General features: G+C 45.2%; 5 protein-coding genes and 6 non-coding genes across 11 annotated transcripts; 3 read left to right on the top strand and 8 right to left on the bottom strand.

Moving 5' to 3' along the window:
* Nucleotides 1-855: 855 nt before the first annotated feature.
* Nucleotides 856-1,962, bottom strand: LOC131281573 (arginase-1). The gene has a single exon (XM_058310916.1). It carries the CDS (start codon nt 1,960-1,962, stop codon nt 856-858), a length of 1,107 nt encoding a protein of 368 aa, XP_058166899.1.
* Nucleotides 1,963-31,653: 29,691 nt separating this feature from the next.
* Nucleotides 31,654-33,531, bottom strand: LOC131290356 (ras suppressor protein 1). Its single transcript, XM_058319509.1, has 6 exons — nt 33,332-33,531; nt 33,034-33,084; nt 32,459-32,698; nt 32,309-32,391; nt 31,997-32,244; nt 31,654-31,926 (listed from the first exon to the last, which is right to left on the bottom strand). Exons 1-6 carry the CDS (start codon nt 33,477-33,479, stop codon nt 31,830-31,832), a joined length of 867 nt encoding a protein of 288 aa, XP_058175492.1. The 5' UTR covers nt 33,480-33,531; the 3' UTR covers nt 31,654-31,829.
* Nucleotides 33,532-33,713: 182 nt separating this feature from the next.
* Trnak-cuu (transfer RNA lysine (anticodon CUU)) lies at nt 33,714-33,786 on the bottom strand. Its single transcript has one exon. It is a non-coding gene; the product is annotated as a tRNA-Lys (tRNA).
* Nucleotides 33,787-34,364: 578 nt separating this feature from the next.
* Nucleotides 34,365-34,437, top strand: Trnaa-agc (transfer RNA alanine (anticodon AGC)). The gene has a single exon. It is a non-coding gene; the product is annotated as a tRNA-Ala (tRNA).
* Nucleotides 34,438-34,835: 398 nt separating this feature from the next.
* Nucleotides 34,836-34,908, top strand: Trnak-cuu (transfer RNA lysine (anticodon CUU)). The gene has a single exon. It is a non-coding gene; the product is annotated as a tRNA-Lys (tRNA).
* A 3,921-nt stretch (nt 34,909-38,829) lies between these two features.
* On the bottom strand, nt 38,830-77,277 carry LOC131282386 (disintegrin and metalloproteinase domain-containing protein 10). The gene is made up of 13 exons (XM_058311834.1): nt 76,964-77,277; nt 57,385-57,408; nt 47,914-48,107; nt 47,540-47,834; nt 44,307-44,845; nt 42,670-42,822; nt 42,441-42,601; nt 42,109-42,343; nt 41,493-42,015; nt 41,181-41,422; nt 40,825-41,106; nt 40,441-40,756; nt 38,830-39,225 (listed from the first exon to the last, which is right to left on the bottom strand). The coding sequence occupies exons 1-13, from the start codon at nt 77,025-77,027 to the stop codon at nt 39,110-39,112; spliced, it is 3,144 nt and encodes a 1,047-aa protein (XP_058167817.1). The 5' UTR covers nt 77,028-77,277; the 3' UTR covers nt 38,830-39,109.
* Trnaa-agc (transfer RNA alanine (anticodon AGC)) lies at nt 39,418-39,490 on the bottom strand. The gene has a single exon. It is a non-coding gene; the product is annotated as a tRNA-Ala (tRNA).
* Nucleotides 66,455-66,527, bottom strand: Trnaa-agc (transfer RNA alanine (anticodon AGC)). Its single transcript has one exon. It is a non-coding gene; the product is annotated as a tRNA-Ala (tRNA).
* Nucleotides 67,793-67,865, top strand: Trnak-cuu (transfer RNA lysine (anticodon CUU)). The gene has a single exon. It is a non-coding gene; the product is annotated as a tRNA-Lys (tRNA).
* A 12,681-nt stretch (nt 77,278-89,958) lies between the features above and the next one.
* LOC131281655 (uncharacterized) lies at nt 89,959-91,702 on the bottom strand. Its single transcript, XM_058311001.1, has 3 exons — nt 91,035-91,702; nt 90,461-90,965; nt 89,959-90,396 (listed from the first exon to the last, which is right to left on the bottom strand). The coding sequence occupies exons 1-3, from the start codon at nt 91,700-91,702 to the stop codon at nt 89,959-89,961; spliced, it is 1,611 nt and encodes a 536-aa protein (XP_058166984.1).
* A 3,212-nt stretch (nt 91,703-94,914) lies between these two features.
* LOC131281916 (centaurin-gamma-1A) lies at nt 94,915-133,322 on the bottom strand. The gene is made up of 9 exons (XM_058311280.1): nt 133,160-133,322; nt 107,557-107,789; nt 99,478-99,619; nt 99,235-99,366; nt 96,263-97,612; nt 95,962-96,201; nt 95,775-95,892; nt 95,337-95,694; nt 94,915-95,266 (listed from the first exon to the last, which is right to left on the bottom strand). The coding sequence occupies exons 1-9, from the start codon at nt 133,320-133,322 to the stop codon at nt 95,003-95,005; spliced, it is 3,000 nt and encodes a 999-aa protein (XP_058167263.1). The 3' UTR covers nt 94,915-95,002.
* Between the last annotated feature and the right edge of the window lie 10,857 nt (nt 133,323-144,179).

Here is a 144,179-nt window from a genome sequence, read left to right on the forward strand (position 1 = left end):
ATCTATCCGTCCCGTCGTCCGCTCGAAAGAGGTGGGAGGAACAAAGTGGAAATTTATGTTCGACCCGTTGACTCAGCGGTATAAAGCTGAAGTTATACCATTTTCCTGGGGCGGGGGAGGGGTTAGACTCCTGCGTCCTTCCTTTTCTTTCACGTCTAACCCTCGCTGTCTACCTTTGGTATCGCTCGTAACCACTTGGACTGCTCGTCCACCAACACGTTAGTACTAATTTGTTTAACACGAAACGAAATGCTAAAGGGGTGAGTGGCGGGGTTGAAACTGAACCACCACAAATTAATACTAACCGAAACTTCTGCTTTGCGGTAGGTACAGCTTCCGGAAGCTGGTGTTTGGAAAATCTAACCACATCGATTGGCTCGTGCCGTGCGTCGAGAGATGAACCGAGCTATAAAAGGGATGTTGAACATGCCGAAAGATTTGTCTATATGGTTATTTAAAACGAAAGGAGGTAGCGTTCTGATGGACAGACTGTTTGTTGACATCGTTGTAATGAAATGACATTCTTCACGAGAGTTACAATTCATTTAAATCGACGAAATTCTTTTGATTTTTTGGAATCCTCGAACGAACGCCTAAAGGTATGCAATCGATGTGTGTTTCACATGTCGATTACCAGAGGTGGCAAACCTCGTTCTTGTCACTTTGAAATCATTATGTTGGTTAGTTTTGAGGCTAATTTTTTCCAAAACGTATTTGAAATAACTTATAAACCAATGTCACTGTCACATACAATGAATTTCGAACCTTATACTTCCACTGACACTAACGAAGCTTGAGTTGAAACCGATTTTTATTGAACACATTTGAGCTGCACTTTTCTCTCTCCACGTCGTATCACTTTTGTATCAGATCGAGCGTGTCGGCTATGTCGCCCTTTCTGCTGTGTCCGCAGGCGGCAACCAGCAGGTGTACGGCTGCCTCGACCGTCCTTCGTACATCCTCCGGAGTACCGATGGCTGGATTCACTTCCACCAGATCCACCGCCGCCAGCCGACCCGTTCCGTACGCCTCCTCCATGATGAAGATGCCCTCGCGAAGCGTCAGTCCTCCTCGGACACTCGTTCCCGTGCTCGGTGCCTCCAGCACATCCAGCGAGTCGATGTCGTAGCTCACGTGCAGACTGCGCTTACCCTCCGGGTCAATCCGTGCCAGCGCCATACGCATCACCTCCTTGATGCCGTACTTCTCCACCTCGCGCATCCCAAACGCATTGATGCCGAACTTCTCGATGATGGCCCGCTCGTAGGGATCGACCGACCGCAGCCCGATGTAGGCGAGGTTCTTGATGGAGATGATCGGCTCCTGCCAGTCCATGCCCGGGATGTACGGCCAGTAGTCGCACAGCTCCTTGGCCAACAGAGCCACCGGCATGCCGTGGATGTTGCCCGACGGCGACGTCGAGTTGGTGTTGAGGTCCGCGTGCGCATCGACCCAGATCACCGCCACGTCCTTGCTGTGGTGCAGATGGCCATCGATCGAACCGACCGCTATCGCGTGGTCCCCGCCAAGTGTAATGCACAGCCGGTCGTCATCCAGCACCTCCGTCACCTGATGGGACAGGTTGCGATTGCAGCTGGCAACGTGCTCCAGCTTCTTCATGTTCCCAACCTTACGTCCGTTAAAGTTGAGAGCCTCATACTGGATATCTCCGTAGTCCTTGATGTCCAACGTAGGCGATATCTCCTGGATGTGATCGATAAGCCCGGCCTCACGGATGGCTTTCGGTCCGAGGCCTACTCCCTTTTTGCGCTGTCCCTTGTCGAACGGTACGCCCACGATCCCAATGCGCTCGTAGTTGATCTTCTTTGCCTTAAGCAGAGACAAGTCCCGACCATCGCCCTGAGCCGAAGTAGCGTATCCAGCAGTAGATGTACCCAACACTCCACCACTCTGCTTCGTCAATTGACGCACTACGCGAACTACAGCTAACCGTGGCAGCATTCTGGGCTGTTCGAAATCTGTTCGAGTCTGACACAACGACGATCAAGAACTGACTGTCGCGATCCCTCCAGCCGAGAAGCAGCAGCCTGATCCTCGTAATCACCACGACGCTCTGTGTTCGATGAACGGCTAGCGATAACCTTGCCCTTGAATGGCGATAGGGAAGCCGGTGGACTTCTTATCGCCTCGTCCAAACGACGCAGCTATCACTTTCACTTCGGCACCACGAGGAAGCGTCGTCATCGGGTTGGAAACCGCCTGGAGAGGGACAAAACTCGCGTTTCGTAAATAAATTTTGAGATTGCGCGATCGCATGCGAGATGTTGATGTTGTTGTTTCAATGTTTTTGCTCTCGCTTTGATGTATTATTTTAGGTTTGCTCAGGCGACTTTGAGAGACCTTTGTTTTGATAACATTTAATTTAGTTGGTAATTCATCTAGTAAACGTTCATAACCTAAACAACTCCATGTTCATTTGTTTACTCAACTCTTCAAGTTCACGACACAGCGCACAATTCCATAGAGACTATCATCAACTCCGGTAGAGAACAACGTACGAAACCGCGCTGCACAACAACATTATCACCCTTCCGGTTTCCAGGGAGATCATTTATATTTCAAAGATCATTAGATACGTTGGCAGACACACCCAACACTCCCCTTCATGAGCTCAGGATAGATTAATCTTCTGTACAATCGCAAACATACATACACACACACACTTAAGAAACCAAACATACAAACAGATACGATTTTCTGCTCGAACAAACAGTGATCTGCAAAGCTACAGGCCACGATTTCCGGCGGAACGAAGATTGTGTGGATTCTCGCGAATCACGCGAAATACAATGTCGCATTGCGCCACGGAGCAACAAAATGGCGTTAAAAGGCACGTCTCAATCTCGAGATTCCAAGAGCCAACGCCGTTCATCAGTCAGTCGTACGCCCGGAGGGCTTTTGGCGAACAGTGGCATGCAAAACGAATCGGTCCGGGAATCAGTTGTCTAATTAAAATTAATTACCATTATAATTAATTCTTATTAAGTAACAGCAACAAAACATCCTCCGGGTGGAACTCAGCAGGGCGCCAGACATCCTACCACGCGAAAACTCAATTCATTCCAGGGGCTAATTTCTCAACCGATCTGCGACGTATTGACTTGTCTAACGAAAAGGCAGCCACCATCGGAAAGGGATTGATTCCGAGAAGCTCCCCGACCGTCTAACCTCTTACTCGTGTCCAGTTCTTCGTAAGCTTTGACCATCCTTCGATGGACTCCTACGACAAAAAGGCATCCGCATCGGTTACCGTTTCTTTAAACGCTTGGCAAAGGCACTCGGGAAAGCGAAAGAGTAGACACACTCGTCGCAAATAGAGTCGCTACCATCGACAACTGCTGTCGGCAGTTACGTCCTCGATGGAGGTGCTTAATCAGGCGGAAACCAGTCTGCCGGAGTGGAGCCCGAAGCGTATCGGGCGTTAATGATTGCCATCAGTTAAGAGTGGGCGCCCGGCGAGCGGTGGGAAGCGTCACGATAATGAATGAGGTGTAAATCGTTCGACACATACACCCGCCTTCACACCAGGGTGGGTGTTCTACGGAATTTCTTCAAGCACCTCGGGGTGACGATCTTCATCGGTAAGCGGAGATTTCCGGTAAACAATACAGACACGATGCGTTCCATTTAAGCCAGATGAAGCGTGGCATATCGGGAAGAGCCAAGCCATGTAATGAAACACGATCCTGTTATCATTTCATTTGATTTAAAACGTTCAAATTTCGTGAATACTATAATGACAAGAAAAACAAGAAAGGACTCAATATTGAAGATACAACATTTATTCAAAGGAACTTTAAAGATAGGTACTCAATGTTTCACTTGCCATTGAGTATCTCATACCCCGCATTATCTGAGGTATTAAGTCCCTATGGTATGACGATATCACCTTGTCACCTTTGACGACTCGCTTTCAAATGTAAATTAATTAACAACCTACATTGTATCTCGTCCGCATTTCGCCACAGCACACGATTCTTTTAATCCTCAAAAGTAAATAATCTATTGTTTGCTGTGGTGTGCCATAACAACAACATTTTCCTAATAACTTTTAATCCGTTTATGAAACACTTTTCGCACTCCAAAAACACCTCCACTGCGCGTCGTGATACATTATCGTTTCGTCATTTGTTTTTTTTTTTTAATGGCCACAATTCAAACAAAACATATTCCCCAACAGCTCGCTTGTGATGCTGTTCACCCTTCAGCAGTACGTACGGTCGGTTATGCTGGGCATTACGTGCACGAAGGAAAATATGATTATCATTTTAATTTAATCTCCGCCATGTTTTTGCAAGCATAAGGATCGCAAAGAACAACATCCAGTGCTGGTGCTTGTTACGCACCAGCGATGGCATATTGTTTCGTTGGCTGTTGTTATCGTTTTTCATGTCGGTTGAAAGGCAGGGGGAAAATCATCAAATAATGCGCTCAACAATCATCAACCGTCTTCCGTTCGGTTGGCCCGGACAAAGTTAAATACTGATTTCGTGGGGCATCACCCTTTTTCCAACCAACAAACGCACGAAGCAATGCCATATCTTGTGCGTCATTTGTCGTGCAGGTGTTTCGACATTTTCCAACCCAAAAGCAGCCGGGGGAAACTTCGTTACGGAAAACCCAGCCAACGCACAGGCAACCTCCTGCTGTCACGTGCAATTCTCATCCCACCGCACTTAAACAGGTTTTGGAAAATGATGTGAACTTGATTAAAATTTGCTCCGCACCGCAACTCAACGACCCTCGTTGGAAAGTCACTCAACCTCGCCCCCCCCCCGGTCCTGCCGGAAAACGTGGACCAAACCGCACCGACGACAGGAGCCATTGCGATTTGTTTCGGCCGCGCGAAAGCGAATGCAAATATTTGATATCACTCACATGCTGTACAAACATTTCGGCAACGCAGTTAGAATTTCACGTACCGATGTGATTGTGTTGGGCTCATGCTTAAACCCGACCACCCAAACCGATTCGGCAGCGAGCCCGAAATGAAACTGATCACTTTTGTTTTTTAATGATTTGGCTCATAATTAATTAAGGTTTCATTTTATGGTTTAAGCCACCGCCAAATAGGCTTTACGTTTCCAGCATTTCTCTTTTCCAGCAAGCGTGTCAAACCGAACGACCTCATTTCGCGTTCATACGTGATCTTTCGTGCGAAAATGGTTTGTCGTTTCATTACGGGGTTTAATTTAATATTTCCTCAAATAGAAAACGCTGTTATATGATTTCACATGAGCACTTTTCTCATCAACTTTCAAGCAATATTTCTCATATAATGTTCAGTTTAGGTGATACATTCCCGTTTTCAATTTCCTAATAAAATGTTTTGGTATTGCTCACTCACCAACATCCATCCATTATGGAATGTGTTATAAAAAATCTCAGGGAAAAATACCCCTATAGCCGTTGCTTCGTTTCTTCAACATTATCTTTTGCATTAAAAACTCCTACGGATGAATGTTATCCAACGTCAAAGTCATTGGACCCTGATAATCCATCCAGCAAATATCGATAAGTTAAATCGTCTCTGCAATATGGCATGCTGTGATTCAGATCTTTCTCCTCCCATTCGCTCAGTGATGTCGTTGGAGTCGTTGAGCTATACTAATATTTTTCATATTTATCTCCTCCTTACACCCACCCACCCATAAGATCTGTAGTCCCAGCATGATGGATACCGGACTGGTGGACTTTTTTAATAATTCCGTCCTCCTCCACGCTCGGTCGTTTTGCTTCGTTCGAATTGCTGAGCGGACCAAAGAATGTTATCAAGTGTGGATTAGTTGCTGCTACAGCAGCTGTAACGGTGCTTTCGCTAAACACTGCGTCTAGGGAAGACCACCCGGGCCCTGGAACCGAACGGACAGACGACGATGGAATTGACTCCGAGAATCGACAGACTAATCCCAAGTTCTCGGACTGAGACGGTCTTGACGGGGGTTCGTGGGTTCACTCACAGAGGCAATGTATTTCAAGGATAGCTCCGGCGTGCTCCAGGCTGCAACATGCGCATGCAAATCCTTGAACAACTCAATAAAATGCTCGATCTTTCGAGCGAGTGCACAACATCAGGAATGCTTATCCAAAGGGTTTTGTAATCGCATACGGTTTCTAGTACGAACGTCCTTTCCGCCCTGTGGACGTAAAATGAAGAACAAGTAAGGGGGAAGAAAACAAATGCAAGCATTGTGTACGTGGCGATGGTGTGCTGCACTAAATATTGTATTAATTCTATCGACCGTTACAGCGAGTGCTTCTTCGACATCGACATGATTGAAGCCATATATTGGAACACAATCGTTAGACTCTAGAATTCCAAATGAAATCGGACGCCAATAGCGGGCAACCCCATGGCTCAATTGTAACTCACATATGTCCTGCCCACACCAACACACATTTTACATCAATTAATTTTCTGAATTCTTGCTTCCTACACCAACTTCATGTGAAGTGAGTTAAAGATGGTTGAATCTAAAGACGACAGCGACAGCTTTCAATTTTGCATATTTATACAATAACTATAAAGCAAGGTTAAGTCATTCAAGCAGAAGGTTCGTTTTTCAATCTGTTTGAAATGGCACATGAGTCTCCTTCCATTATAGAATCATATTCCCGACATCTTGCTGCCAATTATGCGTTCAGCATCAATCCGTTTCTTACCAATTGAAATATTAGATATGTACTTAAAACTCCAAAGATAAATACTTATATTTTGTTAAAAAATATCTCAAAATAAATCAAAAATATGTTTAGTAATACCATAAATAACAATAAATAACAGATTCTAAAAAGTAACAGAGCATGGATACAAATTATTGCACCTAATATGCTCAGCGAATAACTCTTTTTCAACTCAATCTTATGGTCAAAATTTGCTCGAACTCTCCGTGAAACTTTCAGCGCATAGATCCGTTTCCGAGGCTCGGCTGATTGGCTCAGGCTCGGCCCCGGGTAATCGAGTAAACAGATTTAACCATGATTAAAGGGAAGCGCGCGAACGTTGGTGATTCCGGGCGACTCCTAAAACCGACCCTCTACGTTCTAGGGAGCATCCACCCAAACATAAATAAGCCGGCACATCATTAAACTCGCTCGCCCAATCTCGCCGCCCAAAACGAACGCGAACCGGGATTGTGGCGAGTTCAAACCTACCAGTAGCATCATCATCATCATCATCAAGCGGCAGTCCGTTAGTTATGAGACGGTTTAGTCGATTTAATCTTGCAATCTTTCGCTCGGTCACAATCGGTCGTGCTCTCAACTCATTTCGCGATCGTACGGTAACCCCGTGCCTTCATGTTCTTTTCTTTCATTCGAACCAACGGAAAAGGCTATTCCGGTCGGGCCTACGCAATCGAGCGTATGTTTAATCTCATTCCATGGCGTCCTTTTCAAACGGTTTTACCTCCATCTCGGTACTAGAACTATGTTCCCCCGGTTTTTGTGACGTCGCATTGTGGCATCGGTCCAAAACGCATTTCGAAACGCATTGTGCGGCCGCACTCAATGGAACGGATTGGAAAATCGAAACTACCCTTAAAATAAGTTGTTCGCCACAAACGGGCGCCGAGTTTTTCCAACCCTCCCCACCCCGAGGACACGTGTGTTGTGCGGTTTTTCGAACCACTTGTCTACCGACCACAATTTTGCCGTTCGACTCGCTGGAAAATGCTGCTGGAAAAGCGATACATTTTATTTTATTTCCCACCACATTAAGCATTGATCGCGCGTGGGGTTTTCAGCCGTCCGCCACCCTCTCGGGAAGCACCCTATCTCCTGGTGGATGTAGGGGTCATCATTCATTCACGGTAAATTCTAATCGAACCGGATTGGTTTCGAGTCCCAGTCGTCAAAGCTTTGATTTACACCTGGTACTGAAAACTACCACCCAGTGTCATTTAGAAACACCTCCACGCACACCGTTCGAGTGCTCTCCTGTCTGACCACATCGAGCACGGCGCAGATCCCCTCGAAAAACCGCTCCTGAACCGGCTGAATCCAGCGAACCGGGGCTCATCGGTTAGCTGACCACCATTCATCCATTTTCCAGGCCAAAACCATCGCTCGAGTGACGTAAGGCAGTTTTGCCTGGAAAATTGTTGAGCCGGATGAATGCTACATAGTTGAAATGTTAGTCCTGTTACTAGACATACATAGTTTATATGTAGTTTTAATTGCAAAACCATTTGAATGTCACTAATTCGCTCAATTAGTTCAAGCTTAAAATACTTTATAATACTCCAAAGCATAAAGCTGTGTAAAATGGTTCTATCTGCTCTTTTCGTAATTGGCTGTAAATAGCGTTACATGAACGATTGGCATGTTGACTCATGATTGGCAATTAAATTAATAAATGTGTATAAAAAGAGACAAAAAAACCTGCTTGAAATGGCACAACATTTGTTAGTTGAAGAGGAATAGAACCAAATATTGATGAAAAACTATAAATTCATTTTATTTGATAAGCTTTTTTATAAAACTCTCTATGAGACCAATGAAACAACTTCACAATCATGTAGAAACACAAACGAACGAATCGAATATATCAATTTCCAACTCGGTTCGACCCAACGGCTTGCTTTCGTTCAAGTGGAAAATCTTATCTTCGTCTCCCAATCGGACATGGGAAGCAAGTGGTTTACCGTTCCGTCCCGGAGCACCGAAACCCATCGATCGGGAAGCCGGAAAAAGATTCCTATACCGGTGTACCATAAACCACCTTCGCAAACACACACACACACACCGCCCCGAAAGACCAAAGCGACATCGATCGGAATCAAAATCGCATTATTGTCAATTTACGATTATTATCCTGAATCTGGTCCCCCATTCTTTACGGAGGTTCTGGATTCCCTGCAAAGCTTGCGGAACTTCCGTGCGTGCGTGGGTTTACTGCCGTCGGTCAGTCGGTGCCTTTGCAGAACGGTAACAAAAAAACACCCTTTCCCTTGTCCTTTTCCGACCATGGCTTTTATTTTACGCTCCTTCACGCAACTGCACGAAAAGTCCGAAAAGTGCGCCGGTATTTTCGTTTCGCGAAAAATGTTTCCTACCGCAAACATTCCCATTATTGGCGGCCCGAACTGCCCGACCGAGCTTTCAATCCGATTTGGGCCGTAAATGCAAAAATCCAACCATGAGCTTATTACCCTTGGTATGGAGAAAGGTGGAAGGGGTAAACGAAAAGCAGAACTATCAAAGGACAGAATTCTTTTTGAACCGCCATTGTGTTTCGTGGAATGAAGAAAGTGAAACAACGAGCATTTTTGCGGTGTATCAAGTATTTTCATGCACATTGTAAGTTAAATTCAATTTCATTTCTTTTTGAGTTCCTTTACTATTAGCCTCCATCTCAGTTCGCGGTCGGAGGAGGAGTTAAAATTTTATGAAACGATTCAATCCTTGCCGGCTTGCGTTCATCTTACACACTCTCTCTCCCCAAGACGACGACGAACAAAACCCGAGGGTCAACGGGAACGACGGTCCGAAAACGGAAAATCGAATGTTTTTCAAACCATTCCGGAAAAGGGATTCCAACCGAATGGCGCGTGGTCATTTTGGTTTCCCTTAAGCCCGAAGCCGCGCGATTGACCGTTAGGCTGTTTGGGAGCTGAATTATTCAAACACAAACCCTACACGAGCAGGTTCATGGGCAGACGATCGAAATATTTTGTGAAAGGTGTCGATTTTATTGCCACCATTAAGTTGTGCATTGCTGAATTATTTAGCGGACAGGAGTTTCTTGGAAAACTTGTAGGGGAGTGGATCAATAAAGGACGTTCGTTGACTTGTTTTGCTTGTAAAATGCAAAAACGATCAAGTTTTAGTCGGCTTTAACAGTTTTCACAGGCTTCGATAAGTTATCCTGAACAGCTAACTAAACACAGCGTTCAAAATATCGTTTCGAATTAGTTAAAATATTTGACATACTTTCTTTTCTTATTTGACATATTTTAAAATCAAGAGCAAGAGGTACCAAATGTCTTTTAAAACTATTCAGTTGAAAATATTTTCCGCATTACCTTCCACGGGTGCGAAATTCTACGTAACTTTCCCTCCTACCACAAAGTCAGTGTTCGCTCCTTCCATGCCGACCTACAACCGACCATTTCCAAAACGCAACCGGGGAAAATCCAATTATTCCCTCAACCGAATGATTGCAGGGAGAGAAGGAATTTTGAGTGATTTATTTGTCGAGTTCGGTTCGACGAATTTATTACCGAATACCTGCACGTGCCGATCGATGCCGAGCTTTACTGCATTCGAACGCGAGAGGTGGATCCCATTTGGAGCTACTATTTTTCCAACCGTTGAACGAGGGGTTGGAGAAACTCATCATTTTTATCTCGCACCTTACAACAACCCCATCTCCGAAAGGCCCAATTCACCGATCCGGATGCAGGCAGGAAGAGTATAAAATGCACCTTCGAATGCAATCCGGCTTTCAAACCACAGAATGAGGATTGGGGAAACTCACATGTGTGTATGTGTGTCTGTATGGCCAAAGGTATCCCTTTCTCCCTACGCCACGTGAAACATGTGTTTGCATGCAAAACATACGGCGATGGTAAAAAAAACAGCAGTTTGTGGCTAGAACAATGCATGTGGGAGCCGAGTGTATGTGCGCGTGGCACAATCGGGAACGGATAACCAATTGAGTTATTGTAATGTCGATTTGATGTTACAGCGATTTGTGGAGAACCTTTGCTGAGCTTCACTTTTCATCGCAAAGCCTTTTGGAGCTGAGGCGCGGCAGATAGGAACCAATTTTACACATCGCTAGGAAGGCGCCATTGGATGCTGCATCATTTTGATGCATCTTCATTCCTTCTTGGAATGTTCTCGGAAAATTGCTTCCAGCTCAACAATAACGAACTCTATTAGAAGCCATCGATGCTCATTAGGTGCAATCCTTACCACAATTGATTTATGCTTTCTCTCTCGCTCGCTACAAATGCAATTTTGCTTTCGGTTTCGTCACCGAACGCTGGTGGAATTCCTCTACTAGCCAGTGCATCGCTGTGCGGGATCGAACATTCTCGGGAAAACCCCACTTTTCCGAGGCAACCAATCCACAACCGGTATTGACATAGCGATGGCACTTTTCCGATTCCTCCGCAAACCATTTCCGCCGAAACGGTGGTTTATTTCGCCGGTTCGTACGTTCCCCGGCGGGAGCTTAGTTACATGCGACATGCGGTTAGTCGCGATCGGTCCGTAGACCGCCGTTTGGAAGACGCCGACCCATTGTTCCATCGTGGAGCTGCATCGCCACAGGAAAGCCCGGGCTGCAAGATTGTACTCAATTACGAGCATTTCACAGGAAAGACTCGCTTCCCGTGGAAAGCGCACGCTCCCTCGGGGGGAAAAACGGAAACGTTGTACCTGGAAAGCACTCCACCGGAAGGGAATCGAAGGAAAATCCTTCGTTACTGTGCTTTTCGTAAGATAAAATCAACCTCTAGCTTACATTAGTTTTATTAGATTGTGAAGCATTTTACTTAATTTGGGAATTTCAAGGAATGGTATGTTTTAAGGAACTTGTGAAGTACTTTAAAGAAATTGTTTTCATCGTAACTTAATGTTATTATGATCATACAATATTTAATTTTTATAACACTCAACAATGCAACTCTCCAAAGACTCGTCATTAAAGTTCGTCCCTTCAACTTCAAGAGCCGTTCTAATCGGAGAAAAGTCGATGCTGCACCGTCTGCTGAAAGTTGTTCGGAAAAACCACCGCCAGTTGGAGAACGCCACTCAAAATCATCATGCTAGAGAAGAGAGAGGAAGGCCGCAAGGGCCGGTATTTACATTCCCATGGTCGAATTTATTAATATTTGGTTTGCCGAGTGAAGTTTTGCGGGTGAAATCTGTCTGCCACGCTCTTCCACCGGCAAAGCACAGCCGAGTGTGCAAACCTCGAAAACACGAAACGAGCATCGAGGCGAATAAACATCAAATAGAACTTTCTGCCGATCGTAACTTTGCATCGAAGAAAATTGACCCAGACGATGGGGCGGAGCGAGAGGAATAGTTGACCGGCTTGTCTCAATCGCATCAGGCTCAATTTTTGTGGAGCGCTAAAGTTTCTTCAGATCTCGACATCAGCTGGGCGCTCGAGTGTGTTTAGAACCGTTGTGTATGTACCGCATCTAATCAGATGGATCGATGGAAAGAAGGAATTTCCATTATGTTTATTTGTTCGATTGAAAAACTCTGTTGTAAGGAGCTGAACTTACTGAAGCGTCGCTTCTCCTTCGGCTTCTACAATTACAAAATTATTTCTCGTTTCTCATCATAGTCGAACAAAATGTGAAAGATCATGTTTCGTTGGATTTGAAGCAAGACATGCAACAAAAAGCGTCACCAAAAACATCTTTGAATGATGTGACACACGCAAGCCGTCATCACATAAAACAGCGACATTTAATCTGGCTTATTAACTTACTCGCAAATTACAATACGCCACATTACGCAACACTCCACCCTTGTGCTTCCCTCCCGTAATCTCCAAACCTTGCCGGCAAAGGATGTGATCTTATTACGTGTAATCGCAGGCGGCGGCGGTGGCACGACTTCATAAAGAACCGCCACCGAACCTACCGTCACCGGTGTAAGACACGGTGGATTTCTCCGCCAAATCCGCTGCTCGGTCATTATCAAGCCACTTTAGCGGCAAATCCACCGCGTGTTCCGTCTTTCCCGGCTTTGGCTCGTGTTTTTTTTTCTGTTCTTTCCTCTTAAGGTTACACCACCCACGGAATGCACCCTCGGAACCATTTCCAATTTCACACACACACCCCAGCCAAGCGGAGGGCAACAAGAGTGGCCGCCTTCCCGAAGCGGTAAAAAGAAAGTTTTCTGAACGAACGATAAACACAGTCGCACACGACGTCTTTCGCACGCGGAGAAAGGATGCGCCGTCCCCCCATATGCCCGCGTTGGTGTGGGTGGGGGAGTTTTCTTTCATTTTCCACCGAGAACCGCAGAACCGCCCAACCAACCGTGAACGGGAAAAACCCGGAGGGCCTGTCCTCAAATTAAGGAAGTTTAATTTATAAAGCTTATTTAGAGGTTTATACTTTTATCTTGTTTATCAAGTTAAGCAGCAGTTTGCCTGCTTCGGATAGGACGGGTGGGTGTATGTGCCATTTGGTGTGCGGGTGTGTGTGTGTGTGTGTGTCAAGCAAGCGAACGAAAGCCATCCCCGGGAAGGAAGCAACGTCTGCGAATGTCTTGCCACACGGATTCGCTGGAATCCGCTTTTCGTTTGTCGGTTGAATGCTTTGCTTTCGTTGTTTCCTTTTCATGGGAGTAAGCTTCACGACCTTCGAAAAAAAAACTCCCATTGGTGGAGGTGGTTTTAAAAAGGGTTTTGCCGTACTAAAACCACCGGCTGCGGGTGAAGTTATCCTTCGGCTGTCCTTCTTATGGTCAACGGTTTGGACGTTCAGCAACACGAGCAGCAACACTCCTCGAACGGGCTCTTCTGATGGAGATTTCCGTAACCGACCGTGGTAAAGTGCACCAGGTGCATAAAGGCACTAACACGCAGCACAATAAGTGTCGTTACGGAGCAAAGTGCATCCCGGTTTTTCCACGACACGTCCCGATTTCAATTATAAGTTTCTCGTGGAGGGAACCAAAGTCCTTGGTCCGCGGAAATGAAATCGATTACGCGAGAAATTTCTCGATGGAAGTAATCCAGGCAATTTTAGTTCATGTGGTTATATTTTTTAACGATACTTAGGACTTTAATTTACAACATTTATTATAGATTAAGATGATTGTGAAATACTTCAATATTTTAAATTAAATTCCACTATCAGGCCTTATTTTTATAGTTAAAGTTCTAGCACCATAGATTTCGCATTTGTTCACGAAAGACTGTATTAATCCTCTTATGGACATAACCCATCATCTCTACGCAAGACTTTCCCTCAAAAGTGTCGACGCGTGATGTGCAATCGAAATTGCAACTGATCTCCAAAATCTCATGCACAGACAAACGGATCCGATGCAACGGATCGATATCGGTCGTGAAAAGTTGGTACCACCGGCAAGTGCTTCGTAATCCAAACCTGCCAAAATTTTCCCCCGTTCCAGAGTGCGCCTCGACGAGTGTGTGAGATTCGCATGCGGCAAAGCAAATAAACATACTGCACGGAGGAATTTTCGCACTCAATTACCGACAAACTTTCGCTCCGATATTTGTTTGCCACTTCGTCGTCACGGCGTCTTTGTTTTTCATCGTCTCTTTCTCTCGCTCTCTCTTCGGGACGGTCAAGGCAAAGGATGGAGGAAAATCCCGTCGTCTTGCTGAAGATTTGGCTGCACTCTTGCACGAGCGGTATGATTTTTCACTCCACGCACGCAACCACGTTGTAGTTTTCCCCGGTGCCAAATGTTTATGCTAACTCGTTTTCCTTTCCATCAAAGCTTTCCCTCATCCCGCACGGCATGCCGTTTTGTTTTGGTAGGGTTTGTTTGCGTTTCACATTTCCACGACCATGGAATCGTGCAATCTGGCACGGTGTGTGTGTGTGTTGGTTGGAAAACTTTGGCGTCTAATATGCATTAAGCTCCCATTTCAAACGAAACCCGCTCCACGAGCGTCGGACGAGGATTCAACGGAAAAGAGCAACAGTAGCGCGTTTATAAGCATGAAACTGAAACTCACACTCGAGCGTCTCACACTTTTCGCCACATTCCTTTTCGAACTCGACCACACACACACACACACAAACATAAGCGGTGCTGTGGCGTGGAAATTCCCGTCGGAAGCTGCATTCCAGTCGAAGGTGGTTGCTGCCGTGCGCATAGTTTTTCCGGGAAATAGTCAGTCATGTAGTGAAATACAATTTTCCTACGAGGAAGAGGGAAATTGCTCAAGTGTTCATGCTTCAACGCTGCACTTTATTTACCTACTGAAAATTTAAACACATTCAAGGGAAACGAAATTGAATTGATTCATTCTCTAAATTCTATCAATTTTATTTTCTTCCACAGACGAACGATTCTAATGCAGTTTCTTTAAGCCGGCAAGAGTTGTTTTATCGTCTGCACCGATTCAGTTTGCTAACTAATTAAGCTTTCCACTGCATGTTTCAATCGGAAGACACAACGACGACGACGACGACGATGTCGATTGTCGCATCACAATAAGTTCGGCAAGAGGGAACAAAAGGAAAGTTGGAGTAAAAAGGCGCAAAGAAAACAACCCATTGCGAAACTCTCAACCCCCCGAAGGTTGCCACACAGTTAAAGTTCGCCAATGAAGTCCAGGCCGACTTTTGTGCAATAAAAAAAAGCGACTGCATTTCCGGTCGTCCCGACGGTGTTGTTAAAATTTTATGAGAAAACTTATCCCCATCACCGGGCCGCTTTCCGGTTCAGCGAGTGGGAGGGAAGGTGGTACACAAATTCGAGGGAAATGGGAAAACAAAAAAAAACAACACTGAATGCACACGGGAGGGAGAATCGCGACTAAATTGGCACGTCTGGCTCCGCCAGAGGTTGCCTCCCATCGGGAAGAAATATTTAATTATCGGAAAATCCGCGTGAACCAGGAGGAAGGAAACTTTCGTTTCGCTCTCGACAAATAGAACCAAAGGCGTACCTGATCGTAGCGGCAGGGAATTCCGTCGTCAAGGCAACCCAATAATTATGTACGCCCGGAGTTCCCCACGAACCGCCGCCTGCTTGTCAAGGAGTCCGATGGAAAGCATCAACGCCCAAGACAAAGCAGAATCGTTAGGTGAACACACCTGCCAGTAACGGTTTGGAGTGCAACCATGCGAACCCGTGGAACATGCATTAAAAAAAAGAAAACCCCGAGCTATAGGAGCGCTCCCAGGGTTTTCCCCATTTTCATCCACGATCCAAAAAACCCCCCGCTTTCCCACGGGGTTTGGAACCGGGACCGAAATGCACCGACACGGAACGGAATGCAGCAGCGTTGGGTAATTCTATCTTTTTTAAGGGTTTGCTATTTTTCCCGCCCTTTCTTCAGGTCGTTTTCTTCAACACCCGACCGGTGCATTTTAAGGTTCACTCTGTTGGAAAGCCACCACCACCACCACCACCACTTCCATTCGGCGCAGAAATGCATCCCCCTCCCAGCCCGAGACGGGCCAACTTTATGTCTTAAATATTTTTAAGAGAAAAGTTTAAATTGAATTACTTAGAAAATTGACGCTGAAAACTTTCCGCTTCAGCTCGCCCGGGACGCGATTCGCCCATGACTCGGGGAAAGCTGCCCCAATAAAACTACACATAATCAAGCGTTACGCTCCCGTTACGCCCAACTGTGGCCCAACTGTATCATCGGTGGCTCCATTCTCCGAGTTGCTTGCCGATTTTATTACTTTCGGCCCATATGGTTTTCGGGGCGACCGGGAGGAAAGTTTTGAAATAATCTATTACCGGCTGTGAAATCCTTTTCCCCGGCTCGAAGGGTTATGGCGAAATAAACACCAACACTCAAGAACGCACACACACGAGGCACGAAAGAAGGGGTTTTTGAAAAACGAAATCCACACGAATCCGGGCGATATAATTACAATAGTTTCAGTTGCTCTCCCGTTGCTTGAGCTTAAGGAAAATGCGGGTTCGTTTTTTGGTTTTTCTTCGTCCCTGAATCTCTGCCAGCATTCAGTTTAATTTATCACATCTTAATCCGTGGCTTCGCTTCGTGATGCTGCTGCTAGTTTTCCCCCGAACCAGGATAACGGCCAGGATAATCCGCAGTCCATTTCTCGAAGACTACTGCACCATTTCGAAACTGTACAATTTTCTCACATTAATCATCGCAGGGACAAGCGAAAAGGAATAACGGCACAACTCGACCTCCGCTCATCCATTTCTTTGGAAAATCCCGACCCGGAGAGAAATTAGAGCATCGTGCCATCGGTTTATTTGTGGGCAGATTTAAAAGTGCACGTTCTACCAAACACCGGGCGCCTCCATCGGGGAAAAGGCGGGGTAAGGGAAAATTCAAACGAAAACGGACCTCGCATCGATAATGCCGACCAAACAATGAACATCGAATATATCCGGCAAATAAGCGGTCTGCATATATGTGCGTATGTGTGTGTATGCTTTTATTTACCCGGAAAACTCCCTACCCGATGGGGGAAATGGGAAAAAAATTCTCTGCCAAACCGAATGCTGACGCTTTTCTCCAAAAAGGGCAAGCAACCGAAGGATTGTCCGACGATCGGTACACAAATCCTTTCGCATCCGAACCGGTTGGGGAGAGCTTTTTCCGGGGGGGAAAAACACAATCCATCTTCCCCGTTGCCTCGTGGGAAAAGTCATCGTCCGTCGTCCGAAAGGAATAAACGAGAAACGTTCCGGGAAAATCACAAACCCAGCATTGTACATCCCCTTCATGCAAGAAGGGAGAACGGCTTAAGAACAACTGCTCCCGAGAATCCGTTGCCAATGGAAAAAGGGGGCGAGCGGCGGTCCCATCAAAGGGAAGACAAAGGACGACCGATGAAATGCTTGAACAAAGACTGTGCAACGCAAAGCTGCACAACAAACTGTGCGTTCGGGCGGACAAATGATTGTTTGATTGTTGCATAGTTGAGGAACGGTGAAGATAGCTAGGACACGTTCCTGCATTCATGGGCTGGAAGGAACGCTAGCTCAACACATACGTACAATTGATTTCCGAAATGTTTGAACCAAGATGGACAAATAAACAACGGAAAAATGATTGTTACATTCAAGAAGGGAAGCAGTTTTTGAACCGCAACTGTTGGATCGATCCGGGTTTGCAGAAACGCGAACGCAATTGATACCATCCCCTGCGGATAGCAAACATTCCCAGGAAAATCCTTCCCGGGGAACACTCGGAAATACACACCCGGAACAAATCCAAACCAAATGCACCTCCCATCGGGCACGTCATCGAGGTCTGATGGCCGGAAAAAGGGTTCGGGTAGTTTCGTTTGAGTGGATGCACCTCGGTTGCATCTCGTTGTTGTTTTCCATGTATCTCGTGAAAATCGAAAGACAACCCGGGACCGTCGGGAAGATTCCGAAAGCCACCACGAGAACGGAAGGATGGCTCAAACGGGACTTTTAGCTAGCGAGACCTAAGCTTTGCCAGCATCGTTTCACCTTGGTTTTGGGCAACATATCTGGACCGAGTTTCGGTTCGGTGTTGGTGCTGGAAAGCGATCCTAAGGCTTCCTGCAAGCGACCGGCGGTTGCCTAAATAAGTTGGAACAATGAAAGATTAAAGGAATTAGGATGGTTTTCGTGCTGGTGCTCGCAAACGAGGGAAATTGCGAGTTAACCGGAACCGGAATGGCCCGGAAGCGCCAGGATTACATCCACAAATTGTTTGACTCGTCGTCGTCGTGAAAATAGACGCTAGCCCGAAACACGACGTTGTGGGACACCTTCCGTCTTCATCGATTTATTTCACTCCTTGTTTTCGAAGGGAAAAACTTCCTCGTGCCAAAGGTCATCAGGTATTCTGAGCGACAAGCGGTTTTTCAGTCCCGGTTTCTACTCAAACTGTAAGTTTTTGAACAGTTTCAGACTAACTAATTGCCGCACGAACGTTCAGCACGTCGTTCGTCCAGTCATACGTTTGCGAAAGTACATGAAAAGTTACCGGGAAACAGTAACAAACCTAAAGGTGATTGGAAAAAGTTGGTGTGAACACATGAATCTCCCTCTCAATCACATCAAATCACATCTAACAAACTTACACGTTTGAATAAAGGGTCGTTTCTAATTAACTTTTGACAATTTTGACCCGAAAAACATAAAAAAAAACCGTAGATTGGAACGACGCCGAAAGGAATTTGATTTAATCCTGATCAAGGCCAATAAAGAAAGAGATGGTTTAGGCAAATATTTGCGCGATGAAAAGAAAAAACAAAACCCACGGCATGGAGTTTCAAACGCCCACAGCACATTTTTATGGAATATCCAAAACGCTTCTGTGTCTGGAGGGAAAAATACGCCTGAAATGACGGTTGACTTTCTCCATCGGGTCGGAAAACGCAACAGATCACTTCGCTTGCCACACGAAGCAATGGAGCGGGGCACGGAGTTGGAGTTGGAGGGGCAAAACTCAATTAACACGCCTCGTATCATCGCTTCGACGATACTGTCCGTTGGACAAAGGACGCTTTCCATGGGGCCGTCAGCCAAAACGCCAAAAACGTTCGATTTTTCCGACCTCAAACCCACAGCGACAATTCGTATCGTCAGTGTGTCTTTCCCTTGCCCTGGAGATGTGCAAAGGATGGTGTGTGTCTCCCCCGTTTTGGCATCCATAACGACGGAAGGCCAGGGATTCATTGTTCAACCGGACCGACGCTAAAAAAACGAGCTCCCTAACTTCGTCCACAAAATGCCATCGCTAAAACCGTGATCGCTTCCGCGTGCTCATCTCGTGTCTGGCGGGAAAATGCCAGTGGGGAGGGGGCAGGGAAGTTTTGCCAACTAACCGTATGTAAAGCCAAACTGCTGTCGCGGGCAAAAAAGGGTGCAACTCTGTGGTCCGACGGATTGACAGCGATTTGACGCAGTAACTTGTACAACATGACCCGTCGTTATGGAACTATCAAAGGATGCCTTGACTTGGGGAAGAGAGGGGTCTGTCGGTGGAATCTAGGATCGAGGCAAAATACATAGTTTATGTTATCTTTCGTGGCTCATCGTGTGGTTTTTACGAAATGTGAACAAAATTGGTTAGAGCTTCCATTATTTGTCAGCAGGGTGTTTTAAATATCTGGAAATTAGTTTAACCAGTTTTAAAATTTGATATTCAAATCATAATAATCTGCAAGTAAAATTAACAAAATCAACCATTAACTCACCATGAGCAATTTTTAAACATGAAAACTCCAAAAAAGTCAACCATCGTAACCGATCATTGACACTTCCGACACATCATCAACGCGGGAGCGAGCAAAACAACACCGAGGGAGGTTCATTACCTTAATCGACATTCCTGGCAGGTTTTACTTTTGCTTTTCGCGACCTTTTCCCCGTCACCCGAACCCTCTCGGTCGATTAGGCGCCATCTGGTGCCGTGGCGCTGCGTAGCCAAAGCGAAACACGCGCCGAACAAGCGGCTTTAATTTGTCTCCGAAATAACAAACTTTTTCCACCCCGAAACCGGTTGACGTTAAGCATTGGGCGAAAACGGAACGGTAAAACTGGTTGTAACTTTCTTCTTTTATCCTCCCGTTCGATCCCGTTTCGCTCGCGGAAAACTCAGTCGCCGGCTTTTCCCCCGGTCGACCTCGTCAACATATGTTGCAAATTATGTTAAAATATACACATCCCATTAAGATTGTTATCGTTGATAAACTCTTCCTCCGGGCGAGGTTTTGTCGGCACACAGCATCCCGCGCACACATACACTCACACACACATACATGGTCAAAGGACGAAATATCTTCCCCGAGGGCCGCCCACCCGTCGGGAGTCTCGCCCCGGTTTATCCACCTCGCGTTGACAATTTTCCGCCCGCCGCTTTCTGCGCTGCAAAACAAAACTGTTTGAGCAAAGTTTAGCGGGAAAAATTTACTTCCGGCTGCGTTCGTCACCAGGCCACCACGTGCTCTCTATCTCTCCTTGTTTTCCTGCTTTTCATTGTATGGCTTTCGAAGGAAGAAGGGAAAGGGAATTTTCATCCAGGATTTCCTTTATTTTTCTTTCGCTTGTTCACTTGTGAGGTAAAATAATCATCCAGGGTAGATAAGCAAGCGGAAATTCTTTGCTAGCTCAACTTTAAACAAGGATGTTCCCTTCAGGTAGCAACGTTCGAAAATTCTCAACTAAATCTAGTGATTTAACTTAAAAATGTAATACTTGAAGTTTGATAATTAGAAATATTTCTTTGGTAGATAGTTTTTCTCTTTTAATAAACACTCAACTTCCCTATTTGCGTGAGCTTGTCAATTTGCAACTTACACTTGCTTCCGTTTCATATCAGACGCACACAAATGGGGCTCATTTGATATCATTTTCCACCGCCAAAGTGGCCCACATTGAACATTCTCAACGACGCGTTTGAAGTGTACGCATATTCTTTCCAACTCGTTCGCGAAAAAGATCAACTTTGACGCCATTCCGACGGAAAACAAACCCGCCAACCAATGTTCAACAGCTGCGGCGGATCCATCCCGCCTTCGACATCTCCGACCGCATGCTGGCACAACAAACCGAAGGAACGGGTTATCATCTCCAAAGACAAACAGTCTTTGCCTCATCTTTCGCGAGCGTCAATTCGGGGAAAGGTTTTCCCTGCCCTCCTTGCGGGAAGCGAGAGTTGTCAGCAGATTTTGACAAGATTTTCCATCCGATTCGCTACCACCTGCTAGCGCGGAACATAAACCGCTACCGAAGTTAGAAAAAAAAGGAGAAAGGAAGCCAAAGAAAGGACGATCCTGGATCATGAGCGGAAACTGAGTGGAAGAAAAAAGAATTATTAAATCTAACCGGAAAAGTGAACGCTTGCGAGATGCAGTAGCACAAGTTGGGTGGCAAATGAAAATCCGACAACTTTTTTTCTCTCCCACTCACACACACACACACACACAGCTTGTCGACAAATTTGTAGGAAAAACTCCTCCACTCTGCACGAGGAAAGCCATGGCTCGTTCCGTTTCGACTGACGGAAAACGCCACGCCAAAATGAAACTCGACTGACGAACGAGCAATTTGTCGAGTAAAGTGATATAAATAAATATTGTGAAAATCTGCTAAATTAAGTTTTGTCAAAACATTTTCAAATATATCCATCCTACGCTCGTCCTATCGTCCGCAGCGTCGCAGGGGTTGGCTTTTCCCGTACCAGTTGTGGGAAAAGTTGCTCCTCGTCAGCGTCAACGTTTGCCGGCTTCGAGGGAAAGCGAAACCGTTTTCGGGGCCAAATGGAAAATAAGCTAACCCTGGTGTACGGCTGTGTTGTAGGTTGATTTATATTTTTCCTCATGCTGAATCGGGTTCCCTCAATCTATGTCTACCGGAGATGTAAGGCAACATTGTAGTATAAGGCAGTTGCTGTTTTCCAGGTGAAAATACAACACCTCCGTTGTCGTTTCGTAGCTTCGAGATAAATCATTCCTTCTTACTTGCTGTCGTGGAAAACAGCCATTGTTGCGTTATGTAAAACTTTATCTGTTTTCTTGTCGCCTCCAACAAGCAACAGTTTCTATTTCGAAGAATTTTCATCTGGTAAAAGGAGTAACACAATTTATTTTTTGTTTCAAATGGTTTCGTCTAGTTTAGTAAGTCATTTATTGATTTCTCTTGCTTCATAACCCCCGCAAATGTTACGAATTGGTATCGTATATTTAAATCCATCATTTCGGTGGGATGATTCAATCCACCTTCGATAAATATACGACTCATAATTTGACATAATACCACAAATGCAAACACAATCCATACGAGATACCTTTCCCAAGCGGTACTTTACTACAATTACCATCGTTCAACCAAACCGAGGGAAAATAGATTTCAAAAACCCTGGTTCAACAAACAAAGCCGAAGTTGGTGGTGGCCAATTGTCGTCCAATTGTCACCCCCTCTTCCTTCCTCTCCCCCTACCAACACCTAAACGAAGCACGTCGCGCTCCGAGGAGACACGGATTTGATGTAAGCTGTTTTACGACGCCAAATTACGTACGAGGGTTCGTTTGTGTCGTTTTTCGAAACGAATCGGAAGGGAAAGTTTGCCCCAAAAGACCTGCACCAGTGAGACAGCTCCACAAAAAAACTCGGACCAGCTTCCAATATGTAACGCACATATAAAAGAAATAAAATATATTCTCGCACGAAACGCAGATAACGCCTCGTTGGTCGCTTTTGCTTTGGATGTTGAGGAAAAGTGGAGGAAAAAAACACGGATCGGAAAACAGTAGGATCGTCGAACCTATCGTCCTATCGCTTTAAGGGACAGGAAATTTCCCAATGTTCCTGCTTTTCCACCCAAGTTCGAGCCAGCTGGGAGAAAAAGGAAAGTGAGAAAATAACATTTCTTGCTCTTTTGTCCCCTCCCGCTTCGGGCGTAAAGCAAAGCGAACCGAAACCCGGAGGAAAAGCGCAACCGGGGATGCCGGGGAAAAATGTAGCGATAGCCAGATTCGCCGTCATAAATTGGAAAACTACGTGCCAGGAATTGAAATCAACACCGCTTTCGGGCTGATACTTTCTTAAGATTTCACCCGGCGCAGGGAAACATTGTTCGCGTCTCTCTCTCTCTCTCTTTCCGACTGCTTGCTTTCGATTTCCATGCTGGCCCCAAAAATAGCAAAAACCGTTTCCCACGCGGAAAAAGGTTGGGGAGCAAAACCATGTCGCCCTACAAAATGAAACAAACGGACAACGCATAAGTCAGGACCCTATCACGCTTTCCAAGGCGCTTTCCACGCGCTTTCCCGGATGGTTCCGCGGCCCTTGAGGGGGCTCCCGTTTATTATTGGCAATTTCATAGCCCGTTGTCGAACAGTTTTGGGGCCAATTATGAGAAATCTCCCGATTTAACGATACATCATTGCCGGGCCCCGAAGGGAACGGAATCGGAAATTGATCCCGAAGTGCCCGAAAGCGGTTAAGCATTCGAAGCGGGAGGGCGTTTGTTATTGAAATGTGTCATCGGGTGTCACTGCTTAGGACAGCTAGGCGTTCATTTATAGATCACGTGGGGGGGGGGGAGGAAATTTGTTTAGAAACGATTGGAATCTTACAGAAGTAAAATACTCGTACGAGCTTTGTTATCTTTTCCAACATTTCTTTCACCATAATGATTTGTTTAACCAAAAGAGAAAAGCATTTTCTTGTAAAAGTAAATCAAAGAATCGCAGTAAAAATAATTAATTTGATGATGGACATCTGTATCAAAGAAAAAATACCATGAATAAGACAAAAGAACATAATAATGTTACCTTAGAATCGTCTAACAAACTGAAGGTAAACTATCCAGCAACAAATAGCAATAAAACGGAACAGATTCCAATAGAAAATCAATAGACACTGTCATCAATCCGGCATTCCGTCACGCTCGGCCAATGGGCGTCCCGTCTGCTCCGAAGGGTGTGGGGGAAGGGGATTGGAAAAATCAAACATTTATTCCATCCACTTCCCAGTTTCCACTTCCCTTCATTATTTTTCTTCCGCTTCACCATGCGCTCCATAATTTATCGCCATTTGATGGCGTTTGATCGTCGCTCGGGTGGAAATAATTTATTGCGCACACACATTTCACGCTGAAACGGACACTAATAACAATCGGGGCCTCCCTCCGGTGGGAAGGGGGCGGTTCCCATCCCCCCGGCACTGGCACTTCCAGTGATTACCGTGAGGAAGGTGAGAAGTATCATATAATAAGCCAATCATAATAGTATTTAAAATTATAACAATTGGAAATTCCTTCGTGTTGAAAATTCAAAACTGTTTCAATGAATTCTATCGAAAATGGATCGTATGGTTTTAACGGGAAATTAAAAGTGTAATGCAGTCTCCGATTGCCTTTCCACGAAACATATTAAAATGTTATTCAACACTACGTCCAGGGGAGAGCAACGATGGGCAACAAATTACAAACCACCAGACCAGCGAAAAATTCGAACCAAGTGAAAAAATTAAAACGAACCTTTAAAACGCCGAGTAAAAGCACTGCAAGCAGGGAAAAACATCGTCCCGATTTCATGTTCATGTCGCATCATGTTAAACCGAACCGATCGGCACCGTTGATCGAATTCTCTGGCACCAAACAGACCCGACCGCCTCGGGCTCGGTAGCAGACAAGCAACCGACAGTGTCCCCTCGGTCCCAACATTCAAACACTCGGTGAAAGAGGAAAAACACAACGCACTCTCGCAACATAAATCGAACATCCGGCCAGAAAGGAGACCGAAAGTAGCAATATTAAATAAATAATAGCACCGGCACGCGATTAAAAACAACAAAATCATACACGCTCCAACCTCTCGCCCCACAGGGACCCTCCCTCCCCACCGCGGAGGGTTGGCTGAGGGTGCATTTTCCAATATGTTTTCCACACCGTCGCCTTCGGGATCACGAAACACGGAACACAAAGAGAAAGAGAGAGGGTAGCAATGAGGCCGGGAGTGAGGGGAAAATATGGAAAAATAAAAACGCGCCGATGAGAAAAAAAAGGATTTCTAACCACCGATCCTTGGAGCAAAGTGGAAATCGAGGAAAATTTCCAGCACGGCACATCGTGTGGACCCCTCATCGACGGTTTGTTGATTTCGACACGGCGCCAGATTAATCGCTGATTGAACAGGCTTCATTTCCATCCTTCTCCCCTCCCTTCCCCTCTCCCTCATCACTACCGGTTTCCGATTGGTTTTCCATGCATCCCTTTCGGTCCGCGAGGGGGAAAAAAAACCCCATTGCCGTTGACTGTTGTTCGAGTGAAAAACTCAACGGTGCCGAAGTGACTCTACATTTAAATCACACCATTCCCTGGCGCACGCACACACACACACACACACATGCATTCGCATAAACCCGTAATAAGCCCGAAGGCAAACAGCAAATAAAATATATTAAAATTCATCTGGTACCGCTTTTCCGAACGTTGGCGGTTGAGAGAGCGCCATCGCGATCGATGGAATCGAGGAAAGGAAAGGCCTCATAAAGTGTGCTTGTGCGATTGGATGATTTGTGTGCGAGGCAACAACAAACACGCCAAAAAATAATACAGTTTTCCCCCCGCACTCCCCACCCACATCAAACGTACCGGTGGAGAGTAGGAGTTAAAATGCATCCCGAGCTGAAAGCAGAATCCGAACGAGTGCAGCAAAAAGTCCCTACTCCGGTAATGTACCACCACCATGTGTGTGTGTGTGCGTGTATGTCCGTGTGTGGGCTTTCCCCGGTGAGGCAGAATTTCATCAAACGTATCCAAACCTACCCATTCCCCCTCCTTTCAACCGGATGTCGATGGAAATTGATCAGATTTTTAGCACCCAATTGGTACGGGTGGAGGGAAGCTGGGGGAGATTTCCCTGCCTCCGCCTGGTCAGAACGCACGGTGAAACTCGTTATCCTTCGCTGGTGCCACTTGGCTGCCCTCGCTTAGAGCCCGGGCCCGATAAAAGTTAATTTTCCCGTTAGGTGACCGTGTTAATTCGATTTATGAGCCACGGATGGTTTGGTGAAACGGGAAAGCAGCGGCCCTGGGGTGGCGGTCGGGTGAGGGCCGACGAAAATTGAACGCATACTGGCTCACTGTGGTGCTCCGATGCACCATCCACGTTGCGTCCCACGCGGCAATGAAAAGAAATGGAAAAACACTGAACCAACAACCGGCCCGAAATGCATCCTTTTTCCCGTGGCGTGGAAAGATGATGCTTGAATACTTTTCCACCGGAAGTGCAAAGGATGCGTCAACGAAAAAAATCATTATCGGTTCGGGTGTGCGTATCGATAACGGAAATTCCCTTCACGGGAGGTCTGTTTTTCCTTTTTTATGCTCACAGGGCTTCGGTTCGTTCAGCACATCGTTCTTTTGGAAGAAAATGAATAGATGAACATAAGGTCGGTGTTTGGTTGCTACGGTAACGACCGAGCCTAGCCATAGGGATTCCCTTTTTCCATCTGCTTTACCTGTTTGCAGTGATGTACCAAATTGAGCCTTTTATGATGCTAGAAAAAGTGTTGAATTTTCTCCCCAGATTACAGCGGGTTTTTGAGAGAAAGAATGTTTTGCTTTAAAACAGTTAACCGAATCAACAAAAATAAAAATATTGAACTCGAAAATCAGTCGTTTTCATTCACTATCTTTAAGAATGTAGCTAACTAGTACAAGTTTTGACTAAAAACAAAAAAAAGAGTTTAAAACTAAATTTGGACAATAATAAATGGAAAATTGAGTTCCCAAAGCCACACAACAATACGCTTTCCCCCGGAGCTACGGAAATAATTGCACACTTAAATTAACCCTAGGGAGATAGAGAGAGCATACTACCCGGGCTTCCCTTTCCTTCCTTCCCCTTCGCTTAGATGGCGCTCCGGCCAGTGTCACCATTTTCCCGGGGAAATTGCCGATCAAAGGGCACCGTAATCCAATTAAAGAGCAAATTTCCCACCACTCCAAAAAAAAAAAGCTGCCCGAGGTTTTCACACAAATGACACTCAATCATGTCACCGGCGACCAATTCTTAATCACACTCACACGGTCGCACATCCGATGAGATAATTCGGACAGGGCTGGGACGAAAAAACCAAAAGCCATCCGTATTGAAATGGACCGTTCACGGAGATATCACAAAAATTTCATATCAATCAGAAGGGTGGTGGAAAAGGAGGGTGGAAAACGGAATGATTATCATGAGTTCAGTGGAAAAAAAAAACCGGGCCCCATGTTTGTCACACCTTTCCGGCCCAGGGCATCAGCGAATTTTTCCCTCTCAATTTCACAATCCATTTCCATCCAGCGCCTTCTTTCAGTTAGTTAATGACTACACGGGATTGCTGCGAGCAGTGGAAAACAAAAAATAATTATTGAAAAGTGCAATTGAAATTAAACAGATCGACGACCGGATGCATGCACTCCAGGTGTGGAAGTGAAAAATAAAACTGAAAACCATCTCTACGAAGCACGGCGTGGCGGACAGCGTCCATTTCCGATGGAAAAACGGGACACGCACAACCAACGACAAGAAAGTACTAATAACAGATTTTCGAACGGCAAAAAAAGAAGCCACGAACCGTCGACAGGTGATTGATAAATTTGAATGAAATTTCCTACATTTCCCTCCTTTGGCACGGAAAAATAAAAAAAAAAACTACGCAAAAGCGAAAAGAGAAGCTAATAAAAATGTTGTTAAATATTTTATGAACCACCAACGAACGCACTCGATTAAAAAGCAAAAAAGCACCTACACGTGCACGAGTGCACGGTCGAACGCTTCGATGCACCACCACCACCGATTTGTGTCCCATCTTTCCGTTCATCCCCCCCTTCATTCCCCCTCTTCTTCCGGTAAGTTTTATTTTTAACACGAAATATTAAATTTGCACTTCCTCTCGTTTCCCAAACCACGCGGAGATGCGATGCATTTTTTTCTGCTACGTATCGATCCCGTGGCGTGTTGTGAACGCAGGATTCGGCCATTAATGAAAAATAAAGCATAGACCTCCCCGCGGGATGGGCTATGGGATCGGTTTCACCTGATCGGTTTCAGCAGAGTGCGGGATCGAGGCCGGGTTCGATGATTATGATTAATAATTTATCATTATCACAGTTGGTTGATTGTTAGCGAGCGAGCGATGCGCTGATGCATCCGAAAATGTGCATCGCAGTGCAGCTGATACGCGGAAGAAAGTATTAACCAATTTATCTCAGCTTCACGTTTTCGCTGATAGATCGTAGGATAAAATGCAGCTTACGCAATAAAAAGAAAATTGGAGCGATACTGGATTACAATGTGATTAAAAACGTTTTTTCAGTTGATGCTCGCTTCAAACTTTTAGTTAATTCTAACTTTCAAATACGTTTTAGCGCATGATGTTCAAATAACCATGACAACATAAATTGTTTGCTTAATACAACTTCGGTTTCTTTGCTCAACAATTTATAGTTTTAACTTCTCAAAGCATTTTATGTATTCGTTAGTAAGTAAAAAGTAATAGTTTTGAACTTCTATCACACTTTTTAAAAAGGTTTCCTCTGTTGCTTTACAGCAAATACTTTCGTGTATTGTTTGACGAGACAGCGTGAAGAAACTTCTTGTCCAGTTCAATCAACATGTTTGAAAGCTACCAATTGTTAAAAGTTAGCTAGATATTTCATTGTTCGATGGATTGAGGCAACCTCCTCCGAGTGTGTTTGATGAATTTATCACAATCATCTCATCCAACATCATCAACCGAAGGCAGCACACTTTGCAGCTCGTTTCGTTCGGCTCATTATTATTACGTAATTTCGCAAACCATTCCACTCCAACCCCCGGGCACTATCGGACGAGCAGTCGATCCTCTCAACAGACGCCATTAATGATCCTTTTCATCCCCCCGAAGACACCAGAGACCCCCGAGCCAGTTCCACCTCACCATCGGAGGTGGTTGTAAAATCAGTTCAAAACTTTCCTCGTCATCATCGCCCCCGGGTCACATCAGCCCGGAGGCCGTCTGTCTGCGTGGGCTTCCTCCGTCCGTCCAGCCAGGACAGACGGAAGAAAACCGCTCGGAAAATGAACTGCACAAGAGCTCTCAGAAGGAGGACCATCCCGACCGATCGACAGCTGTTCGGGCAGGAAAACGATTCGGCGAAGTGAATCGAGCCGGAAAACTACCGTACCGTACTCGTGCGTCATCCATCACGTCCCAAACTCACGGAAATCTTTATCCCAACGTAGGAGCAACGTAGTGGTGCCTTACAAATCCCTCTCCCCCCACCGGTCGGGGGTCAGTTGGCGAAAGTTTTTAACGACTTTTGCTAATCTTCCTCCCGCTGGCTTCATTGTGAAAGCGAACGCAACCAGAAGGTGTTTTAGTAGGTGTGTTTCTTTTCTTCGCTTCCATCCCGCTCGAGCGACATGGTTTTCCACGACAACTCTTGGGACGATTATTTTTCCCAACACCCAACCTTCTTAACGACCATCCAACGACGGCTGGTTTGAAGGGTTCATCTTTTTCGAAAAGAACAGCACTGCAACTGGAATGTGGATGCGGGAAATGAAAACCTTCACCAAAGGCACGTCCCGGACAAACTTCAGCTCGCATTCGATTGAATTAAAAAAAAAAAAGGAAAAAGAACCACTCGCCCTCAAACAAGACAGGACAAGGCCGGTCAGTATTGGGCTCGGGAACATCGGCTCCGTGCCTTTCAATGTGCAGCATAATTAATTTTTATGATCATCCTCTCATTATTTTATTTCTACACTTTATGCCGATCCCGAACCCTCGAAACGTTCAGTGCCGTGCAAAACGTTCTCCCCGAAGGCGTTCTCGATGATTTTCCTTAGGTCCGGTGGAGCCCTCTGGGCGAGGGGTTTTCCATCCGGTCATCCTTTCCGCACGTTGTTTGCGTGTACTGGAATGGTTCGAACGCCGCAAGGAAAGTGCATACCGTTGGTACCAACGCGTTGAATTTATTCAACATTTCAACAACGCTTCACCGAACGGGTGGGCAATCCACGGTGGGTGGGATAATGTTGGCGTGCGCTCCAAATTGTGCTTAATTTTTGGCTTCTCCTTCTTCTGCTCACTGCAAAAAAAAAAAAAAGAAAAAGCACCGGAAGCTTCCCGTTAACGTACGGTTAACGTTTTAAGGCACCATTCATTTTATGCGCTTTTTATCCCTCAATCATCCGCAACGATGAAGCGAGCAACGGGAAAAACTACGAACTCCGGAAGCTGCATTGGCCGTTGTTAAACTGCAGTTTAAATTTATGAGGTTTCATTTACGATGCTTCGGTAAATGTTAGATGATTACACTCCGCCGTTAGTTTATAAGGAATATGTACCACTAATCATTTGACCATTTCTGCAAATGGAAATGACGAGCCAAAACCCTTTTCGATGGAAGCAATCAAGTGGATCAACCTTTACTGGGAAGGTATGGTTTTTATACCGGGTTTTTTTATGTATATTTGAATGTCATTTCAGCAACAAATGCATTAAATAATCAAATCAACATGTATCTCTTTCCTAGAACTAATCGGTTCAATCAATTTAGATTGACACAGCCGAACGTTGGTTGTACTTTCTGCGATCGATAATTTACTACACCTTTTTTGTGTAAGATATATGTTGAAATGCGTCTTATGTAAGATCTTCTTTTCCATTCCAGATTTTCTTCGCTCGAGGATGTATTGGGGAACATTTTCAAGCTCGCCGAAGCGCCACGCGAGACGGCGGTGCGATTGAAATTAATAGCGTACGTACACGACCAACTTTCAAATTGCATTACTCACACTAATTAGTGGGAAAGTTTTATCCTTTCGCCACCGCTTTCCAAGAGCGCACCGTACCAAAAAAGAAACTTTGGCCAAATTCGAGTGTCGTCCTTTCGATACCGCCTTGTTTCCGGACGGTTTGGCAAAGATGGGAGATATTTATAAAAATTAACTTTGGGGTAAATAATTGCATGATGGAAAGTTTTGTTATTTCACTTCCCGGTGTAAAGGGCGAGGGACATTAAACCAAGAGAAATCTAAGCTTAAGCTACGTTAGTCTCTTAGGATATATGTACTTCATTTCAATGGGAGTAATATAAAGATCGGAAGAAAATATATAATCCCTGTTTTGCTTACGATCGAAGTAATAAAACTAGCAGCTCGTAAATTAGTTCCAGACACATCGATTTTATTATCATTTTAATTGCATTACTTTGTCATTGCTTTTAGCTCGCTAGATTACACACATTTAAGGCACTCATTCGTTCGAAGGATCGTTTCCGCGCACTTCGCATGGCGTCAACTCTTCCTCGCCTTAAGTCAATGTTAATTAAATTAGTTTACCAAAACTATGTGCCTAGATACACCGAGTGTAGTGCGGACGTGACTATGTTCTGATTATCTCTCTTCTTTTAGTAGTAAGTTTGAACACGAAACATTTGTTTTCACAGTTAAGTCGCTTTCAACGCGTCAAAGAAATTGGCGCGGATTACTTTCCGGTGATTCGTTAGTGTGCGATACATAATAGTTAAAATTGAAACATTAAATAATGATTCGCACTCAGAACATGGAAGAAAAGCTTCGTTTAGAAAGTTTAGTTGGCACTGGGATGAGGTGATCGTGTACAGAAACGATCGTAATCCGCCGCTGGGATGGTTTGAAATGGATCTAAGAACGGGCTCGGGATGCCTTCTTGGTTTTGTCGGATTTTGGAGGAAGATCACCGGACGTTTTGCCACCGGATTGTGTGTGACGATTGTAGAGGCTTTAAAAGAAAGGTGGAAATCAATTAGTTATCGAATCAATTGGCAATCGACCCTTATATCAACACTCACATTCTGTAAGCCTCCGTTTTGATGTATTCCAGCACGTGACTGATACCGACCAAATACTGCTCTGCGATGGCGGTTACCCAAGGATTTTCCTCCATCTTAAGCACCGACTTTGGTCCCGGCATGTCGAGGTTGGCAATCTCGGGCGGCAGCACACTCAACCGATTGTTCTGGATGTGCAGCTCACGGATGCGGGTGAGTTCACCGATTTCCCGTGGAAGTTCCAACAGGTCATTGTCACGAAGACCAAGCTAGAAGCAGGAAAGTTTCCATTGTATTGAAAACGATAAATCCTTAAGAAGGTGCCATGCTTACAATTTGTAAATTCTTCAAGTTTTTGATTTCCTTTGGCAAATATTCGAACTCATTATCGCCAAGATAGAGCGCACGGAGGGAATCTACAATGATTCAAATGAAATAACTGAAAACAACTTCTCTCAAAGACCAGTTCCAATTGTGACATACCCATCATGAAAAAGTTGCCCGGAAGCACATTTTCGTTCAGGTTGTTGTACGAAAGATCCAGCACTTCTAGCACCGGAAATGCACCGAACCCGCGTGGCAGCGTATTGAGACGATTGATCGAGCAGTTCAATATTCTAAGCTTTGGCATCGATGACAGCGACAGGGGCATCTCTTCCAGGTGGTTGTTGGAAAGGTTCAATATTTCCAAATTGATCAGATTCGCAATACCGGGCGGAACAACTGAAAACAACGTATTTTTGGTAACGTAAATTTGCTCCAAAATAATTTAGATCACATTCGGAGGTTCATTCGTAGGTAAACAAAGTGCCAACAAACGTCACTTGCAAAATGTCAAACGCCAATCAAATGAACACAAAACGATGAGTTCATCGCATCCAAATAATCTCATTGAATTTCAGAATTTTTAAAAATGTAGCACTTTTTTACGCTTAACTCTTATTGCACATGGTGAATCACACACTTTGCAGTTGTTTGTAGGCAATGTATATAACTTTACGGTTTGTAAGTTCCTGCGAACAACACTATTTTCAGAACAACGCCCATCTGTTACTCACTCTTCAGTTTGTTGTGGCTCAATGTTATTCTCGTCACAAACACCATATTTACTGGAAAAAAGGATAAACAGGATTAGCAACATACTTAACATACTTTCACGTTTAACTAGAAGCTACAGGTAATTTTGATAAATCTCCTGGTGTTTCCATTTCAAAACAAACCCCACTCCCAAAACATCTTCCCTCCCCAACCCTCCGCGAACACTCCTTCACACAAGGCCAAAAAACTAGTTTTTACCAAAATAGGAAATTCCTGTTCGCACAAACTTGACGTTCCCCGTGCGGCCACGATACTCACGCAATCCAGGCAGCTCGTCAAAGGTGGAAATGTTGCGATCCACCAGGTCAATTTCGCGATTTTTGTTCTCGCGAGCCTCATCTAGCACTTTCTTTGCCTTCGACATTTTGTTAGCTGTCACAGGTAAACAACTGACGGGTTGATTCATTTTCTTGGGAGGAAGATGTTGACCAGATGCGAAAAAAAAGGTTAAGACAGCAGGTTGCAGCAACCGTTGCGCGTTGATTCACGGACGAGACTGATCGCGGAGTTTGTGAGAAGATTGATCCTAAACGATCGCCGGTTTGTAGTGCGAGCGATCATGCGCGAATGCGGTGGGGGAAGCAAACTATTAATGGCACACAATATCCCTGTGGTGCGTGCGAGCAAAAAAGGATCAGTGCGCCCAACGTGGGGCTCGAACCCACGACCCTGAGATTAAGAGTCTCATGCTCTACCGACTGAGCTAGCCGGGCTGGTGGGAGCTGGCTCGCTAGAGGCGTATTTAAACCAAAGCAGAAACAATGATCGTGAGATCGTTAAAAAAATGTTTAAAATCTTCCTATTCCAATTTGTATTAACTTTATCTTATGAACTTCTAAATCATCGTCATTCATTTACAGAATTTACAGAAATTTAATGATGACAAAATTGAATGGTAAATTTGAATGATAAAATGGTATATAGCCTTATCTTACCAGCCGAAGCATGAGGTAGAAAAATATACTACTGATATACATTTGTTTGCATGATTTTTGTTTTGCTTAAATTGTTCTATTACTGCGACTCTGAAATAACGTCCGACAGCACAGAAGCAGTAAAAATAAACCAGGAACGAACACGAATAATCGGAAGTCTACTGTGCGTTATACCACTGTGTTATACAAATAAGAAAGATTATTGGCACATCGATGTCCTCATATGTTAACGTAATAAATAAATAAGAATTGATTGTGATTTTAAAAGTTCCCAACTTTACCATAAATTCAAGTTAAAACTATGTTTGTAACCATTCTGCGAAACTGTTCTGTATTGACCTCCTATATCCTTATCAGGGGGTGTAGCTCAAATGGTAGAGCGCTCGCTTAGCATGTGAGAGGTACCGGGATCGATACCCGGCATCTCCAAAGGAAAAATACTTTTTTGGATCGAAGTGATCATGCATATTGCACTTTCAAAAGAATAAAACAACTTTTTGTAACATAAGTTTTTGAACCATAATCATAAGTTAATAATGACCCAATAGGAATAAGCAAACTACAAATTAAAAAAATGACGACTACCTTTTGTATGAATATTCTCTGGAGATCATCGTTCCATGAGAATAAAAGCACTTTCTAAACAAAATCTCTTCATTAGATAAGACATTTTAACACAGATTGAAAAACTATGCATAATTCCCATAAAAATAAGCTAGATAGGAACAATCATGCACAACTATGTAAACATGCTGTTGTATCTTTAAACAGCACAACATGTTCGGACGTCATGTTCAAATAATGCCTTAAACCCTCGATCCTCACCAGCCCGGCTAGCTCAGTCGGTAGAGCATGAGACTCTTAATCTCAGGGTCGTGGGTTCGAGCCCCACGTTGGGCGCGCTGATACTTTTTTGTTCGCACGCACCCAGGATTGTGTGATTACTCGAAGCCGAAGCCTCACGTTTTGGGCGCACAGATATTTTTGGGATAAACTTGAATTATGTTATACGCACATCTCTTTTTTTTCAATAGGATTTTCCTTTATTGTATCACTAATTCAAACTTTCAGACTTTCCCTTCGGATCCCTACATTTCCTCAATATTCCTTTTACATTGTCCTAAACATGGGTGGCGAACATTACACCGCGCACCGCTCGATTCGGCATTTCCTCCTGCTCTCTTATATATTTATCGTGTTTTTTTTCTTTCTTCCCTTTTATTCCACCTCCTTTCTCTCTTACTTCGAACACTATTTACAAACATTTACAAATAGTTACAATAATAGAAACATACTTTTTTCCTCTTTTCGCGTCCCCATCTATCTGGTTGTTTTTTTTTCTTCTTCTTTTTTTACTTACTCACAACATTGTTGGCGATGCATAAACTATTCATTCTCGTGTTTCTTGTTTTTTTTTTCTTGTCACTTTAACCCTTCGCCCTATGGTAGCATTACTTCCTTTTGCACACCCACTCTGCATTCAATGGCAGAGTTTCTGTTGAGAAAAATGTCTCCCACTTCTTCCACACTAGGAGCTTTTACAAGGGCCTTGATGAAATAGTATTCCACACTTATACGCGACGCACAACTTCTGCAAAAGGGACATAAACCTAAAGGTCGACTCACACCGGGTGCCACCAATCGGGCGAAATCCATCACGCACCATGGCGCTCGTAACAATCACAAGTATAAGTCTAAGTAAGTTATTAGATCAATTAGATTTATGCCATCAACGACGACGATGACGCGTGTGGGATGTGTTTCGCTAATTTTGTCTTTCAAAAACCTTGCTCACGGTGGCGCGCTAGCCCCCTTTTTCCCTCCCTTCGCCCTGGTCGAGTTTTCCTCCCTCATCCCTTACTTTCCCTCATCACACACACCCGTATCTATCGTTCAGTTTGAGTAGGAAAACATATTTGAGATTTAATTTTACGAAACCAATAGAAAGCAGTTTAAAAGCAATTTGAATGTATGCTCTTGCAGTGTTTATGGGAACACAAAAAAGTATGATGAGATAAACTATCGCAAAAGTATCTGCTTCGTTTTGTTCTCGTCGAATCTGGCTTCGGTCGGATGTTGAGCATTTGGAAATGTTGGAATATACGTACGTTAACATAAGCAGATCTTACTGTTGTATCAGAGTTTTATCATTTGAGGCTGATTGCTTAGCAGAGTGAAAGCAAAAAGGGTACAAACAACATCATATAAAAAACAAATGCATCAATCCAAGAACAACAATGACAACTTTTGGTTTCGGTACATTAACTTAAAGATATAACACCACTCCAATCCCATGGCGCACACGTACACGGGAAAACTGCATAAAGTTTGATTTGAGCATGCCGGTCTTGTTATCAACTACAATTGTTCCGACCGATGTTTGAGTGTACGGAGTACGGCGCCGTCGGTGGAGGATTGCATCCTGACGATTCCTTGTGTTAGTTTTGGCAGGGAGCAGTTAGTTTTTCGAGCTTTAAACAGTGCACTGTTTGAAGGTGTGGAACAAAAAGTTGGTTCTTGGGAGATGTTCCTTCCACTTTGCATTTCTATGTTTCCAAGGGGAATGTTTTATGCTATTCATTGAGCCATCGTCTTCGGACTGTGGAGGGGGTCGACTATTTGCTGCTTAGGACACTCTATTGATTATACTTTGTGTAACACGGTTTGCTTCTTCGTTACTCTCCTTTTGGTTTTGCATAGTTTTGGGGAAGCGGTTCCACTTTCTAATGGGTGCGGGCGTTTGAGTGAGTGTTTCGTTCGCCTTTCTGTTTCTCTCTCTCTCTCTCTGGGGTTAGGTTTTAGAAAAATATATATCACATGTATCCGCTTTAAATATTGTTCCTACTATTTGCCCATTTCTCGCGCCTCCCCATATCTCGGTTCGCTCCGTTAAGAGTTTTCTTCTTGTTTGTTTCCTTGTTTGTTTTTTACTTCAAACAATAATAGTTTGTCTTGCTCCAAACCAATTTTTACTGTTACGAACTAATATTTCACTATACTGTTTCCACTCCAGCTGGGTTCACCTCAGGAAGTTACGGTACTTTTGATTTCAGTAGTTAATTTAGGAGGAGGGTATGCATAAAATAATGAGACATTTCCAAAATACTTCGTCGCTATATTTCTCATCCCTTTTATCTTGCGTGTGTTTTTACCACCCTCATTTCATAAAGAAAAACTTAATGGAATCAACCTACAAAATAAGCGTTAATTTAAATTCCCCTGGCATGATTTCTCAACAAGCAAATTAATGACCGAAATTTATGATTACGCATTTGTGCGGTTAAGAGATTTGCGAACTTAGATCGAGCTGAGAATGTTTTCGAATGGTTTTTGTTTGTATAGTTAAATGATAGTGCATAAAAATACTTAAAATGAACGAAACTTTTTCAACATTCATCTACTCCACCAGCGCTCCATGAGATTATTTTAGTTGAAGTAAATAAATCTACCAGTCCTTCACAAACACACGCACGGAACTCTTCAAAATTTTGCTAGTCCAAGAATCTCTCTAGGCAGTTGCTCTTAAATACTGTGTATTTTTACTTGCTCCTACAACTCCACCATATCGTTTGCATCTTTTCCTTTCACAATTTGTTTTAATGCTCTCCCCCGATCAGTGTACCGTATGTGTAGTTTTATTACAATATTGTTCTCTTTGCTTAACAAGTTTTCTTCATTCCTTTCGCGCACAAGATGATGTCTTTTTTACAAACTTTTCCCGTTTTGTTTCCTTATTGTTACTTTCGTTTTACTCTTGTTTCGTTCGGCTTTTTTTTTCTTCTTATATTGCTGGACCCAGAGGTGAATAATGTTTTTTGTTTATTTGTTTCATTTTTAATCTTTAACGGTTGTTTACGCTTCCTCCCTCCCTTCGCTGTACATGCCCATGCCTTGGCTGTGAGACTCGTTCATTCTTTAAAGTCCATTTGCTCCCAAGTCCGCTAACCGGATCATTATAGAGGGTTTTGTTGAAAGGCTATAGGTTGTTTTAAATTTGCTTTCATTTGTCATTTTATTGAAAAACTCAATTCAAAATGTGTATCCCACAAATGCTTCCTTCGTTCGTCTGATGTGACAGTAAAGAATCACACAGCAACGCAAGATTATTTTCTTCTTTTTGCTTTAACATAGAAAAGAAAGAATGATAAAAGGTTTGAATGTAGTAAATAATGTGAAGGAGCAACGAGCACACTTTTTCCACTGCCGTTTTCCCAGTCCCCGATGGAAAGTGAGTTAAAAGGAAAATGGGCAGCAGAATTTCACCGAACTATATTTGTTCCGTAAATTCCTTTGCTAATCACATATCCACGCTCATCCCTCACAGACATCGAATCAACATACATTCGTTCTATCAAACAAGCTGATTTGCTCTTTTCATAAACAATTGATACGAGATAAATTTCATTCCAGAGTAAAACGATCAATTTGATTCAATTAGTCTATACAAACGGAGGTCGAAATATACGGTTACGGTTTCAATTAAACTTGAATTTTGTCTTTCCTCTGCCTTACACTATATTGCCGATGATGTCGGGGTTGACTGATTTCTTCCATTTCTCCCTTCCAGTTTCATGGCGACCCACCCTCTTATGATGATGCCGGCACTCGTAAGCGACACCTATTGAGCTAGGGAAAATCACCCTTTAGATCCTTCTTCGCTTCCCGTCAGACTCTCGCGCGAACCAGTGGTGGTATTTTGATTTAGAAAAATAAACATATCTTACTTATATTATTAATTACTACCATTTGAGAAACGGAGGAAGAAAAAGTGTCCGTCGATTTCCAACTTCCTCCTCGAAACACGCCAGTCCTGTGTCTCGCGAGTTTCCCCCGGTGGGAAAATTAATGGAAGAATAGTGTGTGTGTGTCTTGTGGGTATGATGAAATCGTAAACGCAATCGATGGCTTGTGGCTGGAGGATCGGAGGAGGAGACTCATCAGCCGCGAATGCTGGAGAATACAATTACGATGGTTTTCGGTTTCGGCAGCGTCGGCGGTAGTGATCGCTATGCTGATGTTGATGACGGCGATCGGCGCATTTCGCGTCCGTGAGCCTTCTGCTGCCGTCGTTGCGGTGGTCTCGTGCTTGATAACGACCTTGTCAAACTTTATTGTTGCCGTACGGGCGCCGTGGCGGTTCGTACATTCCTCGGTCCGGGTAGGCTTCGGCGTACAGCTCCGCGTTGCTCATGCGACTATAATTCTGGGTTGGTGGTGCTGTTGTAAAGGAGGAAGAAACGATGAGTTATATTAGAGAAATAGGATATATTGGTGCATTGTTATGATGTGTTTCATTGAGAAGTACCTTACACCAAGTTAAAACATTGTTAAAAAGAGTTAAAAGTGCCAGCAAGAAAAATAAAATAAAAAGCGGTGACAAAAAAGTCTCGAAAAAAAGATTCACAAGATTGGAGATGCCGGGTATCGATCCCGGTACCTCTCACATGCTAAGCGAGCGCTCTACCATTTGAGCTACACCCCCTGATGACAGAGGCCGCGCAATGAACATACAAGATCATTTCACTCCATGATCTTCAGCTATTCTATATAGATATTTACAAATGTTATACAAGCAAATAAAAAATGTTTCTCAAATAGAATGAAATGTATATCGTGGTGGTGCATGACACTGAAAGATATGTTCTGTCTATACGATTGAGAAAAAGAGAGGTCGAATGGGAGGTGAAAACGAGAGAATGGAGATTAAATGATATACTCAATATTAACCTTCCTCGATCAATATGAGTTTAGTTGACGAATGAATGTTAGTTGAACGTGATTGAAAGAAAACAAAACTTAAAATAAACGAAAGATAAAGGAAATGCTTACTGTTTGGTTTTGACTGTACTAGCGGTTGCGTCAGGAAAAGGCTTCAAAAGTTAATTCTTCGTGGACAATCAACCACGCCAATGTAAAACCTTTTTTCCTGCCACTCAACCAACATAAAACTTTAAGCCACTATTCGTGTGTGTCTCACACTTTTTATAATTCCAACACGGTGGCGGGAAGGACATACGAGCATATTATTTATCAGCAAACAACACCGGGAGAGGAGACGTCACACGAATTTGGCTTCAAGCTTTGAGGAATTGTACTTTTCGTTCTAGGGCTTGCTTTAACGACAAAGAAAACAAAAGGGGCTTCTACTTCTTGTACACAACTGTGGCACTCGACGAATTGGCTCGCCCTCCTTCACGAGGGTTGTTGGAATTTGATTTGCGGGAATGTTGTTTACTGTGATGGCCTACAAAAAAAAAAAACAATTAAATAAAAATAAATCATAAAATAAAATAAAAATAATGATGAACATATAAGAATCAAATTAAAACAACGAGAAACTCCTAAACTTTGCAGGAGGAGGAGATCGCACGAGATGAATGAGAAGTTGACAAAAAACAATAGACATTGGACAATCATAGAGAGAGAACACACCTTTCGGTGGGTAGTATTGTTGGCCACGGCCTTCGCCATACCCATGTGCTGGCACTCGGGAACTGTTCGACGGTCGGCTGTTGCCGCCGGACGAGGAGGTCGTGTGTCCGGCGACGCCACCGTTGCGGATCTCACCACCGCCATGAACATCGCCGTTGCTGCGCGTCCGACTACCGGCACCACGGCCTCCGTTACGTTCACTACGACCTCCCCCACCACCACCGCCTCCACCTCCTCTATCGCCGGCACTGCGGGAGCGTTCGTTTCGCGGCACCGGAACACTCCGTGGACCCGCACCGTTGTGATGATGCCGACGCTACAAACAAAACAGGTTCACAGTTAGTATCGATCGCTTCCGTTAGTAGTGCGTTTAGTGACACAAACCATCATTCGCAGCGTGTTCATCGGACGACGGAGCGTGTCCGAGATCCGGTAGGCGGCCGCCTTCTTCGGGTTTGAGCTTGGCGTATGCACGGCGCAGCACTTGATAAAAATGCCCATCAGGATGATAAAGCCGATGCCGAACATGCACACCAGATACCACCGCTCCGTGGCCCATTCGGCCACCGTCTGGAGGGTTTTCTTGTTGAACAGCAGATTCTTCAACCGCACCAGGGCACCCTCGGCGTCGACGGCACGGCACTTGAGAAACACATCACAGTATCCCTGTCCGGAATGGAGGCGAAAGAATTGACGAATCAGAATAATGTTTGGGATGTTTGGAATGCGAATTTCCTTACCTGGAAGTTATCACAGGGCGAGCCGGGCCGCAAGCTGTACCCGCCATCCGGAAGCCCGTAATCACGGGCAAACTCGCTCGTACTACGACACGTACTGGTGTCGTTGCCATTCTGGCAGGCCAGCTCGCACAGCTTGCGCTTGTCGATGTTCGGAATGATATTGGACGTTAGGAAGCATTCCGTCATGTTCCACAGCAAGCAGATCGAACCGGAACATTCACCTTTGATGCACAGCTGGGTTCCTGTGGGGGGAAAAAAAAAGTTTTTTTTTTTAAGTGAAGAAGTCATTACAACCCCGTTTGTGCTACTTACCATTGTTACACTTCGTCTTATCATCGCGTGGCCTCGGCTCCGGACACTCCGGCGTCGTACCGTTGCAGGTGGATCCCCAGGAACACTCCGTCTCCTCCTTGCACGTCACCCTCGCATCGGACGGTATAAACCGGCACGTATTGCTATTACAGCAAGGGCCCTGCGATGGGCTGCACTGCGTACGGGCCCGCCGCCCACAGCTCTGGGCCGTCGCGTTCTCGATCTTCATCGCGTCGGTCATTTCGCGCGGGTAGCAGCACTTATCCATGCACTCCTCCTCGTTGAACCCGCAGTCACACTCCTCCCCGATCTCGACGATCTTATTGCCACAGAACGCACCCTCCGACGCCTGGAAGCAGTTGCGCTTCTTGTTCTCATCGATCGCGTCCAGCACGTTCGAGATGTTGCGCACCGAGCAGGGCGAAAACTTGCCATTGTTCATCCGGATCCCGCTGGTGGCGCTGGCGAACATGATGAAATTGCCGTTGTTTCCGCCGGGTCGACATTCCGCCGGATAATCGTGCTGAAAAGAGGAAGGGAAGGTGCAAAAGAAAACACTTGAAACGGTCCTCTACCGGATGGAAAGTGACTCCATCCCAGCCATCACAACACGTACCGGTGAGCCAAAGTTGTGCCCGATCTCGTGGGCAAGCGTCAACTGGGACACTTTCGGTGGAACGCGCGTGTTGTAGTTGACGAAGGTGATGATGCCGGTGTTGAGCGACCGTTTGGTGCTCTGGTACAGCCCACCGACCGTTTCCGTGTACGTTTTGTACTTCTCGCAGATACCGCCGGACGCACCGGATGCGGAAGCAACCCAAGCCAGGCCTAGCGTGCCACCGGTGAAATCTCTGTTAGCGAGTACGGGGGAGGGGAAACAATAATGAGAAAAAATCTTCCACACATCCCGAAACTTCTTAGCACGTTTCGGCAAAAAAACAAACATACCTGTAGGTAAACACGTACGCCAAGCAGAACGCCTCGTGGTTGCCGAGGGAGTGCAGGTTGAGAAAGTTCGACACGTCGATGTTCTCCAGGCAGAGTGGATTCACGTCACCGTCGTGGTTTTCCTGGCACGACGAATCGTCATCTATTTTCAAACGTTGGACCTGCGATGGAAAACAAGAGAGCTGAAGCATATGTTCCATTCCACCAACGCCGGCATATAAACTCTTACCTCAAACCGAATGTTGCGATGTTCTACTCGCCCGTCGAACTTGGTATTACGATAGATGTAATTAACGGCAGTGATGTGATGTATGATCAGCGACAGGATTTCCTCGCGCGTTTTCTCCTCCAGCTCGAACTTTCGTCCACCCCGGTGTTGATGCTGCTTGGGAAGAGGGCCGAACAAAAGTTGACAAAGAAGCATTAATTAATTACACTTTTCGTTCGTTCGTTCGTTCGTTCGTTCGTTTGTACGCTCGTGTACCAATTTACCATCTCTTTGCGCGCTCGGCCATTACCATGACCGATACACGCTAGTATCCGTAACAGAAGCTGAAGCATATTTCAAAGAAATTGTCAAATAAAACTTACTGGGCGCCTCCTCGGTCCGTATGCGTCGCCAAACTTGACTAATTAGTCTTCCAAGTTCCAAAAGACCGACCACCCGACCACTGGAAAGCGCTACTGTATTTCCGTTCGGCGTTCGGAAAGAGTGACCCACGAGAAGGTATGGAAACACCCTGCCTGCCTGATGTGATTTATAATCACTGCTCTGTGTGACGCCTTCGGAAGTGAACGCAAGGGGGTCGAGTGCCAGTGATAGCGCTGTTCTCCGAAACCGGCCATTCAAGCCTGTCGTCCACAAAACCCAGGGATCGATAGCTGGTCGGGCGGATTGGCGGGGGAAAAAAGCAGCCGACCATTGCAAGGCGGTTCACGGACGGGTGTCAAAGATGTCAGATAGGATGAGAGATCGAGGGCCCGGGCCCTTCTCCTCTGGGAAGCCATTTACTTTACTTGGGGAGCCATCTCTCGAAAGTAAGCCATTGCAATCTGCAATCTTTTACCCTCAGCTGTCGGCCGCCGACGAGCAGACATTATTCACTTTGGCCATCAACTTTGTCTCTACGGCGCACACACAAACACACGAAAGGGCGTAGGGAGGCCTATGACCGGATGTAGGATCGAACGATGGGCTCTTTTGCGCTGGGTCAGGATGTCTTCCACCCGGCTCCGTTGGGCCGCATTTCCGGGGGGCCTCCGGGTTGCAGCGGATTCCTTCCGCTTGCGGTCAAACAAACGACAACGAACAGTGACACGTTCATCGGGCGTAGCTAAGACAAGTTGCGACACATCCTGACGAACAGGACGGACCTCTCCACTCTCTCCGACATGCATGCACCGGAGGAGTGTTACTGGCCACCCAACCTTTATTGTTTGCGGTTGCGGGTTTTCTGCATTACTGGCCACACACACTCACTCCGACGATGAAAAGGTGTGGTTTTTGTTTGGCCCCATGCCGGCGACCTCCGTCCCACGGATGAAGTTTTTGCGGTTTTACTAACAGCCAAGCAATAATGAGACTGTTGACTATGTACCTCGACGAACAGGCCACCGGGCCCCCAAGGGCCGTCGTGCCTATTTGCCAAAAGGTACAATTTGCGAAAGCTTTTCGGTTCGTTTGAGGTTTTAATGATTTTCTCACAATTACCCGGTCCGAAATTCCGGTATGGGAAGCGGGAAGCGGGAAGGGCATTTTATCTTCTTCCAGGTAACCGGCCATTTTAATTATTTCTCAACATCCTCCCAAGCAATGATAGGGGAAATCCCCCTGCCAGAGCCTAAAAAGTGCATTCCGATACTCACACTTACGATACTGTCCCGTATGTGACTCCACAGCAACGGATCGGTCTGGATGTAGAGCGAGCAGGTGTTCCGGTAGTCCTCCTTCTGCCGTGCCGCACGCCGTACCCGCTCGTGCGCTTTCCAGTGCCACCCGTAGTCGCTAGCGCTTTCCCCATCCGCGCGCCAGTTCGCTGCCTTCGAGTACTTTTCATGCGGGAACTTGAACTCGTACCCGGTTTCGATGGGAATGTCGTTGCTGCTGGCGGTACTTCCCGTGTCCTTTTGCTGCTGTACCGTCGGCGTCGGCGAGGAGCGTCGTTTCGTCTTGGGACTGGTCTTGTGATAAGCCTGCTGCTGCTGTTGCTGCTGGGGCGGATGATTGTTGCTATCGTTGTCGCTTGTCCTGGCAGGCGCCTCTTCTCGCTCGTTCCGATTCTCCGGCATCGGCTCCGGTAGGGCTTCCTCCTCGTCCTCGTCCTCCTCCTCCTCGACGGCCGAGTTTTGGACGCGGTCCATCCAGGCCGACACTTCATCGTGCACTCCACACCCGGACGGATGTCCTACAAAAAGCGAACCCGAGCGAAAAAGGTTATTGAAAAAGCAACACCAATGAAAATACATTTACCCTCGAACGGGGGATATGTTTTTGTTTTTCTTCTTTTGCCGGAGCCGGAATTGGGGTCACAACGTTGCTAGAAACGCCCTCGGGGGTTGGTGCTACTGTTGATGATGGCAGGGAGCGATACATTTTTTGGGTTTGCGCTATCGATTTATCGGCCCTGAATTAGGAATGCAATTTTGATTAGCTTCCGAACACCCCCAAACCCTTCCTTCTCTCCTTCCAAATGGCTGGGAAACTGCCCACAAAATCGAGGAAAATCAATATTCTCGAATTTGGCATTCATAAATACATTCATATGATGTATATTTGCGAACCGAATGGCAGGAGATGTTGGAGGTAAGTACTGCCGGGTACGTAAGGATGCGCTGCTGTACGGTTCCCATACGGCAAAACAATAATTTCATTTCCATTTCCAATGCAAAAACCCCCGTTCTCCTCCTTGTTCCCCACCTCCCCGGTGTTAGCATTCCCTATTGTCGGTCACCGTATGGTACCAGCATTATATGTCGCTTTTTGTCGCTAACAAACCCAAAACTAATCATCACGCATCGTTGCAAATAACCTAGGAGTTCTCGAGGGAGAGAGAGAGGGGGAGAGAAGGAGTTAATGTATATTTAATTGGATTTTGCACTTTAAACCGAACGCTTCTGAGGTTCGGTTGGGCGGAAAGCAAGCGATTTCCGCCCCCGAAAACATATCCGAAAACTATGTGACGTGATTGCTATCGTTTCGGGATAGTTCCCGCCGAGTTTGATCCTTACTTCTCCACCGTCCACCATCTCACTTCCCGGACACAAATCGCCCGCATATGGAAGCTCTCGAATTAGTTATCAGACAAGGGACATTTTCGCAAAACTTTACAAAGTAGTACGATAAGGGTTTTCCCTTCCCACAACTCACCGAAAAGAGGACCCATAAACCATCGTAACGGAAACGATTGAATGGTTTTTGGGAACGGAGAGGAGTGACTGCACACTAATAGGGTACCCCCATCAACGGGTTCTTAATGTCCACTAGAATGATTAAAGACATTGTAGTGCAAACCTTGTTGCTGAATTCCCTTAACTAATTCCCTTTCCTCCTTAACTACTGTTGTTTATACCTGAAGCGTGTAATAATCCCTCATAAAGTCATTCACTAACAATTGGCCTATCGCCTTGGAAAACACTATCCACCTTATACTTCGTTCGGATTGATTTATGGGCCAGCAACAAAACTTTTGCGTGATTCACGTGCAGCAGCACCAGCAAACCGATTTTATGCGTAATCACCGCAACTAATTGCGTGAGGGCCCACCAGCGGATTTCGCTAGGTCAATCAAGGTTCGATGGAGGTCTTTTCACACCTCACGGCACGAGATGGACCCGCGTCGTGATCTTCAGAAATTACTATCTCGATCGTTTGTGGGCTCGATTCGGGTTGCGTTCATCCGCCTGACGGCATGAGAGAAAGTTATTGCGGCGAAGAAAGTATGATTAAGACTTCACCGGTTATTGCTTTTACATTAACTGGTGGGCGGAGAGGAATGCAAAATGCACGCAAATAAAACAAAAATCAATCAAATCATGATTAATGCTAATGGATCGAAGAGTTTTGGGTTTTGTAAAAATATCATTTCCAACTTTCTTCCTGGATTCCTTGACACACTGTAGGGTTTACACCGTCTCAGGGTGAAAAAGACAAATGCAATCAGCTTACAGCAATTCGAATTGCTGCTCAACTTCCAAATGACCCGTTTATACTACCCGCCAGTTGCTGCACACCGCAACTAATCACAACTTATTATGATGGCCTAACAATAAACTGCAACATAATGTGAACAAATGTCTGTTTATATGCGCGCACCAGCGCGGCTAGCGAAATAGAAATGGGAATGAGAAATCACCGGGCGGCCATAATCAAAAGTCATACGGTCTTTTGTTCCACAACGAGGAGTATGAGTGGGAGGAGTACCCGGGGCCCAACTTTTTTGCAGGAACTCTCTCGTGCAGCATTTTAATCTGCAAAAGCTTCGGAGAGTTAGTTCTTGCGTATCGCTTTTCACACAAACCTCCGGTGCACGTGCACAACGAATTCCTCCACAGTGCCGGTGCGATTTTGCAAACCTACCCTGTTGGTTATGCAATGTGAAAACTGGCGAGGAGAGAACCTCCCATGCCAATGGAAAGCGCGCGGGGTAACGGGGTGAATTCAAGATAGTCGACCGTGCGTCACTTCTCAAGCATAAACGCCGACACGAAAACGAATGGGCGGACTTCAAGACTTCAAGACTTCAACGGGCAGCCAGCCTCCGCACTCCATTATGGCCTGCTTTCTAACGGGCTCTACACGACGACGACGACTGTGTGTGGTGTTCCGACGGGCAAGCGTCACATCGAACACGTAACATAGACCGCCGAATGGAGCTAGTGTTTACCAACACGGGAGAAGGAGTGTAGTTGGGAAGAAGGATTTATGCTTCGTTGCGTCTTGCGACTTCTAGGTGCTTCGTCCACGAGCACCTTCCACAGTTCCCTTCGTTCGTTTGTTGAGAGAATGAATGCACCAACAACTACAGCACACCAACCCAGCGTTTTCTAGAAATAATGATCCCTTCGAATCCAGGCACCATCGTCGTAACAAGACCGCGTACCTTTCCTCCGATGGCGGTAAGGATCGTCCACGTGCTGATCCTTGTAGATCACCGAATGGAACGGTGGCTCATCGTCGCTCGTCTGGTGCAGCGGGTGCGCCTCCGGCTTGACCGTCTCCTGCGGAAAGTAGTGCTTCGCCCGCTCGACGTAGTACGTGTCGTCCGAGGTGATCACCTTGCCCTCGAACACGCCGTCGAAGATCGAACCGAAGACGTAGCTCTCCGGATCGTCGACCACCTCGCCGTGGTAGATGTGGGACGAGTCCACCTGCACCGGTCCCTTGTCCGTATGTATCTAGAATAGAGGGGGGGCAAACGGAAAGATAAATCAATAGGGGTGTTTCTAGTGAAGGTCGTTTTGCTTCGTTACTCACCTCTAACTTATCGCTTACTGTGCTGAGATCACGTTTAAGTCTAATGTTAAAATCTCGTTCGTGTGCCCTAAAGCTAAGATGTACGTAATGATCTTTGGTGACCGATCGTTTCGCCCGGCTGTGACTAGCGTGCAGATGCTCATGATCGTAGCTCAACTTCTCGTGGTGCGATATGTACTGGTTCAGGGGACGTGCTGCAAAGAAAAACAAGAAGCGATAGCACACGTTAGTTAAGATTTATTGTTGGAAATGGGCGGCCATAGATCGATGGATGGATCGGTCTCGAGTGACCGCACAGTCAGGTCGTGTGTTCGATGGTTCTTCCCAAACCCCAAACAACATGGCGCCGCTTCGATGGAGAGGTGGCAGTTAACCGGAAGTGTGGTTAGAATTTATGGAGAACCACCGAGAGGCAACCCAAAACATACAACACCCGGACGGCTCGGAAGGAGAATGGAATGGTGTGGTTCCGATCGATTGCTATCCATCAACTGGACTGGGTTGTAATTTCTAGCACACGGTCGCCGCCGTTCGGCCGTCGGCTCGACAGCTTTTCCCGATCGTCCGGCCCGGGGAAGCCGGTCGGTCAGTCGTAAAACACCATCGGAGCGTATAATTTGATTGTGAGGCCAGTAAAATGGAACGATCGATTCCACGTTCCACCGGGAACGGTACCCGGAGGTTTGGCAACAGCATTAGTTTGATGCTGTTTTTCCTCGGTGGCAAGAGACCGCAGACTTCGTTTAACATTTTTGTATGTCTTTCGTTTCAATCTATAAGCTCCAATTATAGTGACGTTTGGTTAAAGTAGCTTTCAGTTCGATTGCAAAATCAGATATCTCAACGATGCATGGTAAAACCCGGTTTTCTAACACACATAACCAAAACAAATTTTCTCGTACGACAAAAAATAAGTTCAATGTTCCATAAACCTTTTGCACGGTGATCGCAATGGGAGAAATACACTGCGTTGATACTACCGGAAATAGCGTCCTTTTTTCCACTAAATTGACTGACATTCGGGCACAACCCAACGGAACCGAACGGAAATAAAAACACACCCAACGAACGAACATACATTGCCGATTGCAACCGAAAAAGGAAACGCGACAGCACGACAACATCATGTTTGTCCAACAGTTGTCCGTTGACGGAAAAGCTGACAACTTTTCACAGGAAAGCGTGCCATATATTCGTGGATGTTGTTAATGTGAACGGATTGAGTGAGGCGATCCCGGGTGGCAATAATATTGGCAAAAGGAGAAGAAAACCCTTAGCAGTAGGTAAAGGATATATAAAAGAGAGTGAAGAAAAACCGACGACCAGTGGGACGGAAATCGGTTCTTGAAGGATGAGGAAAGAACGAAAACTCCAGGACATGTTACACAAACAGGAAAACGGAAAACGATAGCCGTCGGGAGATCGGCGGAAGGTTTGCATACGTAACTTGCAACGTCCTTTCATTCAATTTTCGCTTTCCCTCACGATTCGCCCGCCGAAGCGCACGTCCTTTTTTTCTATTTGCCCAACCGGAAGTAGTTTGCCTGCACGGGGTGAAGAGAACGTGGTAGGAGGAGAAAAACGAATCTCGAACGAGGCAGGGAAAAAAAACAATTATACGACCGATGGGGAATGAAAATGCAATTTTCCACAGCAATCGTTCTCCAAAGGAGAGCCCTAGTGGTGTATGTCTGGCCACGCAAACGGAGGTAAGAATAAACAAAAAACATACCAGAAAGTGACCCCGCAGGAGTTTGCCAAACCCATCATATCCGTCTCAGAAGCAGAACTCTCTCCGATCCAAAAGGAAACGGCACCCGGAAGTCCACAGCTCGTTTACCGTACGACCCTCAACCGCCCGGATTCGTTGAACCTTGTGCACCGCACCATATCATAAGCTAAATGAACGTTGAAAGGATATAATTTCCCGTAGCCCGTCCTCTTCCAAACGCACCGGGCTGAAGGTGGTTGGGTGTGAGAGGATTCAATTGAAAATTTTGTACGCCAACGCTGGGCGCAATGTTTGGAGAAATGCAGTAAAAACGACCCACTCACACCGGGGGGGAAAGGGAAATTGATTGACGAATCATAATACACGTCGTTGACTTCCGATCACCAGCAGCCGGTTCGGTAGCATATCCTTTCTACGAAACGGAAATGCAACATTGTAATCATTCCATTGAGACGATGGGAGGGGGGAGTGGGGGTTCAGAGAGACACGACGTGTGGGTTGCAACAATGTTTAAAATTGAAGGATCCGTGTGTGTTCACCTACACAACCCGTACTTAGAAGCTCATGCCTTTTGAGCAAAGGGTCTAAAAGAAACAGTCATGTCAAGGGTGGACCTACGTCGTTTCTTACTTCTATGCCTGTTCAGTGACCAAAGGCGAAGTGCATTGGTCGATGACCATGGGAAAACAAGACGACGAGCCAATTATGGACTCGCATGGTTCTCACATAACTCGGCCCTATTTTATGTTTACCATGAATTAGTGATGGGAAAATCGGTTCCGCCACCGGAGCCGGCTACGACGAACTCCGGTAAATTTTGGAGTCGGCTCCGGAGCTGGCTCCGAACTACCGGCTCCGAACTACCAGCTCCGAACTACCAGCTCAGAACTACCAGCTCCGAACTACCGGCTCCGAACTACCAGCTCCGAAATAACGGCTCCGAACTAACGGCTCCGGAGTCGGGTGTGAAAAAAGCAACTAATCTCCACAAATCTTTCATTGCGAGATTTTGCGATCAAAGACAAAGAGGGTCCAGTAAGCTCGGCCGTCGGTGCGGAGCCGGCTTCGGAACCGTAAGCTCGGAGCCGTTAGTTCGGAGCTGGTTCCGAGCTAATGCCGGAGCTGGCTCCGGAACCGCTGATATGGAGCCTGCTCCGGAGCCGTTAGTGCGCTCCGGAGTGCCCATCACTACCATGAATAGAGTAACTGATCAAATGTTACCCTTTTCAACTACATTTATTTCCCAATGATTGAAAGAGCGTTATAATAATTAAAAGTGGATCATAGGAAAAAAAAACGGGACGCATCCGACGTGGGATGCTATAAAGACTTTTAATTAGATCCTAAAAAACCGTGCGCTCTGGCGAGCTGTGAAAAATCTATTACCAAATGCAATTTAGCAACAACTGCTTTAATTGTCCTGCCGTTAAATTATCCAAGTAATTTGATTACATCGGGGGGGGCTTTAATGATCCGTCGTCGTCGGTCGGTCGGTCGGTTGGTTCTTCTTCCGTGTCCCATTGTTTCGCCGTGACGTGCTCATGATAAAATTGCCTTCCGAGCGCTCCGCCGGAGCTCCGGAGTTCTGTGTGTCTGACACAGAGCATCGTTTAGCGAAGGAAACGGAAGGTTCCTGTGTGTGTGTTGCCCACAGCGTCAGGAGATTTCGTCTGCATCGTCAGTTTCGTAGGCAATTTTTCACTTTCTTATCGCCCGGCAGACGAGAGACGAGGCCTAAAGCCAGGGAGCACGAGACATTTTTCCAGACTTGGTGATGATTATGCTCGGGATGGATGGAGTGAAGCACGGCGAAGAGGGCGATTGATGGAACAAGACAGTCTAATGGGAGCGCTGATGGGATGCGGAGGATGCGTCAAACGATGTCGGGGTCCCTTGATACTCGGCCGGAGTTCGCTCGCTGGGCGAGGGAAATAAATGAACCTAGACTATCGTGTGCCTGCTTCCCGACGTCGCCGGGTTCTTGGTTCTTCTTTCTTGGATTACACCAAAGGAAGATCCGATGCAAAAAATAAAAGGAAGGAAGGAAAGAAAGGAAGATGGACCCGGACGAATGCAGTAACTTTGCCATCGGCAGCAACTGCCAGCCAACATGATACACGTTGCGGAAGCCCGGCCATGTTCTGCTGGATTGTGTAAGGCTGAAAGTTGTTCCGCACACGTCCCACCGGAGGCAAGTGTATCCATCAATGTCTTGCCCGGCGTGCAATACACGTCGACTCACGTACACGTGGTGTGATGTAGGGCGAACTTAAGCCGACTGTTCGTTCGAGCGTCTGACAGTAATTCTTTAATCCTCTAACGAGAGAACCACCTCCGGGCTTCTGGTGACGCTTCGTTCCGATAGCTCGCGGAACGGAAACGGAAAACCGATGGGAAACACCCGAGTCAATCGATCATGAACAAAAGACCGCAAGTATGAAACCACCCTCCCAAAAAAACACTTCCCTCGCTTAGTCACCCTGAGGGGGTTGGAAAACTTATCTACGGCTCTCTGTAACGTTACTTAAAAACTTTTAAACCATTTTTCCGAGATAAGTAGGGCGGTTTTGTTCGAACCTCAAATAAGTAACTCCCTATTACCCCTGCCGATAGTAGATCTTTTTTTTTATGACGCTTCACACCCGATTAGGCAATGGACCTTGCGTTGTGCGTCGTTTCGCGAGCTTTTAAACTGGGCGGCCTTCGTAATGGGAGTTTTTAAAGCTGTGTGTGCTGGGAAAAAAACATAAGCGGCGAAGAAACACGTTGCCTAATAGCATCTTCATGTGGTTTCACTGCTTCGCTTGCGCTTTCGTAAACACGCTTGCATCTAATCAACAATGCGTTTTTATGTCGGTCACTTACGACTTTATTTAAAACAAAAAATCCTAATGATTGCACAAGAAAATTGTTGCAGGCAGTTTGGTGGAAGAAATAATTTTAACACAATAAAACATGTGTACAATAATGTTGGAAACACAAGATTCATGTAAAAAGCATACAAACTAATCAGTAAAAAGTAATTTTCCGGCAGCATGACTTATGCAATCCATTCCTGAAGTAGAACTAAAACAAACCAGATAAAAAAGCATTCCCATCAAGTGGTGCATCAAACGAATACTGCACATCCAAGGACGAGCTGAACTCGTAGGAATAAAGCCAGAGAAACGAGCTTGTGCAGTGGACTGTGAACTATTTGCTTTATTCTTCTCAAACAAGACGTGTACGTGTAGTGATGCTCGGAAAAAAAACCAACCGCACTTTTTCCTTCTTCAAGCATTACATCTGCACTATTCCGATGGAAAGCCTTCTGATCACAGGTTATTTAAATACTTTTTCCTTCTTGGAATGCTTCAAGGGTGCTTGGAATGTTTTCCTTCCCTTTCCCATGTATGCACCAAGCATTTGTATCTTCTCATTTTTAATTTCTGAAGTGTCCAATTTTAACAAATAACTCATGGACCAAAGTTTCTAACGCAAGTGGAAAACAATCAAGGTCAGTATGTCACATGCTCGCCAACGCTTTCTCCCGAACACGATGACAACTTATGACCTTTCACATTGTCCAGGAAAAGTATTTCCAGCCTTAGCACATGTTGCAACAGTCGGACGTGGTTCAAAACTCCATTCGTAATGAAATGGGTCGTACCGGACGCCACAGCAACACAAACACAGGACATAAACTAACCACACACACACACAACTGCCATAATCAGTGGAACTATTTATTCGGGAAATTGTTTTTCAAAAACTTTAACCAACTACCGTTATCAGTGTGGATTCGTTTCGTTACATTGCCTTTTTGCACACTGGAGAAAGTTCGTGCCTATTTGGGGACTTTTTTTTACAACACACTGTGGGAGTGGGAGGGGGGGAGGAGACGACTTTCCCAGCAGCATATGGTTGTTGTAGACGAGTTTCCCTGTGGTCCTGTTCGCCCTTCGAAATTGGGTTAAGCGCACTGTCGAGAAGTTGGGTTGGAAATTTCAGCTAATACTAGAACTACTAGGAAGCAGCTGGGGCGGAAAGTCTAACTATAAGCCCAAAACTAGTTCTAGAGTCTCGAGCCGGAGAGGGATACTGCACAAGTTTTAATGAAATTATCCGAATTAAAAATGTGCGCTTGGTCAGGAGAGTATCATCCTCAGGTTCGCCGATGCCCCAAACTCAGCTACCTTCTCCTCGGCTTTTCGTTGGACAAATATGGTGTGTCTGGACAAACTGCAATGTCCAACAAAAAACCACCCCCCGGAAAACCCCTACGGGGCAACTGTAACACTTTTTACGACCGGCTCCGAAAAAAATACCCAACCAGGATGATTTGTATGCTTTTATTTTGCTTTTTCCCGCGGGGAGGGGTCGGACACACACTCACGGAACTTTCGCCTGCAATCGCATAAAACGAGGAAAAATAAAAACCATCCCCCGGCTGACGGGAAAATGGCGCGCACAGGTGCTCCAATGCTGCTGGGTGGTTGCTGATAAGGAAAGGGGAAGGACAAAATTGATGCATACAAAAACCCGAAAAAAATATCGCCACAAATTGTTTTCCCCGTGTCTGGTAAGTGTGAGTGTTGACTTTTTTCCATTGCAAGGATGCAACAACAACATGGGAGGATTGTGCAAATGGTGCGATTATTTACAAAAAGCGTGGAAAAGTAAAAGATTAAACTGAACGAAACGAAAGGAACAAAAAATCCGAAACAGTTGACCCAGTAATAAAACGGCAATATTTCACTAGGCGCGCTTTTTATTTCAACAATGGTGTGTGCACGAAAAAAAAACACAACCCACCAGACAAACGGGTGTAAAAGCAATCGTTCTGAATTTTCTCTTGTGTACTACAGGGTGGAAATCGTGGAAAATCGTACCCGTTTTTTATTTCCTTTTGCAATGTAGTTAACGTATGCAAATATCATTTTAATTGCCCTGCTTATATCAACCAGGGTATTTAAACGGTGTTGTTGCTGTATGGTTTCTTTCGCCAACGTTACGTAATTATTATGAAACATAGTAGAGAGTTTAAGTATTACCCTCTGGTAGAAGCTTTGTTCTGCTTAACGTGGTATTAAGAAAACGTACCCTGTTCGAAGGAGCATGCGCAAAAATTAAACTTCCACAGCTACCATTGCCAAAAAGAAAACAAAACATGACTGGATTCTGGATAACATGCAAGTGGAGAAGTGAAGGCAAAGCCATAGAACCAACATCGAGGTGGCTTAAAACCACCACCAGCGTTTGATGAGTGCCTCGAAATTTAGACAAACAACATTGAACGTACATTATGCAACAAAATTCCGCTCAGAATGTTGGAAAGCTCTTTGAACTTCACTCGCCGAATGCAACCGTTTTTCTCACACGCACTTCCACCATTTCACAACGTTTGATGCCTTCTTGCCCATTCACCATCTTCGCCTTGAGAATCGCCTCATCTAAATGAATTTAATTATTAATCGCCTTCAAACGCAATGGTTGGACCGCGATGGTTAGATGTGTATGTTCTCTCTCGCGCTTCTTTCTTTTAGTCGCGTGAATGTCATTAGGCGGGAATTAGAATAATTGTTCGCCCGGCAAACCCAAAAGCGCCAACAGGGAACAGGGGGCCGCCAAATTTCTTATCAGCTTCGTGCGGGGCGTGCGAAATCAGTAGCACAGTGTTCTTCCGTGAAGGACAGAGATTCGGTTTGGCCCAAAGTGACAACCGAGATAACGCGGTCGAAGGCAGCCGAGCCGGCGCGTGTGTGTGTTGGGGATAAAGTTTTCTGTGTAAAGTTCTGGCCCACAAACATACACTCATTCTAGAGAGTGTTTTCCATGAAACGAACTACCTCGGTAGGTGGGCAAACCTCTCGATGAGCACAGGAAAATTACGGACGTTTCAACACGTTCAAGATTCCAACCAGGGCTCTCGCAAGCGCAAGTTATCCAATTAAAGCGAAGAATTTCCAAAATGCACACACAAACACATTATTTGCGCTAGCTATACGGTTGTGCATCCGAGTGCACTTTCCTCCACCACCTCGCCAAGGAGTTAGTACACGCACATCAGTATCAATTCTAAACGCTGCAATAATTAAGATTCTTCAACGAGTTTGCCATACTTTCGCGAAAGTGTTGTGATCGCTTCGAGGAGCACGACTTCGGTCCAATTCCAGCTCCATCCATTTTCGTTCTAATGTTTGCGTGATGCACAAGGACGTGCCTGGGTGGTTACTTGCACCGGAGTAGAGTAAGGCAAACCGAAATATGGCATGGTTACACGAGAGCGCGCACACAAGAGTGCAGTTCCGTTCGGTTCAGTAGAAGAAGAAAGTGCATCTCCATGGCAGCAGCATCTGCATGCAATGGTGGCATAACACACAGTCCCAACACTGTCCTTGAGGATGTTCCATGGAATGCAAACAACTTTTGACAACGAAGGTTCCATGTAACAGCTATTCATTTATGTACGTCTCTCCTCCCGATGACACAAGAAAATTTTAACTATATTAAATGAAGAGCTGTAGGTTCAAGATTGAAAGTAAAGACCTACACATGTCCCGGAGTAAAGAATCGAAATAACAAAAGACAGTTTTTCCGAATTTTCTCAAGTGTAGAACAACAGCCATCCGACTATTGGTTGGTGTGATTTTTTGTATAAAGAAAACAACCAAGAGCAAACTTTACCAAGCTAAAGACAAAGATTTCGTTCTCTGTGGCGCTCGTAGCTAACCACAGCCCCTTTCTCCCCTTTTCCAGCTCCTTTTTCCGCACACGCTCGTTCATATCATGTGTGCAATTTTGCTAAACATTGTTGACCTAGAAAAACTGGGGCAAAGCATCCCCGCCCTTTTATTTTTGTGCCCCCTCGTCTTGCAAACACAAACAGTTTCTTTGTGTGCGGAAAACTTTGTAGCCTTTTTTCCAACTGTCCTCCCGAGAGGATCACGTCCTCCCCCCGGACAGACTATTATTGTACGGTTTTCTATCCGTTGTCATTGTTCCAGGGCGTAATATAGTTAATTTGGTCGCCCAGAGCAGTGTGAAAGTTATGCCCGAGTAGGAAAAATACAGGAGGTTCCTAATTCATTAATCAGGAAACGGTGGTTGGGGGTTTCCTAACGTAGGTGCTAATTTAAATGCTCCCAAGATATGACATTGGTTAAAGCAATCAGTGCGATTGTTTATGATTCTTCATTTTTATATGTTGACAACCGACTGATTGTAATTATTAAAATAAATTAAACAAAGCTTGAAATAATAAATCGATAAAATATCTCTTGGATACAACAAACCACAATGTACTAGAGGTAAAACAAAAATAAACCCACGTTCATATTTTTATTTTTAAATCACAATCAAATTACAGACCCTCTTTACTCATTACTTTCGGCTGAATAACCTTTCGAGTCGCGTCTCCCTCACGCGGGAGAATCATGAAAGTATCGTAAACTCAATTTAAACCCATCAGCGAGCAATTGAGGACATCATTTTTCCAATATAATTGAGAGATGATGCATCGAGTGAGCTTCAAAGAGCACGATCAAAGAGTTAATGAAGTAATAAACGAAATCGAAGCAAACTGAAATTGATCTTCACACGATAGTATACCCCCGCATGTGCTGGTGCTTCGGAAATTAACATAGTGGTCGAACACATGCCACCGAAAACATAAATAAATATCCCGCGCCATATGTTTCAATCGTTGCTGAACAGGGCAAAGGAGAAATCAACTTACTGGATTTGCGCACAATACGTACCTTTTCTTGATTCTCTTACGTAACCTGTGAATAAAGGAAAAAAATAATAGAGTTAGTTTCATAAAAATATTATTCGAAACAAATCTGCAGTTATGAAAAACATACATTCTGGGAAAACAAACGGTCGTTCGGAAAATGCTTCGCAGACGCAAAGATGAAACGTATTTCATTAAAAGCAGCTTTTTGGCGAGTAATTTAAAATGCATTGAACGAGAATCCAACACGTCGCAAATCCGAGGCGAGAGATGGCTTATGCTTTTCACGGTTTACCTCAGGTGCTCTGCCTGGAAACCGAAAACATGCATCCGAGCGAAAATAAATGTATTCAGACACCGACAAGCATTAGGCGGCAGCATTTCCCCGGATAACTCAGGGATGTTGTGCAGGATATACAGGATAAAGCAACGTGATGTTTCGTTCTAGGAAAAGAGGAACACACGACGTTGACTCTCCTTCGTTGCTCTCAACAAAAGCAGCAAGAATCGGGGAAAAACTTGTGCATGGTTATGAAAGTCAGATGAAATATGCATTCCTCGAAATTGTTTCAGTTTGTGTCGCTCAAGCAACGGACGGAAAGCACACATTCCAATACAGTTTAATGAATATGCAACGCTGTTGCGGGCTGAATAAGCGAAGCCAATCGTTACAGCTTACTTTTAATATCGTTTGTTGGATATTAAATTTTGGAACGTGAATGAAAAGTGTTGTTAATTTTTCCATCAAGATAAATCTCCTTATATAATATTGAATACATCAAGTTTAGAATGAAGAACAAAATAAATCTGCTACAAACATTCCTTCCAGGGGGTCCGCGACAGCCGAGCGGTAGCGCCGGTTAGAAAATCGGCCCATGAGCGCCGAGGCTCAGCACCTCGACGGCAAGGGTTCGAATCCCAACCGAGACCGGACCCTCCCCTGTACGAGAGGACTGACTATCCACGTACAACAGGGAAACAAGTCTCGTAAGCCCTTAACGGGCAGGCATGACCAAGAGGTCGTTACGCCAAGAAGAAGAAGAAGAAGAACAAACATTCCTGCAAGAACATTATCTGTCAACAACAGCTTTTAGAGATGAGTACTTGTGTTTGTTCATAAACACTTGCGTTCATAAACTATAAAACTGTCATACCAAATTTCCTGTAAAAGCCATCTGTCCCCATGGAGGGAATGAAAACTGTTGTAATGTAGAAAAACTTTTCGCGAACACTCCCATCATCACCCGCTCAGAACAATGCACAACACAACAAACAATATCTGAACCAACTTTATTCCGTCCGTCAAGAAAGAATCATTTGATCATACTGCGTTCCTCCCTTGGAGAAAGAACTTTTTACGACTACCGCTTACATTTTCCCAGCATTTCCCTCTCCTGGGGGAGGGGGGTACGAGTTACGAATTACTTTTGTTCAACGGGTAAGGTCATATCTAAGTGCACTCAAATTTAGCACCCACGAAATGGGACATCACACCAGGGTGGGTTGCAGAACGAAATAAGAAAGCGGCAATGTGCACAAGATTATTCATGAAAGCTTCCCAAGACAAATGAAAAGCTTCCTTTATACACCAGGAACTTTGTAAGCCATTTCTCATCAGCTGCGCCGCTCGTGAACTGAGGACTATCCATTTTCCCCAAATGAGTGGAGCCTGGCAGCGACTTGGGCTGCTCAAGACAACAAGACGGAATGCATGAAGTGGAAAAAGAAGTGGCCAGAGGCAGCGAAGACGATGACGTAAAGCCGTCTCAGCCAGCTCAGAGACCAGGACAAGAAGCGCGACGACTCCCGGAGCGCAGGGAGTAAGAATAAAGTTTTCTATTATGCTGGCGAGCGAAAGTTTCCTGCGGCATCATCATCATATCTCACGTGGCCAGGAGGCAGTAGATTGTTTCGTTAGCGTTTTCCTCGAAATGAATATCATAAAGCTTCGGGTACATTGCATCTCACCAGCAGCTTGCTGTTAACGAGAGAATTACCGCCGGGCTTCCATATGGCCCAAGTAGCTCTTAAGACGGCCAACTTATTCGTTGTTTTAGGTGAAGGGAAGTTTCAAGCCATGCAACAACCCAAATCAAATGAAGGAAAGTTTGCCACTAAAAGAAGAATTAACTCAATGTAGTGAAAATTTAAGATTGAAGAAGTGAAAGAAAACGATACGAAATTTAAATAAAATTGCATCAAAAACGGAGCCAGGGTAGGGACTAGCACACTAACACACGAAGCTATAGCAATTTCAGAATCTGATATTACCACGCTCAGTATTAACCGGATAAACCCAATCCAAGATGTTATGCTTCTTTCCCCCCGGTTTTCCGAATCAAACGAATAGCTTGAAACACAAAATTGTGTCACTGCTGTCCTCACGTTGGCACGTTTATGAAATTCCATCCATACATCATTCGGGAACATTGGTTCCACCTGATGACTGACTATGATGGAACGGACAGATCTGGATATGGTTCAAGAAAAAAGGATTCACCACGATCGATCGCATGAAAACGTTTTCCCCACGTCTGTTGTTCCACGTTTCAAAGATGAATCAACATGAAAGGGTGTATTTTTTTTTCACGAAACCTCTGGCCGCGTATCGTTTGAGAATTGTTGCAAGAGTGAACAGCGGTGCACATGCAATTTCGCATCTGCTAACAGCACACACATTGTGAGAGAAAAAATAGATGAACTTTAGGAGGTACAAAAAATGGAGGAAGCAAATTTCAAAGTGAATCGATCGTTCAAAAAAGGGCATTTCTGCGTGTGATGTTTGAGTAAAGGCTGACTTTGGAAAAGGTAGTTTTCCCGAGGTGTCGAACGGGTCAATTTTAAATGGCATTTTTTTAAGCCACTGCGGAAACGGATTCGGTGGATCATGCATAAATAACCATACAGCATAGACGTATTTCCTTGCGAGCGTTAATCGTTACGCATTTTTACTGTTAATAAAAATCGAATTGAAGGATAGACACACTGCACAACCTTGAACCTCCGTCGAACAACCAATGGAAAAAGGTAATTGAAGCCACCGATGCGTCTCCGGTAGTTTAATGGATCTAGCCGACATCACAGCGCGAATCAATGTTGCGGAAAAGCGCCAAATAAAAGGAGGGAAAACCCCCATACCATCGCCGACGAGCGCAGCTGTTTCCACCCCTCAAATGCATCGAAAAAAAGCCGCCGCCGCCAAAGACCTTGACACAAAAAAACACCGACTTCAAAAGCCTTCCCCACGGGGTTCGAGGGAGCCATTATTTTTCCGCCGGAGTAGGCCAACGGTGCGGACAAAAAGTGATTGCGGCACCGGCGGTGGCAAAGAAAATTACGCTATGGCCTCGCGAGCCTGCCGGGCGGTCGAGTCTGTCAAAACAGCTTGCCTGATGCATCATCAGCATAACGTTTCGGCGAGTTTTGCACGCACAGTGTGAGAAAGCGTGCAACGAAAGAAACAAATGCAAAACAACCGGGCCCAACGGCGAAATGCAAAAGGAAAAGCTACACATTTTCTTTTCCCTTAATGAAAGTGTCTAAGGCCAATGTAAACAACGAAACTCTATAGTTAAACTCAATAAGAAAATGAAATGAAACTTTTAAACAAGACATACACACATAGAGAATAAAGGACTAAGATCGTCGTAGCACACGACGACTATAGCAATTTAAATCTGTGATGCATCCCTCGGTGCATCCAACAGTGTGTTGTGAATCACTGTGCGCTTGACCGAGTTGACCAGCTAAGGTTAATTAAATCAATCTGAGGTGCAGTGTTTCGTTTTTACATTGCACATATACCTGTGCTTCAATGCTGACCGTGAACTGTGAATTGTTTTCGAAGGCAATTTTTAATTAAACAATTCGAGCGCCACATGTTCGTTACATAACCAAAAACCAATACCGAAAAAAGCATCGCAATTGGAAGCCAAACTGTGAACAATAGCGCAGATTGACTGCTGCACCACTGTTACACCGCAGGCCAACATTTCCATTCAAAATCAATTTTGAGTATTCAGTCAGTCGGTGGTATTTTAATCCTTTGCCAACAGGGATAAAGCAGTTGAATGGTTTGGTATCCAACGTATCTGTGATTAACGTTTTGCAGAATAAACAGGAAAGTTTAATTAGTTAGTGTTCGGCCGTGGGTCTGCTGCTTGCAACAGTTGAACAATGGATCAAATCAAGCCGTTAGAAGCACAGTATACACCAACGGGGAAGCTGCACCCTTTTGCAAAAAAAAAAGAAGAATTGACACTGATCAATGAAACAACAGAGTGATGAACAACAAACATCAATTTTGAAATAAATAAACAATAAGTCTCAAATTTTAAACGAAAAAGTTGTTCGAAAAATATTTGCAATAGAAGTCAATTCAATGATGCTAACTATTTGAAAAAACCAATAATAAAATTGAAAATGAAATCTAAACGGCACGGTAAACGAAGCTTGATCGCTGGTCTCTCTTGTATCGTCGATATTCGAGCCAAGACTCATCTGTGCTTTGTTTATGTTTTGCAATTTGGTAAATGTTGCATCATTTCTTGCAGCTACAGCTATTATTTTGTTGTTTTTTGTTTAAAACACAAAAACTACGCTAAATAATCACAGAATTTCGATAAATATTCGCGATCGAATGAACTATGGATTCGTTTGTTTACGTTCTGACAAGATAACGCATGCGATTATAGGGTAGGTAAGCCAAAATTCTTTTGAGACAGATTGAGCAGCGGAATGACACGATTCCCGCACTCTTATCATAAATTTAACAGCCGTAACCTATCAAGAAGAGTTAAAGTATTTGCAAACGAGTGCAATGCAAAAAACCGTGTGAGGCAAATTGTAGATAAAGTGGGTTGCAGCGTGTGTGACCTGAATGTGATAAGATAAGGCACCGCCCTTTATTAGCACTTGAGACCAATACGTGATTTATGAAATCAAGTATTTTGATTTACAACATTGCAGAGTGGGCACCATTTGAGATTATTTAGCACTGCTAGGTTAAAGTATTCTGCGGGCGACAATGGTGGTTATTTTTTCAAGTAGGCAACCAAAGTAAATAAAATATCACAAAGCTCAGAAGGTCTAAACGCAATTCAACCGGAAGCAGTTTGAGCCAGGGACAGTTGGAACATGTTTCTGAGCTTATAAAAACACATAAACCTATAGTTTAATTGGTGTTTTCCGTCCCACTCACACCACCACATCATTCGTGATGTTTATGAAGGGAAACACTGCGAGACGTAGATGGGTCTGTATTGCTTTTTAACATAACATTACGCTATCTTCTCCAGAAGGTCAATTCTTTCTTAATTGTCATTGCAAGGTTTTACTTGCCTCGAAAAACAGAATCCCTTGAATAGATCTTGAGGGTTGGAGTAAGAACATGTATTTCCTTCCAATTCGGGGTCATCATGAAAAATTCATATTCGAGAAAAAAGGAATCGCCGGTGAGGTGCGTCCACTATTTTCCTTTTTAACCCAAAGCATCCCAACCAAAACAAATAAAGTCGCTACGAAACAAAGACGGAGGTTTGGTTGAACCAAGACAAACCATGGACGACGGTGAAGACTCAATTCTCTTCCTCTCTACTATACGTACAAACGTAGAACCGAAGCATTGCACGTCATGACGCAATTTTGCATAATTTGTTTCTTATTGCTAGGGGATCCGTTACATCTGCTTTATCAACCGAAAGCGAACCCGAACTGGAGAGTATCCGGACGCAGAAAAACAACAACACGAGGCACTAGGCTCTATTTGATCCACACTCTAGCAATATTATGAAAACATTTTCTCCTCTTTGAAGCGACACCTTCGCCAAAACGAGTGGGTGGCCGCCGTCTGTTTTTGTTTCGTCCGTGCCGGAAACGTGAACATACTTTGGGTTAAGAAATTTAATATTGTAGCGTATCAGCATCGACCAGACACATGGCATGCAGCGTCAGGAAGAAAAAAATGAAATGTCTGTAATGTAGGAAAAAAAGTAACAGGTACATCGAATGCCAAAAATGGCTGTTGCTTTGCTCAACAGATGGCTTTTGCAACGTTATGAGATGCGGTAAACTGGTTTTATGGTATAAAAACGCACACACCAAAAATTGGATTCATTTAACGTCGTAATGAAACTCGGTAAAACGAATTATTGCTAAAACTTGGTTCTTTCCTGCAGCGCAAGAACAGACTTAATGTAGCAGATTACTTTTCCTCGCTTCCGAACAATATACTTTTTCTAACATGTCCTTAAGCGTACGCAACCGGGTGACTAATTCCACGAATTGGCTAGAAATACAAATAATCTCCATGAGATAAATGATTTATGCGAGCAAGAAGAAAAAAAATCCATACGCCTTCCAACGACCGAATGTACATGGACGTTCTTGTTCGTCCCACGCTGTTAGACGCACTTCACCCAAGGCTTAGCACATAGCATATCATGTACCACGACAAAAAAAAACTACACCTGATGAAAAAGAATCCGCTCCGGATTTATTTTTTGGTCACGTGCAAAAATTTGTGTGATAGAAGACAGGTCTCGATAAGAACATGTATTCGAAAAAAAAACTCGGAAAGTAAACCACTGGGATAATACACTCTTGGCGAACCAATGATATCAGAACTTCATTTTTCCTGTTCATTCTCTTCGTGGAACATTTTCATAATCCTGTTGCTTCTTGACGGAGAGATTACTCCCGAATACAAGATAAAAAATATATATATAAAGAAGGGATTTTTGGGTTCGGGACATAGGGAATTATATCCAATCAATAGACTGCGAAGGACACGATTATGAGTAAACAAAATTAAGCTGACTTATGCATAAAAAGAAACGTTGAAAAGAAGCCGACTTGGAAAATAATCCACAAGGTCTTAATGTGAGAGCCTGACAAGCGCCGGGCGATTGGCGAATATTGATTTACAAGCTATTGTAGGCAAAGCGAATAAGTTGACGGTATGTTTTACTACATTTATATCTTCAATTAAATGTTTGTTAAGTGTGGCGAATTCTTTATAATGATCCTACGAATGTTCCTAAGGAATACACTTGAAAAATTGTCTGCAACGCTCGAGATGTTTGTGTTGAGTTTGCCACAATAACATCGACAATGTAAAAAAAACTTTCCAATTAAAACAAGCTTACGTCTTTTTCAAGAAAAAAGTGAAACTTTTTAATTTTGCGTTTTCTTTACCATGGTACAGCAAACATTCTTTCCTCTTCTCGATAAGAGCTTTTCTCAGCAACTCACAACAACAAACTCTCAAAAAATGGCAAAAGTTCAAAGCATCTGGAAAAAACATGGGAACTTTGTGTTCCTTAATTATGTTTTCATACGATTCGAGAATTGTTTGTGCGTCAAACAACTTTACAAGCACGGACTGACTTAAGCAAATTGTGAAAAGAAACTTTGCAAGTATTAAAATTCATTTCAAATTGCGAAAACGATACATGAAATCTAGTACAACGAATGACTCAAGGACTCGTTCGTATTATTGATTGTTTATGCATGCGAATTACGTCATATTGATAAAAAATTGTGTGTTTTTTTATATTTATAATATGCAAGAAATATATGCTACTTAGTGAAGGCATTATAATCTCTTGAGTGATAGCAAACATTCACTACCACATTTATTAAATTTCTATACAATCGTTTGACGAACCTCCAATGGGAATGCCATCTAAGTCATATTTTAAAGTTAGTTTTCCATTAGCTGGAAGTTATGTAAAGCGATGGTAAAGTACTCATAAACCACCACCTTTGGGACGGTAAAAGACCAAGCCTTACTCATTCCATTTGTAGCAAAATCAAGGAGTGGGATCAACCGCCAGGGATTGCCCACCTCCTGAGAAGAGGTGAGGTGAGAAAACTCAAGCGTTTTCATATTAAAAGAGACCGTATTCGAGCCACCGAACTACTTCTACCAACACACAATGGAAATCATAACGTTATGGCGAAGGTTCCCGGGTGTCGATTTAGGACTGGGCGTTGGGAGAAAGGATGTCTGCCTGAGGAGGGAGTCACCATGGGGCCAAAATTTATGGCTGGTCAGTTCCGGCTTGTCGCAAACCGTAACATTTATGCATATCCCTTCGAACGCCCGTAGCCGATTGACCTACAAGAGGGAAGGACTTTTGGGGCGCGGATAAAGGAGTAGGAGACGGAACAAAAGGTTTGCAAACATGTGGGATAGTTATGCAGACTTAAGGGCACACACACACACACATAACAAGGTTCCAATTTATGTTGCACTCTTTTCTTCTACTCAAAATATTTCCGCAGCCCAACGACAATAGGGAAAGGATGAATGAAATATGTTTGCGCGGGGTCAGGGAATCCGGCGGTCGCCAGGATAAATGGACGATGTTCAAGGGCTTTCTTTCCTGCTTCCGATCGGAATTATGTTGTGGTACTCTACTCTGGAAGGAGGAGGAGGAAAAGCAGAGGGTAATGTTGATGATGGGCTTAACGACAAGGCATCACGCGAGCTAATAAATTTGTTATCCCGACCGAAGGTGAGAACGAGACGATGGCTGACGCGAAAAGAAAATAGAAGGAAAGTCGGTGGTTCGTTTGTTTCTCTTTTTTTTTACACATCTGCCCTTTTTACTGGTTATTTTAGCACATTACTACCGGCACCCTCTGCGGGTCGCGGAAAACCGTACTACTGCGTGCTTGCGTGCCTAGTCACCAGGACTTAGGCGATAAAGTGGCCCGGTTTCCTCTTTCGAGCCCCAACGAGCCGGGCCTATGTCAATAGGGCAAGGCGAAGAACGATGCCGTGGTGATTAACGAGAAAATAAGTGACTACTAAATACAGATCTCCTCCTGCCGCTGTGTTGACTTCCTTTTACGATCGCACTTCGCTGATGTAGATAAGCCTCATTCATTTCATCGGACTGATAATAGCATTCGAACGCGAAAAGGTGGGTTGACGCCGACAAGGTGGTACAAAATATGATAGCAATTTCTGTCTCTGCTTTATCTAAATCGGTGCAATCGGAACGAAACCAGCACAGTATAACGATCAAATGAATGAACTTCGCGAAGAGAAAGAAAATTTTTATGCAGCTCGTAAAAAATATGTCCATTGGAGATGCCGGGTATCGATCCCGGTACCTCTCACATGCTAAGCGAGCGCTCTACCATTTGAGCTACACCCCCGGTTGTGTAAACACTGACCAAAAGTGGATATTAAAATACATCGTTTACAGGAGAGTTGTAACAACCTTTCCACAACGCAGAATTTTCATTCCGTACCACTCTATCAGATAATTTTTTATTCTTTACATCAACTTTACTTGTATTATTCTGTTTTTACACATAATGGACTGTAAACACGCCATTCCGAAACGCATAAATATGTAAAAGCCTTGCCAACGGCTGCGCAGATTATTATTACCAATAATTTGTAGAAAAAGGCACACAATAAACACATCAGCAACACCTCATCACAATAATTCCCACTGTGACTCGCGGCAATATGTTGACATTTTGAAAACTTTCGATTGAGTGAACTGATTGCAGATGTAGCAACACAAAAAAATAAAACGCCACCCGAAGGCGATGATGATTGGTTCTGTTGGTAAGCGTCTGTACGATAACACAGAAAGAGAGCGGGTTTTGCGGCGGTTCTGTATGTGGTCTTGTACCGACTCATTTCCTCCTTGGTGGTCAGTTGAACGATTTCCCGTCGAGCTTCTTATAGCACACTTCCGACAATATGATAACGACAAATGGCCGAGGGGATCAACATTATCTAAACAGCGCGAATGCTTTGTACTCAGGCAATATAGACACTTCATTCATCGGACATGAAATCTCAGACACAAAACAAATGCAATAAGAAAACCAAGTTCACAGTAGCCTTAAAAGCCAAGCGGAATGATTGCACTCGAGTTCATTCGATATTTTTACAATCGCAGCGATTCATGATTGAGTTAGTACGCATCAAAGGACGTCTCTTGATGAGACCGGTGACGAATGTGTGTCCATGAGTAGTACTCCACCGCCACAAGTGCTAACTACAGCCGTTTAACACATGGCCGTTTAAGCTCCCTGACCGAAGTTGCATATCGTATTTCAATGCAACTCGTACCAATGAATCATTAAACGGTACTCAAATCCTACGAAGTACTAACCATCTCCACCGTTAACGATGGCATTTATGTACACCATTCATACGGCTCGAGTAAATTTTGTCGCTTTTGAAAAGTAAAACGTGCCTCAGCTACTTTTCACCTTATCTTGTTTAACCTTTCCGGTTGCACCGAAGTGAAAGGTGACACACTCTTGGGCGTCGGTGAGGTAAGATGCTCGAAATAGAACCATCGGCTCATAAACTCCTGGCGATCGCGAGGGATCGCGAATGTGCAAGTTGAGAGATCAACCGCGGACGCGACCGATCGCGAGCGGCCACCGATCACCAAGCCCGGCTAGCTCAGTCGGTAGAGCATGAGACTCTTAATCTCAGGGTCGTGGGTTCGAGCCCCACGTTGGGCGCAAGAAATTTTTTTCCAACTCAGAAAGGCGAATACGATTTGTGCATGTTTCATTTACACAAAGGTTGGTACTACTTTAATGACGTGTTGCTCAGGAATCGATCAGGATAGTTCTTCTAATATAATCTACCGAAGTAGTGGTAAACAACCAAAGCAAGTTTTTAATTTTCACCATTGAATCTAACGTTCTCCACTATCTGTTTCAAACCAGTCCAACATCGAGCAATATCACAAACGCAAATAAAATAAATACAAAATGCCACAATGCGAACTCCATCATTTCGGGTGTGCACCAAAACGTTAGCAAAGAGAGTAGAAAAGTGCTGACTCTAGCCACACCCTCCTACACCTCGCTGACGAAGTGGGTTAGTATGCTGCGGGTGGGACACGACTCAGGATTGACCGCAAACAACACGAGCCGAGCAAACCTGACCGACCGACCATGCTTTTCCGAGATGCAAACCCCGTTGACAGTTTGTCTATTTCCTGTCAAATGCGGCGGCCCCATCGACTTTTTTCGCGCTACAAAACACACACTAGACTACGGGAGAGGTCGATGGATGGGGTTGGGTTTGGACCGTGGCGCTTGGATGTTTGCCCGATGGTCAGTGCGGCTGCTTGGGTGTGAAGAGAGCCCGGCGGAGAGGGTGATGCCTTGGGCATCACCACATCGACAACCCCAATGGCAAACTGGAAGTTTGTTTGATTTGTTAGAGCACTGGATCGTTCGTTCCAGTTGGCTGGATGGTTTCCCTTCTACTTGGGGATTCTTTTTTGAAACTATCTAACCATGATGTTTCTCTTCTTTGAAATAATCTATTTTGATACTATTTTACAATTTTTTTGATGTTATTTAATGATAAAAATGTTTAGTCGTTTTATGCAATACGAAAGGCGACAATTTAAAATATAAAACTAAAAACAAAACGCAATAACGATGAATGTTTTCTGCCTTCTAACTATTGATTGGTGCTATTGAAAGATAAAGACACTTGCATCAATTTCAGACAAACATTAAAACAGAAATGCAATCGACCAAGAGTAAGAAACGCTTCCAAACGATACAACGAACGAGAAAATCTTCCAATCTATAATGGACACAGTACAGTAGTGTCCGGTGCCAACAATGTTCGACGAGCATGCTAACATCAAACCGTGGCAAGCTTGATATCATCTCCAGTACCCGTGCCCCCTCCACCTTACCTTCCTCATCCCCGGGCCAACTGTCTACAAAAGGGGGAAACACTGACAGGCGCAAAGTTCACGCCTGTCTGATTTAGGTCAATTAGTTTAGTTTCCAGTTTATTTGTTGTTTGTATTTTTTTCTCTCCTCACTCGCTGTTTTCCACTTTTGCACACTTTGCTACTTTATGTCCCCCGCACACAGCGCATTTGATTTTATTTTGCTGTGACCCTTGGGGTGGAACTAATACCTGACTAAGGGGGGGATGAGAGGGAGCATCGACGCATTAGTTAGATTTTACAAACCAGTGGCCATCACACGCTAGTGGAACCACCTAGAGGGTATATCGCGTTCGAAGCGAGAAGCCATGAATGCGGAAATGAATCCGTAAGTAAGGTCAGTTTCAAGTTACGGAATAAGTTTGTTATCTCGTTTCATGAACAGTTTTTTTTTATAATCGAAACAATAAAATACCAAGGACATGTTTATGGCTGACTTTCGAAATAGACATCGTTTTTCCTTCAATAACTTTCATCATTACGTGATTGTTTCTTATGGTGCCAGAGTTCCCGCCATTACGGGGTTTGCGATGTTTATCTTACCGTTGTGTATGAAACGAAATATTTCCTGTTTATCAGACCAAGGTGGAAATAATGATGATATGTTATCTTCCGAGGCAACTCGAGGTACTTTTGACTACTTGTTCGATACTTGATTCGCAAATGATCGATTCCAGATGACTCACCAGCGAGACATGATTAATTCCAACGGGTAAGAAGAAATTCAACTTAAAGAAATTACAAACCTTGACGACTAGTTTACAAGATAATTTCAACAAGCATGGGAGGTTGATCATTACAAGCAAGAGAAAGTACGGAGAACATATTAACATATGAAAGAAAACAACAAGTTGGAGTAAACATCAGTTCAATGAGACCTAAACAACTCATATTGGCTTAACTGTAACTCCAGGAAGTTAGAAACGTCATAGCGAATGTATTTCCGTTTGTGTTGTTTTTATTCAACATCATACAGCATTTAGTTGAGTCAATCATACAATGTGAATCGAACAATGAATTTTAAAACTTCTGAACTTGTGAATTTAAACAGTCTAACCTATCAACCAGCAAAAAAAAATGTAAAGTAACAATATTTTTGTAGCGACACAAAATGGCCTTTCACGCTACTACGCGGCAGCATGATCAAAACTCCATTTTGTTTCAGAGGGGGTTTCCCAAGAATCACTTGCCAACAGACAGAGGAGAAAGGAATCCTGCGCCATCAAAGGATATTGGCCCCGTCTAGCCACATCGTGGAAAGAATAAAACAAACAAAAAACAGCAACAGACTTCGCTCCCTTTCCTTCGTAGAAGTAACTTGTTCTAGTGGATTGTATTTGAGCACGCAGTTTTCGACGACAAAGGTATTTGAACCGGAGACGGTGGTCTGGTCGGTGCGCGTGGAATAGAAGTCGGGATATTTCATATTTCGGAACAAAGGGTCATAAAATGTTATTACGATGTTACCATTACGATCCGGCGCGTTTTCGAGAGGGTTTTTTTCTTTGCCGTTCTCACTCGACTAAACATACCTGTGACTACCACACCACACTACCGTTACAGCACTGGCCCTTTTCTAGTTCTCCGAAAGGTTACACTTCTGCTTTACGACTTCCGAAAGTCGTAGTTTGCGAGGCGTTGACATGATGAGGAAAAAAACAGGGTGCTCCAACGGTGGACATTGCCACTTTCAATCACTTTACAGGGAAGTCGACGAAGAGGTCGTGGGATGGACGTTTACTAATTCTTTCCCGGTCGGCTTGATGTATTATTCATGTAAGAAAAGCGCGAAGATATGCTAGAACTGGGTGAAATGAACGGTAACGTGCAGTGTAACAGGGTATTATTGAAAAGACAAAAAAGTACTCAAAGCACCCCAGAGAAGTCAAGCCAATCAAGAGATAAACTTTTTTTTCGAATTAAGTCTGACTGATATTTATTGCCTTCCCAACGGTCGAGGAGGTAAAGAACGTTTGGTGACCTCCAAAATCGATCGGAGCACAATCGAAAAAGTCCATTTCAGAAATTAAAACAACGAAACACTAACTTGACCAGGGGGCACCACTTTTAATTCCCCGGTGAAATAATTTAATGTTCTGGGCAATGAAAAAAGTGGCACTTAAATTTTGAACCATAGAAATAAAACCCAGAAACCCATTAATTCGGACAATATAAAATAGCAAACCGGGATGAGGGGGGGAGCGAATTCGGGGATAGCAAAAGAGATACGGAATGGCAGATCGGGAAAAAAGGCAGACAGATACCGATCCAGGAAGAGAATGACATCCGTAGAATACGAAACGAGATTCAAATGATGATTAATGTCAAATGATTATTCTCGGTGTAGATTTTTTTACTTCGTGACGCGCAGAACAGGATAGAACAACGGGTCGAAAAGAGAAAACGAACGCGAGACACGCGAGGCACATCCAGATGAGGGAAACTCAAAAACCGGAACATGAATCATTGCCCTCGGTCGGTCGCCTACCATCATGCGCGAAGTTCCTTGGCATGATGATGATGGGTGCTACGGATCGGAAAGAACACACATACACAGAAGGCTAGAGGGCCAGCCAGTCAATGTTACTGACCTCTAATCGCCCCCGCCGTCTGTCCATCCGTCGGGTTCGGGAATATGCGTTCCGTGGCGTGATGTGACACTCGAACGGCGGATTTCGTTCCGCGGACTTCGCCATGTTGTGAAAGTGTAGGCATTTTTATTATTCCTCAACGTCATCCAACGAGTCCCGGATCGTGCATTGGTTCTTATCGTAGCAACCAAACAACACCCGGTGCCAGTTTACTGAAGATTATCGGGAGTTTCAACAGGGGAATGTGTTTTCGCGACCAAAGTTAGGGCATGGATATTATTCAACAACTGAAACCAAACGGAAATGGTGTGTGTGTATGCCTCCAAAATTTACATTTTTTTGATAATGTTTGATTTAGCCAACCCCCAATAAGTCACGTTCTTTATCAACCCGAACGCCAGCTGCACATTTTGGAGCAAGCTAACACTCGCAGTTATCTAACCTCAAAGTAACGAAAAACCCAAATGTCCCCTTCCATGCTGGAGAAAGACTACAGTCGAAAGATGTGACTCATGGTACGCTCCCGAACGGCCGAAAACAAATACAAACCCTGCTTCGTGATGTTGTGCATTCCATCACACACCAACACACCTTACCTTGTCCACACACCGGAGGAAGTAACCCATCATAACGAATAAACCAAAAGCTGCGGTTGGGCGTTCTCGTCCTCCATCCATGTCCGCGGCGGCGTGACTCGCGGAAATGGCAAACATAAATCTGCGCCTGGCCTGCACGGAGAACTCTCGAACCGGTCGCGAACTGCCCCCCTCCTGGCCACACGCGGGTGCAAAGTGCACGGCGCAGCCGACTGAAAGGGGTGTGTGCAAGCAATTTGCAAACAACATTAACACCACCGTGCGGATGCGTTGTATGCGGCTTCCTTTCACCCGAGAAACTCGGGTGCGTTCGGTGGGATTCGAAATCTGGCCTCATCTCGACAGCTCGAACTCGGCGGGAGACGCTCTGCCTGCTTCATCTTTTGTGAGGTGTGTGGGTTGGACTGAGCTGGATTCACCAGTTCTCTGCTGCATGGGTCTCCATGTGCTGAGTCACTACTGCTGCCGGAGTTGGAGTATCCCCAGTAGCGGACATGGGGAAAGATTTGCGTGACGCACTACCAAGCTGTCACCGGCTTTTGGCCAGTTGAAGAAGTTATTAAATCTGACAAACAAGACAATTGCTGATAAGCGCTTTGAGTCACAACCGCCAGAAGTGAGGCCAAATAGAAACACCTCAAGATATTGAATCAAACTCATCACAACATTCCTGACAGTCACGCACTCGGGATTTTCCAGCGCAGCTATAGCTCGGTGCATAGTGTGGCTATTTTTAGCGAACAGTTACTCAGTTCCCAACGGCGTTTTCCAACTCCAAACCAATCCCCCACACCGGTGTTGGACCATTGTGCTGCTGGCACCAACCGCTTAGAGGCAAGGCGATGCAAAAGAGGCTGAACAGAACGCACTCATAACTTAGACCAGAGCCCTGGCATGCCGTGGCACGCAACGTTCGACGGTGCCGACGTGACTGCACAAAGAACAACCGCCACAACCGAGAAAATGGCAGCTGGAGGGCGTTTTCAATGCGTTGGTCACGACGGGGTGCATCGTTGACGGGAGTTAGGAAGCTCCCGAGAACACGGTAGCCCGCGAATCGTCAACGATGCGTGGGACACACAACTTGTCTAGAGCACGACGAGAGACACTTTTTCTTCTAGTCTACACTACATGCCATGACAATGGGAAAAAGGGTAAAGGAAACGAAAAGAACTAGCCGCGTGCTAAATACATTTTAATGGGGTAAAATAACGTGACAGAATACGGCAACGATACTCAGAACTTGGGATATTACGGATATTAAGAGACGGAGTCATGGCGGAAAATGTTTCAGTCCAACGTCTGGGATGGGTTGAAGAAACCAAGACCTTATCATTACTGCTTGAAAAGGTATACTTTGCAGCCAGTTCAGGTTAGATATAAGTTCGAGAGCATAACAACCATTACTGAACGAATTATTTGACCATCATTCAGTGCTCGCCAATGAAGCCATTTCTTTTTGCCCCCCTTTTCAGAGACCCCACCCAAGTGCTGAAACGTCTTGCAGGTTGGTTCAATTTGTGCCATTTAATTGCAGACGACATCGCAACCCGGAATGGCGATGGCCATTATGAAGTCCACGCTCGTCCGATTATATTTTCATCTTTGAATGGAGTCTTGCTCTCGCTTCCTCTCCATCACCCTTTCTTCCTACGGTAAAAAAAACACTGTCAAGAATTTACCGAGCAGTTCAACTTCCATTCACAAAACCCGAAAGGATTCTGGCTAAAAAGAGCAAGCAAGACAGTTTTCTTTTGATGGTGGGAGTTTCGTTTTCTTTAAGTTCCAACCGATGATTCCGCGAGGCAGCAACCTCAAATTTGTTATGGTGTCGTGTGGTTGCGACGTTTGCCAGTGCGGTTATGGCTGTCGAATTAATTGAAATCGTTTGTAAAGGAGGCACCATTTTGCGAAGCTGGTGTAAGATGTCCTTTCCAACCGGAAACCCTTGCTGGTGTCACGTGCGAAACGGGATACAGTTAGAATTCTCACGCCACGCCATGCGTGAACCAACTGAATGTTAAGAACGATTCAAGAGATTCAAGAACCAGGGGATCGGGACTCTTTATTTTGCATTCGTGTTGCATGCGCGTACATAAAGAAAGCTATATTTTATATTGATTTAATGCACACCAAAAATAAAAACTACAAAAACGTGCGTCACATCAGTAATTCACCAAGTCATGGATTAAGAGGACGAGAGTCTCTTCACGAGCTACCAGAACATTTTTAATTTCGTTATGGTCTCCCAAATTGATGTAAATATGCTTTACATCGGAGGTAAAATAAAAATCAACTCGTACGCCTTTGCGGAGGCGACGGGCTTGTCCACGATAGAGGAAATCTAATGTTTACCATGTCTTGCCGGTGTGTTGATCTAAGGGATTTCTTCTTCACCGTTACCGGTTCACCAAACGTACGCAAAAGGAAAATGTCACGCATTCACACACGGTGTGGGAGGAAAACTTTGCAAAAACATTAATAATCCGAATGGAAGGCAAACAAGAATTTCGAGGATGGGAAAAAAATTCAACCAAAGTGTGACCCCCAGGCAGTTTCCCGAGTAGTAACATCGCGAGGAGGAAGAGGAGTTGTTCTGCGGGTTGGTCCAAAAATGAAAGACAAATAAGAGCACGCAAACGGTAAGCCACGGGGGGCCACAAAAACCCAACCCGAGGGAGAGCAGAGGAAAAAAGTTATCCAAAGCCACCGAACACACGACGACGACGACGACGGGCGGGACAGAAATAATGCTCGGATGCGTTTGTGTTTTCACTTTATTTTGGACGCTTTTATATAAATCAGCAACTTCGGCGCTTCTACCCATGAAAATGCCTTGGCACAAGGTTTGCCACGGTGGGTGGTTTAATTAAGTAAAAGCGAGAGAGAAAAGCCCGGCTAGCCAAGTCATGTGATGAACTGATTTCGGTTGAATTTAAACCGTGACGGTCGCGTTGTGATTCACAAAAGTCCTTGCCTCGTAATGGAGCGATTCCGTACATCCGTACATTGGAACGGAGTATCAAAGGCGATTTAATTAAAAAACAAAATTAAATATGTTGACGGGTAAAAATCCATAAATTACAAACAATTTACTCAAAATATTGATATATACTCAGGTCAATGTTTTAAATTCAACATGAAGATAAATAAAACACACTTAAAATATAGCAATTAATGACAAAACAAAACATAAAAACGACACAAAAATAATTATCCCAAAGATCCTGCTCTCCGGTTCGATAGATTACAATTCAAGTGGTTAATTTTTCACCCGGAATTTTTTTTTCTTACATTAATGTGTATCTCTTCAAACACTTGAGAATCGTGCTCTAAAGTGCGAGAAGCTAAGATCACGTTCTCGGGTGTGTGAAAAGTGTCGTAACTTTTAATTGCTCCTCCATCGAACCGTCAATCATCCAGTGGACGGGGGTCCGACCATCGCGCTGGACTGGAAACTTAAATGGAAAATCGTGATCGCTTGACTTGCGTATCTTTTCCCTATCGTCCCACCAATCTAGACATTTTACGAAGCAAACTTCATTCAGATTAACGGATGGAAATCTATTCTTAATCTTTTTTTTCTGTTTGCTAAGAAGGTGATTCATGTTTGCAGATTAATTTAAAATTAATAGCAAACGGGTTTCAAGTTGGAAAGAAAATTCATGTCTTCCTTAAAAGCCGTCTCTATAAATGAAAAAAAATTCGTATCATCTTTTCGCTTCAAAAAAAAAAAAAAAAAACAGGTGAACCTCCAACCTGCAAAGATTCCAGCGAAACATTTGAAATATTTGGGGGAAAACCAACAACTCTGTGCAATCCAAATAATTTCCATATTATGGTTTTAATTAAAAACATGATTTGATCCGCCCTTTCCGGATTCCCCTACAAGAGAATAGAGCCGAGCCCACGAACTCCCAGCTCCTAGCTTCAAACATACCGAGTGTGTCTGTCTGGATCGGCATTCATGAGTGTGGAAAGAACGAAAGGCATTTTCACAGCAAAATGCCAGCGTAATCCATTGCGAAGGTAATTTAGCATGGCTTCAAATCAACATGGGCCGGGGTATGAAGTTTCACGATCTTTTCCAAACCCGACGGTACGATATTCTAAATCCTCCCGGTTCGGTGCTTGATTTGTTTTCCCTTCCGTTCCATGCGCTTGTTTCTGTATTTCTGGAAAACCCTCATCAAGACACGTGTCAAGCGGCGGGGGAAGGGAAGGATTCTTTTCAAACCCAAACCCAGGGGGATTATGATGAAGTCAAACATTGCTAAAGGATTAGGCGGTCGAGAGCTGCAGAGCGGAAATGAAGTGCATTGGTTTATACTTTGCTTTTCCGAGCAGGAGAAAGGTTAGATTGGATCTTACAGAACGTTTTAGCTTCGGTTCTACAATGTTGTCGGGGGTGGGGTTCGTCCGTCGATCCGAAATCGATAAAGCATCTTAAATGAGGGTCTTAAACTGTATCTCAAACTGGAGCTTTCTATTTAAATTATTCGTCATTTTGATTGCTTCCCATCGCTTCACTTCAGCTTACGGTATCGACCGAAGTAAGCTCCTTTAGGAAAAAAGGATCAGTAATATTCAAACGATCTTATTTTATTGGAGCACAAAAGTACTCATGGCCAAGGGGGTTTAAGAGTAACTAAGAATGAAGCTGAGCTTACCACTTTCGATGTCTTTGAGGAGCAGCAGCGTTAAAAGTAGCAATAATCCACATTTCAGATGCATTTTTCCGACCGATCAGCAGAACCTAAAGGCCGCCGCCGATCGCGCTGGGAGCTGGCGCACGAAGATGCCGTCGTCCTGGCCACCGTTTTTCTTGCAGGCGAAGGACCGGAATCTGCCGTCTTCTGGGCGGCTCTGCTACAAACTACGGAGGAGCGGTCGGTCGGGCAACACCAGCTCTCAAGCTCAATCAAGCTCTTCGAAGGCGACGTTCTTTCCCGCTTGCGACGACGATGGGTGGATGGATTTTCTTTACACTTTTTCCGACACGTGGGGGTGGCGATTTGAAACACACACACCGCCTTCCGAACTCGGTGGAACGCACCGAAATAATGATGAACAGAAAACAAACGCCGCCGGCTAACACTTCAATCGCATCGCTTCAGAAATTCGTATCGAATCACCGCTTTCTCCGCGCCGGACCGTTGCATCCGGCCGCTGCACATCGAGCAGATGTTTCCACCGTTTTCCGCCGACACTATGTGCGTCACACTAGTATGACACCACCGGACGCGCCATCACACGCGCACCTCACCTGGGAACGAATTTCACTCCACTAACACCGCTAAAAAGCACCGCCGTTTACTATGATTCCTTCTTGTGAAACTTTGCTGCTTCCTCAACCTATTGTAGAAAATACCGGTAAACCTTTTTGTTTAACTAAAAAAAAAAATAAAATAAACACAACACTTAACTATAACGCACTGAGTAGAGAAAACATAGAGAACTTCACAAAAAGAAATACATTTCTTCCAAAGAATCAATAAGTTAACAAATAAGTAGGTAGGGGCTCGAGTGAATGCTGGATTGAATTCTTCTATTTTAACGATCGAAGGACCTTTTCAGCTGCTCCTTGGACACCTAAAAAGAGAAACAAACACAAAGAATCGTCTAAGTAAAGATAAAAATAGTGTTCTAGATATTATAATATCAAACAAACGCTCTCCAAGGTGACTTGTTCTTTAATTAGGTTATGATTTCATGAAAAACGAAACCCTTAAAATCATACTTAAAGCTTAAATCACTATCCACATTTTTACTTCTTATAATACCCAATAGACTACGTATATTTTCCCTCCAAGTATTAAAATAGTTGTCTGATGGTCTAACCCCGATTGTTCTTTGCTTCGCAAACTTTAAGGGCACGAAAAAGTAAACGACCGCATTTTGCATTCAAAGAACTGAGAGGTTATGCACGCAAACAAGAAGGGCAAAAGGATGCACCAACATTTCGACAAGGGGAAAAAATGTTTCGCAACAACTTTGCAAATAAAAATTCAAACATTTGCTCGGAAAAATTAAACATGGGAAAAGGATAACATTTTCAGCATTTTCCCGCAAAGCTATTACGACGACTGAGTCCGCGCGCGTCGAAAACAAAAGACCAGCTGATTTTTTTAACTCGCCATAAAACACACACACACACACACACACATCTACCGATGGAGTTTTCCTCCGTTTGAACTACCCCGTTCCCTTTTCATTTTCCCGCGCAGCTTCATTCGAGAACAACGGTCTCGCTCGCTCGCTCTCTTGCTTTTCCCCCTACCCACTCCCCTGCCTCCCACAGTTTTGCACCGAAAGCACATTTTCACCAGCACACACTCCACCAACGGCAATGGCCGTGGAAAACACTCACGCGCGCGGGCACTCCTCCCCTCGGAAAATCCTTGGCCGAGTGCGTCGTTGTTGTCGTTCTTCCTCGCGCGGTGGAGTTTCCCCTTTTCGGAATGGAGATTGTCTACAACAACGCGGCGATGGTTGGACCAAACCAAACAAAGAACGAGTTGAAAATTGTCCTTTTGTTGTGCGTCTGATGAGGCGGGGGTGGGTGGTGGAAATTGTTGTCCCTTCCCAGTACAATGGGGGGGCAATGTCCATTTTTAAAACATTAATTCCGAATTCCGAAACTGCGTTTGGACAAAGGAAAACTTGATGGGTTTTTGGAGGCCAACTGAGTCAACCGTGATAAGGCAGCCGAAAGTCAGCATTGACACCAACATCACCAGTTCTTCGAGCATGCAATCCGATAAGCACATCATTTATCTACATTATACACAAATACACAGCCAACAACTTTTTCTCTTTTCACTCGGGTGATGATTATGTCTTCAAAGCTCCCAAAACACCACGCGAAAGACGATAAAGTACAGCTTTGTTTAAAGTGAACATTAAACATCCTACCAGCGCGAATTTTCACCCTCCTTTTACCACCGATAAGATAAAGCACGCACGCACGGTATGGAAACTCTTCACATTCCTTGTACAGAGGGCGAATTTTGGGTGAAAAATCCTTCCTTCCTTAGCAACTACTGCTGCTTCTGGTCCACAAAACGATTTTGGCCACGGAATCGCACACACCGAAAACCACACCGAGGACTCGACGCGAAATCCTGGATGGAGATTTTTACACCCGTCGCGAAACTTTCCCGGATGCTGTCCGCTCCCCTATGGAAACCGTCCGCCGCACCGCGCTGCCGTTCGAGAGGATGCCATTTTCCCGACAAAAGGTTTTCGTCCGTCCGTCGTCCTCGTCGGTGGTCGTCGCGGGGCCGTTTGTTGCCGGAGTCGAGAGTCCGTCTTTGTTATCCATCCATGGGTCACTCACGCATAAATTGAATCCTTGTGGGGCGAGGGGGGGAGGTGATGGAGGGTGTATGTTTTATGAAAAACCATACACAACAAACTTCTCCAAATTGGTGGCGGGTTTCCCTTTTTGGGAGAGAGAGTATGCCAGAGAGGCGTTGGTGTGGCCGTTTTTGCGCAGGTCCAGAAGGACTGAAGTTTGGCCGTGGGTTGGTGAGTGAGTGTCTGATGAGGCTGCTCACCAACCAACGTGAATATCCTTTAGGACAATGAAAAAGGGACCAAAGGAGCATTGATAGGACATAAATATAACATAGTTTAATAAATTAAAATCCCCCTAACAAGAAGGTAAACGTTCCAGAGAAGATTAAAACCTTGCTTATGGAGCAGTAAACTTTGGAATCAACTTGTTTGGGAAAAGGATTCGACACTCTGCTTATCACAGAAAGGACCTCTCATGGTGAGCATCTCTCCCACGCACGAAGCTTCAGGCTTCCCTTTCATTCACTTTCTCCCACTTTCTCTCCATCTTGCCCACCCTTCGCCGTCCCCCCCTCACTTGGTACAATCGATCGCTCTGGTCTGGCGCGGAGTATTCGATTCGCATTTGAGGCCAGGCCGTCGTTTACTTTAACCGTTTGTTATCCACGACCACGACCCCACCGGGAACAATCGCTCAAACGGGTTTGGACAAGCCCGTGGGGGGAGGTGGGGAGGGGTGGGTTGGGACGGTGACGTAAAGGACCCTGGCAGAAGGTAAAGCGCACAAACGCGTACTGGCAATGGACGAATCTCCCGACCTCAGCAAATGAAGCGAAGATGATAGGACAGCGTGCCATCCTGTGCCATCCATTTTCGAACGGACCTAAAATGGGGGAGGACATCCCACGTTTTGAAAGCCTTCCTTTACCCTTCCCCTTGTGCCCGATGCACTTTGTCTCGGAAAAGCTCTGCCCAGCCTCCACCAGCTGTGCTCCACTACTCGAGGCTCTATAAATAAAGCCGCCTTTTACCGCCTTCCAATGGCTACGGCAGGCAGGATATGCAGCAGCCCTCCGGAATCGTATTTGCTTTCCTGTCACATTTTGTCACATGTTCGAGCCGCAGAGTGTGTCTCTTCCGCTGTCGGAGTCACCCCCTCGTGGTGCTGCCTCGTGGAAGTTGGGAGGATGCACTTTGCCACCCAAAAACTTGGGATCCGTTACGGGGATGTGGAGAGGAACACAGGGAAGGAGAGGAGGTTAAACGATTTGTGCAAGTGGTTGAGTGCTGAGAGTTGTATATTGTGCCATTAAACGATCTTAAACGGGCCTCCGCCTACCATCGCAGCTTTCCACATTGCGCTTGCAGCAACCGAATGTTGCAATTGAAATATGCAGGGTAATTCGAATGGTTGCCTGTCTGATAGGATGCTCGACTGGCTCAACTCTCCTCCTTCGTCCTTGCAAATAACCTCTGATTTCACAATGAAGTACTACAACACAGAAAGCACAGAACATAGCTAGGGAATTGGTTAATTTTCAATGAAGTAAAGAATTCCAAACCACTGAACTGTAAGTTTAAGTTAAACTCGTAACTGTTTGTTCAATTATAATCAAAACGATACTTTTGAAACGCAACATCAAAGAAAACATTATGTCAAAGGCAGCAAATGTCTTTCTGAACGAATAAACAAAATAGAACTATCCAAATTGATTGCTCCAATACCAAACCATTCGTGCATTCAACCAACAATATTTGGAAAGTTTATTAGACTTGATGAATTTATTATTTTTTTAAAGAAATGACTAAGATCTTTTTTTAAGAATTTTTAATATGTAATTTGTATTTGGAAAGCAAATAAATGAAATTCCGATATCATAAATATACTCGTCGTTTATTTACTGTTATGGTCCATAGGGTAACATATTTCCCATGAAATTATAAAAAAAGCTACATAGACTACAAGGTTTTTCTAGTGATATTCTCTTATTTTACACCCCAAATAGCAAACATATTATGTTGTATCGCCAATTTTAGTCTTGAATATCTTATGGTCCTCAAAGCGTTAAATGAGAGTAGTTGGTTTAAACGGATTAAAAAACTATCTTAGATTAAACTCAATATATACAGAAACACGTCGAACCGTGAAGTTTGCAAACAAAAAAGAAAGTGAATTATACAACCCATCCCCAACCATTTTCCACACCTCCGATGGAAACGATGGCCAAACTGCAGCAAACCTGGCTACACGACAACGACAGGAAGGAACAATTCCAACGCCCTCCGTCGATGCATCGGTGCATCTCCACCTCTCAACTGTTTCAGTCGTTAATTAAATTGTCACAACTGATGCGGACGACGCACCGAGCGAGAAAAGACACAGCGAGCGTTTTCTACCCCCTTCTGTGCGCCAGGAAACGGAAAAGCGTACGAGAATGACAAGGAGGAACCAGCACCATCCATAGCATCATCCTCGCACAGGACGTGGCGAATATTCAATTTAATTTCTAAATTCACGTCCGTTCGAGTTTTTGGGGAGGTACGGAAGGGAGAAATGGTCGGAATCGTCCTTGGCCTGCGTGGAAAACCCCGTGAGCTGCATTTGACGAGCTCCACACACGTGTGCATGTGTGTGACCCCGCGTTTGGAGTGCAAAATGGCGCGCATATTCACTAGACGAAGCACAATGCTTGTAAATCGGCCCCCGCCGGATGCACATTTTGCCAGTGAAATGATTTATTTTACCCCGCCATGTTAAACGTCCTCTTTCCATTCTTTGCGAGATCTTCGCGATAAAATTTTACAGCATAAATACAGAAGAAATAGAGTTACTCTAAATAAGAAGCACTTCATTCCTTTCACAAACGGTCGAACTAAAAAGGTCTCGGTGTTTTATATGAACCTTATTCATAGCCCCAAGGACGAAACGGTTCCGTTGATTACGGAGGATGCTCCGGTTCCGATCGAGCAGGAAATGGAAACGAATGTGCCTGCGGGACGGAAAACTCTGGCAGCGGCCAAACATACACAACAGGAAACCACCTCTGCCTCTCTGCCGCCACCAACGTTAAGGCCGGAACATGTTGATGGAGAGGGGCAAAAAAAAAAGTCCTCCAACTCCAACCGAATGAAGTGAACGGTTTTCCCATGCACGTACCATGCCATGCCGTTCGGAAAAGTGCGCGCTCGTGGGTCGAGAGTACAGATCCTTGTGGCTCGCCTTCGAGAGGCCATGGTATTGACATCGATTTACACCAACGATCCCGCGGAAAGGATGGGAAGGGTGGGGGAGAATGGAAAAGGGACACAAAGGTTCCACCGTCATCCCGAAGGGCATTGAAAGTGTCTACGAGAACGGAAAGAGCAAGAGAGAAAATGAACTGAGCTTGGTTGGTGCGCAAGAGATGAAAATGGGGAGAGAAATGCGGAGGGTGAAAGCAGTACCAGCACGAGGTACTAATACATTTAAATGAAGCTTTCCCGAGGTTGGAGAAGCGCGCGAGATAAAAAGGACGAAACGGGGAACCTCGGGCCAAGGGAGAAGGAAGGGGACAATGGCACATACACTTTAGTTAAGGGTCGACGAACACACAGAGAGACACCGAGAAGGAGGCACACGCACCATAGGGATACACGTCGATGTCACCGAACTTTCCCACCCCTACACACACACCCCCCCACACACACACACCGGCAGGCGGTGGCATGATAAACAGACCAAAAATTTTAAAATGTTGCCCACCATCGTCGTTCCGTGCATTCTTGCAAGTTTCATGCTATTTTAGTATTAACATTTCTCCCACATTAATTCACATTTTTTGTGTTTTGCTTTGTTATCCTTGCAGCGAATACATCCCCTCTTTTTGTCAAGCGAGCCAGATGCTGTATGGTGGTGTGTTCTTTGTTTGCCAACAGCACACGATCCTGGCTATCTGCTGCATTTGGTGTCCTGTCGATTCGGGGGAGTACATAATATACACATACTTCCACCCACCTTGGCTCGATATCCTCCTGGCTGTTTCGTTTCTTTTTTTTTATTCCATTCCAAAACGATTTCGGATGAACTTTGCTTAACTTTTTCCCCAATTTTCGCGCCACCCGCCTCGTTCATCTTTATCACACCGGTGGTGGATTATCCTTGAATCATGGGGCATGGTTTCGGTTGGGAGTAAGATCAATTACCATAAATATAGGAGACGAACATTTCGATCGAATTCCTCCCAAACGAATGAAGGGAGCAGCAAAAACGCAAACGGGAGTTCAGGGGATCAATGTGTCCTTTAATTTGGTGTCGTTCCGTTCGCACGAACAAAAAAGGACACCCGAAGACGATGACCTACGACTGGATCCTTGACGTGGACTTGGTGAGAGACGAACGGTGGCGAATTGGGGGAAAAGTCCTTTCTGAAGGACATAACGGACGGACGAATATGCCGTCGTCGGGTTGGACCGAGACGAGGCTAAGGAGCTTTTCCTATTTCCAGTTCGAAGCATTTTTACGGCGAGGCTTACAGTGAAGTGCGGTCGACGAATAATGAATGGGATGGAAAATGGCAAAGATTATGACAAAACAACTTCGCTTTCAACAAATTCCTGGAATGCTCAATAATATTTTGTAGACAGTTGAGTAAACACATTGAAAAACGTTGAATTGCAGCTTGATTCAAGGTGATTCAATAGCGATGATAGCATTCAAACAGACACAATTTTGGTTGGTTCTTTTTAAAAGTAACCGTTTAGTTTCAATTTTCGGAAAGGAAATAAATCCACCGCCCGTTAACATAATGGGCTCCAAATGAAGCGAATGCTCGCCAAACGTGAGTGCAATTAATTTTCCCAATTCAGAACTCGTTGAAAGTGCATCTCCCCGTCCTGAAATGGCTGACCTTAAATTGCACCACAACACAAACCCGACCCATTACAAAACGGTTTTCAGCAGCCTAACCAGATGAACCGCTCCAAATTCTCGGCGGTGGCAGCGAAGGCAGCCAACTCTGGAATAAATAATTACTCACCACCAGATCAGCAAACAAAATGCCAGCGCCAGAGTTAGGCAACCGACGCCGCCATTCAATTTTCCAACCGTACACAACACAAAAACAAAAAACAAACGTAAAGCTCCACCCAACCCAGCTTCCCATGCCGCTGGTGAGGGGGTTTTTCGGCCCGATTCTGGTTTCTTCTGTGGGGCAGATTTTGGGCTTTTCTTTATCTATTTTTCTTCCCCCCGGCGCAACCGTTTGGAAATATGCCACCGAAAAAGCCGACTCGAGAGCGGGTTTTCCATTTCGTACACAGCCCCCGTCGCAAATCGGATGCCGAGCGAGAGGAAAAGTCATGGGAAAGTGCGAACCACGGAGTGAAGAACGGCCACTCTTGGCACACCTTTTCCCCTCCCACCGTCGAACCAGCTCGATGAAAGAAAAGCTCAACAAGTTCCGCGGGTTCGGTACGGATGAGGAAAATCCATTGATTTAAAAACCGTTCCATTTCCTCGGGTCATCACTAATTATTGCCGAGGTCGCTGAAAAACGAACGGGGAGAAAAAAGAAGCGAACGCGTCATGGCGCTGAAGAGGGATTTCATTTCCAAAAGCTGTGCAGCAGAGTGAGTTGCACAAAAAAAAAGGGAACGACAACAAACGCGAATTTACACAATCAACTCTTTTTCCGGGCCTTCGGATGAACAGTTTAAGAAAGGAAAAATCGAAAAACTCCACGCTCAATCCGATTCGGTCGGGAATGAGTTCGCAATTTTGGTCAAGAATAAAATTCAAGCAGCGTAATGTAAAGCCAAGGCTCGGGAAAAACGTCATACCGTTTTCCCACTTCTCGGGCAATAGTTACTCGTCCTTCGGTAACCGCCGTGGAGGAAAAGGAGGACGAAAATAAAAAGGGAAAACAATCCCCAGACGGAAGGCCACGCCTTGCCATCGGTCGTTTTCCAGCCAAATTTATAATATGACCGATGGCCGAGGATAATTGCCGAGGCTTTTTATTTTTTGCTGTTGTTAGTATAATTGTTGCGATCACTGGTTCCGGTTGCCTACCCTCTCCTCTCCCCCTCTTCACAACCACGCGTGCTAAAATAACTTGCCACCCTTGCCTGCCCGCCCGCCGTCCGGAAACCGGTTGACGATTTCCGCCCCAAGTGTCATTGCGTCTGTCACGGACTTTGGGTCGGTGGGGTTTCCATGCCGCACCAATTTGTGTGGCATTGAACGAGGAGGCATCGGCTGGCTGACTTAATTAAAGAAAACAAAAACCCCACCCCGGGTCGTTGGTCCGGTTTTTACCAACACCAACACCGGTGTTGGTGAGGAAGGAAAACCCTCGGGGGAGTTCCGAGACGGTCGGCTCTCCGGTACAATTAAGTGGAAAAACAACGGAACCACAAACACTAGCATGGCTGGCCGGCGGGTTCCGAACGACAGTGCGGGAAAAGTCGGGCTTAAGAGCGCCATACGCTCGATACGACCTTCAATTAGCATTGCTTTTCATTTGGTTTCAATCAACGGCTTTCGGCGGTGTTGATGTTTTCAAAATTGGAAGTGAAACATGCACCGAAACGAACCGCGTCTGGTATTGGAAGTATTTTTATACACACAATCCTTTTGTTTTCTATAAGCAACTAAACAACCAAGGTAGGAAATGGACACTTAAATTAAACTAACTAAAATGTGCACCAAAACCCTGCAACCGTTCTTTATCTGTTTCCTCTTTGCAGATGCTATAGTTCTGGGACATAATTTGCTGGTTGTTCTCGAGATAATGCCACCGTAATTAGGCGCAACAAACACTAGCGTGAAAAAAGGAATGGGACTCTGCATTCGAGGTATTCTCGAGGGCGTTACTAATTACTCTTAATGACAGTAAAAGCTTCCCCCGGCAACTGATGGAGAGTTCAACCCTTTACCACCATGACGTTTCATTACTTTGGAATGCAGAAAATGGCCCTAACTAGTGCTTAGTCAGAAGGCCATTCCAATAAGTAGGAAGAGTTTGTCTGAAATTTACAAATATTTCATTTTACATTAAACTACATTCCTATCTCGTATCACTTTTCATTGTGTCGAGGATTATGTGAACACCCGTAAACATAGTACCGTTACATTGAACGTGCTGCCCACTGACCGTTTCATGAATGGAACCGAAGCCATTGCCAGGGCTGGGGAAAATCAGTTGAAAACTACGGCTTTTCCGCCCAAAGTGCAGTGAAATGCAACGGCCACGATGATGGAGACACGCACACACAACACAGCACACGGCTTATGTGCTTTCGCCGTGAAAATAAATGGCTTCGGTGGGGCCCAAAGTGAGGATGTGTGTTGTGAGTGTAAACACAACTGATCAACACCGGAAACTGATCAAAGGGAGGTGTAGGTAGGGGGGTTGCGTCGATAGTTTATTACATTATTTTCCTACTGCTGCTAAGTGATCGAATTGATTTATTATTTACAGAAGTAACAAGAGCTGGAAATGTGTCAGAAATCCTTTCCGTTTCTCTCAATGGCATTTCCTTCGCTCGATTCATTTGCAAATGTTTGACAGTATGTAACGATGGCGTTGCCCATCGTTCAGCAAAGCATAATAAATAGTCCGTTTGTTCCTGGAATGCCCTTGTTTATCGTTACGGTAAGCCGGTTGTAAACACTTAGATAAGCGCTGCAACATCTGCAGTAGGTTTATGTAAACAAAGCACCGACACATATATGCGCCAAATGGGGGCGTGATGGGATGCCGTTTACATTTAAATCCTATTTGTAGGAACTATCAACAAGATTCTTTTGATCGTACGGATCGTTTAGAGAAGTGTTTTAACGACGGGTTTCCCACGAAGTGTTCTCTCTCCGGAAAATGAAATTATCGATCATTTTTCTTATGATGCACGCGTTTTCATTCTTCTCTTCGGGCGAAGCTTCTAATTGCAACCAGTGTGTATGTGTGTGGTTCCCAAGGTTGGCTTCGTTGGGAAGAGTCCATACTGGGGCGCAGCTATACTTATGTTTATTAAATATCCTGAATCCCAGGCACAACATCTTGGTAGCAGACAGCCAAGGAATGTACATCTTCTTCGCTCGCCTGTGGTTTATAGCCACAACAGCGCCTGCTATAACTCTTGCCTTCCCCGTGGGCTGTGGGTTCGTGCTTCAGCACGATCAGCAAAAGGAGCTCCGAGAAGGAACAGAAAAAAACACCATCTTCAACCTTCAGCAAGTGAAGAATATCCTCGCACATGCCACACGAAGGAGGTAGACATGACAGTAGTGAATAAGAAAAAAACAGCAGCAACAACCACCACACATACGTGAGATGAAACGACGGATGAAAACATCAAGCAACAGCGAGCAAGAAAACACGCGATCAAAGACGGCGGAGTGAGTCGTGTTCTTAGGTCGAACCAAGACGTGTGGGAACGAGACGGCTGCGAGATCTTAGAGAGCGAGTGTGCGGGAGAAAGAGTACACAATGGCGAAGGTTACACGGAATGTTGTCCTCCGAGACGGTGGATATGGAACGACACACTTTACGCTCGCGGCTTTGTGTTCTGCTCGATGTTGCTAGTTTTAACCAAATTCAACGTTTTGGAGCCATTCACGCTTTAGTACGCGCTTCAAAGAAAACAAAAATCTAAACGTACCGTTTTTATGTTCGTTCGTTGATTGTCCCTCATCTGTTCTATGCTCTATGGACCACCCCCTCAGTTGTCCCTTCCACCCTTCAAACAATTCGCTTTTTTATGAACACCCCGCGATCCGCCATCTCGCTCACAGAAGTGGTTGAAACGAGAAAGAGAGACATCAAGAAGGGAGCGAACGAGCGGGATACACAAACAGCGCGTCATTCTGTCCCTGTTCGTCAGGAAATTGGTCACTTTGGAGTTTCCTCGTCGAAACCAGTTCTACGATTTGTTCCGATTTTCAGGCGATCCATCCATCCACACCCGGGAATATGGCCTCGCCGAGTCGCGTCTACACATCAAACAGTGGATCATAGCAGTTTTTCTTCTCTACTTTTCCAAAGGGTCCCCCCCTTCCATCGCAAGGCAAGTGAAGCGCGGGGGGCACGGATAGTTGAGGTTTCCATTTTTTCTTCTTCTGCGGTTTTAAAGCAGACTCCGATGGGCATCAACGATGGGCTTCTCCACACTGCGGGCGCCCTTTTTTCTTTCTTCTGTGAAGTCGACTCGCCTTTCTTTTCCTCGCGCTTGGCGATCGCTTTCTTTCTGTGTCACTGTTTTGCGGCTAACTTTCTTGACGGACTCTTCCATTGATCGAAGTGGCCGTCATTTGCTGGAAAACACCATCTTCTACCAGCAAAAGCAACCAGCTGCCTCCTCACCTTAATGCATCCGTTTTTTGTGCCGCTTCGTGTGGGACACCCAGGGGTACGCTTTGTGTGTGCTTCGATTTGCTTCAAATTGTGCCGTTTCTGCTTGCGATTTATCTTTCAAAAAACCGCACACTGGACTGCTCGGGAGATCAGCTGTTGAACATCTCAAATTCAGTCGAATTACTACCGAACCGCACAACGAGCTACACTAACAAAGAAGAAAACACCCTTCTCGAGAAGGGGGCAACATGCCCGCACTGCTTTTCCTCGAAGAACACTGCTTGCTTTCCTGTTTTTCAATCTACTCAGGAAGTTTTTGGACGATATGTTGCTTTCCAACACCACAGTCACAACACTAAATCGGACGATATTATGCTTACACACCTTTTGGGCACTGGGCCAATCGGAATTTCAGATAATCACGAGAAAGCGATGCAGCAAATGGCTTTTCTTGAAGCACCGTCACTCAAAAACCATCGGCAAACACTGCACTTCTTCGCACAAACCCGTTTGGCAAAGAACGCTGCTTCACCAACGACGTTTAACGACCGACTGACAAATGGAGAAAAGAGTTCCAGCTAAGAACCGAAGCGAAGCACTGGTTGTCTCTTTCTATCTCTCAATGGCTCAAAGAAAGTTGCCATTGGTGTCTTCTCTTTCACTCTACTGGAGAGAGCGGATTCTTTTCTCTTCGCTCTTTAAAATGACTAAATCGTTTTGACAGCAAACAAAATGGGTGCGTTTACAAGCGATGGTTGAATGCTTCACCGGGTGGGAAAGATGGCCTAATTTGAAAATCATTCAAAAAATGTCACGAGCCTGCGATCGTTATTATGTTGCATTCAAATGGTAGTTGATAAAACAAAATTTATCAAGCGTTAATAGTTTTATATTTAGTACGATTATATTTATTTGCTATTTGCAAGTTGAATCTGGTTAACAACGACATAACAATTTCCCGAACTAAACTGAAGGTATCATACAAGTTATGGTAAATTTAATTCAATTAAAGTATAGCTGATCAAAAACCAGGTTTATGTCGTTTCATTGAACATCTGCTTAACGGCACGTCGTAGAATCTTCCCCGAAGGAGTCATTGGGAAGCTGTCGACGAATCGTACACCGCCTCGTAGCCGTTTAAAGTCGGCGACCTGTCCATCGACGATCCGTACAATGTCCTCCTCACGGATACTGGAGCCTGGTACTCGTTCGACAACAGCCGTTGCTAAATCTGAAGAACGATCCGGCAAAGGAACGCCGATCACGCAAACTTGCTTCACACCATCGATTTTCTGAATTATTCCTTCCAAATCAGACGGCGAAATTTGGTAGTTGGTGTACTTGATGATATCCTTGATGCGATCGATCACGAACAAGTTACCCTCGGCGTCCATGTACCCGATGTCGCCCGTGCGGAAAAAGCCATCCTCAGTAAGGGCATTCTTAGTCGCCTCCGGGTTGTTCAAATATCCCTGCGGAGGAGGTATATACTCTGTTGAAATATCTTCCTGTCCATGATTGTTCGTAATATCTTACCAAAAACATAAACCGATGGCGCACCAGTATCTCCCCGTGAACACCCGGACCAACAATCTTTCCTGATTCGTCCACCAATCGGCACTCTACGTTCACTCCCAAGGAACCAACAGAAGTCGGGACGCTTACGGGTATCATGCAGCGTGTGATAAAACCAATCTCTGAGCTGCCATAGATGGAGCGCATATGCGCATTTGGAAGATGGGGTTGCATCTGCAGCAGCAACTCTTCTGCAACCATCGATCCACCGAGCTGCCACGATCGTACGCTGCTCAAATCCGCCTTGGCCAATCGAGGATGTGCCAGCAGTATCGACACGTACGATGGCGGTGTGAAAACGGTCTCGACGCGATACTTTTCGATCACTTGCAGCAGCAGTTCCGGGGTAAAGGGGTTGCTCGTGAACACACGGGGTCGACTGTGCAGTAGAGATGTTGTCACTCCGAACAGTCCGGTCGCCCAGAAAAGGGAACTGAAGCTGAAAATCGGTCCATCGGAAACATCCCTAGAATGACAAACGAAACCGATCGATTAGAGTGATCGATCGGCGAACTTCAAAATGTAAAATACTTACGTGGAGAAAACCATCTCGTCGACAAAATGTGCTTGCGACAAACAGACACCCTTAGGAAGGCCAGTCGTCCCTGAGGAACAGAGAACCAGCGCAAGAAGCTTCGTAGCGTCACCTAAATATTCCGCCCGGAAGTCTTTCTCTCCCTCGATCGGTTGCAGTAGCTTCTCCACCGATGTCACTCCTGTGCCCGTATCGAACAACCGCACATCCTTGGCCGTTATGGCATCCTTCACCGCTTGCTCCACCACCGCACGGTTCGCTTCGTCACAAAACACTAGCCTCGATTGCGTTTGCCTCATCATGTGCGCAAAGTCTTCCCGGTTGAAAACCGGTGCCAACGGGTTCACTGCTAATCCCAGCACCAAGCAACCGATGAACACCGGTACCACCTGCTCCCCGTTGGCGCAGGCCAAACTCACAAACTCCCCCTTCCGGAAGCCAAGCCGACGCAAGTGAAGCGCTACGCGTATTATGCGAAGTCGCATCTCGGCACAGGTTGTCCTCCGACCGGTGTCCGCATTGATCTGTATGACCTTGTCGGGGGAACGAGCCAACGCATCCAGAATAATCCTACCCAAACCAGCAGCCGGGTTCAACACCGGTGGAAGTCGTTCACCGTACCAGCATTGTCCGCTAGGATCGTACTTCGTCCTTCCGGCTAACTCCATTCCAAGCATCCTGAATTTTAGCCCACTTTCGAGATGATACTTCAACGACGACTCACACACGACTGATTAGTCCCGTCTGACTGGACCTCGGTATTGCAAACGGTGCATTATCATTCACACGCGCCATTGATGTTGAGGGGTTTGTTATCTGTGACTGGCAAACAATCACAATCTATTACGTTCCAGCTGAGATAATGGAACTTCCGCCATGTGTGCCATCAAACGAATCAGATGGTTTTCTACAGAAACAGAAACAAGCAATGTTTACAAATAGAAAACTTGGTCAAAGGTTTGTGGTAACGTAGAATAATTGATAAATTCAATCTCAATGGTTGTTCATCAACGTTATATGCGCAACGTGAAACGACTAATAAACAGGTTTATCTTGTGATGTAGCACTTTTTTGTGCAGTGGTTCTCAACCACGAATCTTCATTGTGCCATAAGGTTTTCAATTTGAGTTGAAGTTTTAAGAGAAACCCAGAAATATGGATGCTCGCAACATTTTTGGGCAACTCATTCGAACTTCATAACTTTTGAATCAATTAAAAGCAAAGATGTTTTTCTCAATATTTTAACTACCCTCGCTAGACGTATTCTACATTAAAATAAAAATAAGTCATTCATTTTATATAGGTTTCTTTGTATATTACTTTTACACGTTCCTTCGCTGGTGCTGCTCACATGTTTACATTATCTCGGGGATATTCCAAGGGGGCACCGTAAAGATCTTACTTTTCTCCAATACAAATTCCACGCGTTTTAAACTTTGTATTCAAACAGTTGTCTATTGCCTTATGCAAACGTTTTACAGGGTTTTGGTATTTCCAATAAAGTAGACCTTTGTCCTTTTTCTGTTCTGAATCGGATATTACTAGTTCAACATTAGTCTGCTCCTGTCTTAAGAAAGGGTAAGTAGTTTAGCACTGTATTCCATGATTTGCAATCATACTTTTCTATTAAATTTCATTTGCTTCATGTTAGCACTCTTATAAACTGTTGATATTTTAACGTTCTCTCTTTTTTTGTTTTGTTTTGTTTTGTTATGGGTTTTGTTTGTTTGTCACTTTGCCGTTGTTATTAAGCATTTGTATCTTCGTTTGTTGGGTGTGAGGTTTATCGTTTCTACTAGGGTTTTTGTTTTCACTTTATTATTGTTTGTTAAATGTTTTGCCAAACACGGAACAAACGGCACACACCGCACTGCTCTTTACATCTTGTATTAGAATATTTCTTCAATATAGGAATTTTAATCGGTATCGTGAGTGTGCTTGTATTTGTAGCTGGTAGATTGGTTCATGGTTTGTATTATGTGTGGTATGCATCTATACTAGTGTACCTTTTCATGTTACTATGCTATGTAATCGTATAAGATCGTTTCTTCTATAGGTTTTGCTATGAAACGGCATAAGTCATTCATCCATTTGGGGGCAGACATATGCTTGTGGCCGAAGTACGTCAAAGTTGTTAACTTCCCTCGAGAGGGGTTTCAGTTAGTTAGACTAAAACATTTGGCATATGTTTGTTTGTGATGAGAGGAAGGTCATAGGAGAGGGGTTTCGCTTATCTATTCTTCGTATAGTTAGTTCATTTCAGTAAAGTACTCCTATGTGAGGCCCGCAGCTGCACCTAGCATCCAACTATGAAATATCGATAAAGGGCTATATTCGCTCCCGTACTGCTATCTACGAAAAAGAGCGAGGAAATCGTAGCCGTTGGATTTTGCACCGAACTATAACTAACCGGAATCTTTACCTACGATGGACGATCGAATGTGGATGAAAATGGGATCCGATTTCGTGATTGCTGGCGATGAAATGGGTTTAGTATGGTGAAGGTTTTTTTTTCTAACAAACGAGATCAAATCATCGAGTACTAAGGGCCATCCTTTTGATCTACGGTTATCACTATGGAGCCCTTCCAGTGATGCTTAAAACAGATATGATAAAGAAGTCAACGAGGGAGATGTGATGGGATGATCTCTGTTTCCTCTTCAAATGTTAAACTTCCATTCTACCCGCACCATCATACCTTGTGGTGGACAAAACTGACCTCAGCAAGACTAAACTAGAAACAACATAAATTAACAAAACCTATTACGATGATCTTAACCGTTAGCCTCGATTGTGAAATTCAAACGGAAAGCAGTTTGCCTTGGGATCTGTTCATATGCAGGAATGACTATCATAATATTAAAAGTTGTAATGTGTAAACAGTTAGACGGTGAGAAGAATTAGGTAAGAACGGGTCTATTTAACCAAAGCGTTTCTATGTAGCATGGTCTGCCTGTGATAAACAAATTGCTCCCTCTCTCCCTCTCTCTGATTTATCAACTATTCCCTTAGGGTTTTTGCTCTTCGACACTCGTTCGGAGTGCCGGATAGTTTAAGCTAAACTTAAAAACAAATCACCGAAACAACCGCAATAAAATCATTTTACGTACAATTGAAAACAAAATTTCAAATCTGAAAAAAGGACTAACCATAATCTTAATCATACTCTCAACCCTCCGTACATTACAATACAATTCGACCACCGTGTTTTCTTCGCCTGTTACACTATTTCCGGTGTAATACTAATACTTCATATACGTAGCCTATTCCCTTACACACATATTGTACAAAACTTTCCCTCTTCTGCTTAGGATCGCGGCATCCGCGGGGGGAGTTGAGGATCATTAGGAAACATTACTATATACACCGTTTGCGTACAACCCTCCCGACGATAGCCATTAAAAGAAACACCCATGATCGACCGATCGACGGCACGAACCGTGGAAACAAAACAAAACGAACAGGCTCCTTTAAAACGAAACGAAAACCAAATCCTACGGTCGAAACATACGAATCACATTGCCTTATGGGGGATAATTTTGTTTAGTTTGTTTTGTAACGATCCTACTTTGCCACGATTGCCAGTAATAGAATTAGTTAGTATTCATCAAAGTGTTAAGTATCTCTTTCTAACGTGCGATAACAAACATGGTATACACGGACGCAAACATCAATTTGGTGCATCGGAACGAAATGAAACGATTTACACAACACACGCACAAGATCTATGTGTGGTGCATGTTTCTTTGTTTGTAAGTGTGCTTTGCAGATCCTTTTTCTATCAAGAGCTGCCTGCATTGGGCGGTGCAGGGACTATTTCCGTCTATTCTAGCATAATATATATGTGTCTACTTTCCGGAAGCGGATCTTTCCTCCTACCAGCCAGATTTGACGTAAACGTTTGAGATTGCGTGTTAACCAATTTGTCTAAGGTGCTGCTGAGAAACACCGGACCTCTGTCCGGTCGCCTAGATCACACTGGAGGAGAACTTTTCGAACGTCGCCTGATCGATGGTTTCCCGCCGGCGGGGTAACGTACCGCTGGCAGAAAATGGGGCCGGATCGGTGCACCCAAGGCTGGTCAGAAGCTCCACCAGGGCCGCCGTCGTCTCGACGTTCACGTGATGCGGCGAGTTCATCGCCTGCTTAGCAGCGGCCAGCGAGTTGGCCGCCTTGGCGAACGTTAGGCACGAGCGACCCTCATTGTCGACATGTTTCAGGTTGGCGTGGTGCTGTGGAAGATAAGAAAAATGGCACATTTTATTAAACTGTTCATTGCACACGGCGTGTCCTATTACATACCCATATCAACAGCTGTGAGATGGCGAGGTTTCCGATGGCGCACGCGAGCAGCAGCGGCGTCCGGAGGTCACGATTGCTGGCGGTTGAGTTGATGTGCTCGTGGGAAGCATTGGCCAGCAGGATGATGATGGACTTCATGTCCGATCGAACGACCGCTTCGCACAGCTGCTGTCCGATCGGTGGAGATGGATTGAAAGGTGGAAGGAAATCTTTGCCCTCGTATTTGCTTCGAATCCACGCTTCCTTTTCCTCCCGCGAGCTGGCGGGAGTAGGTTTCACACGACCGCGTGTATTCGCTTCCCAGACGGAGTTTGCTAGACTGTTGCCGATGGCTAGCATAACGCTCAGATGACCAGGTCTGGAAAGAAAATGGAAATGAATGTTAGATCAATTTTGAAGACGGCTACTGTGTTTTGAATTCATCAAGGAAATACTTACGGCCACTCGTCGAGTCCAAGCGAACGCACTTTACTGATATGGGAACCAAGATTCCGATGTACACCAGAACATTCAATGCACATTAGGACACCGAGATTTAAACTAGCCCATTCGGGATCTGCGTGGGAAAGAAAGACAGTTTGTTAGAAACAAATGTTCACAAAGTAGCTTTAGACAATTCTCTTACTTGGTGAATCACAATCAACGCAGTAGCCATTGCCGGGAACCCGACTACGGATCGATTGCATCGATGCAATATCACTCGGATTTAGTGGCTTCGACTTGGACGACTCGATGCCCTGCAAGCTCTTGAAGATCTCCTGCTCGATCACCGAAACCCACTCGTCCCGTTCCTCCGAGTTGGACGCCTCGAAGTGCCACTGCTTGTTGTCCAGCGAAACGATGTAAAACTCGAACCCATCGGAATCTGTAAGTAATTTTGCGAGTTAGACCCCGGTCAATGATTCGTTTTGCCTTCCCAAACCTACCATCGTATTCGCTGTTCTTCCCCACGCCACTGCTCTTCATCCTCCGGTGGCGCTTCTTCACGTTCGGGGTCTGGGCGTCAATCTTGCTGCCACCACCACCAACACCACCTCCGCCGATGGTGTTACTGTCACTGCCGAGGAAACTCTGCGAGTTGCTGTTGCTTATCACGATGCCCTCATCGCCACTCGTTTGCGAGTTCGATTTCACCGGCTCCCGTAGCGTGTCGAACGCGGTCAGCAGCACCTTCTCCGTGCACTTGCGGTCCTTCGCCAACGACAGTCCGCCGATGCCTTCGGTAAGCCCGTTAGTCTGCCCGTTGGTTCCATTGCTGGACGCTTGGGCCGCTTGTGCCTGGGCAGCGGCCGCCGTCAGCGCACTGTTCGTGATGATCGATTTGGTACCGCGTGGCCTCTGGCCGGGTACTTTCACCGTAACGTACTGCAGTGACACCTCCTTCCCGTGCACGTCGTCCATGTAATCGTGCAGCGACGGATGATACGTTAGCCGACCGTCGTCGCACAGTGTCACGTACTTCTTCTTCCAATCCTTGTTGAGTGACTTGCTGCTGCGCTTGTACAAGTAGCCCTGTTTGATCGGAATGGCCCTGCCAGAGCCGAGTTCGCCATTCTTAATCTTTTCCTGTTGCTGCTGTTCCTTTTTCGACGAGGAAGGAATGAAAAGGTTCGACCTTCGGCGACTCTTGCGCGAGGTGGTCGGAGTGGACGTTGGTGTTGGGAGTTCCTTCCCATCTTTGCCACTGTCTTTGGCGGAACCACTGCCACCACTTCCGTTGTCCTTCCCCGTGGGCAATCCGAGCGATTGCAGCCCATCGTTGTTCGGACCACCGGCGGACGATACCGGGTGCATCGGTGGCACAAACTTGGCGATGTTGTTATTCTCGTTCGTAAGCGCTAGCAGCGCCTGCTGCGATGTACCGTGCGAGATCGTGCCCCACTTCTGTCCGTTCCCTCCACCAACGGCTGCGGCCGTATTCTGATGATGCTGCACTTCCGCCGCGATCAGCTCCGCACTGACCTTGATCGGAATGTGATGGCTCGAAGCGGACAGCGCGTGATGCCGATGGGGTAGCGTCATGCCTCCTCCTCCTCCGGCCTGTTGCTGCTGGTGACTGGGGGAGGAATTGGCTACCGCATGGCCCACGTTGGCCGGGCTCGAACCGGCGTTCGTCCCGCTGGTGAACCCATTCGTCGGGCTAGGAACTGACAGCTGCGTGGCTGGATGAAAGCTGGCCAAACCGAGCCGCGTACCTTGCGGCGTGGTTGGCCGGGAGTTGGTAGGAGTAATCGTGGAACCGGTCGAAAGGCGCTGCTGGACAATCTTCTGGCAGGCTGCACAACGCGAGGCGAAAGAAAGAGTAAAAGAAAGATGACGTTAGTTTTTTTGGTACGAATCTTGGAAACCATCCGCGAGGCAGATGTTTCTCCTTTCGGGTGAGGATACACATATTCCAGTTTTTTTTTCTTTTTGCACACAACATCCCACCGTAACCCGTTTTCGGGATGCCCCCTATCCATCACACAAGTAATAATTACAGTATCGCCTGTAGAAAGGCATCGCTCGCTGCTGTTGCTGCTGTTGCTGCTGATGCTGCTCGCCAGCAGCCCTTGCCAATGGTGCTACGGAAATGGCAGCACCACCAGGTTCGGCGTGTACCACGCTTTGTCCTCCACCACTGTTCCGGACGGGGTCGAGGGTGAGTTTTTCCAACATAAATGCTGCCTCAATTTCAATGTGCAAAATCGAACACTTTCTACGGACAACTCGACACTGTCGTTGTTTAGGTTAAAGTCTCAATCGAACCGGTGTTTTCAGTGACCGTTTGCTGTAACATAACCTTCAATAATAACACCAAACACACTGGTGCTCCGTGCACACACGCGGACAACGCAAATGCCAAACTGTTTTGCGCGTTTTACCCCAAAGCAAAGCATAAGTATGCTATGAAATCTCGTTCCACGAAAGACACAACACAACACAGGAGGCTGCTGCTGCTGCTTCCGTTGCCAAGATGCTCTTGTACTGCTGAACCGAAGAATCAACCCGAAAGCACGTAAGATGCCGAGATGAGCAGCATAGCATAGACGTGGAAGGAGCAGAAAGATGAAACCCAAAAGGGTCGGAGAGCATTCGAACGATGGCGATGCGAGGAGAGATCGAACCACACGACGAAGGTCCCGCCGAGGCCACACAGAGTTCAGTAAATGAGGCAGTTTAAACGTGCCTCCTCGCCGACAGCGAAACATAAAACATAAACCGCGAAGGGAAGGGAGAAACGGATCGAACCACACATACACACACTCTCTGCACACGCAAGCCTCTGCAACCTTCTGTGGTCGAAAGAAAACAACGGCAGAAGGCACCAGGGCGCGTTACCACGACTACAGGCGCAGGAAGCACATTCGTTCCGTACCCACGAAAACCGGTGGTAAATCTCGCAGAGAGGTGGCCTTTGTTTTGTTTATGCTGTTGCTATCGATCTTTCCTTCCTTTGCTCTCTGCCTCCGTCCGGGTTCCTCAACATGTCGTCGTTAGCCCTCTCGAAAGCTTGCTTACTGTCTCACTCGCTCCCGGAGGCTCGTCTGTTTTGGGCTCTTCTTGGAAAGAGGTCCTTCTTTTCGGGGTGCTATTCTTCTTGCGTTCGAACGACAACTGCGTCGTGAACGAATCGAGATGTGCCTGTGTGTGCGTCCTTGTTCTGCGTATGACAACAGGACACTCAGCCTACCAATCTGAACGCGAGGGGGCGCTCCGATCATATCATCCTTGCGTTTTTGACACCGAGGGATAGGACACTTCAAAAATAGCAAAAGGATATGGAATAAAAGCCTTTTGAAGGAGCTTTTCAATTTGAAAAAAAGGAAAAGCTCATATCCCAGTAGTTTAACATAAATTTAATTAGCAATTCTACGAAAAATTTGACGTAGTTCTGAATCCTTTTGGGATCACTCACCTTCCTGAAACACTCGTTCCACGTTCAGTCCATAGGTAGCGCAGGTTTCGTAGTATGTCGACCGCAGATCCTGCGCCAGCTTACGGGCTCTTGCATCGTCAATTACACGCGGTGCCCGCTCACAAATACCATCTGCAAAAAGGCCAAAGCAAATAAGACAAACATTATTAATCGATTTACTAAATTGACAACGACGGAAGGACATCCGGGGGGGCGAAACTTTTCCTCCCAAAAACAACCTACCTTGTGTACCGACGAGTATGAACGGTATCTCCGTCGTCTTCCGATGGTGTGCTATCCGGTTGTAGTAGGTGTAGATCGCGTTGAAGCTGGACTCGTTGTCGAGACTGAAGACGAAGATAACCGCGTCGACCCAGGCAGCAAACTGTACCGGAAATGGGAGGAAAACAGAACGGTTGGTTTGGTTAGTAACAGAAGCTAAAACTGCGAAAATAATAAGATTGCAATTGAATAGGCGCAACAATGAACACACGGTGTCGTGCAGGAGAAAAACTGGTAATGTTGGTTTGGACGACGCCGAAAAGCGGTTTCTGGCAAAATTTGCAAACCCAACCCAAAAGGGGCCGCCGCACACAGGGGAGGTCCTGTGTTTTCCGAATTGATTTGTCACGGTGAACCAATAAATCACAAAACCAACTAAATACAAACAGAACGGCGCAGAGTGTCACATTGCACACGATCACACGTTGGGTTTTGGTTTTGTCGTCGCGTTTGGAATTGCGTTACCGTTTTGAGAAATTTTCGAAAAAAAGGGGGAAATGTGGATTTTCCCTTTCGAAGTACATTGTTTTTTTTTACTACGGGAAAGAACACCGTCAGTCCCAAAACTCCTGGAGTTTCGTTTTGTCGGTTACCCGTCCATTACATTCTGGTAGGATTGGAAGGTTGTAGTTTTTTTGCTCGGTTCCTTTTTTGAAAAAGGGATACAACCAAAGGAGACGATCTCGGAGTCCATTAATGTTCGTTTTCGCGAAATATTGACTCATTACTACAACCAAGGGGATGAACTTTTCGCCAGAGAGCGCTTATGGGCACTGGAACTTCGTCGTCGCCGTGCGCCATTTGATTGATAATGAAAGATTTATGATCGATGCACGACTGATTTCTTTTGAAAAACTTCAAACCCAGCAAAAAAAAAGCTGAAAAGAAAACTACCAAAGGTGAACCTTTTTCTTTTATAAACTTTCGCACAACTCGCCGCCAGCGGGAGGGTAGATTTTTTGACAGTTTTTAAACTTGCGCAAACAATCAACCGCACATGACATTCCTTCACCACGTCACATGTCTGTCTCGTAAAGTCTTGGTCGCTGAGGGGGAAAATCGAAGTTTGGGCAAAACATTCCGAAATCAAACATTCGGACCCTTTTTCAGGCAGGCTTCGCCTCGGCGGAAGATGATTTCGGCCTCGGTTGCCCCCCGGTCTACGCAAAACGAGTTCTTTAGAGCGTCACAGTTGGAAAATGAGGCCACCAGACGGGTGATTTGAATTGCCGTAAAACAAAACCAAATAGAAGGCAAACAAAACGGCAGTTTTCGCCAGCTGCTAATGATGGACGGTAGTCCACGACGAGTCCAGTAAATCACGTCTGAATGATCGCCGAATGTGTGTGTCGGAAGAGTGATCCCTTATGTGATACGAGTGAAGCAAACGGTTTGGATTATGCGTTTTCATTTTCTGGAACAAAAATGACTAACTTCTATTCGAAGGCGCGAGTCAGAGGTCAGCGAAAGAACGGATAGAAATGAGTGGGCATTAAATCATTCGAACAGAGCATTCTCCTACTGTTGAAGCACCGTTACATCGCGTAATCGTACAAATAGTGACCGTTTTTTTACGTTTTCCACTACTACTTTACTTTAGAAAGTCTTTAGAAAGTCCACCAATTGTGATAGTAATGATCCGGGGGATAGTCTCTTATGTTATTCCACCGACCATTGTACAGTTCACGTGCGGGCATGGAATTATGTTGTATCTGAAACCCTCCTGGAACCATCGACAGTAGCACAATTTATCGTTTCAAGTCCATTAACGGGAGTAATTTTCGGATTGACAAAACAAAAAAAGGAGAAACAGAACAGAAAAAAAATCACGAAATTATCGCGCGCGCACGTGTTTTCGGAAAACTACGCGGCGTGGAACCGGGATGGGATGGAAGGCCGCATTACGCCACCTAACTACGCCTAATAGAGCTGTCATCACCGGGCAGCCAGCAGCGTCGCGCAAGTATCGAAACCCGGGCTTGTTTCGTGGGGTGGCGCCGATGGTGCAACTATCGACAAGCACCCGCGGGGAAGAGAGCAAAACAACTACAGGGCAGAGAGCAAGAATAGAAACACAACCCAACGAGGTAAAAATAATAGAAAAGTAGAAAAACGCACCACTGAAGAGAAACAGAAGCAACAGAAGTAGATGATAGAGGAGGAAAAACAACGGAAAATCGGTAACCGACGGGCCGATTGCCCACCTTAATGGCACCCGATTTAATTTATGACGACGGGGCGAATTTGGGCCGAAGCTGTGGAAATTGCAGCCTAAAGCAGGCACAAGGGCACTGTCTCTCTATATTGTTGGAGGGCTTTGAGAAATAATACTTTGTTTGGGTCCGTGTTGTTCATCTATTTCGTAATGTTTTTTTGACTTTTGTTCACTGTATACATATTTCAATTTTACGTAATTTATTCAAACACAAATTGAAATTAACTAAAAAGTAGACAACACTGACTAGTTTAAAATTCTTTGAAGAAAATTTGGACACTATCTAAAGTTAGTTCCCCAAGTACCACCATCAAAGAACTAGAAGGTTGCCAACTACCTTTTAAAAGTAAAATATATACACGACACTTACTACACTGCACTAATATATCCTCCGATAATGTTCTAGGAATATTGCGTTGAAAAGAATATAGTCCGTGGGGGTTTTTGCCTGAAGTGGAGCACACGCACGCACGGTCCAAGACAAGCAATTGAGGTTACCATTCACAATTATACCCTTGGCAGTAACTCACACGTAACCGTTACGGCTTCTCCGGCGAAGAAGTCAACCACGGACGCGTTCACAACGTATACTGAGGTCGGATCGGGACTCGCACCGAAGCCTGAACTCGCCCCCCCCGGTCGGCCGGGAGTAGGCAATGAACTTGATTTACACGCCGCCGCCACCAGTTCGTTCTGGCGAGAAAATTTGCTGCCGTTTGCCGTTGTGCCAAATCGGAGAAGAAAGAAAGAAAGCCAACAGAACCTGTGGAGGCTTCGCGGAATTGAGAGGAAAGGAGTTCAAGAGGTCGGCCACCAAAAGGTGCCGCATGGTTCCCCCGACAAATTCGGAGAGGTGCACCAGCCGAATGGCGCAGGCGCATCTAACCGCACCAAACAACAACCGACGAGCCTCCGCGCTTCATATGCCAAACAACCCACCCACCCATCCACCCACCAGGCCCCAGCATTTTCCCAGGGCCACCTCCCATACCATCGTCTTGCGACAAACCAGAAATTCAATAGCAATACCATTGCGCCACCAGAGGCACGGGACCCGACGACAACATTCTAGAATTTGTGACGCCGACGACCACTTCCTGTACGCCACCTTTTGAGGGACACCGACTGGCGGCAACAGTGTTTTGCAAGAGGAATGTCGGTGTCTGGCGTACCTCCAACATACGGAATGGAGCTTTAGTTTTCCTCACATGTCCGGGTTTGAACTCAGGCCAAGGCGCACAGAAAAAAGGCTCCATGGCGATAGTTGGAGGACGTGGAAAGATGGTATGCCTTCTTAGGGGCCCATATTCTAACAGTGCGTCATGTTACACTGGGACGTGTGTCTTCCGGCCGCCAACCCAAGGTTCATTGAAATGGAAAGCGATCCGCGGCGGTGACTTTGGCTACGATGGAGATTTGTGTACGGTTGATGTTTTTCTTTCTTCCATTTTCCACTCCACATTCAAAGGACCTCCTCCTCGTAGGCAGACTTGTGCAACGAGTGCGCGCCTTCAAATTATGCAAACGTACACAACGCAATTGAGACGCGCGAACGACGGGTTTGCGAAATGCGACTACGGAACCGTAAGGAACCGTAACGAGGTGCTTGGGAGAAGAACGGGCAGGTCCTGCGGCAATGCGAAGGATGTGTGAAGGAAAAACTCAGCTGCCCTCGAGACTGTAATTACCAGCCCATTGCAAAGTATTCGCCGCACGTCTCGAAGTCGCCGCGTATGATAGGGATGATGATGAGCTTATGGTTTATGGTTGTTGGTGGTGAAAACCCACTTTCAGGAAGCCTTCCACTAGGCCTTCGACTCGGATGCCTTTGATATGTCGCCTACGGCTTACGGTCTGCAGCTAGCATTTCTTGGATTTTATCCCCGGAAGAGATTTATGCATTTCCATACGCCATGTTCTAGACTGAACGAAGTTTTGCAACCGAGGAAACCGAGACAACCCCGGGGGGCTTAGAAATATGAACCAGGCTATATGGCTCTCACAAACAGACGTACATGTACTTTTTTTTTAACTTTTCCCTCAAACCACCGAAACAAATCGCTGCGGGGGAACGTGCGCACACTTTTGTCCTGCAATTGTTGGATTTAATTTAAGTTTAATTCCCTCTTTGTGCCATGTTTTTCCACCATCTCGGAACCATGAGTGCGACACATAATTAAAGGGTGTAGTTCCCGTGCGCTTCAAAAGGGTGCGCACCACTTCCCGTGCGGATATGTAATGGCCGCGGGTGGCACCATTAAAAGGACTCTGTGGCCAGGGCAGACCATCGCTTTTGTGTATGTATTTGTAACGCGTCACGTGTGTTTCCATCAATTTGCCAACGAATTGACGCATGAAACAGCCAGCCGTCGCCAAAGTGCAGTTGCAGTTTTTGAAAAAGGAATAGCGTATTTAAATCCGATGGTGGCTGGTTTTTAATTTGTCAGGACACGTCGGGGAACAACAATGGAGGGTTTGTGAGGAGAGATCGCATTTCAGAACGGTTTTGTTTTTAAAGTGTCCTTATACGTCTTGTACATTTATTCACAAAAAATCGTTGTTTATTTTAAATATTGGAAGAGGAAAAATTGTACATACTGAGTAACACTAACGGAAAACTAAAAGTTTCCAAAACGCATCTTGTAAAAAAGATAAAAGCCGTAAGCTTTATCTCAAAATGCGAACCGTTTGAAACAGTTCTAAAACCCTCATTAATAGAGCGATAAATAATCGAAACAACGAACAACGTTGGGCGAAAGCGGGAATCGATACCGGCGGTTCGATTCGTTCACGTTCAACAAAAATATTTACATTACAATCACCACTGACTGCTGAAGTCGCGTCCGCTTCCAGGCCATTTCTCCCCAATGATTCGTCCTTTTAATGGCGCATCCTAGCTTACGGTTTATTTCGGGCATGAAATTGACAATTTATAACCCGGCCTTCCGCGAGGTTTTGTCCTGTGCGCGGAGCAAAAGCTTTCGATGGAACATGAAACGACCGAAAGAGAGAAAGAGGTCGAGGAACGAAAAAGAAAAAAAAGGGGTAAAAGCCACCGCGCGCTAAGGATCAATAAATCGTAAAACTGATACGCAAAACAACCCATTAGCAATTCATCCTCGATTGGCAAAAAGGATAGTGTAACAGTTTGTTGCATGTAACGGGATTCGCGGCGAGCTACTTTCTCGAGGGGGTTGGGATTTTGCACATCCCGTTCTGGATTCTGGCTTGGAATCCGGCTCCCTTTCTGCAGTCGGTGGCGTTCCTCTCTCTATCTATCGGGAGGCACACTAATTAGCAATTCAAATTATCTGCAACCAATTTTCTAGGGTTACCGCCTACCGTCCCCTGGAACACCCGTCATCCCCGGGGGAAAGTCATTAAAGTGCAATAAAATGTGCATGCGATGCGGAGAGCTTTACGGTTGCGTTAACTATCGAGAACGGCCTGTAAAATGCAGATAGACCCGGGAGGTAATCGATCGGATCGTATCGGATCGGATAAAGTAAGGGTCGGAATGTAACTGATTGGAGGACTGGAGTCCTCCTTGCTCTGCATATTCCTTGGCGGCCACTCACACAAATGTGCCCCGTAACGATCGCAATCGGGCGTCCGGTGACTTGTGATACATGCACACATTGTTGTTTCGATGCAGCGCCACCGTTACGCTGCATAACGCTGCATCGGCGGCGCGACTCGTGCTGATGCAACCAATTATTCACGCACCACCCGTGGCGCAACTGTGGCTTAGGTCTGCATATGCAAATTAACATCACCTTTTTTTTTTTGCAGGGCGGGTATCGCGCGATTATCGATGACTCGATGCTCGTGTGCGATGGTTTAGCGAGTTGATGGCGAATTGGCGAGTGATGAGTCCGCGGGTGATTTTACGATCTCGTAGCTTTTCCCGTTTACCATCCCCTGCTACTTTTCTTCGCCCCGCCAATCGGTGCATTGTTCTGGATCAGAACCCCATTCGTCATTCTTTACCGAACAGCCCTTCTTCCGATATGGGGAGGTTGAAATAATTTGCAACAATTAGAATGCAATAAAGTTTCCGTTCGATTCAACATCACCCTCCCATTGGTGGGCAAGGGTTTTTTTTAAACCGATCCTTCAGGGAGGGAAAGGACAATCACAATTCAAGCTGTACATCCGGTTCCTGTTTTTTATCAAATCTAGCATCGATTGTTTTGCTTTCAATGACTTTTGAAATATGCAATATCATTAAAAAGGATACGTTGCAAAAATTAAAAATAAAGGGGAATGCAATCCAGGACTACACTCTACACGTAACTGCCGAGGACAATGTAGCAGAACTGTTAGAAAACAATTCGTTTAATATTCAAAAATGTTTCAACTGCCACCCGCAAAGCTTGTCGAGTAATCTTTTCGATCAAATAAATATAAGAACTTCAATGTCAAGGTAGTGCGTCAATTTATTGCCCCACATGAGTGCTTCACTTTGCCTCAGGGGCGACACATTGCTCCTACCCACTCACACCACTTGGTGCCTGACCTCCTCACATAAAACGCCCCAACATGTTTGAAAGGCGGTGTGAGACACAGCTTGGTGGCGCCTCTCAGTCAAACGCGGTTGGCGTCTCCGTAAACGTATGCGGAACTGGGCTTTCCTTATACGTTGCCACGACACCCCGAAGGCAGAGAGTGAGGACAGGTCGACAAAGTACCCTTGAAAAATATCCAGTCACCATCATCGAGGTGGTAGCATCTTTAAGCGATTGAAGAAAACTTACATTCCGGTGTTTATCGCGATCGTTTCTTACAACTTGTCAATCGAAAATCTATTTTCGCTTTATAAAGTAATGCAAAAATGGTCACTTATGTAAGTTGCAGTTAGAGTTGTGTAAATCTGAGTCAGATTCATGAATAAGGGATTCATGAAACTTTCGTCGAGAGATTCATGAATCCTAAACACACCAACTGATGAAAAGACACCAGCCAAAAATGGGTTGAGGGACCTCTTTTTTTTTGGTCACATTGTCCACACCTATGAGAGAATTGGGGAGATTCGTGACAGATCCATGAAAGATTCATGAAGATTCATTAAGGTTTCGAAAGGTTAATTAAGCTTTGAAGATTCGAATCCGCAAAGATTCGTGAAACCATCGGAATGAATCTTAGGTGAAAGATTCATTAGGCACAACACTAGTTGCAGTGGATCTATATTTTAAACCCAAACTTCCATAAAAAAGCTGTAAGCGTATTCTTTAGTTCAATGTATTCGCAACTCATCTTGATCAAGCAAACCTAACAGAAAGGTCAGTACACTGGACATTCCTGGCTCATCAGCTGACGAGCGTAACCGATGCGGCCAATGGTAAACACGTTCCATCCATCGTAACAGAGGTCAATTCAATTCACCTGGGATATTCCGCCTTCCCGCGTGTTTACAACCCATCGGGCCCTCTCGTCTATATTGGAATCGTTAATTAGAACTCCACCACTTTGGGGCGCAGTCTTCGACGTGATAGGCAAAAAGGTAGGTCGGCCAGCGGTCAGTAGTCGGGGCAAATTGTGCAATCGTGCTGATGGTGGAACTGCCACTCAGACGGAATGATAACAGGATGGGCACAGCCGAAGCGAAGTTGGCAGGTTGCAAGAACTCCCCATCGCTAGAAATAGGCAAACACTGTCCAAGTCTAGCGTAAGCGCCTCAGTTTTCGTTTTATTATATGCCCAACCCAAAAACCATTCATCCGTTTATTCGTTTTGGGGCGCATTCGCCGACATGCACCCGACAACCGACCACTGGAAGGGTAAAGAGTTTGGCTTGTTTTATTTGCTAAATGAGGTCGACTCACCTGTATCTCCGGCGGACCACCCTCGTCCCGTATCAGCAGCAGGTAGCTTTGATTGTCGATCTGGATTTCCTTCTTGAACCGGCCGCCCTCGGGCGACTCCTCGTGCATGTACGTGCCGGTCAGGTAGCGGTGCACCAGGGCCGACTTGCCCGAGCTGAGACTGCCGACGATGCCGAGCCGGATGTCCGGCACCGATCGCGAGATGGTCCACTCCTGGCTGTTGACGAACGAATCTGCGAAAAAAGGGAGGGAAGAAGATCAAAACGTTAACGAACGGCAGTAGAACACGGGGAAGGAATTATTTTCTTTCCTTCGTCATCCTTCAACGCTTCGAAGGTGCTGAAAATTTCGCCCAATTCAAATCCGGTGGAGCGTGTCGTCTTCGGATTTTTGCCACAGTGAATGAGAACACACAAAAAAAACCCCAAAAACTCGTTTCCACGGGCAAAAGGTGTTAATGAAACGATTGTGGATGCGAGCGGCATGGATAAATATAATAAAACACGAACGCGGACGATGGCACCTAATCCTATTTCTGACAGAAGGGATTTGCATCTTATTTGCGAGAACTTTCGTAACGCCGTCGACCAAAGGGAGCTGACTTTCGCCTCCCGGGTTGTAGTGTATTTCCCCCCGCTAATATATTTCCGTTGTGTGTCCTCCATCCCGAAATTAACGCAAATGAAGGAAGGTCAGTCCGCGGGCAGGAAGAATTTCCCATTTTCATTAACACCTCTCCCTTTTGAAGTGTCAATCTTGAAACTCGCGACGCGTGAGCAAGTTTTCTTTGGCAGAATAATAGAGCCATTTTTGGAGGGTCTATGTGTTTTTTGTTCATTTCGTTTCTTACCTGGAAGCTGGATAAGTTGAGGAATTTCGTTAGGAATTCTCCGTAAAGGGGTTTCGCGGGAAAAAGGCGACGAAAGGCTGAGGAGCAGCAGCAAGACCGATCGGCGGAATTAGATCTCATCAAAATGTCATTTTCGGGTGACAGAATCCCTGGTTCCTCAGAAAAAAAAACCTGACGAATGTCTCCGTGTGGATCCAGCCGAGAGGAGAAAAGCCTTCGCTTTTCGTTCCTATATTATTTTTATTCAAATCCGCTTGTAGTTAATCAACGAAGGATTGTGTTTTGATGCATGCTTCGCTTTGCCTTTCAGCATCCTGGCCGGCTGGTTTTCGCTGGCGCCCCCGGGGGATCATGGCCGGTACATACAACTTTTTTGACGAAACTGTCAACGCTCTCCCGGGAAGCCGATTCCGCCGAACGACGGCGGCCTTTGCCCTTAACGTGATGGTCATTATTTACATAACCGTACCAAAACCGAGCGAAAGGAATGATGGAAAACGGTGTTAAACATTTTCCCTCATTCCGGAGGTCCGACGAAAATTCGCTTCACTGGTTTGTTGGGGGGTTGTTTTGCTTTCCTTAATCTTCATATACATCTTTGGAATGTCCGATTCGATCTGGTTTTTGGCCGGTGGTGGCGATTTATCTCACGCCGTGAGAGCGCGCTTGAGACGCGCGACATCGACATATGTTTCCATTTTGTATTTCTTGTAGCAGTTGTGTAGAATGAAATGGAAAAATCCTTAAATATTATTGATGACTGTTTTCCCGCACACAACATGTGTTATTTCGTTTTGAAACCCTTAGGATTTTAAAAAAGTAAAATTCTTTGTTTTTCATTCAAATTTTCCTATTTAGAAACCGATATTTTATTTTAAAGAAATAATATTTTCCACACTACAAATAATACATCCATCCTTGGGTTATGCTTCGAACACCCTAAAGCACGAGAAAAGTGATTGATCGAGGAAAGATTAGCCTGCAAAGTATCGTAAGACCCCCGATCGGGACCGGCCAAAGGACACACAAACAAACGGAACACTGTGAAAGGTATCCTCTGCCCGGAGGATGTGCACTTACGACGCTTTGGGTTTGTCGGAAAAACTGGACCAAACCGAGCGAACAGTGGCTACCGATCCCATGTGCTTGATTGATGTCGCAAGCTGAAACCGCCCTTTCTTCCACCGTCGGATCATTCCACCCGGTTTTCGGACGGAAATTTGACATGCAATGTTTTCAAAAGGAAATAACATATCATCGGTTGTGTCGCAAATAAAAAGAGACACAGACCCTTCGACCACAAGAAAAGGGACAGAAACTTGGTGGTGGAAGGGACTTTAAAAAAATCGTGTTACAACTGGGAGTGAAGAGAAAAAGAGCATGTACACGCCATGCGTTCATCTTCCGACACCTTTGCTGAAGCGTTGCACGGAATGCAGATTTGCATCTTGATTGATTGCTGCCTTGCCTTCCGCTCGAACTCCGGTGATATTTTTCACGCTCGGAGGCGAATCGTCTGTCGAAGAAGCGCCCCACACTGGCGAGAGATTGCGCAAGATTGATTGCATGTAAATTAACACCGTTTAGGCGAGATACCGGGTGACGCAAGAGAAGGGTTCAGCCGTTGCCCAACGCGTGAGAAAAACCTGCCCGGGCAACGTCTGCTAAGGTGTTTCCCCTGTCCTCAGTAATACTCTCGATCTGGAGCGAACGACGAAACCAAGCCAGAATGGTTCATATGGCAAGAACCAACCATCCCGGAAGAGTGCACGGAGTTCCTAAAGGCATGTTCGAAGCTGTCCGGACAAATTAGTTGACGCATCTAATCCTCGAATTAATCACCGGGCCATTTGTCTCCAAAAGCCGCACGCCCAGGATCGACGACGATCTTTACTCGGATGGGGGGTTTGTTTTTACGGGGAAAATATGTTTTGTCTTCTGGTACGGAGAGTTTGTTGGTAAAATTTTTCGATACAAGCGAGGTCGCAGGTCGACAGGCGGGACATAAATTTCGTAATTTGGAAACGAACGACAACGAACGTTCGTATTTTTGGCTGGAAATATTGCCATTCATTTGCTAATCGATTTCTAAAAATAATATAAGGTCAAACAAACAAGTGAATTTAATCATAATTTGATCCTTATGAAACGTTGTTTCGATCGAAAACAACATAAATCATCGTGCAATCCCACCGAAGCGTGATAATGAAAACATGTTAAAATTGTTTTCATCGACATTTTCAATCAATTTTCCGACAGCATGGTTATTTCGTCACGAACACGTCGGCACGTAATTTATTTGACATGATTTTCCGGTTGGGAGGGAGAGGACGAACAGCTGTTTTCGCTTCCGAAGGTCGTTTCGCACTTCTACGACTTAGTAGTGGCATAGTTTGCGCAAGTAAAACGAGAAAAGAGGTGCTGGATCAGCTGTATTTTTATATAATTGTACATCGAAAAGACAAAATCGTACAACCGGCTTTTATTTCACACCCAGTGGAATGCAATTTGTGCATCAAAACCTGGTACAGATTCCAAAACCAGTTGTTGCCTGAATTCCATTTCCATGCCAAACATGTCAGTGGAATATATTTGAATACATGATTATTCGATTTGGCACAAACTTCACTCGGGCAATGATGAATCAGAAATGATAAAAATTCCGTTCGCGACTCAAGGAAATGATTTGCGCAGCAGATGTTTGCATTTCGAGCATGAAATTGCTCGAAGTGTTTCACGTAAATGAAATACAAAATAAAAACACATGATGAACAAAAGGTTCAATTTGATGAAGAAGGATCTAAAACATCTTTTGTTTCATGAAGAAGGATAAAAAAATCCCCACATGAGGTTGATTAAGGTCGGTTAAAATTCCGATGATGATGATGTTGATAATGACGTCAACCCAGCAACACTAATCGAACCTCCTCCCGTGGCGGAGAAGAAGGGCTGATATGGTTTCACTTTCATCCACCCACCGCGTAACATCGAGTAAATTTGGCCGGTGGCCATCGCTAGCCTTTAGGTTACGTCGCGGTCCGATTGTTAGTAAATTGGTTGCCAACACACACACACTTCGTTACGCCACGATGATGGAACGCGAACAATCCGAAGAAGACAATCAAAACAAATGCCCAACTTAAAAACTGCTGCGGCCTTAAACGAAGTGTTGGCGAGAAAAGTGAGATAGAACGGTGATATAACACCGCATAAGAAGAGAAACACGGACGATTTTCTTCATTTTCTCGCTTTCCCACCGACCGGGGGTTTTCACTGCGGCATGGGTGGCATATTTCAAATCCCTTGCCCTGTTGTCCCGGCTCGTTTTCAACGTTGCAGTTATGCTGCAGTATGTTGCAGGAAGTTTACGGCCATAAATTAACGTGTCAAATGGGTTCAAACAAATCATTTACACCTCGCGCCACCAGATGGAAAAACATGCTCCTGGCATGGCGGCCAGCTTTCGGGAGCATTAAGATGCACTAGGGCATCCCCCCGTGAAATCTTGTCATAATCATTAGTCATTTGCTTCAGGTTGCCGCAAACAAGCAAGCAAGTGGACAGCCTCGTTTCGTTGCGCTTCATTTTTTTAACGACCAACTGGTGAGAATCGACCCGGCGGACTTCTTCGCTTCATGTGATACTAATTTCCACGCGCCGGAGTGACGAAAACAGAGCTGAAATAAAGATGTCGCCCCCTTTGCGGAGTTCGAACCCAAAAAAGGAACCCCTGCCAACACTGGTACGGGTCGGAGCCAAATCTGCACTTGGCAACCAGAGGCCCACCAGAGAGCACAGACCTTCTTCGTCGTCGTCGCTAGTTGGAACTATTTCACGGTCGTAAAACCGTAATGACCAGTTGGGTCGATGTTGGGCCCAAAACGCTGACTCCCCCGTCGCGAATGACGCCATCACGCGGCAGCCGGTCGAAGAAGGAAAATACATTAGTCGGTAGCCCCAGCCACTGGTTGGCGACAGTTGAATGGTCATGTCCAAAAATATCCAGCTGACTAAGCGTTGCAACTGTTGGAATCGACCGTCATGCAGACGGACAAGAAGTTCCACCCGGCTGAGAGCGTTGTACTTTATGTTGTGTTGCATTATGTCGAAGAATTCTAAATGACTTTTATTAGAGCTGGGAATTTCTGAATACACTGTTGATAATTTTGGAAAATACTTCTTGTATATTGTCGTTTCTTAAAAAGAAATTTGCATTATCACGCGTTTGTCATCACCATCACCAAAAGGGAAAACCCCTCTGGTAAGATGAGACATCAACAAACAAATGTTTAGGCAGTCATGTGGAAAATACAGCAAGGGTAAATGCTACCGATGGAGTAGGTATAAGAAAGGTGATGAAAAATACCTCGGGGTGACGCACCTGACAAACTCAAAGAAGGTGATTTTCCCCCAAGCCGAGACATTCCAAAAACACCCATTCTGCTAACCACCAACCGTAGAACCGGAAGTAGATACGTCTGGAATGTCTCAAGACTCAGTTTTCTTATCCCCCAGCGTGAAACCTATAGGAAAAAACCAATCGTGCGGAAAAATACGCCTATGGTGAGGCAGGTGAAGGAAAAAATTAAATCCAAAAACACGCTCACCCAAAATTCGACGCCGCGAGAAAAGCTTTTGCGCAGTCCGAGAGGGGGGTAAACTAATTGAATGTAATGATGTGGAAAAACGTTCCGGTCAGTGTTTCCGGATTTGCGTTTTCATTTCCCTCTCGAGAGGCCGGCCGCGTTTCTCCCCCCCCCCCCCCCCCCCCCCGGGATCATTACCGGAGCTGGAGAAGGAAACGTAAATGTTACCACTTTTCCAAGCCAAGTTCTTTCCAGCTCTGGGGGCTTCTTCGAGCTTTGCTCCGGTTTTTGGTAATAATAGTTTCCCTTTCCATTTTGCGTTCTTTCCACTTTCACGCCTGACTGCGGAAGCGTGGGGGAGGTTGGAAGCAATAAACACCGATGCCCGGAAGGACCGAAATGCCGGCGGGTCAAAACGGCGGAAATGGACTTCCCGGCAATTCCCTGATTATGCTTTCCGCACATGGTCCTTTATGATTACCATATCATCATCCATTTCAACAAACAACGAAATGGTGTTCTTCACCCGTCTTCGGGATTCCTGTTGAAGAACATCGCTTTATTTTGATCGATCTGTTGTGTCTGTCTGTGAGGTGGTGTGAAAGAATTATGTTGAAGAAAAACCAGAAGAAAAAGAGGGGTAGCGAACACCCCCCGGCGGGGCGGTATGATTCAAATGTGCATATACTTATATTCTATCATTTCCGTTTCCGGTTCGAAAAACACCGTCCCAAGCGCATCGAAATCATCCCATCATTCGAGAGGGAATAAATTAATTAGACATGCAAAACTACAAGCCGAAAACAAGAGGTAGGGGGGAGAGACTAGAACAGTGACCCTTTGCTTCTTAGTTTCCCTCTTCGTTGTCCAGCGTGCAGTGAAGGAAAACACTTCTTTCGTTTGAAGATTCCCCTCGAGATCGACCGCGGAGTTTCCACTGGCAAAGACAAGCTTTCCTCGGCAACGCTAGAACTGAACCAAAAGATGATTAAACAAAACAGGGAAACGACCCACCCAAAAGCTCTCTAATCGCAGCGCGTAAACAAAATGCCGTTGAAAAAACACACAAAACAAATGCAGCAGACTAGAGAGAGAGAGAAGGGGTTGGTCACGGGGGGGTATGTTTTATGTTTGGTTTGGGGAGGGAAAATGTTTCAAAATTGCCCCAGACGGTGCCGTAGTCGAAACCACGGAGAAGTTGGGCAGTCGTTTCGGTCTCGGACAGAATTATACACCGGTGGCCACTTGGCGTGAGGTGAACGAACGCTTAAGGTGTCCACTTCGGTTGATGAAGCGCTCGAACGATGAGATGAGGTGAACTTTCTTGCAGTTCGTACCCAGAAAAGCACTCTCTTTATATTCTAATCCACTTTATATTTCGTTGATTAGTCTGGTTTTATTGAGTTTAGTTTCAGATGTGTTGTTTTAAAGTCCATTCCAAAGAATTACTTTCTGTCCAACACAACAATGACAACTATAACCAACAAGTATCAACATAAATTTATTTTAATATTCATCAAAGTACCTTCACGTTTGGAGCGGGAATAGACTTTACATTCTCTTTGTTTGTTTTACCTGATTTTCCTACAACATATGCTAAGGCTAGAAACATTCCTCCGCATCCCATTTCCCTACAACATTTGGTTAAATTTGGTCGTCTCGGTGGCATAACCATTTCCTGGCATTCGATAATTCGATAAAGCCACCACATCATCATCTGTAGGTAATTGAAAAACCAGACGCCAGACTTGACGAACAGACCCCGCATGGCATGATGAAAATAATGTAATCATATTTTTCAGCCGGGTGGGGTTTGAGTGATTAATTTAGACGTGATTTGATTGAAAATTGAACAGATTGCAGGTGGAATAGTGACGGAACAGGATAGACCATTTTTTCCCGGTCGCCATATGCCAAGCTTCGTGTGGATTGGATGAATAGTTGGTACAATTTGATCAAGGATCAATTGGATTAATAGTAGCAGAGATTTTCATTTAGGTCAACAAGAAATTCGTCCATGTTGCTTTTGAAAAACCACTCACGTAAAACCATAGAAAACTCTAGCTTTTTCGTTCCAACAAAATTGCCATGTCCTAGTGTAATTCTCCAACATTACCCAACCCGGGAACGCCGGGATTGAATGGGGCAAAAACTTACCAATCAGTTACAATTCAATGATTGTCCAATTGAGGTTAGGTTTTGCACTGAAGTGCGACGAATGATAGAAGGCAGAAAAAAAAACCCGAAGCTTTTCTTCACGCTTCACGACTGACGAAGTCTGTGTAATGGTTCGACGAGGACAGTAACAACAGCAGTTCGATGGCCAGATTCGATCGTACTTCGATCGCATTTATGTTGAGCAAGAGGTTGCGTTTGAGGTTTTTCTTTTCCAACTACAATTCAACTGGATTATGCAATCACCCTTTAGCGCGATCATTTGTCTACGGAGTGTCACGCAGGCAAGATTGGGCGCCGATCATAAATAAATAGATGATCATAAAAGGGGGTACTTTCACTGGGCGTTTCTCTCTTTGGCACCGAAGAAAACTCATGCCGCTGGAGCGAAAATGGAAAAGGAAATGTCTACCCAAAGGCGACGGATAAATCAATTAGTTCGGCAAACACGTGCAGCAGGAAAAGTCATAACAACGTCGTCGTGGCGTGTGTCGGCAACGGCCAGTTGTCAAACGACAGTTCGATCGACCGATGTAGACACAAGCACGTGTGCCATGTTTGCCTGGCACATACGTATCTCTCTGTCTCTCTCTCTCTTGGCCAAACACTACACTGCACATTTGCATTGGGGGTTTTTTTTTTTGCTGCGGTAATGCAATTTATGAGCGCTCGATCGATCGATTAGTTTGCTCCCTTCGGTCGTAGATTATCCCTCGGAGTTGGCGCCGCTGCGAGGACGGCTAGCCAATTTCTAATTTCTTGCTTTCTTTGGGCTTTATAGTCGACCCTAATTCGGCCCCCGGGGCCGTTGGGTAAACGCAGGCAAGATAATCATGCATGCGCATGTTTGGAACCACACAATTAGCCGTGCGGGATGAAAGCAAACCGTTAGCATTACGTGTCGTCCGCTACTTTGCATTCGAGACGTGATTCGTTACCCTTCGGACCAGAGCACATTCGATTGGCCTCTCATCGAGGGCAGTTAAGCTACGACATAATCGTCTTATTTAATCTACTCTGTCGTACGGAAAATTAATCGACCCTTCCCGGGACCGCGGGGGAACGGTTTTAAAATTAATCAACATAATTTACTGTCGATGGCTTCATCGTGGGCACAAAGATGCATTCCAATAAGACAAACTTGCGCACAACTCCGGTTTCGAGTACTCCGCCGTTCTCCAAACAAATCGAACACAGTTATGTGTAAACGGTGCGAAACTTCTGCCAATATCCTCCTCGAGGAATGTTTGCACATTCCGAGACGAAGTGATGTTTGCATCCATATGCAAACTTCCTTGCCTCGCTTATACCGCAACATTGTTTGGAGTTGTGAACCGTAGCAGGTGGTGCTCCAAAAGGCAAGCAACAGATTCCTACCCCCCCCGGGGAGTATTAGCAACTGTGGTGTAACTTTCGGTGTTCATCCGGCCAACCACCGATACACAATCGATATTTGGAAGATATTCCCCAGCAAGTGTGAAACTGGAACGCTCGCTTCTTCACCAATGCGGAATGCTGTTTGTTTGTTTCCGAACCCGAACTGATCATGCCATAAATCATACCGAGGAAAATCGGGGGGAAAAACAGAACTCTCTCGCAATTGGAAAGAAGATTTCCATTTCTACGAAATCTCGTCCAGTTCGAACGGAATCAACGGTGGAACATATTTCATCTTCATCGTGTTTTGCTTCGGCTCCGATTGTTTCCGGGTTAAGCTTCTGCCTCGGAATGTTGTGTACCTAAAGTGCAATCTTCCATCTGCTAGAGAGGACGATGGATTCGCAAAAGATTGGCACACATTTTGCACGCGATGGAATATTTATGGCAGTTTGTTGCTATTCAATTGAAGAAAGATGCACTGCCAGGAAAAAAAAGCATTTGTTATGACGTTAACATCGGAGGAAGCGCTACAATACAACAGGCTGCCCGTCCAGTTGCTCTGGGCAAACATAAGATTCTTTAAAGAAAGCAAAACATTGCTACAAGTAAACCATGGCAGGGAACTTCAAAAACCCAATCGCAAGAAAACAATCATCTCGAGAACCGGGTTTTTCTTGTTTTGTTTTCATCGAACGAAGGAGCGGAATCAATATTTTTCTCTCAGCGCACGATTCCGGACTTTTCACTCGCCCTCGCCCCCCCGATATGTAAGCAGATTGCAAAGAAAATCCTTTTGGAAATGTTTATCTTTTTGCCCTCTTGCGTCACACGAAGCAGGAAGACCTTCAGGTGAGCCGCGCGTAAACTGCAACTGCAACTGGACCGGGGGAAAGAAGGTCGGATCGGAAAACAGGTCGCGCGCCGGTGAAAGGTTCGACATGGAAGATACATACAAAAGGCCATCCATTTTTCCTTGTGCACCCTCGCAAAACGGGAAGGGGCACAGAACGGAGGGGAAAAAAATGGCTTATAAAATAACGTTTTCTTTTTGCAGTTCTTGGAGGAACTGTTCTTAGTTTTTTCTAGCTCAAGGGTAACACGAAGGATCGTGCCGTTCTTTGCATTCCTTTTGGCCCTCGGAACCGAGACGGTTGCCATACGAAAGGTGCCCTTTGCTAGGCTGTGTTTGCTCTAGATTTCGGTTGGGTATGTGCCTTTCACAAGCAAAAAAAAAAAGAAAGATATCGGAGCACAATCCGAACTCGGTAAACAATCTTTTCGACCCGCCAGCCATTCCCGAAAGGCTTTGCAACCGTTTTAAAATCTGCCGAATGCATCGAACGAAAGCACAACACACACACACACGCACACAAAAAGCCGGAACAGCTGCCACACGACCTACGCCGAGCTGGCACGGGTGTGTTTGCCCGTCTCCTCGGGAGAGGAAAGTTCGGATCACCCTCGCCCGGCCCGGGGGTTAAGAGGAAGCTTGCCGATCCTATCATCCTTTCGTCTACGAAACCGTCGACGATTCCTCAACATTGCGCATGAGGTAAAGGAGGCTAATAAATCCCGGTTCCCGGAGCCTGATGAAGAAGCGCAACCTTTCTCCGGGCCATAAGGACTCGGAAGCAGATTATTCTCTGACCGGATGTGACCGTGTTCGTTGCTCCAGTTTCCGTTAGGTATTATCTCGGGGAACTTCCCAGGAAGCTAGGCCCATGCCATGCCGACTAATTACGGCCCGATTGTGTCCACCTTTGGTTACATTTTTCCTTCCGTTGTCCGTCGCTGCAAAGAGTGAAAGCAAAGGAATGAGAGCAGGAAACGCTGGGAAAAAGGTGCCCACGTTTTGTGCAAACTCATCAAACGCCATGTCCAGTCTTGGTCCTCTGAAAGGTACAAGGATAGGAGGAAATGCACTTCTTTTTTGCTTTGCTCACTGAATGACAAAGCAAGATTGGTACGTTTCCGTTAGATCCAGCTCCAGCTTGTGGGTTAATGAATCGAACAAATTCGCTTGATTTGAGCAACAAAATGCAATTTGAGCCCGATTTGTAGCGCAAAGAACCGGTTAAAGGGAGTGACCGTTGGTCGTCACGATGATGCAATTAGAAGTTGAAGCCCTGAGAAAAATATCTTGAGAAAAGGTACTATGACTAGGCAAAAGACAAAAATGGAGTTGATTAACAACAGGTTTTCCCGTCGATGCAAATTGTTTGTTATGGAATGCGAAAAGAGGAAAAATCAGTGGTCGCTAATTGCCAGCTTGTTCGAAAGCGAATACAGCCTGCATTAGATAATTTAAATCTTCGTTCGCTTGAAGATTCCAACTCAAGAAACAAACATACAGTAACTCTATCAAATTAAGATTGAATCGTGGAAGGGACTTTAAAATTCATTTGAAACAAATTGTGGACTTTACTCTCGATGCCGATGTTTCATCTTCTTCCAAAGGTTCAGTTGGGCGGAGTTGGCAAACCCCATCCTCGGTCAAGACTGCCGACATTCACTGCTTTTCTACATTCCTTTTTTTTCCTCTTCACAGTCCACTCTGCAGTCAAATGTAAAACCAGTTTATAAATTCATGCTTGACGCATTTTGGTTTCGCAACTCCGCAAAGGACCACAACGCCGGAATAGGGGGCCCACAACCAAGGGAGCCTAAAACACGGTAAAAAGCCGTTCAAAAAAATACATCCTTCAGACCAGACTCCAGCTCTTTTTTGGCGATAGTTCGGTTCGGGTATTCCTTTCTTCTCTCGGCGCGGAAAATGGTTTTTAATAAGACGATGTACCATCCATAACGTGCTACGTGCGCAATAGGGACACACACACACACACACAACACTTGCATAACAATGGCGGAAGAAGGACAGGAAGATAAGGGCGCAAAGCGGTGAATTACTTATGCGTGCGCGACATTGAAATCGGTCGCGTTTGTTCCGGTGGTGTGCCCGGCGTTCGGTGTCGTTATCCTTTCCCCCGTTCGCGTTTCCTTCACGAATCCTTTTGCCCCAGAGTTTGTGTTCTTCCTGTGCCGCAGAAACCAGCCGTCATGCTTCTGGTTCCTTCCAATTTTCATTCTCTTCTTCCTACTCCCACCTCAAAGGGAGTTTGCTTTCAGCTTTTTCGGTCCAAGTAGAAGTAGGGTTATGTTTGGGTGCGCTGATCGTTTATGTTCCCGTTATGCATGCTGCTGATGTACCGTTGGCGATAGCATTGTTTGTAGTTGATGATAATATTCTGTTATTCTAGTATCGCATTGCACAAACATCCCAACACAAAAAGGGCGATGATTATTCATTGCCGAAAACATTCGAGGAAAAACTACACGCCAGGGTATGCTGCCTGCAGGCAGGACGGACAAGGTTGACCTCTGGCGGAATGGGCTTCAGAGTGTCTAGTCCCTGTGTGAAGGCAGAGAACTCCGGCATACGCAGACACACCGGAACAAACAGAAGGATCATTTCCACCGTTTGGTCCTGCGAGAAAACATTGTTGTCCATTGGATGGGGTCGGTCGAACTCTTGGTGATTTCGCGCGTTCTGTTTCTCCTTCTGGACACGGTCTCCTGCTGAGCAATCGAGAGCATCACCCTGAAGAGTTGCTTCGCCGAGATGCTTTACGATGCCATTATCAAGCTCACAGCATCTCACAGCGCCTTTTCTACGGCCGTCGGCGCACTTTGTTGCGTACAATAAGGGGATACGCCAGTGCCGCCACACCGCGGGAGATCGTCGGCAGTAGGCACAAAGATTGTAGCAATCTAGAGTTGTGCTAATTCAGGTGACAGATTTAAGGTCGATACTTCAACGAGCCCACCCCGGGAGGGAGAGTGCGCGCGTCGTCGTGCGATGAAATTAATCCCGGCGAAGGTGCACGCACGCTCCAGAACCCGGTTTCCCAGGAGCCGTAAATTATGTGCCGTATGCGCCAAACCCTTTGGTAGGGTCCATGGTTTCCATCGACAAAGAGTTGCAACCAAGATTAAGTAGCAGGACCTGTCCGCTGATTAATACATCGCGTCCCCCGCTGCGAGTTGCTCCTTATGGTGGCCACTTCGGTTCTCCGGTCATTCACGGCCCAAGCAACCGAAGCCATTTCACTGCCACAAACGACCCTCTCATGTTCTTGAATGAGCTTTTTTGTACTGGCCAGGGTGGAGAATGGAAATGGTTCAGTGTCGGTATTTTATTGCTCCCTGGAAAGATCTTTGGCTTCCCGTCCTGCAGACTCTGCTGCAACCAGGCTTACCTAAAAAAAAGAAACGGAAACGGAAGAAAACAGAAAAACAATCATTAATAAAAATTACCCTCAAACATCCTATAAATCAAAACATTTTGCCATATTATCCAGAAAAGTGAGAGAGAGAGAGAGAGGGATCGTGTGGAATATTAAAAGAGATAAAATTACGCGTTAATGTCTACCAACAAATGCTGCAAACCCCAACCGGATTGGACCATTTATCAAACGAGAACGAATCCCCGCGTTTCGGTTCCCAGTTGGTCATCGGATTGTTTTTATGTGTGTGTCCACTATCAAGGCCTCCGCCAAGCGAAAGGCAGAATATAATGTCGCCAGAAGTCCGCGCACCGTTCGTTGACTTCTGTCCCAATTCCATTTCGGGTTTGTTTCCATAATCTCTTCCTCAGGGATTTGTGTTTTACGATCGTACGAGTTTGTATCCTTCCAGGCACATGACATTAGACTAAGACATAGTGTTGTGTAAGTGTTTGTAGATGTATCTAATACCGAACTTTCTGTTGATATTTTTTTTATTTCTTGTATCCTTTGCCACACGCTGTTTCGCCCATGACCTACACATTAACAATTTAACGCATCTTTAGCATCAAATTGGCGCACAATGATAATTAACATTCATAAATCTAACGAGTTCTAAATTTTTGCCATAAACCAGTTTTCCTACGAAAATGGTTCTTGGTAGGGATGTACACTTTCTCTATCGTACTGATTGCTTTTAGCATTTGCACTTTCCGTCCTCTTTACGCCCGGGTCATAGTCCTTTTTCTTCTAAAAGCTTTCGCAATATCTTTTCCTTCCGAAAAAAAGTTACTTGCGTAAAAATGGTTCTATCCTTGACGGTTTAGAATGAGGACTAGGAGAGAAAAAAAAGCAGAACTTAGCATCACCCTTGCGTATCTCCGGGAAAGGATAATTTTTGGTACGTTAAAAACCTCGTCCTTTTGCATGAACGATTACCTCTCGGCGCAATCCCTTTCGGATCCTCCTCACCGTGCGCCAGCCCACTTGAGGCAATGTCGTTACACAAAACCCAAAAATTAGGCTACCGCATGAGTTATAGGAATAGGGCGCGCCACGGCGAAAACAGGAATTCAAAAAGGCTTGAAGCAATTCAATTTAAAATTTATATTTTTCGCAAATTAAATTCCACTCAAATTTGGGTGCGCCACCGAGCGGCTTCTTGTTTTCCTCCTGGGACCCGGCCGGCGTTCCACAAAGAGGCGTTTTCCTGCGACGTGTTATTGTTATTGCTCAACTTGCGAGCGAGCGAGCGCCCAAGTGGCGCCGTGTCTCCGCTGGAGGAACGGTTTTTCGCGAACTCGCGGCCACCGGTTTTCCCCCGGGGCGGGTCACAAATGCGCGCGCTGCAGCTTCGGGTTTGCACCAAAAAATGCCCCGAAGGCGTTCGATGGGTCGTCAACAAAAATGCCAACGTTAAACGTGGCCGATTCCTTGGCTAGAGTACCTCTTTCGGCTAGATCGTTCACCGGGGCTCGAAGCACAAATCTAGGGATGCAAATTCCTGCGGATCGGTCGCGAACGAAGATACGGCACACACCGCTGAAGACGCTCCGGGGCATTTTCGGGAGCGTTTTGTGTAATGGAAATTTGTTTTTCACCCGGGCGATCCGTCCCAAAATTTGCGTTTGAATGATGCAAACAAGTAAAAGCAACAGCACGACGGAGTGAGGTGGAAAACAATAACATCCTTTTTAACTTGTATACCCCCCCTTTCGAACACAGAAAGCCTTTCAAAGTAGACAACTAGCATTTTTTTTACTCCGTTTGCTACCGTTCCCAAACAGCTAGAAGCTTTTTATCGGTAAGCAACTTTTGAAATGAATGCCGCGTTTCATGATTGTGAGATATCAAGATGAGACTGGCAAAAAAATGAAAAGAAAACTTTCGAGTAAACATTACACAGTTGCCTGGAAGAGGATGACAAAAAATGGAACAAGTTACTCCAACTCTGTTCGAGCTCGAAAATGAACAGAAAACGTTCAAGTTGGAAACAAACTCGACTGAAAAACAGTCCAAAAATGATGATAATTTAAAATTTATTAACCTCATTTCTTCCCTCCTTTTCAAACCGAAAGCGGACGGAAATGTGCGTTACTTTCTTCACCGACGGTTGACGATTCTTGATTTCCCGCCGTCACCGTTCGCTTCCTCCATCTTCGTTCGTGATTGCGATCGAGATTGATGCACTTTTCCGACTGAAAGGTCCCGTTACGAAAGTGCATAAATTCAGGATACGACGATGGGTACGTTTTTTTCCATTCGCATACGTATCTATTTTGCCAACTCACCCCCTGGCACGGAAAAACACCGGGCGAAATGTCGAGTAAATTGTAACGAAAACTGTTGTTCATCGGGGAAGAAGGATGGGCAAGGTGGTGGTAGGGAAAAGGTGAAAGAAATGCTGTCACATAAATATCACTTTCCCGAGCGGATCATCAGTCGGGCCGCCGTCATCAGATCGGGCTGCAGCAGAAGCGGCACGTCATGTCCTTTCGGACTGACACAGAATCGTTGAGGGCATGAAAGCGTTAGGAAAGGTATGGAGCAAGAAAAGAAAACAGGGGGCAATAATCTTCGCAACAGGAGCGGCAGATAGTGGATGTCTTTTTCTCCTCTCGGGACATTTCTCCTAATGCTCGATTGATTGAAGCTTCCCTCCTATCTGTCTGTGGCACTCACTCTTAAAGCCAGCGTCGATCGGAAGATCCTTTCGCGAAATATGATGACGCTGGAATGCCCAGTGCAAATAATGCTTTGGCCCCTTGTGCACTCCGGGGCGCCTCGCTTCCGAAGAGAGTCGGAGGGAGTTTCCATGATTTGTTCTGGCCCATTTTCCTTCTCCATTTCGGTGATTGTTGAGTGAAATTTTTATGTCAGTATTTTTTTCTTGCCTGAAAAAAAGGCGAATTCTTGATTGCTCCCGAAGAGTCAATTTCGTTGACGGTACACCACTTTCCTTTCCCTTTCGGTTTCGCTACTTTATGACAAGTTATTCATTATCGTTGGCAGGGAGTTTTCTTCGGAGAAAGTAAAATTAAAAGTAGGGTGACAAAATCGCAAATTTATGAGACATTTTTTGTTCGTTCTTCTTTTACGTAAATGGATAAGAAGTTATTGGCGAGAAGGGAAGCGTTGTTTATCGTTAGGGCAGGATGAGAAAAATTGATTTGTTAAAATTACAATGTAAAGATGATGCAAATTATATACATTCAACGTTAACTTGGTGGGTAGTTGAAGTGTGTTTAACTCTAACGGGCACTAAACATCCCTTATTTACATTTCAAATCGCTCAAATCGTTCACGAAACAATTGACCACCCTTTCAGGCATACGGAATAGTCATTTTCGTTATCCTTTCGCCACTTTTTGGGAAGAGGAAAAGCGATTTCCCGGACAGGCGCGAAGGAGGGCAAAATTGGACCACATATGCTCAGTGACATGCCATTAGCATATGTCAAATATTTGACAATCGGTACATCTAAACGGTTCTTTTATGTTGGTTGCACTCCCTGCCCCGGTAATGATATGTTGCACAAGCTCAACAGAAATATTGACCAGTCAGGCTAATTCGTCACATAGAGGGACGAGAACTCGGACAGGTTCCGTAGAGGTGGAAGTAAAATTGTTCATCCACGTTACTGCTTCGAAACACGAGCCCGCTTTGAAACTGACTCATTTGGCGAAACTAAAGGTTGAACCCTGGTTGACAGTTATTGCGAAAAATCGTATCCATTCGCCGGGTGTTCCGAGGGTGGAAGAAGTAGAAGGGCGGCCATTTGGCTTCGTTCGGACACATTAAAGCCGGACACAAACCGGGAGGACGGAACAAATTAGCACAATTATGCACGAATCGAATGATATGTCGGCGGGCGAAACCCGAAACCTGACCCAACCCAATCCCAAAACCGCCCGCTTTGGGTCAGGACGTCCAGCTTAGAACCGAAGAGGGGTGAGTTTTAAATGGACGTTGCCAAGCCAGGGTGGTGCAGGTTAACCGTCCACGATAGCTTAGGCCAATCTTTAACAATATTGCACCGTTTGTGCGTTCCTATCACCACCGACGATCGAACATTTGTTGAAATGAACCGGAAGACTTGCAAATCGAGGAGGGAAACACGAACAGTGAAATACTGCAATCAAATTCACCACTAATGAAAGCGAAAATAACGGGCAAAAAAAAGGAAATAGTTTAATAACTGTAATAATATAATTATGGCGGTGAGTCCCACAAAAAACCCCGTTCGAAGCGTGCTGCCCAAAAAGGTAGGAGGAGGAGGGAGGAAATCAAGGGCGGAAATGACCGGAATGTGTGCTCGAGGGGTGACTTCTATCAAATGTCCCGTCGCACGAGGGCCCAATGTCCAGTTGGCAAGTACATTAGAACGCAGGGAGGAAGAAAAAAAAAGAGGGATCGAAAGCAAAAGTGACTTGTGCCGGATGAAATCTCCCGGAGAAAAATGACGCACGACGAATGGAGGCAGCGGACGGCAGTTTTTTTCATTTTTAACATAACGTCCACCCCGTTTACGCGATCCTTTGCCGGTGATTACTTTACCAGAGTGAAATATGAGCTAATTCTTTTAAACAATCGCAGATGAAGAAATAAAACGATTTATCGAAATGAAAAAAAAAAAAACATTCCAAACCGACGACTGGCAAGTGAAGGGACAAACAAAGGTACGAATTTGGATGTGTGTGCGAGCAACAAGCGTAATGATAATCATATGCACTCACAAACGCCGTTGCAACGCGCGTATTCTTGCAAGCATTTAGAACGGACAAAGCGAAAAGAAGCGAGGAAAAAACGCTAAACGGGGTTACATTAATGTCAATTTATCGCCAAACCGGACGGGACATGAGCACCACGAGTGGCTAGGGGTAGGAGGGAAAGGGAAAGAAGGGTTTGTCATTCCCGCGACGATAGGGTAAAGGCTCGAATAGCCAGCTGATAGCATTTAACTCAACTCTTCGTTCCGAGTGACGTTGCAAAACCCCCTGTCATCTGTCCGATCGGGTTGGCAAGATCGCAAACCGAGTGAATTGGTGGACTGGTGGACCGGTGGTGGTCAGTTCATCGCCATCCTGTCCAATCTATTGAGATGGCTTCTTGTTCTTCGGGCATTTCTTCCCTTTCGAGCTGAAATTGTCGCGGAAGTTTAATCGCGCGCACGCCTCAAAGGAAGAAGATGTCAACAGTAATAAAGCATGATTGTATCGCTCCTTGCACATCTCTCGATTGCCCTCCGTCCGGGGTCGGGCCGCGATCGCCACTATCAACTGCATCTCCTTAGCGCATTCGAGTTCGAGTGCATCTGCACACACTTGTGCAATGGGCAAACTGGGAAAAAAAACATCCCTGGGATGGCTTATTTATGTTCCTGTCCTGTCCTTTCCCGCTCAAGTGGTGTCCTGGAAAAGGATACTTTAGGCGAACAATAGGGCAATTGGAAACAGGACAGCGCTTCGAACGTCTCTCGGACTTGATCAGCATCTTTTCCACGGTAGGAAAAACCGCACCACTTGAGGGTTAATTAGAATTTAGTAGAAACTGTTTCTAAAACGCCACACGTGCACGAAGGGAAGGACGTACTGTCGTGGAAGAGAAAAAAACGAAACCAAGGACATTTCAAAACATACACACACACACAGAGGACGCACTAACCGGTGTGTTTATGCCGGTTCCTGCTCGCGCTTCCGTCACGCCCGAACGCCGGCGCTAATTGAAATAGATGGAATTTATGGTACGCGGTGTCTCGCCTTTGAGTGGACTCATTTCCTGGGAACAGGACATAGAGTTACTGGAACTGCTTTCCTCTGTGGCAGGATGTTGGCGAAGCGAAGCCACACAACAAAACGAAAGCAACTTCCCGTTGGGAACCGTGACACCGAAAGCCAATCGATCATTCCGGGTGCATTTGGAAGCTAATGAAGAGGATCGTTTCGCTCGTGAACGATACCAATCAACAGATCTACCACGGGAAAGACATGTTCTTATCATGCAACGATTATTCAAACCCACGTCCGCATCGGCAGCTCCAAGGGAAGTCAAGAAATGGAAACACACAACGTTTAGTCGAACATGATCCAACCGATCATCCTATCGTTTATCTGTCTGGCCTGTCAGTCAATCATCGGTTTGAGGTCTTTCCGATTCTAGAAACGCTCGCTGGAGGAGGTTGGTCGACTCTTTCGAGCCGGAAACGACAAAGAAATAACACCAGAATCGACTACGCTCTAATAATAAATCGTAATTTCCTTTTGTGGCCGGAAAAGAGAAACAGGAAGTCAAGTGGAAAATATGTTGTGATGCACAAGTAAAATGAGATGATGGTACATAACGAGACTGTTGTCCGTTTAAGTTGAATATTGCACTTAATTTTCATTTTAGAGTTGGCCAAATCGAGCAAAAGTTTACAGGAAAGTATGTCAAAACTAAATCAAAAATATTTAATGTCATTTGCAGCTGCCAAGAGGTTTAGCAATGGACATAAACCACGTCATATGAACCTAAATCCGTAATGTCGGAGTTCGTATCTTGAATATTTTAAAACTCCCAAGAAGAAAATGGAATGGATGAAAAAATGACCCAGTAAACATAAAACCCATAATCCTACATGATGAAACTGGTCCGCGTGGGATGGAAATTAAAACGGGAGAAAAAATAAGATAGTTTAAGACAGGAAAACCAGAAGAAATCGTAAATGAATTCATCAAATCCAACCTTTCCGTAAGAAAAAATAAGAGCGAAAAAAAGAGAAATGGCCTACGTGTCTCTGTGTTGCGTGTGTTTGCTATCAAATGCAGGATAATCCGCTTTCCCAAAACACGATATCATCATCACCACGGACTCGTTTTACTTTTTTCGCTTCAACCAGATGTTCTGAGTGCAACCGAGTGTTGGGAGTGCATCCCAAAAAGGATGAAAAGCACATGAATATGCAGCAACGGGACCGACCGCGTGGCGAAGTACGTCCAAACGCCACCAATGACATCGGAACGCCTCTATGATGAAGGTGTTTCTATGTTCGTTTTTCTTTTCTTAAATTAGCATCTAAATTGGCCTGCTGGTGGTGGTGGTGGTAGAGCGACGGTCTTTTTGGTTACGTGCCCGAAAGCGGGGAGAAAAGTCTTGAGAAACAGCTGCTCGTGTCTTCCTTGGCGCGCGCGCTCCGGCCGGATGAATTAACACGCTACTTGAGCCTACCTTTTTACCACTACCTGCGTGTTAATGTGCCGGGCAGCCCAAGAATGGGCATGTACGGGTTTTTTTGGTTGGTCCTTCGCATCCTATCACGTTTGCGTTTTCGGCTTTGTGCCCATTTTTGGCCCAATTTTGCTTCACTTCTTTTCTTGACCATTTTTTGTCCCAACCCCCGCGTCCTAAGGTGAAGCGGTTTTCGTGCAATTTCATCTATTGTCTGTCAGCCCATCAGCTGTTCTTCTTCACTTTCAAAAGGGCACGTGGTTTTAAAGCACGTGGATGAATGTTATAAACACAGAAAAACCGATTTTCCACTTGAAACTCCTTCAATTAACCGACTACTCCTTCAATTAACCTAATTTGGAAATATTTCACGTTCGATTGGCTTCCGATCGCGATGAAATATTTCCCGGTTACCTCTAATTCCTGGTTTTTATTTTTCAAAGGGGGAAATCCTGCCTTTAAGGACCCTTCGGCGCATCGCGGTATTATTCGAGAAACCAAATGCACTTTCCTTACGCAAAGGGGTGGAGTCATCCTTGGACGACGATCTCCCTTCCCCGATTTCTAGACGCCGTTGCGACCTTTTGCACAAGGACGGGGAAATCCTTGAGAAAACCAACGCCAAGATGCTTGTGTCATTGGTGCACCCCGCGACCTTAGAGCGCTTGCAAAGGCGATGAATTCGCGATGGCGGAAATAATACTGCTTCGGCAGATGGTACTGGCAAACGGATATTTTCTTTTGTGGGATGATGCTAAAAGGAGAACTTTGGGGTACTTAAAACATTTTCGCATTTGCGTGGAAGCTGTATTCAAATATCGAATAAACGTAGGTTTTAGAGGCGCCATTGAGTTTATTCAAATACTGCTGCGTGGGTTGGAGATGCCTGGACAAACAAGATCGGGGCGTGAAATGCGAAAAAAAACATAACAAAACTATCCTCACCATCCACCTCAACCGGTCACCATTGATTGGTTTAACAGCGTGGGAAGGAAGTGGATAATTTATAGCTCGCGCTCGCGATACTTCGGCGTTGCCAAGTGGTGCGTTCCCAATTGGACACCCTTCAACAGGCGAGCACCCCGAATTCATCTGGATCCGGAGGTCCGTTTGGACATGGGAGAGTGTAAGGTCAATGGGATTAGAGTTCCAGTTCCCGCAGTATCATTTGCGTATTGCTGTGAGATTCTTCATTACCTTTAGGACGGTTGCTTAAACTATTAACAGTAATTGGGTTTGGGTTTGCGGATTCTTTGAAGTTATGCCTACATCCCTCTTGTGTCTTACTGCCAACTAAGTTGGACTGTTTAGTACACTTTGTGGCACAACGTTTCTCTTTCGTTGAAAGGAACCCGGCTGTTGAACAACACGTAGGCCTGATAGCACAGTCAAGGACGTATGCTGTGTTGATCCAGCGTTAACATAAACAACTTAACGACGGCACCCTCGCGGACCCTGCAAAAGTATGAAAACAGGTTCGTTGGTTTAACTGTTATGTTTGTGCCTTTCGTATTCTACTTCTTCGGCCGGAGAATGGACGAGATTGTTTGGATGCATGGCGCATAAGTAGGGACTTGGTTCGGTTGGTCGAAAAAGTCGAAAGCCACTTTCTACTCCGCTCGTTTTAATGAAACTATTGCAAAGTCTGTGCTGGTCGTACTTAAACAAACTGTCTGCTCGCTTCACAACAACGATCAACAACGACCACAAACCGTGACCGGGGTGACGTTTCTCTTACGGATGGATGGTTAAACCATTTCGCTTAAGTCTTAAACGGCTGAACTAGAACTCCCTTCTTGACAGGAGCGAGCACGTTGCCAAAACGTAGCCACGTTCCATCGCATCCACCGTTTTGTTTTTTTTTTTGCAGACCAAAAGCGGAAAACCGTGGCCAAGTGTCACGCGGTGCTCAGGCGTCTTAAGTCTTAAGCCGGCCACCGACCGCCGGTCACGTTTCCGTGTTTTCGCAGTCTTCGACGGGGAATGGGAACGACATTTAAATAGAAACAAGGATGGCCCGTCCAAGGCGCACGACTTGGTTCCCCGGCAAAGGAAGGAAGTTGGAAGGGGCAAAAGAAACAATCAACACGATCAACATAAACTTCCAATGGGAACGACGGTTTTTGGTGGATTTTTACACTCCATTTTGCACAATCAAATTTTCAGTGCGCTGCCAAAAGTTGACACCGGTATCCAAAAATAACGTCGAAACAATCGATAACGGCAGTAGCGCAAAATCAAGGAAGGTTTCGCTTCCGAAATGGCGCGTCACAAAACGTGAAGCCTCGTACGCCCGGAACGGATTTCCTCGCAGCATTCTGGGGCAAGTAGTGTTTCCTCGTTGTTCGCAAAAAGAAAGCGACTCCAAACGGTATCACCACAAGGCTTGTGCGAAAGCACCAGAAGCACACACAAAAAAGCGCTATTACTGAAGTAAAACAAAAACTAAACCACAGCTAATACCTTCCCAAGGACAGGAAGTTCAAACCCCTGGAAGACCACGGAACGGTACGTGGCAAGTGGGGAATTTGATTACGTGCCTTCGGCGAGGTGGTCTGTGGTCTAAGACATCGCAGCATAATCGCGTATGCATAACACACATGCGTTCGAGTAGGAAGAGACACAAAAAAAAGGAACACACGCACCACAGGAAGCCTCCATCGTGTTCGATGTTAGAACAAGCGTTCTTTCTAAGGCTGCCTTTCATCGTCTCCTAAGGGAGACGCGTGGGACCAAATAATTTCGCAGAGGGCTTCTGGATATGCCAGACCATCGATGACATCATCTGCCACGTTCCTCCGATTGTGTGGTCGATCGCCCGTCGTATTTCACATACGCTGGATCCTAAATATGACGCAAGACGAATCGCGAACCGGGCACGATATCCCAGCACCGGAACAAACCGTCCGGAAATGCGAACGGACATTCTCAATCTAACGCCTTGGAGAAAGTACAATTTAGCGTGAGGTCATAAATATCACTTCCCATCTGGATCTGATCGGGCGAAAGACACCCATCAAGAGCAACATTTTACATTTCCGTTTGTGGAGGAGAAGAGAACACTTCTTTCAGGGTTTTGAAAATTCTGGGTCAACATTGCGTGGCGAAGGCGAAGGTCCTTTTTCGAAACCGACATCGAGAAACGAAGAAAGGAGCATAAGGGACGGCGCGAAAGGAAAGTGCGGCCGGTTTTCGGTCGGAAAAGCGTGAAAATTCGCAACGGTCAGCTGATGCACGGGAAAGTAAGGAGAAGCGAAGAGAAAAATCCGACCCGATCGCATCGCTAAATGAGCGTGTAATTTCTTTCGCACCAAACGAAAGAGGCGAAGTGCATCGACGTTGCATATCAATGCATCATCCATTGCAGCAAGAGACGCATCCGACAGGAACCGAGAGGTTGCAGCTGAATCCTTCGTGTGGAGGAAAAGTTTGCTGCTCAAAAGCAACTGAAAACAAGCCAGCTGTACCCGACGTTGGTGAAAGCTGGCGCAATGGTGAAGTAATTAGTGATACGTGCTATCAATTTACTCACACGCCTTTTTTCCCTCCTAGGAAACATCACACACATCAAAGAAAACCTTCAAGGTTGTCCGTTGAAGTTAGCGAAAGCACAACAAAACAATGAAAGGAAAACCACGCTTTCCGCCTGTGGAAAATCAACCCGCGTGTGTTGTGTTCGCGAGGGCTTCCACTCACGTCAAAGATCCGTGAGACTTACAGTTACACTTCATTGAGAAGAGTTATTGTTACACGCGCTAACCAACTTCAGGGCAAGGTGAAGGTACTAACACCAGCGGCCTTCTTTTCTACCGGTGTTTTTTTATGACCGACGCGATACGGATCGGTACACGGCCAGTTTTAATCTTATCTTCAACGCGGATGGAAAGAGTTAGGAGAAAAAAAATCAAAATAAACCAACCCCCGGGGGTACAAAGAGTACTTGCGTTTATCAAACACGAAAATGGTATGTGTACATTTTTCGTTGTGTTGCTATTTTTCTTTATCTAGCTAGGGCCTTTTTTCATCCGACTCCAGGCCATCTCTTATCGCGGACAACAAAGAATCGCAACCGAGGGAAAATGGTTGTTTGTGTGTTATCTAAGCTATGGTGCAACCGACACAACCGGTTGATCAACACAAGAGCAAGAGTTCGACACGCGAAGCAAAGAGGATTTTTGTTCACGGTGTTGCGCAGTAGAATGCATCATAATCTTTCCTCCCAAAAACTAGTTTTAAACGAATTAATTTATGCTTCAAATGACTTTAAAGAAGGACTAAATTGATGATGAAAATGTTTGATTCCTGTTACTACATGACGCTTGTCTAAATTTCGAAGCACGCCAGCCGAATCGAAAATTGCATCAGACAGACGAAATAACGCCACACTAACACAACAAAAAAAGATATAAAAAAATGCCGGCAGACACCATAATCGCCGCCATCATTTCCGCGACCAAACTAATGTCGCGCCGGAGAAGAGTGGTTCGCAAAACATGTGGAGCCCATCTGGAAATACGTGCACAGACCGGTTGGGATTTGCATACTACGAAACGATCGTCTGTGTTCGTTACGGAGGCTCACTCTCGTGGGCATCCAAAAAAAAAACCTCATCCCACCATGTGTTTGGAAGATGAAGAGATTATGTTAAAAAAAATCGAAAAATAAAAAAAAACTTGTCGAAGGAGTGATTCTTAAAATATCTCATCAAAGACTCATGTGTCGGTCATTGGCGAAATTCCATTTTGACGAAATTGATGCCGTTGGTGGAAACGTTGATGGTGATTAATATTCATTAACAGGCCCCATTTGCGATGACACTTCGGAACCCCGCGGGCGACTCATCGGATGATAAGCCCGACCCGTGCGTCAAGTGGGAAGGAATCGGTTCTCCTTGGAAATGATTTTTGGCACTCTTCTAAGCGACAACGTTGTTTCACTTTTATTTCCCTCACGTATTTTAATCTCCCCGTTGCGAATTTGACATCATCCGAAAAAACACGTGATGGGTTGTTTTTTTTTTTTATTTTTAGTTTCATCTGTTGTATGTTCATGAAAACCTTTTCCTTCTCCCCCACTCTCCTTGTTAATGATCGGTAAAGCAATGTGTTTATGTTGAAAATTACCCGATTTACGCTTCTCCCGCTCCACGATGACGGTCTTCGGGCGCTTGATGCGCAACGAGCGGCGCCGGATCGAGCGCAGGAATGCTTCCGGCATGCGGCTAAACTTGGGCGCTTCCGGTGGAGCCTTCCGCTCGGGGAGGAAGAAATTTTTCACCGCAAGCATCGTCATGATCGGTGTGTTGTTTGCTAGAGTTTTCTTTTGCAGCGCGTGTGTGTGTGGGTTTACGTTTATTTTGGTGTTTTTTTATTGCGGCCGGACGCAAAGAAAGTCCATTTCTTGCGGTCTGTGATTTGTTTTTGCTGCTCTCTTCGAAATGGCCACGGTCTCACTTTTTATCACGAGACAATTTTATTCCCTGTTGATGTTGCACAGTTTTCACAACAGCACACGACGACGTTCTGTGATGTCATAGCACTTAGAGGTGGAGGAATTTTATCCCTTCCGACTTTTTTCTTCCGAATTCACAAACAGTATGCACCTTCGTCATTCGAAAACAAATAAACTGTACGCTTAACAACTGTTTTTCTTCTGCCTTTCGTTCCGCGTCGGAAGAACCTTCAGAAGAGATACTAATGCGCAATAAGTTGCGAAACAGTGGATTGCATTTTCAGCTCAAGTATGTGCAATATTTCACTATATTCTTTGGCAACGGTTGTAGGGAAAAATGCTCGCCGAGGTTTCCAACCAAAATCACATCGTTTAGGTAATCTGTTTTCGGGGTTTCTCTCAGCACTACATTAGCCTCTTGATCTTGATCGAACGGTTGGGTTAAGTTTAGAACTTTCCAACACCTGCACCGCTCGAACGAACCGGCACGGTGTGGTGTGGTGTGCTTGACTAGGCGTAGGCTATAGTAGAGTGTACCGATAGCTAATTTCGGACACTAATTTCGATCGATTTGGCACTGATCCACGCCGGTAGCGTCAACACTTCGAACAATCTTTCAACAAGCCTCGGCACGGTTGGATGAAGAAATCCTTCGCTTTTCTCACGTGTTTCAAGGGGGTATTCTTCGGGATCATTATTATCATTACCACCATCAACAACGTGTGTTAGATATTTCACTCTTTTCGCTTATATACAGAATCACTCATTTGTTACACCATTAACATTTTTCAAAATTTAAGCAGCACAAACTGTGTATTTTTTCCCATTTCCCGAGGTCGTATTCAACGCACAGGATAACCACTGATGGAGGAAAACCCTGACACCAGCACCGACTAGCGTACTTTCACGTCCTATCGCTAATACACCGGAGACGACACTGACTCGAAGAGTCGAGCACGAACCCACCATGGACCGGCGGTGAGTGACGTTCGGCCAAGGCGAGAAAAAACCCGAACCGATGAGAACCCCCGTTCGGGTGCAATTTTTCCCCTCTATTCTACCGAAACTCAACCGCACTCACTCGGGCGGGTGAGTTCCATTCGCAGGAAAAATGCATCTTCCATGCACTTTCGGGGAACCGAAATGTGCAGCATTAAGTGAGTGCTTCCGTTGCACTTCGATGCCTTCGAGCGTTAGATAGTACGAGACGGAAGTCACCACAGCCACACATCCGAACGGAATTGGACTCAGCTGGCCGGGGTTTCTAGGTGTGGGCAGATTTGTTGCAAGTTACGGAGGCACGGCAAAACGGTGGAAAGAAAAAAAATAATCCACCGTGATTTATAATCCGGAAGGGTTTTGGTGCCTTCGGACTTGTTGCAAACAGGCTTGCTCGGGAGGCTCCGATACAGGATCGAAGGTGAATAACCTGTTCCGAGACTAGTTTGTAAAGGAGAGAGAGAACTTGCCAACGACCTCAGGGAAATGACAGACAAACAAACATGAAAACTGTGCCACAATGATGTAATCCTACTTTAGAATTGATAAATTTTACATTTTGAAATATTATTATTATCTCGAACGAAAAAAGATTAACCAAAAAAATTGTTTTGTTGGTAAAAGTAACAATACATGTTTTGGTTTAAATATGATTCATAGGAAATCGAACCGCTAAAGGACGCCCCAAACCACAACAAATTCCTCTTTCTGGCACAGTTTCCAATATCAGCTAGCTTTGCCGCATTCGGTATAATCTGAATTTATCTATTCCACTCGGTTGACCTTTTCGGATAGGAAAAAGAAGGTTCGGTTTCAAGTCGCCGCCTCCGACAAACTGACTCACGAACCGGTTCTACCTCAAACTCAGAGATTCTTCTTCGGCGTCGCAAGTGTGACAAGAACGAGTGCCGTAGCGCCATATCGTCGGGCATTCGACAAACATCTTGGTCGTTTAAAAAAGAAAATAAATAACTTTTAGAAATGCATGAAAATACAACACACACACAGAGCTCAAGTGTCAAAGAGACGAACGGGTATCGAACATTCATTACCATATCGGGATGACTCGATAGGCTGAGCCACCGCCTACGCGTATGGTGTGGTGTTCCGCCGCTTGGTCTTGAAACGCTGGTGTCTAGCCGACCTGGCTGACCATCGAGATGGTCCTCCGTTCCGTTGGAAGCATTATGCTTCGCGTGATTCTTCCACCACCGGACCAGAAAGCATGCCGGCCGCACGCTGGACTGGTGGAAGGAATGGAAAGAACTGCTGTCTCATGGTCGCGTGGTTATCAAGCCTTTCGTAAAACGTGTGTGGGTTGCCCTTAAACTTAAAGGTGGGCAAAGCCGAGTTCTTCCTCGTGCGAAGGCGAAGGAGGACAAAAAGCAGGCTTTCGTTTTACGCTAGGCTTTCGATTTATGCTGAGGGGAACCAAAAGGGAACGAAACGACCCCGCATAACCGGATGGACAGTATATTATTCCTTCCCATTTAACGGGTTAAATGTCGATAAAGCACACTCAAAACAATGCTTATGGAATGCTTCTAGCCTACGGACTCAGTTTTTTTTAAAATTCGTATTGGAAGGAAGGGTTGTTCGGTGTTAAATTCTGTCTAAAAAGTTGATGAAATAAAGGATAAATAAGGTCAACAAGAGTCTTACTTCCAAAGATCCAACGAAACGATTACCAGCTTTTTTCTGCTACCAACCTGTAAAGAAACAAAAAACAGTGGTTAATCCTACAGTAAAGGCTTGTTGAAGAACATAATGAGCAGAGAGACAATTTAATATTATGGACCCAATCATAAAGCAATAAATTTTCCTCCCCGGACATAGTTATATGGGCCTTCGAAATGCCACTTGTCCAGAGGCGCCTTTGCTAATGCCAAGCACTTACTTGCTGATGCGAACAACAAGACAGAACAGTCAGAACAACAAATCGTGCCGACCAAGACAACGAGCTACAGAAGTACTTCTTACCCACTTCGATCTCGTCCCATCAAAGAACAGTTAATGAAATTTAAATAATTACGTAGTATTTTCCAAATGAGCCTCTCATTTGCTACCTGTTTTCATATTCATTCTCATTTGTACGTTACGAAGCGCTCCGTTATCGTCGATGGCGGAGAAGATGAAGCGAAAGGGGCTTATTTTCCACCATTTCGTCACCGTTTCGGTCGGTAATTAATCGGTGTGTCGATTCATAATTTTTCTTCATTCCAAATTCAGCGCTCTTTCTTTTTTTTCTGAGAGCACAGGTTCAATTCATGATTGAGATGTGATGGGAAATTGTCTCAGCTGAGATGAGATCGTGAAAAGCGTGTATAAGCACCATAATCACCGAACGATAAACAGGTCGCAACAGTGGTGTGTCGGAGGGAAATTGGTTGAGAAGATCCAGGAATATAAAAGTAGGTCAAAGTGTCATAAGCTGTTCAATTTTTAAGGTGAAGCTAGAACTGAACTAGTAAGAGTTGAACTGAAACATGAAAGTATGTGAAACGAACATGCAACTGCATGATGAACACATGAGAAGAATTTACCAAGTAGGAAACAATTCAACAATGCTCTACGTAGCATGATAAGAAAACTTGTGTGCCTACATTCACGTACATGATAAAGGAAAGGAACGTTAATGAGCCATCCAAAGGAACAGACATTCTGAAACCTAATGAACTAGAACCGTTCAAACGTTTATTACCGTTTCCAAGTCCATGGCGAACAAACTTTCTACAAGAAATATCACGTCAATAGGAACCCTCAAACATATCGGGGGAGTTCATATAACCATCACCATAAATAAGATTTCCGTTTCCAAGGAAAAAAACGAGTGGGAAACCTATGATAAGACGAGAAGGATAATTGCATCCCAATCACGCACGATAACGAACTAGGTCCGGTTGAAGGAAGAGAGTTTTCGGAACAAACTTTGCGATATCGATTCGTGATAAAAATAGTTATACTTTGAGAGACGCGGGTAAAGAACGTTCGAGTTTCGTTTTCCTCGTTCGTCAAAAGGTATAGATAGATAGGAAAACTTTGTTTCGGATCAGAAGAAAGTTTAGAAGAAATCAATAACCATTTGTAAAGGAAGTTCCGGCAGAAAAAAAGGTTGGCTATTTTTTCCCTCCTAGTAAATAATAAAATGAGACAAAGTGAGGTCTCGGCGAAGATATTGCTGTTATAAAATACTCCCGAACCCGACCATATCGAATTACTTAAGCTTAAAATAACCTTTCCGAATAAACTCCAGACTATCTCCAACTGATGGATAACGTTTCGCGGTAGAAAACAAATTCGTCATCCTCTACCCATCACGCCAATACTCGTCCATCACTTTGGAGCGCAAATTTGGATGTTATTCGCACTGGGCAATTACGCAAACCGGCGCGAGATCTCGAGGGTAGATTTGGGATTTCACCCCGCGCCGGGACTCTTCCGATGCTCACTTAATCCATACTTTCCCACCCTTCGGTCGATGCAACCCTTTAGCGGGCGCTCGTAAAACATGCATCCTTGTTTTTTCTGTTGCTTTTGCAACGATTTTTATTGCAAAGGTCGTGTTCAACCCATCGAGAGACGGTTAGCCGGTTCCGCCAATAATCGAAATCGATTAGTTCCAAATTGATGTACAAACAGTAATTTCACTCGATGTGAAGGAATCTCTTGTCCTTCTTTTACGAGGAAGGAACATAGTTTGCAAAATAGAAGGAAAAATTCAACCCGTTCGCGAAACGAACAACGAACGATAAGGTTACGAGTGAGGGCAAAACTAGCAAATGGTGGAAATTGTCGAGATTTTCTTCTCGCAACGACGATGCGCATTTATGTTTTATGCAACCTTAACGTTCGGAAGACACTCGGAAATGGCTTCGATTGACCCACTTTAGCAAGATCGTTAAAAAAAGGCAACATCAACAAAAACATTCAGACGCCGGAAAAGGGTTAACTGAACCCTGGCGAGAGGTTCAAGGATGACGCCACTCGATGGGCAGGACGACGACGACGACGACGATGCAGTACCGAGACCTTTTGCCCTGCGGAGTATGGGACGATTTTACGACAAGGAACAGTTTTTCGATACCGTGCGGCCGTGTTAAACATTAATTTCACGCAAATTTGCCAACGATCGCAATGCTCTTTTTTGGTGCGACGGATTTCGGGTCACACTTTAGGTCTAGAGATTACGCCTCTCTTTGAGACAATCTTCCTGGTAGATGGGAAGATGCAAAGACTGGGCAAAACTGGTATCGGTAAAAGTACAACACACGTCCTTACTTCGGCGCTTCTGATAAGCGTGAAAAGTAATTGAATTTTTGTTGACATTTATGTGAATTTATTTACTTTTTCTCAGGCGAACCAAGTCATCGAAAGTCCGCGATGTGTGTTCCGATATTTTTATTGCACGCTGCTCGTGTCCCTTCTCGGGCGCGTCCTGAAAGCCACCGCGAAAACGCAAGCTGCTGATGGAAGTGGTCATAAAGTGTCAAAACCGATCGATTCCGGTGGAACTAAAACCCGATGGAATCGTAAAATTTACCGCACCACCGGAATGTCAGTCTGCTTGCGTTCTTCGCCTTCCTATAACCTTGAATCGACAAAGAAATTCCGGAGTTGGAGAAGAGCACAAACGAAAGATGAGTTAGAACGTGGTCCATTTACGTGGTTAGCCTGGACCTCTGTGGTGGTCTTGTTCAGGGCGTTGTCGGCGAATGAAATTTGCCACACGTCACGTCGGAACGCGGAACGTGTCGTAAAAATGTCTGATTTATATAGCGTCTTCTTCACGGCATATATACACTCTCCATGGATTCGGTTGGCGAAATGGAAACGGTTTTATTGCATTCTTGCATCGACTCGCTCAAGACCCGGAGCTCAGGTCACGGAGGAGAGACTCCTGGGAAATGTCGAAGGTAATAATACTCCAATGTCTGATGCCGACCTCCGAGAGGGAATATCCTTAGCGTTACACTTTGACCCAGTTTTGTGTAACATCACGAGCATCCACTCCAAAAGCCAACCTCATCCCATTTCCGGGTCAATTTCGATAACATGTCAATGTTCTACACCCGGTCCCGTAATTTATGTACCAAGCGGAGGAAATAACATTCGCACGTCCCGAGAACACGGCGTTTTACCTGTAACGCCTTAATTTCAAAATTGCCCCCGAGAAGGCACATCCTTCAAGGAGATGTTTTATCCCGTTCGTGACATTACGCCTTTTATTCCCATACTCTACCATCTGTTCTGGAGCGGCCAAACATTCCATTCCATTAGCATCATTTACAAATTTGCCAAACGTCGGTGAAAATACCTTTCACGAATACGAAATCGATCGAAAAAGGGTTCATTATCTAAACACGATCAAGCTGAAGGGAAGGTCTCGAGGTCTGGAGAGCTATTTATGGACTCTGATTGCTGATACTGGTATATTTAATTACGGAGGATGTCCTCCGGACCATCCGTTGAGCACAAAAGAAAGTGCACGTAGATCACGACGAGGTACGAGATTGGAAGATCTAATGAATTTCCCTGACAAAACCATGTGAACCGTTCCTCTCCAGGAAAGGGGTTAAATGTACATGATACTCTAATTGGCAGGTACGAGAAACGTGCACCAACTTGTCAATGTCTAGCCCTCTAGCTTCCTCCTAGCTGTCCCTAACCAGGTTGCGTTTGTAGTTCATTAAAATCTTCGCTTATCGCATGATCTTTATCACGCACCGAACTAATGTATACTTCAAAATAGTTCCACACTCCCTGCAACGACAAATATTGTTCCAACGGTATCTTTCAAATCTAAATAACGCCTCCAGCTTTAAAAGAATCAGACTCTTGGAAGCGAAACAACGTGGAACAGTATGACCCAAGAGAGATTACACGATGGCGTTCTTTTTTTCTTTTAGTCCAACATGAAAATCTATGCACGTGCGTGCGCACCGAGGCCTAGTTCCGCGTCGTTGCAGAAAGGCGTGCACGCGACTCGTCGTTGTGTCATCTTTGCCCTCCCTTCAGACCTTCCAACCGACAGTTTCCCGGGGACCTGTTTCTCAGCAGTTTTTCCTCCTCCCCCGAAAGCCAGCCAACCTGACAGCGCACGCAACACCCGCTCTAAGAGGGAGTGGAATTGCCGTGACATGCGAACCATGTCGGGGTCACCATCGACGATGCGAAAGCTGAGGTCGACTGCACTCTCTCTCCCTTATAGCTCTTTCGGGTGACTTATCTAGCGTTCGTTATCGCCAGTGGCGTTAGTGGCGTGGTTAGTGGATATATTTAACATCTTTTCCTACCGATTTATCATAACCGCGAACCTATTGGAAAGGGTGATACCCGCGCTCCGTGAGGTAGAGACGCTTCTTGCGTGTCGTGGCTCGTAACCTCCGCGAACGAGGAAGCTCAGCCGGCACGCGGTTGAACAAACATTCCACTGGTATCTCGCTTCCGGTCGATGCAATTGCGTGGAAGAAGATTCCTCCTAACATCCAAAGATGGACTTTGGTGGGGCCTCGACGAGGCGCCATGTAAAATTGCCAGCTAGTCACGAATTCTCTCCCGAACTACCCCCGCTGGGCAAGACATTTCGCACACACGAACTCGAGAGCTAATTAATGTGGTACGCTTAGCTGAAAGGTGCCAAGGGTGATCGTGATGCACTTAGTCAGCCCGGGGAAGAAATGTCTTTTCCGTGCAACGGTAGTGATCATGTGTTTACTAATGTGCGTGCACAACGACTCGAAGAAAGCATACTTTATGCTACCGTGCTATGCGCTGGCAAAACCGGTCGCACAGGAGAGTCCCAACAATGGCGAAGGCGCCATACCTGTACCCGTGTTGCTGTTTGAGGTTAACGGTCCGCGTGAAAATTTATGGCGCTCTTTCGCCCAAGCTCAAAGGTAGACAGACACTGGCGAAGTGCCCTCCGAAAACCCCGACACGACTCCCGCCAGCCAACCACTTTTCGATGCTAAACACACCGCGTTACGTGAGCATATGCGAGCCTGGCGAGAGAGGTGATAGTATGATTAATGTTTCTATTCTCCTCCCCATCCCGGAAGCGCACTTTTCACGTATGAAACGGAGCCGTTGTTTGAGCTGCGTTTGAACAATGCGCTTCTCTTCATAGGTAACGAGAGCTGCTTTATGATAGCTTCATTTGAAGCGATGATGGTTGCATCCACGCCATCGAATGCAGACGAAACTACACTATTTCTGAATAAATGTTCATTAAAATTTTATAATTTATAAATTCTTTTAAAAAGCATACGATATTACAACAAACATCCCAAAAAATATATAAAATAAACATCGGACATTTTTTTAGCAACAACGAAAAACATTAGAAAAAAAATAATTTTGATTTAAATAAACATAAAACATACACACAGACATTTTATTGAAAATGTCATTATTTCAATGTGAAAAAAAACTCAACATAGAAACTAAACCAATTAAATTCTCATTAGTCAATCCCCATTTCTCAACAACCCACTCCCATGTTGACAGGCATGTGGCGTTTATCTATTTAAAGTAATACAAATGCGTTTCGTAACATTCTATCAATTAAGCAATCACAGGAAGAACCTAATAAGGCACAAGCACGCACGGATCCAATTAAAATCCTTTTCGAACGTTCGTTATGGTAGGATCCGTTGTCATTCGTTCGAGTAGGGAATTGGCCCCATAACAAGCTACCGTGGTTGTGGTGGCGGAATACCGTTTCCGGTTTGTTCATTCGACGACTAGATGAACGCTTCCGATCGATCAAATCGATGAACGCAATCGCGTGATCACAAATTTAATCACGAAACGGAAAATCAGACGCATTTTTCGTCCTTTTATCCTGGTGGTTGCCAACGATGGCAATTAAAGTACCATTCGTTACTCTCCAAGTGGAAAAAAGGATACTGGTGCACGTTATGCTCTATATTTCCAACGGAACCTCATTTGCCTCACAGCGAACGATGCACTACCAGCTGCAGCACTTCTTCGTTGCACCCCGATGGTGGTCGATGGTGGCAACTGCACCACCATATTCCGCCAATTTCGCTCCTATCAAGCGTATCCCAATAAACTAATGAGCCCTTCGGGCTACGTACGTTTTTCCCCCTCGGTTTACGGCGTTCGCCCTCCACCATCCCGTGTCGGAAGCAGACCGGAGATCGAACCTCCGACAACGTCATAACGGTTGAACATCCGAAGTCCTGGTGGTCGGCGCGGTGTCCGCCGGTGGGGTGGACAGTGAAAGTGAAATGAAAATATTTGGACAATCGGTTGACTGACCGGCGGTCAGCTTTGGACCGAACGATCGACCACCCGGCGGCTACCACCTGCGGTTCCCTCCAACCAGCCCGCTCGGCTAGGAAATGGAGTTTTCTCTCCCGTGAAGCTCGCGAAAGGGATAAAGGGATAACGTAGAGGCTGTACATAATTACTGCACACCGCAGGATGGCAGGGAAATTGCCGTATCACGAACAAGGCATACGGTGTGCCGTTACGGGTACCTTCAAAATTATGCATGGTCATTTTGCAAACGTTCGATGAAGGTACCACCCTATCCCCGAGGCGGAGTTCATATTTTCCTGCACATACCGGATCGGATATTTGGTTTTGCGAAAACGGTGTTCAAACAAACGATTTTTCTTGTGAAGGCAAATAGACGCCAAAATATTTGGGAACAGCAAGGAAATTGGTAATAAATTTTCTTTGTAAGCAAACGTATATTTGCAAACATCCAACAGATGACCAATGGGATAATCTGAGGACTTTTCAAAAATATTTGTCCAGTCTAGAAGGTAGCAGCAATAAATCTGGATTAACTGTTATATATAAGAACAAATATTCGATATGAAAGTCTAGAGAATGGTTTTATTCGAACAAATCAATATTCTGTAGCAAAAAGATTTTTTAATTCAGTTGTTCTGTTGCGGGACTGTTGGTTGGGAATTTTTTTCCTAATTCAGCAGCAGACTACCGGTTGCATAGAAAACTTGCATGCAAAGTGAGCTTGTACAATCTTATATCTTACAAGTTGCTAAATTTTATATATAATAGATAGATAGATATAGATAGATTGTTCATAATCTCTTTCCAATTCCTATAATTTTTTCTATTCAAGAATTGACAAAAATTGCATCCTACTGTAGAATAATCCAGCCAAATGAATAATAGGTGTTCTTTCCAAATAGTTATTCTACCCATATCAGCACTTCGAACGAGAACGCTTTTAATTGGACTGTCCAGTTTGACTGTGATTTCTCTTGCGCTAATCTCTATGCATCTGCACGAGGCGTAACTATCGTTATTATTTTTGACCCTTCTTCAGTGGCACCACAACATAAACAAAAAAAAAAAAGTAAGCCTCTAACGCATACGACACCACAACACACCGAATGCCAATCCCGTGAAACCGACCCAACCCAAAGCCAAAACAGAAACAGCATGACATCGCTCGAGGCAGCGGCTTTTCCTCTCGGAACCGGAAACCGACCCGAACGAAGCAGCTAGCGCGCCCATGTCACCGTTGGCTCGTTGGCCCCAGCGGGTGGTAACCCGAAGATTGCAATGCACTTTTTCTCCCCCTCCCCCCGTTCGCCGCTTGCCTCTCGTGACACCCGCATTTTGGTGATGATGCGCGCGCACGAGCTCGTGTCCCGTGGCGAATGATATGATGATGTGGCATGGTTAAAAACG

Source organism: Anopheles ziemanni, chromosome 2 (assembly GCF_943734765.1).
Source record: "Anopheles ziemanni chromosome 2, idAnoZiCoDA_A2_x.2, whole genome shotgun sequence".
Classification (NCBI taxonomy): Eukaryota; Metazoa; Arthropoda; class Insecta; order Diptera; family Culicidae; genus Anopheles; species Anopheles ziemanni.

What these genes read in the sequence shown, in the direction of transcription:
- LOC131281573 (XM_058310916.1), bottom strand. Translation starts at nt 1,962, where the DNA reads ATGCTGCCACGGTTAGCTGTAGTTCGCGTAGTGCGTCAATTGACGAAG.
- LOC131290356 (XM_058319509.1), bottom strand. Translation starts at nt 33,479, where the DNA reads ATGAATCAACCCGTCAGTTGTTTACCTGTGACAGCTAACAAAATGTCG. An exon ending in TGACGAGCTGCCTGGATTGC is followed by an intron (nt 33,085 to 33,331) that starts GTGAGTATCGTG and finishes CCTTTTTTCCAG; the next exon opens with TAAATATGGTGTTTGTGACG. An exon ending in AAAACGGAGGCTTACAGAAT is followed by an intron (nt 31,927 to 31,996) that starts GTGAGTGTTGAT and finishes TTTCTTTTAAAG; the next exon opens with CCTCTACAATCGTCACACAC.
- LOC131282386 (XM_058311834.1), bottom strand. Translation starts at nt 77,027, where the DNA reads ATGCATCTGAAATGTGGATTATTGCTACTTTTAACGCTGCTGCTCCTC. An exon ending in CGTAAGAGAATCAAGAAAAG is followed by an intron (nt 48,108 to 57,384) that starts GTACGTATTGTG and finishes TTTTCTTTGCAG; the next exon opens with CACGTCCCCTGAACCAGTAC. An exon ending in TGAACACGCTGCGAATGATG is followed by an intron (nt 40,757 to 40,824) that starts GTTTGTGTCACT and finishes TTTTGTTTGTAG; the next exon opens with CGTCGGCATCATCACAACGG.
- LOC131281655 (XM_058311001.1), bottom strand. Translation starts at nt 91,702, where the DNA reads ATGGAGTTAGCCGGAAGGACGAAGTACGATCCTAGCGGACAATGCTGG. An exon ending in GACGAGATGGTTTTCTCCAC is followed by an intron (nt 90,966 to 91,034) that starts GTAAGTATTTTA and finishes TTGTCATTCTAG; the next exon opens with GGATGTTTCCGATGGACCGA. An exon ending in GCCATCGGTTTATGTTTTTG is followed by an intron (nt 90,397 to 90,460) that starts GTAAGATATTAC and finishes CCTCCTCCGCAG; the next exon opens with GGATATTTGAACAACCCGGA.
- LOC131281916 (XM_058311280.1), bottom strand. Translation starts at nt 133,322, where the DNA reads ATGCTTGCGGTGAAAAATTTCTTCCTCCCCGAGCGGAAGGCTCCACCG. An exon ending in GCGGGAGAAGCGTAAATCGG is followed by an intron (nt 107,790 to 133,159) that starts GTAATTTTCAAC and finishes CTTTTTTCGCAG; the next exon opens with ATTCGTTCGTCAACAGCCAG. An exon ending in CGTTGATTGTGATTCACCAA is followed by an intron (nt 95,893 to 95,961) that starts GTAAGAGAATTG and finishes TTTCCCACGCAG; the next exon opens with ATCCCGAATGGGCTAGTTTA.